General features: G+C 43.7%; 1 protein-coding gene across 1 annotated transcript; it reads left to right on the top strand.

The window, feature by feature from the left end:
• The first annotated feature begins 53,420 nt into the window (after positions 1–53,420).
• LOC120055306 (cadherin-2-like) lies at positions 53,421–110,113 on the top strand. Its single transcript, XM_039003182.1, has 16 exons — positions 53,421–53,476; positions 68,877–68,920; positions 70,028–70,248; positions 75,534–75,713; positions 76,643–76,798; positions 77,514–77,658; positions 78,043–78,215; positions 79,261–79,398; positions 79,910–80,095; positions 80,589–80,842; positions 81,252–81,394; positions 82,198–82,431; positions 83,387–83,620; positions 84,220–84,359; positions 99,100–99,264; positions 108,569–110,113. Exons 1-16 carry the CDS (start codon positions 53,421–53,423, stop codon positions 108,773–108,775), a joined length of 2,676 nt encoding a protein of 891 aa, XP_038859110.1. The 3' UTR covers positions 108,776–110,113.
• Positions 110,114–144,179: the final 34,066 nt, after the last annotated feature.

Below are 144,179 nucleotides of genomic sequence, written 5' to 3'. Positions count from 1 at the left end.
ACTGACCTGATTGGAAACAGTAATTACAATGTATCATGGAAAACATGACCAATTAATAGCTTTTTTGAGGTTAACTACTCCCTAAGTAAAAGTGCTGCCACACAAACAAATATCACACGATTACAGTCACCAATAGCACCTCTGAACAGTGCTGAGACTGAAGTAGTCAGTTCGGCTGGTGCCTAGCAAGGCAAACTTTTTTGGGGAAAGAAGTGGCAATAGTGCTGTTCGTCCATTTTGAGATGCCGTAGCCAGCATACACTTCCTCAAAATAGTCAAAATTAATCTAAGATAACTCAAGAAATATGTCATTCATTTTGATGTTTTTGCCGGGGAGATCTTAGTTGCGCAATTTTGCATCTGACTAGGATGTTTGGTGCAGTATTTCTCAAGTGAAAAAATGTGCACAAGGACGAGTCGTTTCTTGTTGAATGACAACAGGCACGTAATTGAAGAATCCCTACTGTTGACCAATCGCAGACGAGAGGGCATAGACTTCGACTACTGACTTCGACTTTCCTCTGAAAAAATGTAGTCTGCCCAAACAGTCGAAAAAACCCTTGCCAAAGTCCAAAACAAACAAAAACGTCACAAAATGTCGTCATAATATATGCACAAGCTGTTTCGGCTGGGAAGCATGCAGACCAGTGGAGGCTGGTGGGAGGAGCAATAGGAGGACGGGCTTATTGTAGTGGCTGAAATGGTGTTAAATGAAACAGAGTCAAACATGTGGTTTCTATATGTTTGCTACCGTTCCATTTATTCCATTCCAGCCATTACAATGAGCCCGTCCTGTTATAGCTCCTCCCACCAGCCTCCTCTGTTGCGGACGCCTTAAGAGTGACTGCCGATAATAAAAGAGGAACATACCACCAATGTGCCATCCCAGGGATTTGGGCCTTGAGGTCATCTGAACCAGAAACTAGCTCCAGTAGCGTTGGATTTCACAGTGTGTTCTAAGAAGTCACAGTCCGCTGAGAGTGTGAGTCAGAAGAGACTGGGAGGGCGAGAAGGAAGGAGAGAGAAGGAGAGGAGAGCGAGAGATAAAAAGAGAGAGAGAGAAAGGGAAAGAAGGAGAGCGAGAGGGGAAAGAAAGAGAGTAAGGGAGTGGTGGTTGGAATGGAAAGAGAGAGCTTTCACTGGCCCTTCCTTATACCTGCTCTACAGCTCAACCTCCAGTTTGATCCTCCAGGTGATGGATTTCCCTCTCAGTTGAATTGTGGATGGGCCGTGACCAGGGGTAATCAGGTTCCCTTTTGTCTGCCCCACTTCACCCCTCCCCTCACCTTCCTCTCTCCTCTTCTCTTTCTTTACCCTCCCTCACCTCCTCTCTCCTCTGCTCTTTCTTGTCCCTCCCTTCCCCTAGCCCTCAGCCCTCTATGGGGAGAGAGGTTCTCTGACAGGGAGAGAGAGAGGCACAGCACCCCTATGTCATTGTAATGCGTTGGCCTGGAGCTGGGGCTGCATGGGGCTCAGTAGCTCAGTGGCGTGGGATGATGCTAATGAAAGCTCCAGTCGCTAATGAAAAGCTCCTGTGGCATGTTTTGAAAGACAAAGCTCCCACAGTGTGGAGGGAGTGTTAAGCCCCCCCTCCTGTTCTCTAACTCCACTTTCACCATGCTGGTTGTGAATATTGTTTTTACCAGGAGGCAGGGAAACAGGGGCTTTTTGAGAAGCTCCTAGCCACAAGAGGTGTAGTGTGGAGACTAACGCCATGACACCTTTGTGTTTTTTTCTTTCTGTGAGAATGTCTGCCTCCTGTGCATTTAATTACTTTTCTTAATTGCACCCTTAGGCCCTAAATAATGAATGAATGAGGACTGACTGAATCTAGTTGCAGTCATTCTCCTCAAACATACCTGAGTGTTCATGCTCATTGTAACAGAAAATCCTTCCTTGTTATATCAGAAATAATCTAGCAGCTTCCTTGTTATATGCATGGACCTGTCCTCCTTTAGAAAAGCTATTAGCGAGTATAGTTATACTAGGCTCTCTCTGTAGAGCTGGAATAGATTCCTTCTTCCAAGTTGGGAAAGAGTATCGTTGTGAATATGACTGTAACCCTATCAGTATACAGTACTAGGTAACGGTAATACGATCACTTTGTTCTTGCGGCAGTTGACCCTGTGGTGAGTGGAGACAATAGGAGAAGACGTTACAGCCTACCCTACTGTCTCTGAAGGTGATTCATTTCAGTAATTGATTACCAGAATACACACCCTGAGTAGATCTGGGAGAACATCAGCATTCACATGCACATTTTTTGGAATGAATAACAAAACCCAAAGTTTTCTAGGCCCAAAACACATTTGGCTCTGCTTGGGTATTCTCTATAATGGCAATTCCTCCACAATAAGCAGAAGTAATTGTTTAATTATAAAGACGTAATTATTTGTTAGGTGATGCAGATCCAGAGATTAACTATTGGTTGGCCCTGGCGAACGCTCCATCGGTTTTCAATGGAATTGTTCAGGTGGCTCTGAACAAAGTTCATTAGCAGGGCAGTGGAGGGGAAAGTGAGGGAGGACAATTATTTTGCTACGAGGCCTCCTCTCCTATGTATCCGATGATGTGGAAAAGAGGATTTTAGCTCTTTGTTTGTGAACGTAAAGCCCACAGGCTCAGGCGGTTTCCCACTGTCGGCCCCAAGGGCCTCTCGTGACCTTGTCTTTAAGCATCCCTATTTGTTTAGGGCTGGCTGATACCGAGTCCCTGAGTGGAGGCCTATATAGGTACTCCCACTCACTACACTCATCACCATTCACTACCACAGCTAAGCTAACACTGTGTCACCACCAGTGAGTGTTCCTATAGAAAGGACATTTTAACATTCATGCCGTGTTCATTTCCTGTTTGATCAAAATGACTCATCTGATGAAATCAGCAGGTAAAATGGCCGGTATGGCTGGCGATGGTAGTGTGTACTGGGTCTTGGGGCTGCTGGTTAATGGAGAATTGGCTATAGAAAGCTGACATGTATTGTCCTGCCTTTCAGACTAGGAGGCTTTTTAAGCAGGATTGTAAAGTGAGTCAGTAACAGCAGCATTATTCAGCAGAGGCTTTCCTCTCCAAAACTGGGTTAATGAAAAAGCCCAAAAGCCTAATTGAACTTAATACATACTCCTCTCACAAGCAGCCACCCTGCCTCCCCAACCCCCCACCCCCCACCACCTACTTTCAATCTTTTTCTTTATTCCACACTCCCCAAGCTCTTAAGTTTCAGATGTTCTTGCCAATTAAGTGTGCTGGGCTGATGGAAGGCAACTGTGGTTACAGTCTTCTTCAACCTCAGTTCAAGTGCTTTTAACGCCAGTGCGTCGACTGTGTCCACTGAGCTGTCTGTATGAGCCGGCCTGGGGAGACACAGTTGACCGATTTCACTATATGGTTTAAAGAGAGAGAGAGAGAGAGAGAGAGAGAGAGAGAGAGAGAGAGAGAGAGAGAGAGAGAGAGAGAGAGAGAGAGAGAGAGAGAGAGAGAGAGAGAGAGAGAGAGAGAGAGAGAGAGAGAGAGAGAGAGAGAGAGAGAGAGAGAGAGAGAGAGAGAGAGAGAGAGAGAGAGAGAGAGAGAGAGAGAGAGAGAGAGAGAGAGAGAGAGAGAGAGAGAGAGAGAGAGAGAGAGAGAGAGAGAGAGAGAGAGAGAGTTACATTTCCCTGCTCTGTTTGAATAATACAAACCTCTTGAACCCACAGAGAATCAGACCCGTTTGACAAAAATAAATAATACAAGTTTTTTCTGACTTTTTATGTTTTTTGGGGGGGGGGAGTGAGACTCCATTTGTATGGTGTTGTTGTTCTGGTTCTCTGCACTTTGTCAAGGCTCCTGATGACCCCTGGTATAGAGTACAGCTGTGGCAGCTCTCAGAAGTGCTTGAGAGGCCCGTGTGTTTGGTGAGACGTGACCCTGGTTGACGCCGTCCTGTAAATTGGGGCCGGTGCTCAGCTCCAGGAAGGAGGAGGTGGTGCTTCTCCGTGTGTGTGTGTGTGTGTGTGTGTGTGTGTGTGTGTGTGTGTGTGTGTGTGTGTGTGTGTGTGTGTGTGTGTGTGTGTGTGTGTGTGTGTGTGTGTGTGTGTGTGTGGAGGGGGTGGTGGCATGGCATTCTGGTGAGCTCACACTGAATGGAGAGACCAGCCAATGTAGGCTGTGACCCTCAACAGGGTGGCCCCATGTGCACGACACCTCTCAGGGCATGCTGTCCTGACTTGCCAAAATGAACATCTATCACTGGAAAAAGGAGAGGCGGAGCATTCAGAGGGAGCACCGGTCGGTTGGATCTCTATGGATGTTTCCACCATCCTCCATACGATACATGACAAATGGTAATGAATTAACGTGACTATCACAGCGAAGTCAAAGGCATCTGCATTAGTTATGAGAGGCTGCCTGTGGAACACTGGAACACTAAGGGAATGTGATTCTCTTCTAATTGATGAACGCCCAATAGGCCCCCAGAAATATATAATAAATTATAACAAAGATACACAAGTTCAGGGGATGGGATGATCAGAAAACACATTCCTTTTGTAAATAATGTGTATCTGAGGGTTAGCCTGAGTCAGTGTCATGGCACAGCACATCATGGTCATAGATAAGACAATGTGTAATAGCCTCGTGCAATGAAGGCTCTCACTGGCTACCTTGCTGCAGATTAGGTTGTGTAGCAAAGCACTGTCTGAAGCACTGATGTCTGTGCCAATCCTGAATTATTCAATAGTCAAACAAGGCTGCCTTAATATTCGAATCCCTTGGTGAGATGAGAACCATAAATACAGAAGAGACATCATCCTTCAGTCAGATGCGAAGAGGAGAGGAACAGGGGCTAGGAACAGCAGGACAACCAGCCCTTTATTTTTTTTCATTACAAAGATTGCATGTTACACAAGTTCCTCCATCTCTGTTTTTTAAAGTCTGACATCAAGTGCATCCCCACGACCGCACCTCTCTCCCCATCTCATTTGATGGGGGTTCTAAATTCCAATCCCCCGCTTCCCTTGCTTTAAGCCGATGCAGCACTTCTCTCTGGGCTATCCTGTTTGCAGCACCAGTCCATTGCTCTCCTTCTCATTCCCCCCTTCTCAGTTTCCCCCCCACCAAGCGGATCAATAGATCCAGGGTCTTTGTTTGGCCTGATCAATATGTTGTAATGAAGGCTGTGCTCCAATTCCCAGCTAAAGCATGGAAGAATCAGCTTTATTTTTTATTGTTATGAGAACCTATACATTTTCATCACCTGCCCGCCTGTGTTGGTTTTGCCCCATGCCACGCCACCATGGCCTAGATAACCGCCACATATTGTGTCGGTTGATTGGATCTCAGTGGTATACAGTTCCTTCAGAAAGTATTCATACCCCTTGACTTATTCTACATTTTGTTGAGTTACAGCCTGAATTCAACATGGAATAAATAGATTTTTACACACAATACCCCATAATGACAAAGTGAAATGTTTTTACAGAAATATCTCATTTACATAAGTATTCACACCCATGAGTCAATACATGTTAGAATCACCTTTGGCAGCGATTACAGCTGTCTTGCTGGTTAAACTTCTTATGGCTGCAATCCCGTTAACGGGATGATATGACAACAGCCAGTGAAAGTGCAGGGCGCCAAATTCAAACAACATAAATCTCATAATTAAAATTCCTCAAACATACATGTATCATATACCATTTTAAAGGTAATCTTGTTGTTAATCCCACCAAAGTGTCCGATTTCAAATAGGCTTTTCAGCGAAAGCACCACAAACGATTATGTTAGGTCACCACCAACTCACAGAAAAATTCAGCCATTTTTCCAGCCAAAGAGAGGAGTCACAAAAAGCACAAAAAGAGATAAAATGAATCACTAACCTTTGATGATCTTCATCAGATGACACTCATGGGACTTCATGTTACACAATACATATATGTCTTGTTCGATTAAGTTCATATTTATATCCAAAAACCTCAGTTTACATTGGCGCCATGTTCAGAAATGCCTCCAAAATATCCAGAGAAATTGCAGAGAGCCACGTCAAATAACAGAAATACTCATCATAAACTTTGATGAAAGATACATGTTTTACATAGAATTAAAGATACACTTGTTCTTAATGCAACCGCTGTGTCAGATTTCTAAAAGCTTTACAGCAAAACACAATATTCAATAATCTGAAAACAGCGTTCAGCCACAAAAGCAAGCCATACATACAGTTACCCGCCAAATTGTGCAGTCAACAAAACTCATTAAAAAGCATTATAAATCTTCACTTACCTTTGCTGATCTTCGTCGGAATGCACTCCCAGGACTCCCACTTCCACAAGAAATGTTCGTTTTGTTCGGTAATGTCCATCATTTATGTCAAAATAGCTATTTGTGTAGCGTGTTTGGTAAACAAATCCAACGTCAGGAAGCTCGTTCACTAAAAGCTGACAAAATGTCCAAAAGTTCCGTAACAGTCAGTAGAAACATGTCAAACGATGTATTGAATCAATCTTTAGAATGTTTTTAATTTAAATCTTGAATAACGTTCCATCCGGAGAATTACATTGACTTCAGATGAGCGATGGAACAGAGCACCCTCTCATGTGAACAGGCATGGTCAAAGCATGGTCAGGTCATGGCAGACCTGACTAATTCCCCTCTCATTCGGCCCCCCTTCACAGTAGAGGCATCAGACAAGGTTGTACAGACTGTTGACATCTAGTGGAAGCCGTAGGAAGTGCAAACTCATCCATATCTCGCTGTGATTTCAATAGGATCTTGGTTGAAAATCGACCAGCCTCAGAATTCCCACTTCCTGTTTTGATTTTTTCTCAGGTTTTTGCCTGCCATATGAGTTCTGTTATACTCACAGACGTAATTCAAACAGCTTTAGAAACTTCAGAGTGTTTTCTATCCAATACTAATAATGATATGCATATATTAGCAACTATGACTGAGGAGCAGGCCGTTTACTCTGGGCACCTCTGTGCACCTTTCATCCAAGCTACTCAATACTGCCCCTGCAACCATAAGAAGTTACGTGTCTATTTGACCATTATTATTTTCTAAATTCTTCAAGCTCTCTCAAACTGGTGGTTGTTAACTTCTTTGGGCTGCAAGCCCGAAGCCGGGCACAATATGACAACAGCCACTTCAAGTGCAGGGCGCGAAATTCAAAAGATATTTTTTAGAAATATTTAACTTTCACACATTAACAAGTCCAATACAGCAAATGAAAGATAAACATCTTGTGAATCCAGCCAACATGTCCGATTTTTAAAATGTTTTACAGCGAAAACACCACGTATATTTATGTTAGCTCACCACCAAATACAAAAAAGGACAGACATTTTTCACAGCACAGGTAGCATGCACAAAACCAACCTAACTAACCAAGAACCAACCAAACGAACCAAGAAACAACTTCATCAGATGACAGTCTTATAACATGTTATACAATAAATCTATGTTTTGTTTGAAAAATGTGCATATTTGAGGTATAAATCAGTTTTACATTGCAGCTACCATCACAGCTACCGTCAGAAATAGCACCGAAGCAGCCAGAGTAATTACAGACACCAACGTGAAATACCTAAATACTCATCATAAAACATTTCTGAAAAATACATGATGTACAGCAAATGAAAGACAAGCATCTTGTGAATCCAGCCAATATTTCCGATTTCTTAAGTGTTTTACAGCGAAAACACAATATAGCATTATATTAGCTTACCACAATAGCCAGAAACACAAGCCATTTACCAGCAGCAAAAGTTAGCGATCGTAACAAACCAGCAAAAGATATATACTTTTTGACTAACCTTGATAAGCTTCATCAGATGACAGTCCTATAACATCAGGTTATACATACACTTATGTTTTGTTCGAAAATGAGCATATTTAGAGCTGAAATCAGTGGTTATACATTGTGCTAACGTAGCATCTTTTTCCCACCATGTCCGGATATTTTTCTGACACTCACATATTCTGACCAAATAACTATTCATAAACATTACATGTAAAAATACATGTTGTATAGGAAATGATAGATACACTAGTTCTTAATGCAATCGCCGTGTTAGAATTCTAAAAATAACTTCATTACGACATGCAGTTTACGTTATGGCGAGAGCGTGCCCAAAATCTGGGCGCAAACTACTAGTTCACATGTTCGACAGATATATGAAATAGCATCATAAAATGGGTCCTACTTTTGATGATCTTCCATCAGAATGTTGTACAAGGGGTCCTTTGTCGGGAACAATCGTTGTTTGGTTTTAGAATGTCCTCTTCTCCAGTCAATTAGCACGGAAAGCTAGCAAAGTGGCGCGAAGCTCTCCTTCGTGAACAAACGCAGACAAAGCAACACGCCTAACATCCCGAAAAAATGTCAATAATCTAATAAAACTATATTGAAAAAACATACTTTACGATGATATTGTCACATGTATCAAATACAATCAAAGCCGGAGATATTAGTCGTCTATAACGACAGCTTTACAGAAGGCAATACCAGGTCCCTTCTCGCGCGTTCCAGAAAACAGGAAATTGGGGTCACGTCATGCCAAGAGCTTTTATTCGACCTCAGATCATGTTATACACTCCATTTCTTCTCTCACTGCCTGTTGACATCTAGTGGAAGGCATATGAAGTGCATGTATACTAATAAATATCAAGCACATTTATAGGCAGGCCCTAGAACAGAGCATCGATTTCAGATTTTCCACTTCCTGTCAGGAAGTTTGCTGCAAAATGAGTTCTGTTTTACTCACAGATATAATTCAAATGGTTTTAGAAACTAGAGAGTGTTTTCTATCCAATAGTAATAATAATATGCATATTGTACGAGCAAGAATTGAGTACGAGGCCGTTTGAAATGGGCACCTTTTATCCAGGCTACTCAATACTGCCCCTGCAGCCCAAAGAGGTTAATTGCTAGACAACCATTTCAAGTCTTGCTATAGATTTTCAAGCAGATTTAGGTAAAAACTGGAACTCGGTCACTCGGGAACATTCACTGTCTTCTGGTAAGCAACTCCAATGTAGATTTGGCCTTGTGTTTTAGGTTATTGTCCTGCTGTCAGCTACTAGTGTCTGGTGGAAAGCAGACTGATTCAGTTTTTCCTCTAGGATTTTGCCTGTGCTTAGCTCCATTCCGTTTCTTTTTTATCCTGAAGAACTCCCCAGTCTTTAACGATTACAAGCATACCCATAACAGGTGAAGCTGGTTGAGAGAATGCCAATAGTGTGCAAAGCTGTTATCAAGGCAAAGGGTGGCTACTTTGAAGAATCTAAAATCTAAAGTATATATACTTATTTTGTTAAAACATGATTCCATATGTGTTATTCTACAATGTAGAAAATAGTAAAGATAAAGAAAAACCCTTGAATGACTAGGTGTGTCCAAACTTGTGACTGTTACTGTAATTCCACTTTGGTATTATGGGATATTGTGAGTAGGTCAGTGACACAAAAATCTCAATTTAATCAATTTTAAATTTAGTCTGTAACACAACAATATGTGGAAAAAGTCAAGGGGTGTGAATACTTTCTGAAGGCACTGTATATGGCTTCAATACCTCCGACCTCTAATGCAATTTTGCCTTTAGTAGTCTAGCAGTGAGAGGTGGGGGCTGAGAACACTTTATACTGATTCTTTCACGTGATCTGGCTCCATTGCATTCCAAAGGCCATATCATAACCATGAAATAGTAATGTTGTTAACGTTTTAAAGCAAGTGCACCCGTCTGCGGCTAATTTGCACAGGGGTGGGGAGGCTGGCGCTGCCTTTTAAGGCTATGATGCTCGGCGGTGTGACTGGAGAGTACATATTTTATTGATGGCTGACCTTTTTTCTTTCCAGCGCCTCCTTATCGAACAGGTAGTCTGCTCAGTCTTTCCACACTTTTTGGGAGCAGACAGGGACTTGAATGCAGATAAAGGTATTTTTGTGTGGAGGGTGGTTGGTGGAGGGTTGACACTGGCCCGCGCTAACCCTTTAGTCTGGCTCACTTTTCACTACACAGCGCTCCTGCTCATATCGCTCATATCAGCCGCTAGCCCTGTCCCCTGTTAGACTGTGTGACACTGACATTGGGCAGCAGTTAAGGTGCCTCTCCATTGTGCCTGTGTGTGTGTGTCAGGGTGAGTGTGTGGGTGTTTGTCCTTGGCATATAATTAGCCTGTTCGCTCACCCCAGACAGTCCTGAGAGCCAGTGGGTCTCCTCTCCCTCTACACCAGTCAGAGGAGAATTCCGGAAACCACAGCTGTTGCGAAAGGCCTTGCCTTATCGTTAGTCACATGACCTACCTATCGTTCAAATATCTCAACTGACATTCAGCAGCATTCAATATGCTTTCTATAAGGGTTAACGTCATAAGCCTAGACGCGGTTATTTGAGTGTCGTTTCTAACTACATTTTCAAATAATAATTGTGTTGAATGTGTATCCATGGGGATTGGATATGGAAACAAAGGTTTCATACAATAGGTGCATGGGTCCATCCTCAGTTATTTGAAGGTTATGTGCTTTTATTGATTATTTGCTTCTGAATCACACCTGGGCCCTCCAGCCATGAACCCCTCTGGCTTGGGTTTCTGAAATTGATGTGTGTGCTTCAATTTAAAAGACTGTCAGATGGCAAAGATTTTTTTCTTTAACAATCCTTTCCTGTAAGCACTCTGTCATGAGGTGAGGTGTGACTGCGGAGACTGGGAATGGTTCCTGTGCATGGTGGTTTTGACTATAATTCAGATGTTTGAGTTTTAATTTACATGAAATACATCTGGAAAGTGCAGAACATGGCCCTTCTATGTAATGAGGTCAGGTATAAATGGCTGTATTGACCTCGCTTTCCGCATAATATGCTTCCATATATGTAGCCTAGTGTTATTTTTCACCAGTGAAACTCCAGACCTCGATGGAGGAAAAAAAACTGTCCAGCTTGTACTTGGCAGACAACAGATCAACACAGTGGAGTGAAATGTTTATTTTACTAAAGGACCGACAGGCTGTGGTTTTCACTAGTTTTTTTTCTCTCCAGGAGGTAGGCAACTTTAGTTTGGGCAGCAGCACAGCGAACAACTCCATATCTCTTCTGCTAGATTCTAGCCCTGCTTACAGTGTTGACCCAGCAGTCGATTGAGTAGTGTAAGAAACATAGTTTTATTGTGTCCCATTCGTTCATTCCCTCTCTCTGTGTTGTGCAGTTGTTTTTCTCATTATGCTGCTAGCTAGCTGAGTGTGTGGAGGCTAGCCCTCATGTTTTCCATTGCATCCTACCATTCATGCGTCGCCAAGCAAAAAAGACAAAAAGAACAAATATTCATCGTACCACAGGAACTCACTGCTTTTCTCTCCTTCAGTGATCTTTTGTTTGCTTTAGAATACATTTAAATCCTAAACTACCATTTTGTTGGCACTAGACTGGGGTGTGGCCCCAGCAGCACATGTGTCTGATCCTCTGACACTACATATCTCACTTATCTGTGAATGAGAAGAGCTTGTTGGTGTTTAACAATAAATAAAGTGCCGGTGAGAAGAGCTCAGAACAGGACCATCTCTTGTCTGTAGGGTCATAGATGGAAATTAAACAAATATTTTTGAGACAGCTTCACTGAACGGAGAGAATGCAGGGCTTTTTTATTGAAACAGAGCAAAACCAATACCTGAGTGTGTATTTACAGTGTTTTTCTTTTTTTCTTGTCAAATGTAAAGCTCAGTTCATTAAGCCCCATGCTGAGCTGGGGAGGCTACGGGAATTGACACACCATTATTTCACTGACTACAAAAGGGGACATTTGAGGCAGAGAGACATTAATTGACCCAGATACTGTAAGCAAGTTCCACATATGCCAATATCCTGCCTGGGATGAGGAGCCTCCCTGCCTCCTCTCTCCCTCGCCACCGCCCGCCTTGGGCTATGCCAACTATTGTGTTCCGGAGGGGGCTTCTATTTCAACGCACCAGCGCTTCTTTGGACGTTACTTTCTGATGAGTCGCCAGGTCCTATCCTGTGACATCCCTCCCTGACGCATCCTCCTCTCCACTCCCACCCGTCTCCTTCCCCCTCCATCTATCCATCACTCCCTATTACCACTCCCTCCCCATCCACCTCCTATTCATGTAAGCAGTAGTGTAATGGATGAGCCCCCCTTTCCTCCATTGGATGACTGATGTGCTTTAATTGAGTAATACATTGACACTACTGAAGCGTTCTGCTTAACATTAGACTGCGTTAAAACCAACCACAGATTTAGTTCCTTATGGAAACCTTAACAACCTAATGAGTTCTAGTCATGAGCTGAGCACATAAAGCACCATTCAAATAGTGCTAGTAATATTTTTGATGAATGGCTTGGCCCGGTGTTGTTTTGTGGAGGTTTGTGTTTTTATATTTCCCAGAGGTCTCTATACTTCAGCTGAAGAGGCCTCTGTGTCTGGCTGAGGTGGGCTGGAGGGATGGGGAGAGAGAGAGAGAGAGAGAGAGAGAGAGAGAGAGAGAGAGAGAGAGAGAGAGAGAGAGAGAGAGAGAGAGAGAGAGAGAGAGAGAGAGAGAGAGAGAGAGAGAGAGAGAGAGAGAGAGAGAGACCGGGGCAGGATATGAGTAACGCTGACTGTCATCCACTACTTGCTGATCATATCGAGCAAGTGCACCTCCGAAGGGACGGTTATTGATATTTGGGAACATGGTCTTTGGAGAAAAAAAACGAATTAAGTTGATTTACCTGAATATCTTTTTAATCTTGGGCATCTGGTGATTGGGAACACAGAGGCGATGGTTCATCTTCGCCTCCTGTCTCCCACCCGAACTGTTTACCTCATCAGATGAGCGGATGCGCCTGTCCGTATTACTGTCCCACTCAAAGTAATATACCGTTACCAGGCCGTGCTGACACTGCCGCCTCCCGCTTTCACACTGCGGACGTTATGATTGACCTGCGGCGATTCCTAGTTACCATCGGTGGCAGGCATATGTATACGGGCTGCTGCATAACAGAGATCCACTTCCCGCTCCCTCCGCTCACCGCCATTATCCTGGGTTTATGTTATCTCACCCTGTGTCGATATTTACTGAGGCCTTAAAAAGCGTGCAGCGTGTCGCCACTTTATTTGCTGTGTTACCGTGGGCTCAGCAAGAGATGGGCTGGGGGCTGGAGGGAGGGGATGTATACTACTGGGAGCTGATAGGCCTGGTTGCTTTATGCACCATGTAGCCTATGTACTGTATGTTGGGTCTGCAGTGCAGTGTATTATTTGAGTCCTGCACATTAAATGGCCCAATGAGGTATCCAATGAGAGAAAGGCTCAATAAATACATTTCATTACGGATTTGTGACTCCATTTTGTTTTACTATGCACACAACGATTCAGCAGCTGTGTGGAGACCACTTAACCAACCAGTTTAGCAATAACAACAAGGACATGTGTTGCGTTTGCTTCTCACATCTTATCAACCAACATGAACCAACATATATATTATTTTTATTCAAGCTGTAAGGAGGTCTATCAATTATGCACAGAGAGTACAAAACATTAGGAACCCCTGCTCTTTCCATGACGTAGACTGACCAGATGAATCCAGGTGAAGGCTATGTTCCCTTATTGATGTCACTTGTTAAATCCACTTCAATCAGTGTAGATAAAGGGGAGGAGACAGGTTAAAGAAGGATTTTTAAGCCTTGAGACTTTTGAGACATGGATTGTGTGTGTGTGCCATTCACAGGGTGAATGGGCAAGACAAAATATTTAGGTGCCTTTGAACAGCGTATGGTAGTAGGTGCCAGGCACACCAGTTTGAGTGTGTCAAGAACTGCAACACTGCTGGGTTTTTCAGTCTCAACAGTTTCCTGGGTGTATCAAGAATGGTCCATGCCCTGATGAATTGAGGCTGTTCTGAGAGCAAAAGAGGGTGCAATTCAATATTAGGAAGGTGTTCCTAATGTTTTGTACACTCGGTGTATAGGCGTAGTACATTTACTCCAGGGCACTATACATTATCTGTGTTAATTCACCTACTAGGATTACATTCCAGGTGCATTGCTTTCTGGTAAACCTTCCAACCCCCACCCCCCACTGTTCCCCACTAGAGAGCAACACACTCAATCTTCTATAGATCCTGTGTCACTCCTTCACTCTCCCCACTAAGTGTTCTAAGCACTGTGACCTTTTGGCAAAGATAAGCTTCCTTCAGCTGACTTTAAGAGTTTGGAATAACAGCCTCAGCCATTAATTTATGCCATTGCTAACCTGAGGGCTATGAGCCAAGGTTATTGACCTTTCACGCCTGTCACTAGTGATAGAGAGACTTGGGCCTGGGAGGAGAATTAATTGGCGTTAATAAGGACCGGGGATTGGAATCAAAGACCTAGGGGCAACTTGATCCTCCAATTCTTTGTTTTACACAATTTGACCAATTCCCTTCTGCTAGAATAGAAATTGATGGCGCCGGCGGTGTTGGCCTAGAGTGAAAGTCACACAGAATCATAATGCCTTTACTCAATCCTAATGCATCTGTGCAAACAGAGGGTTAAATGCGTGAACTGATTGTAAGATTAACAGTTGCAGTCCTGATTTACTTACTGCATCTCAATCTTGAGCTGAGGTCATTATTACTGGACGTGAGAAGGGATTTGCGGGGGGATTTGAAAAGCTAGTGTTTCAAGGATTTTATGCAGCAGCGATTTAAGGCTAGAGTTGCTTCAATGTTTTATTTTCAATCTCAAATCTTTTCTCTCTCTCGCCGGTAGCTCGTTGTACTGTGGATTGATTTGGTATGATTATAGCTGGACAACAATACAACTGAGTGGAAGGCAAGAGATGCAGAGTTTAATGAACTATGTAAAGAATGTCGGCTGGAAGGACAGGGGTCGGGGGGGATGTCGGAGAGAGACGTAGGTTGAGGAGACTGACCACATGTTATTAGGCTCTGGTCTGCCATCAAAGGCCCCAGTATTAATCTCTTAGTGGGAGGTGATGGAGGCACGCAGCACTGTTATTGGGCTCTTATTGCAGTCTCTTCTCTATTCATTTTTTTCTTTAGCTTTTTTTCCCAGTAGTCTGTACTGAACTACTTCTGTGTTTGTAATCACACAACCATCTGTGTCCCTCGTGGGGTTCAACTAAAACACTTTTTTATTGACTTTGGAGAGAAGATAATCTTTCTTAAGTGAATCCTGGATGCACATATTAACACAAGATCACTATCTCTCCCCATTACAAATATATGTTTTTTTAAAGATGACAAAAACAGACGAAGAAAAGAAAATGGGCGAAGTGTCCCTAGTGGGATCCATCTGAAAGCACATTTTTGATCACGCTGGAGAAACTTATCTCTGGCTGTTGGTCCATTGTGTAGTTATTCATATATGTACACATTAAACCAGGAACCTCGCTCTAGTCTGGTTAGGAAAGGGAAGAAGACAGAGGACAGAGAGAGGACAGATAATGGATGATGCTGGCTTAGCCCTCTGAGTCATTCATTTAGCTTAGTCTGTTGAATTCATCAAGTATTTATTTATTTGATAGATACATACAAAGTATGAGGTAGAAGGACGGATGAATGAGGATGGTGTGTGTGTGTCTGTAGAGGGGATCCGTTCCATGCATGGAATTTATAGACAAAACATAGCCAATCTAGAGGAATATTTTTTTTTCAGTGGATAGTGGAGGTATGCAGGGGGACTCCATATCATTGGGCCATCTCTCCTGGCAGGAGGGATGAGGAAGTGGGTGCCAGTTGATTGGATAATGTAAACAGAGATAAGTCCCCTCTCCTGGCTCTTCACTCTCGTATATGTTGTGGAGGACATGCCAGGAAATAAGCCAACCGACTGACACAAAATTATGACTTCTAGTTTGATTGTTTTGTTTAGGGTCGGAATGAGGAAAAGGGGCCAACACTGTCTAGTCCCCATAAAGTGGACCTTATCGGATGAGCATAAAAAACAAAGCAACTGTTGGTTGGGAGGCCATTTGAATGTAAAAGGCTTGTTTTCTCTCCCACAGAGAATGCATTGTCTAGGAGTGCTAAGGTCACAGTGACACAAACAAAGCCATTGTGTTGGGTGAATCAGCAGTGTATTTACCATCTCTATTCTGCTGTGCTACTTCCCTGACCAGCAATGGCCATTGTTAGGGCTCTTTTATTTGGTCTCTGAATGATTTGTGTTTGAATAGAGATTTGAGTAATATGATTTTGGTATTGATAACTATTCTGTATGAGACTTACAACATACAGTGCATTCAGAAAGTATTCAGACCTCTTGACTTTTTCCACATTTTGATACGTTACAGCCTTATTCTAAAATTGATACAAAAAAATTACATCTCATCAATCTACACACAATGACCCATAATGACAAAGTGAAAACAAGCTCTTAGAAATGTTTGCAATGTATTAATAATAAAAAACAGAAATACCTTATTTACATAAGTATTCAGACCCTTTGCTATGAGACTCGATATTGAGCTCAGGTGCAACCTGTTTCCATTGATCATCCTTGAGATGTTTCTACAACTCGATTGTGTCCACCTGTGGTAAATTCAATTGATTTGACATGATTTGGAAAGGCACACACCTGTCTATATAAGGTCCCACAGTTGACACAGAGCAGCACGAAGCCATGAGGTCGAAGGAATTGTCTCCAGAGCTCCGATACAGGATTGTGTCGAGGCGCAGATCTGGGGAAGGGTAGCAAAAAATGTCTGCAGCATTGAAGGTCCCCAAGAACACAGTGGCCTCCATCATTCTTAAATGGAAGAAGTTTGGAACAACCAAGACTCTTCCTAGAGCTGGTCGCCAAGCCAAACTGAGCAATCGGGGGAGAAGGGCCTTGGTCAGGGAGGTGACCAAGAACTCAGTGGTCACTCTGCAGCACTCCACCAATCAGGCCTTTAAGGTAGAATGGCCAGACAGAAGCCACTCCTCAATAAAAGGCTACATGACTGCCCTCTTGCCAAAAGACATCTAAAGACTCTCAGACCATGAGAAACAAGATTTTCTGGTCTGATGAAACCAAGATTGAACTCTTTGGCCTGAATGCCAAGCGTCACGTTTAGAGGAAACCTGGCACGGTGAAGCATGGTGGTTGTTTTTATGTGTATGTCAATAATTCCCATCGGAGAGTTTGGTAAAGTTCAAGCATAATCCTTTACTCAGGTATAACATGTTACAGGTCACAACATCCTAATCAGACACTCATAATGCACCTGTTTATATATCCTAGATAGGTGCCCCACTAGCGCTATCTCTGGGTTGGCACTATGCCCAATATCTTAACATCTTCGTTTTCATATAGAATTAGCTCAAGCACTTCATACCATTTTAATACCACAGTGAAAATACCTATTTACATTATCAACACCCATTTTTGTCCATCTCTTAAGGGACATAGTTCCCATACCGCAGGGGCGGTCTTATGTTAGCCGTTGTCCTAGTGTGTTGCACTGGTACCATATTGGGCAACTCTGGGAGCCTCATGGCCTCTCCTTCCTCTTCCACAGCCTCCTCAAATTATTTCATCCATTTCAGAATAAGGCTGTAACGTAACAAAATGTTGAAAAAAGTCAAGGGTTCTGAATAGTTTCTAAATGCACTGTTTTTTCCCGAGTAACTGGTTAAGCAATTTGCCTTCCATGTGTGTTGAATAGGAAGATATTGACGTTCATTACTTTTTTATATTCATGCACATTCTAAAATGTGGCATGTTTATATATAGAGTGGGGATTTTAAACTATGGATTTATTGTGTGTTTTCCAATGATAGATGAAGACATCAAACAGCATTTGAGTGTTTGATTTTTATAAAACAATGTACACTGAACAAAAATATAAACACAACAATTTCTAAGATTTTCCTGAGTTACAGTTTATATAAGGAAATCAGTCAGTTAAAATTAATTAATTAAACCCTAATCTATGGATTTCACATGACTGGGCAGGGGCACGGGGGGGCCTAGGAGGGCATTGGCCCACACACTTGGGAGCCAGGCCCAGCCAATCAGAATACGTTTTCTCGACATAGAGCTTTATTACAGACATAAATACTCCTCAGTTTCATCAGCTGTCAGGGTGGCTGGTCTCAGACGATCCTGCAGGTGAAGAAGCCGGATGTGGAGGTCCTGGGCAGGTGTGGTTACACGTGGTCTGCGGTTATGAGGCCGTTTGGACGTACTACCAAATTCTCTAAAGCGACGTTAGAGGCGGCTTATGGTAGAGAAATTTACATTAAATTCACTGGCAACAGCTCTGGTGTAAATCTCGTCAGTCATCATGTCAATTGCACGCTACCTCAAAACTTGAGACATCTGTGGCATTGTGTGTGTGACAAAACTGCACATTAGACTGGCCTTTTATTGTCGCCAGCGCAAAGTGCACCTGTGTAATGATCATGCTGTTTAATTAGCTTCTTGATATGCCACACCTGTCAGGTGGGTGGATTATCTTGGCAAAGGATAATTGCTCACTAACAGAGATATTTGTGCACAAAATTTGAGATAAATAATATTTTTATGCTTATGAACAATTTCTGGGATCTCTTCTTTCAGATTATGAAACATGGGACCAATTTTACATGTTGCGTTTATATTTTTGTTTAGTATAGCATAGATTTGAATGCATACAGGCATGCAGGCAGGGCTGCCTGGCTGGCGCTTTGCCATGCCTGCAGCTGTGTGCACACTACCCATGATTCATGCATGGGCTTGAATCATATCAACCAATGACAGCAGCAGCAGCAACACAGGCTGTTACTAAAGTAGAGCTGCCTGGGAGAATAACCTGTGTGGCATGCTAACGCTACAAGAACACCTCACCACCGTGACCAACCATGCTATCCACACGCCTACCTGTCACACTGCACGTATCACTATAACGTCACGACCAAACAATGTGGCCTACTGCTTACATAGTCAAGATAACAATAAGAGGCTGTAATTATTCTGTTGCTGCAGGAGCTCCCCCCTCTCCCCCACACCAACCCTCTCCACCCCCACCCGCGGTCCCTTCAGAGCCGGGGTAGTGCAGCCGTTAAGGGGTTGGTGTGTGGGGTATTAGGTGCTGCCTGGCTGCTGTTGACAGCTGGAACAGTATTCCAAGCCACTTGGACACAGCTGAGGTAATGTCTGTCCTCTCCTCTCCTTGCCCAATCCACTCCAATCTGGGCCCTGTGATTATCCCTGGCGTATATTTATTGGTCGGCCTGTCCACGGCACAGCAAAGCGCAACGCAGCACGCCTGGAAAATGTGATTGCACCACCATCGATTTGTGCCTGTTTGAAATAAGGTGGGCCAGACAGAAAGACACATAGTTAGGTGGGAGATCTTTCATCTCCCTTTTCCCTCTCCCTTGTTTCTCTCCTTCTCTCTCTCTCTCTCTCTCTCTCTTTTCTCTGTGATTGTGACTACTTCCTGAGCCTGCTGTGCTGTGTGAGTGGCCATGACTCCTTGCCCCCACTGACCACTGAGGGGTCTGAGCATGTGTGTCTGTTGGCCTCAGCCGGGCAGCTGTGCCCCGCTGTTAAGCTCCATTCTGTGGGGGATAAGTGAGAATTGGCATGCGCTCTGATCTGCTCTGCTCTGCCTGTCGAGTGCGTTTCATCTGCTCGCAAAACGCGACAGCTGGACTGAGCTTTGGACCACGCCAATGTCTCTTCTACTGCGCTCCTCTACTGACTCTTTCTAATAAGAGATGGCCATCGAGAGAGAGAGACTTCCATAGTCTCTTTGCTTTCCACAGTCTCTTTGCTTTCCTCTGGTTTTGGTTCTAACCAAAGCTCAACGAAGTGAGAGCATGTGTTAAGAATTAGCAACGACATAACTGTTTTAAGAGCGGCCTAACACTTTAAAGATGTGGTGCAGCCAGCTCCTTTGCTCTGAGCAGTAATACGAGGAAGGGTATGAGGAAAGTCATTTATGTGCAGAGGAGAGAAGAGTAGAAGGCCAAGATGAGCCCTCCCCCTGGGGATTAATGGAAGTCTGTGTCGCTGTTCACAGGAAATATGAAAGGCTCTTTGTAGGTGGAGGGGGCACAACGCTCGCTGCCAGCAACAAACCACCTATGTCATATTCCATAACCCCCCCCAACCACTAAATTCATTGCCTTGACTGTCTCTCATTTACACCCTTTAAGCCTGTGTTTTATGTAAAAGTTACTAATTTATGATTGTGTGTACCGGGGTAGTTTGGAGCGGCCTCGGAGACATTCGGATGCTCACACTGTTAGTATTCACTGTCACTTCTATGGTTATGGCCATTGTTGAAGCGGAGACAGCCAGAGTGAAATAGTGGCAAGCACAGCCTGATTCATGGCCTCACCTGTGATTCCATGTTTAGTATTATCTGTCTGCTCTGATCTATTTTTCTACTGCTCAAAAAACTTGTGGGCCTACCTCACAGTTAAGGAGTTAGTGAATGGCTAGTTTGTTTTGCAACTGCCTGCCAGTAAATAACGGTTTCTTCCCAACTGGTTGGACAGTGTAGCAATGGTTTATTTTTAGTGCAGGGCTTTTGTCGTTGGAGAGGCTAGCCGTTAAGAGAGGCTAAACATACCTCCCTAGGCAAGGCCAGATCAGCGATGCCCTATCTATCAGTGTGGGCGTTAATATTAATTAATGAGCCTTTGTCACTTCACTGGTGTGTCTTTCATCTAGTCCCACCTTGACACATGTCACACCTGTGTCCCAGTCAGGAAGAGAAGGTGAAAGGCTGATCTGAGGTGTTAATTGTTAGAAGTCACCTGTTAGAATGACTCAGCCTAAAATAAGAGGTGACAAAATGAGTCATAAAAAGCTCCCCTTTTTGTAATCTCTCTCTCTCTTCTTTGCAACTGCAAAACTTAATGGTTATCGAGAGCATAATTGTTCCTTTTCAGTCAGTCAAATTCAGTACAAGATACTATGGGGAGTTGCAATCTCGCAAATTCGGTTGAAGGATCTATAATCACGCCTGACAAGGCCAATGAAATCTGCTCCTCGCTGGAAGCCCCGCCTTCCACAGGTGATAAGCTTGAGTCTCGTATTCATTCCTTCAAATTAATCTGCTCTTCACCTCGGTGTGAACAGAAACGGTTCATGCTACTTTTAAACAAATAATTGGAACAAGAGACTGTCTTACCTTGCGGCATTGGTTGGGTTGAATGTCTCCCGGCTCCGATGTGTTCTGTCGTCAGTTACGGGAGGCTACTCGAAGAGGGATGGCGACCAGGTTCTGTGGGTTTTCCCCCGGCAGCCTGTGTCTGTCTTGGTTAAGCCCCGCGTGCCTTTCTTCCCAGAACGGTCTGGGTCCTACCTTGGTGATCCGGTCCTACGTAGCCTTTCAAGACCGGGCTAGTTTTAACAAGCGTTACATAGTATGCTAGCCAAGTTAGCTAACTCACGAGGCGAGCTAGCTACTACTATCTATTCCTGCTTTCCCATGGTGAAGTTGCTTGGGTAGCTCTCTTGTTTAGTATACTTAGCTTTAAGTCGCTTTGTTATTCTTAACGGACCATGTTGTGGTCAAAGAGGCTAGCTAGCCTAGCTTAGAATAAAGAGCCTCCTGGCTAATGTTGGCTAGCATGCATAACTTCCGGTGAATGAAGCTTACTAGTGTTCCCCTGGCGCTATGGCAACCCCATTCCTATTTTCAATTCCTGGAGTTGGAGGGAGTAGAGCGATTAGGGCTTGCATGCTATTCCGATGAGAAAGTAGCCCCAGAGCAACTGCGCCGCTCCACAAAAACATTGCTGTGACAACAGTGCCCCCACGTTTTGTTACAGCAAATGGGGTACTACGTAATCCATTGCCAGAGCCCTCTCTGCCCATAAGGAGACCGAGCTTCATGCAGGCTATACAGTCTCACGGAAGCACAACGTGTGTTAGAAGCATGTCCACGTTTAATGCCCCTCTGTTACATCTGTGTTCAGTGGGTATTCAATAGGTATATCAATCTCCCCAGGGTGGGAGTAATACGTTGGGTGATTCGCTATCTGTCCACAAGGGGGCACCCCTCCCCATGGGTGGCTCTCATTACTGTGATTCATTGCTGATTCCTGCCTTGTTGCTCACTGTCCCTATGAGGTGTTTAGTGATACAGGTTATGGGCCCTGTAGGTGATAGGTGGTTGGTAGCGGCGTTGAGGGAACAAGCAGGATTGGCCATGACCATGCTATTATCCCACATATGAACCCCGAAATGAGCTGTCTTTCTCCAGCTCAGGGCTGGAGGGGTCTGTTTTTCAGAGCTACTGTCCCATTCCCAGCTAGGTTACAAGGTGCTTTGTCACCAGTATCTATGACTGGTTGGTAGGGTAACCTCCATGATAAAGTGTTGTACTATTTTCAATGAGTGCTGTTCAGCGCTGGGTGCCAGGACTCGCTTAACTTTTACTTGGTACTCATCCCGGATCCGGGAGCACCCTCATCAGTAAAAAAGCTGACTAGCATAGCCTAGCATAGCGTCACAAGTAAATACTAGCATCTAAATATCATGAAATCACAAGTCCAAGACACCAGATGAAAGATACACATCTTGTGAATCCAGCCATCATTTCTGATTTTTTAAATGTTTTACAGGGAAGACACAATATGTATTTCTATTAGCTAACCACGATAGCAAAAGACCCAACTTTATTTTCCCACCATTTTTTTACTGCATAGGTAGCTATCACAAATTCGACCAAATAAAGATATAAATAGTCACTAACCAAGAAACAACTTCATCAGATGACAGTCTGATAACATATTTATTGTATAGCATATGTTTTGTTCGAAAAATGTGCATATTTCAGGTATAAATCATAGTTTTACATTGCAGCCACCATCACAACATCTCACCAAAGCAGCTAGAATAACTACAGAGACCAACGTGAATTACCTAAATACTCATCATAAAACATTTATGAAAAATACACAGTGTACAGCAAATGAAAGACAAACATCTTGTGAATCCAGCCAATATTTCAGATTTTTTAAGTGTTTTACAGCGAAAACACAATATAGCATTATATTAGCTTACTACAATAGCCAACCACACAGCAGCATTGATTCATGCACGTTAGCGATAGCGAATAAACCAGCAAAAGATATTAATTTTTTCACTAACCTTCTCAAAACTTCATCAGATGACAGTCCTATAACATCATATTACACAATACATATATGGTTTGTTCGAAAATGTGCATATTTAGCGGCACAAATCGTGGTTATACAAATCGTGGTTATACAATATACAAATAGTAGCCAAACTGCAAACAAAATGCCGGGAGAAATCTTGGGAGAGGCACCTAATCTAATCAATAACTAATCATAAACTTGACTAAAAAATACAGGTTGGACAGCAAATGAAAGATACATTAGTTCTTAATGCAACCGCTGTGTTAGATTTTTTAAATTAACGTTACTACGACATACAGCGTGCGTTAAAGCGAGACCGCACCGAAATTAATGGCGGAATAATAGTTTAACTTTTTCGACAGAAATTACGAATTAACATCATAAATAGTTCTTACTATTTGATGAGCTTCCATCAGAATCTTGTACAAGTTGTCATTTGTCCAGAATAATCGTTGCTCGGTTGTAGAAGGTCGTCTTCAACTGTGGAATTAGCAGCAAAGGTTAGCCATGTGGTGCAAACGTGTCCAACTCAGCATAACGCAGAACAAAGAAAATCCCGAAAATCGCAATATACTGATATAAACTGATATAACTCGGTTTAAAATAACTACATTATGATGTTTTTAACATGTATATCGAATAAAATCAGAGCCGGATATATCTAGCGCCTATAACAACAGCTTTTCAGGACGCAATCCTGAGGTCTGTCTCGCGTCATGACGAACGTAGAAAAGACTGCACACCCGGTTCCAAGAGCTCTTGTTCGGCCTCAGATCTACCTAGACACCCCATTCTAATTCTCTCTGCTTACTGACATCTAGGGGAAGGCGTATGCAGTGCATGTAGACCCGTAGATTACATGCAAATTTATAAACTGACCCTGGAACAGAGCCCCCGATTTCAGATTTTTCAGTTCCTGACAGGAAGTTTGCTGCAAAATTAGTTCTGTTTTACTCACAGATATAATTCAAATGGTTTTAGAAACTAGAGAGTGTTTTCTATCCAATAGTAATAATAATATGCATATTGTACGAGCAAGAATTGAGTACGAGGCAGTTTAATTTGGGAACTAATTTTTACAAAGTCGAAATGGCGCCCCCCTATTGAGAAAAGGTTTTAAACCGAGTGAGGCTAGTTGTGACAACAGTACCCCCAGGTGGCACTGCCAATCGGGGTACGTCACTGATCCCAAATGGGCCGGACTTTAGGCAAACCTTGCCACATAAACACAGTTTTTTCAACCCCAAGTTCTAGATTGTTCGAAGGTGTTGAAAGGATTGTGTTTTCCGTATATGAGCAGTGGAGGAAAAAGTAACCATTGTCATACTCGAGTAAAAGTAAAGATAACTTAATAGAAAATGACTCAAGTAAAAGTGAAAGTCACCCAGTAAATACTACTTGAGTAAAAGTCTAAAGGTATTTGGTTTTAAATATACTTAAGTATCAAAAGTAAAAATATAAATAACTTCAAATTCCTTATATTAAGCAAACCAGACGGAATGATTTTCTTGTTTTTTTTATTTACGGCTGGCCAGGGGCACACACCAACACACATCATTTACAAATGAAGCATTTGTGTGATCAGATGTTCAGATGTGATCAGATGTTCAGATGTGATCAGTGATCAGATGTTCTCTTGATAAGTGTGTGAATTGGACCATTGTTCTGTCCTGCTATGCATTCAAAATATAACCAGTACTTTTGTCAGGGAAAATGTATGAAGTAAAAATTAAATAATCTTCTTTAGGAATGTAGTGGAGAAAAAGTACAAGTTGTCAAAAATATAAACAGTAAAGTACAGAGAACCCCAAAATGACTTAAGTAGTACTATAAAGTATTTTTACGTAAGTACTTTACACCACTGCATATGAGTTTGATTTTCAGACACATGGTTGTCAAGAGTGGTGGAAATAGAAGAAGAACTAATCTCTCCCAGTCCACAAAATGGCGTCCCACCCATTCAGATGGCACTTCACAGGAGGTTCGCTGTCTGCTCAGACCAATGGCGTGCATGCGCAGTGTCATCCTGGATCTTACGAACAGTCACATCAGGCTACAGTCTATAATTTGTTGTTCATCTCCAATGCTTCTGCACCATCATCACGTCATCTTTTCCCGAGGCCTCTGTGCCCGTTTTGAGGGAGGATGCTATTTTAGCTATTTCTATTACAGCATTGGCTGGTGGTGTCGGAGGTGAGAGCGAAAGCAGTGTTACACACATCCATGCTACTGTCCTGTATTCAGTCTCTATGCTTCATAAGAAACCAGAAAAAGAGCTGTCTGACTCCATCTCAGTGCATTCCATTTCTGGGTCTTGAGCTAGAGTCTATTCCCACGGAGGGGGTGTCCGGGTACCACCTCTGCTTAGCCAAGTTTCGGCTAGGATAAACAGTGCATTTTTTCAAGTGCCTACAGCTACTGGGGATGATGGCTTCTGTGATGGAAGTGGTTTCCATGGGGCTATTGCTGATGCAGCCTTTCCAGCGCTGAGTGCTGCCCACTCACCTGGACGCATCTCGCAGCCTAAGCCGGTCGCTTCCGGTGTCCCTGTCAGACCTACGGGCCATGGCCCAGTGGTAGGACCCTCTGCTATTGTCAGGGAGCTGCCATGGGCTGAGTTGTATCCCGCAAGGTGATCACGACAGATGCATCAAATCAAAGGGTATTTGTCACGTGCGCCGAATACAACAGGTGTAGACCTTACAGTGAAATGTTTAAGTAAAAAATAGGCATTAGGTGAACAATATATAAGTAAAGAAATATAAACAACAGTAAAAAGACAGTAGCGAGGCTATATACAGTAGCTAGGCTATAACAGTAGCGAGGTTATATACAGGCACCGGTTAGTCGGGCTAATTGAGGTAGTATGTACATGTAGGTATGGTTAAAGTGACTATGCACATATGATAAACAGAGAGTAGCAGTTGCGTAAAAGAGGGGTTGGCGGGTGGTCGGTGACGGGACACAATGCAGATAGTCGGGGGAGCCAATGTGTGGGGGCACCGGTTAGTCGGGCTAAATGAGGTAGTATGTACATTAATGTATAGTTAAAGTCACTATTCATATATGATAAACAGAGAATAGCAGCAGCGTTAAAGAGGGGTTGGGGGGTGGGTGGGTGGAACACAATGCAAATTTTCCAGGTAGCCATTTGATTACCTGTTCAGGAGTCTTATGGCTTGGGGGTAAAAGCTGTTGAGAAGCCTTTTGGTCCTAGACTTGGCGCTCCGGTACCGCTTGCCATGCGGTAGTAGGAAGAACAGTCTATGACAGGGATGGATGGGGTCTTTGACAATTTTTAGGGCCTTCCTCTGACACCGCCTGGTGTAGAGGTCCTGGATGGCAGGCAGCTTAGCCCCAGTGATGTACTGGGCCGTACACACTACCCTCTGTAGTGCCTTGCAGTTGGAGGCCGAGCAGTTGCCGTACCAGGCAGTGATGCAACCAGTCAGGATGCTCTCGATGTTGCAGCTGTAGAACCTTTTGAGGATTTGAGGACCCATGCCAAATCTTTTTAGTTTCCTGAGGGGGAATAGGCTTTGTCGTGCTCTCTTCACTGCTGTCTTGGTGTGTTTGGACCATTCTAGTTTGTTGGTGATGTGGACACCAAGTAACTTGAAGCTCTAAACCTACAGCCCCGTCGATGAGAATGGGGGCGTGCTCATTTCCTCCTTTTCCGGTAGTCCACAATCATCTCCTTAGTCTTGGCTACGTTAAGGGATGGGTTCTGGCACCACCCGCTGGTGAAGTGCCCTGTATGAAGACAAATTGATTTTGGGGGGTATGGACACTGGTGCAGAGCGCGCTTTATATCAATTACCTTGAGCTCCCAACGGTGTATCTGGCGCTCAGGTGCTTCCCCCTGCTTTTGTCCAGCCAGCTTGTGCTGGTCAGATCCGACATATGTTAGTGGAGGCATGCATCAACAGATGGGTAGAGACTCTGTCTCTCTTCATCCTAACCATGGCTCGCTCTCAATTGCTGGGGAGCAGTGAGCACATACTCTCACTTTGGGCGACGCATGTCCCCAGTTGCCTCTACTCGGGTGCAGATATTTTATCCATGTGGGACCCTCTCTCTCAGAAGTGGAGGCTTCACCCCTAGGGGGTCTCCCAGGAATGGGACATTTTCGTCAGGGCCGACGTAGATCTTTACGCATCCCGAGGAAATGCACTGTGTCTAATCTTCTCAATGAGAGATCCGAGTACCCTGTTGGGAACAGACTCACTGACGCAACAGTGGCCTCGAACCCTCCTACACATTTCCACCAGTAGTTCTGATTCAGCCCACATCCCCGCTCATGGCTTTGGCCTTGGCTAAATGTGTTGGGGACCTTCATCATCCGGTACTCAGTTTGCCTCGTGCAAGTCTAAGATGATGTTGCGTCCAAATGCAGCGTTCGCCACTGAAAGTCATGGCTATGTCATATAGGTCCTTAGCTTTTGAGCTATTTCCCTTTTGCCTCTGAAGAGCAACAGCGGTTTCATGCTCTGTGTCCGGTGCTGGCTTTACAGGCATATATTGAACGGACCTGGGATATCTGGTTATGTGAACAGCTTTTGTGCTAATCCTGCTCACGGCAGGGTGCTCCCTAAGCAGCGTCTCTCCCACTGGATGCTATCTCCCTGGCACACAGCGTGGAGGCTATCTCCCTGGCACACAGCGGCAAGGGTTACCTGCACCCATTCCACCAGGGGTCTGGCAGCAACTTGGGCATTGTTTAAAGGGTTGACTATATGAGATATTTGTGCTGCGGCGAGTTGGGCATCATCACACACTTTTATGAGGTTTTATCACTTGGATGTCACTGTTCCCAGTGTAGCCCACATTGTGCTTATGCCTGGGACAGGGGAAAGTCACTAAACAGCACGCCGTGTGCACAATACCCCGACTGCCATAGTATGTACTGACTGAAAGGGAACGTTATGACTATAACTACTGTTCCCTGAAGGAGGGGAACGAGGTACACCACCTGTTTGGCCCACCGCCGCCATTCCTGGGCTCAGTAAAGAGCGGTATTAAATTGAACGTATAAATCCGAGCATCACGCTTATCACTTGTGGAAGGTGGGGCTTCCAGCGAGGCGCGAGTTTCATTGGCCTTGTCAGGCGTGATTGTTGATCCTTCAACTGAAGTCGCAAGAGTGCAACTCCCCATAGTATGTTGTACCTCATTTCCCTCCTTCAGGGAACAGTAATCATAACGTTACGTTTTCCAGTGTCTGCAAGACTGAATATATTTTCCTGTTTTTTGTTGTACTTTAAGGAGAGGATTAAAATGTGTCAGATGCTATTGTTTTGTTCTTCCCCGCCTGCCTTGCATAGGAATTTGGTCTGTGCTCAGTCTGTTAAGCCCTATCAATACAGTACGCAGATTAACGTGTTTATACAAAATCCTCTTTTCAGTGGCTCTGAGCTTACCAGGACTACTCCAGAGTTTCATTCTTTCTCTCTCTATGTGTCTAGCTTTTCTTTTAGACATGGAGGCTCTAGGCCTTTAACATCCTCAACCACAGTTTATTTGGTTTGGAGGAAAGAAAGAATGAAATAACAATGTGCTAGGATATAAACATGTCACCTCTGATAAATGGGGAAGCCTTATGTGTGAAACCACATTCACAGGTTCAATGTGTGAGGCACATAATATCGTTACTGGTGTAAGCAATGTATAATAGACCTTTATGTGGCAAAGAGCCGTGTCTACTGTATGGTAAATAGCCTTTGCTATACTGATTCGCAAAGCAATTCTGAAAAGCTTAGGACTTACACAGAATATATCACATATTCCACAAAATTTGGTTTATATAAGATACAGACTTGAGGCGCTATGTTTCTGTTTTGAAGCAGGTTGCTGCTCACCCTCTCCCTCTGTCTGTCTAGCCTAGAGCAGTAGCGCTAGTGACTCAGCGGAGGGAGAGAATCTATTGGCTCCGTATTGACTTCCTCAGGCCGTCTCCAATGGATTTGACACGGATAACACTGTTGTGTTTGTAATGAAAGGGGGAGGGGAGCTAATAAAGGAGAAGTCAAAGGAGAAGAAGAGAAACTCAAATGAAGAGGGGCTCAAAATGGGCAGAAGCAATGGGTTGTCATGGACGACCAGGCAGAATTGCTTTTTGCAACCTGTTTTACTCTTCTGTTCTCTTGCCCCATCCCCTCCTACTAGTTCTATACTGCATGGGAAGTTCCAGGCAGAATATTAACCAGGCTTTGAAAGGCTGAAACAAAATATATCAGGTGTACATGCATTCCATACCATTCTGACTTCATAAATGTTTTATAATTCAGTTGGCTCTGGCTCCGTCAAGCTGATGCATGGAGGCATGGAATAGAGGCATCGTTTTTTCCTTCTCGTTTTTTTGTTATTGCTAGATTAATTGTAATAGTGAGAAAGCCATTAATTTGTTTAATTCACTGGACTGGGAGTTTACGTTTGGCGTGGCATGGTAGGAGGGAGGCTAGTTTAATAGCCGTCCTCTGGAAAGGATAAGCCTGTTTAGGTCTGATGGACCTCCTGTCTCCTATAACCTAATGTGGGAGTCATGGACAGAGCAGGAGCAGAGGATTCTGGGGAGGGAGGCAGTAGATACAGTGGAACTATAAATCGGGACCATGTTCCTGGCCTTTGAGTTTGTAATTGGCCATTAGGCCTGGTATATATACGGTGGAGGAGGCTGGAGATGGAGTGGCCAGATGTCGTTGGTTGTCGATGTGACTGGGGGTCCACAGTTGGCCGTTAGTGAGGGGGGATGCAGGGGGAGGCAGTGGCAGTAAAGAGGGAGATGTGGGCTGGACACTGTCTTTCATTAAAGCGACTTGGCTGGCGGGCCCTATAAAGACCCCTTTAATGTTCTTACCAGGAGGAACTCCAAGCTCCAACAGTTTGCACACAGTCGTAAAAACGAGCCAAATTCCCCAAGATTATCCCCTGTCATTTTGTCATAGCTCTCGGTACCAGCTGTCCTAGCCTGTTTAAATCTAACACGTGGGTGCCGGCCCCCTCCGGTTACGGTGTGTGCCATGAACAGGCTAGATCCCACTGATCTGCTTCAAACTGTTTCTTCACCAAAGACCCCCCACCCCCCAAGGACAAACATTAAGGTCTCCAGTATTTGGTGTAATATAATTTGATCATATCATCGTGATTAATTTATGTCGCCATTGGGGTTTCTCACATTACAACTCTGTATGCGTTGCCCTCATTCTTTCCTTCCCAATACAATGAAAACAAATACGGCCTTGGTTTTTATATTCAACTACCTAGTCGTAGACAACGGTTTCTTTTTTGAAATAGAGATTGGATTTACACTGGGCAGAATGAAGTGTCACATAGCCAAGGCGTGGCAGCAGCCACAAGCACCTCTCACTCTATCTCTTTTTTGTCTAGTCCTTAACCCCACACACAGCAGTTGCGTAGGGCTGGGGGTCCATGGGCCGGGGGTACACCAAATGGTGATGACCTCCTAATTAGGATTCCAGGGAGGCAGAAAGGCAAATGTTAGTTGTCCAGGGTCCTCCTGGTATCCCGAGTTGCCACAGCTGCTATTTCCTCTCACACTCACACACACACACACACACACACACACACACACACACACACACACACACACACACACACACACACACACACACACACACACACACAACCTGCATCGCTGCCCCCCCCGACCCAGAATGCAACACAATATCCGCTAGCATCCCAGCTGCAGACGCTTTAAGATAACCTCTGTTGCTAATATTCCATTCCGTTGAACGACAGAAGCTTGCATACTTAATCATTAGGGATTCCGGGACAATGCTCCTCTTCTTTGAGGCTTAAGTCCCCAAATCAAAAAACACATCAACAAGAATTGTTTTGAAGATTTTGAGGAAGAAGAAATCTGATTAAATGCTTGGTTTAACGCTGTGTTCTCCTCCTAGTGGTGTTAAGTGAATTTCACATGAACCGAACATCCGGATCAATTTGTAATTAAAATGGTGTTTGGATAAGGTGCCCTCTCCACTCGCCACTCAGTTGCCGTTGGTTACGGCACACACAAAAAATAAATCTCCCCTCGCTCTCTCCTATTAAACTCCATTGTTTCCAGTACTTTAGTGGAATGTTATGGCTCCTCTTTGGCTGAGGCTCAGAGAGCGCTCCAATGGAAAGTTTTATTTACATGAGTCTGTTTTGGTGGATTTTGGGCTTTTTGCAGTGAAACTGCTCCCTGGCCAGGCTGTAGAGATCACAATGGAGTCTCTGTTTCTGACAGATACATCTCTTTTAATGGGACATCTGAATGCAACTCCATGGTTTCCCCCTTGCACTGCACTGGGATGTTACTTTACATGAAAGCTATGAACGTTGTAAAGCTTTAGCTCTTTTTACCCCCTTATTCCTCCCTTTTGTTTTTAGAGGCAGTTTGTGTGTCTCTGCTCTCTCGTATGTCCCCCCCCCCTCTCTCTCTCACACTTGAAAACCAATATCCAAAAGACTGCTTCAGGTTACAGTGCTGGCTGGCAGATACTTTTCAAAAGGTGAACAGAGAGAATAATGTGATATCACAGCAGAGTGGTGGGTGGGTGGGGTGGGAGGGAGGGAGGAGGAAGTGAGGGAACACTGCCCGGTAGGAGCTTCTCTCCCCTGCCGACTACGCTGAAGACATTCAGCTACTGCCCATTGTGAGTCATCTCAAAGGATTCGGTTTGTTTTGGGGACGACCTTTGCCCTCTCACTCCCACATTATGTAAATGAGAGTACAAAGGAGAGGAATGATTCAAACATTTTCATACACATTGTGAGTGTTACGCATGTGTGTGTGTGTTTGTGCTCCATCTGTGTGTGTTTCACGTTAACATTTCCAAACCCTGAGGCATCTAAACAGCATGTTGTTTGCTGGAGAACGACACCACCAGGCTAAACTGGTTGTTATGTAACTGAACCAGAACACCAACCCCACACGCTGCCTGGTGTTAGTAGACTGGAGATGGTAACTAGAGCTCCCCCACCGGGCCTCCGGCCCCACTCCCAAGGTCTGTCATTGTTCCCACTACATAAAGGATGGGGGACATATAACAGAATATGGGCCAAGGTGGTGTCGAGGTTCACGGACAACGGCCTTTCAGAGAACCTCGCTATCTTGCTTGCGGTGACCATTACCGGTTCTAATGGTTTTAGTAGTCTCTTCTGAGAAACCTGATACCTCTGAAGTGCCCCCGTGAAACCAAGTTAACATTAATTGACTAGATTTTCACCTGCTATCTCGAACAAGAGGCTGAAAACATATGTTATGCCCCTCCCTTGTAACATAATAAATATGGGAATGCTAGTCCTGCTGGTTCTTTTTGACACGTCGCTAATGGAAGTTGGAAGAGAAGCACAGGTGGACTTAATGGATTTTCTGTGTTCACTGTTGTCTTTGTGTTTTTTTCTTCTCTCTTTCCTTTTGCTTTCATGTGGTTGGCTCTGAACAGGACAATGAGGGAGTTTAAGTGGAGGGATACAGAGAGAAAAGACCTTCAGAATCAATGTGGGTTAAAAAAAGTTTGACTTAAATGTGATTTTATTGTTGTTGACGATTGGTGTCTGTGTATTCCAGTTTTTAGTTCCTAGAATTTTATCACACTACACATGAATGTTTGGCAACACAATATTTCTGACAAGAGACAACAATTGTCAAATGTTCTGAGTCTGTGCCAGTGTGATAGCTTGACCACTTTCTTTAGCTTTTGACACTATTTTGACATGAGGTGACAAATCAAGCCGTTCCTATTTCTCAATAGCCCAACATGGATTCGTACTGTAGTGGAATTTTAAATGCACAGTGCTGTTGCATTTGTGAAACATTGTCATTTCACTCTGACGTCTGCTGGAAGGCAACTGTTAGAGAAATAAATATAAAATATAACAGATGATGGATTAATCAGTCCAGTCGCTTGCTGCTGCAATCGCTGTATGTTTTTTCAACAAAGAGGCCACATAAGTCAATAACTAGGTCAGTAATTATATATTTTCAGAGCCCATGATCTGATATGTAAAGGGACACTGTGGTTTTGCGTATTTTTGTTGTTGTTGCTCATCACAACGTGATTCCAGCCATCTGTTTTGGGCGGTTTAGCAGCATAGCATCAACAGACCAGGCTTGGACTGTGTTCTTGCCTGACCTGCCATCACTGGTTTCTGCCATGCAAATTCTCTGTACCAAAAATACTGAAGCCACAGTGCTGGTGGTGGTGATGATGACTCAATGCCCTTGCCTGCCGATGACAAGTCATGTCATCACGTGAGCAGCCAGAGCCTACCTTCACTGTCAATGTCATATTTTCCTGTTGAACGATTATGGCCGAAGCAGACAGTGTTACAAACGTATTATCCCACGGATGGTGGTTTACCCCAAGTTATCATTAACATTATACATTATATTCACTGTGTGTATGCAAGTTTTTTGGGACATAGAATGCTAAGTATCTAAATGATCACATTTGGGATATAGCTACTGATTAACCCAATAAGGTAAATGCAGATAGGCAACCCCATGCTTCAGCCTATTTATTTATTTATAGCCACAATTCTAATAGCATACTTGATAGTATGGACCATGCGCAGGCGCTACACTCGCATTAACATCTGCTAACCATGTGTATGTGACAAATAAAATTTGATTTGATTTGAGAATTGGAACAAATAATTTCCCTAATATGTTATTGGGCTAATTTATGGAGATTGTCATTATATTATATATGGTGTCAGCATAATTGTATAATTGTATTTTCATTCATTTTGGAGTACAATGTCCTTTAAAAAAAGTGACCCGTACACCTAAATACAAGGGAGGGATCCCCCTTCAAACTCCCGCCCCCCTCCACAACCTTTTCCCCCCACTGCTACACATTTTTCCTGAGGAAACTATGCTGTGGATGGTGAGTAACTGCCTCCCAGGCCTTCCGGGCCTTAGCGGTGAAGATTAGCGATTCTAGCACACTGGGATATTAAATTGGTTTTACTACACTCATCAACAACCATGGAGAGCTATATGCATGTGTTATTGAATTCATGTAATGTGAGTTATTAGGCCGCACGTATTGCATTTCTTTAGTATCTGTCCGAGCGAGCTGATCCTAGACAATAGAGAAAACAGAGGGAATCATTTCATCGTTATAACATCATGATGTTGAGGAATAAAAATAAGAACAGAAACAGAAAACACACACACAATATAGCAATCATCAGTGCTTAATGTAAACAAACTAAGAATACTTTTAGTATGCACAGCATGCGTTCTATAGTCCATTAAAGGTGATGATGAGCTTAGACTAGTGAAATGTACAAGCTCCAGTATTTCCCCTGAACAGAGTCAGGGGCCTCTGGATAACTATAGGACAGACAGACATGCCTTGCAGCCATGAGCGTGTCTCTGAAGAGGCCCTGATCAGTAATCTGGCTAACAGGACTAGCCACAGTCTAGGCTCCTGGTCTGCTGGTATTCACATGTTCGGAAGAATAGGTTAAATCCCAGAATCCCAATCTCTAAAATTGCTATACCTTGAGGCCTGACAGGGGACTTTTGAAGAAAATGAGACGCCACCTGGCACGATTGAATCCTCCAACTTTTTCCAACCCGGAAGCGAAGTGGCAGCCTTGTACCCAGTCAGTCTATGTTATAGCTGCGGGCCAGCCGCTGCCAAGTTTAGATTTTCCCGCCCTTATCCCGAGAATGAGAACAGCATACTTAGTAGCAACTCGGATCACATTCAAGGCTAGGTTATACTTGCAAGTGCAAGCGTATTTCATTCAAGTTTCTTCCCTCAGTAGAACAACCCTAAAAGACTATCTAGTATCACACTTCCTTCAAAACAAATATCATAATCAGCATTGTGTCAAATGAGATTAGTCATTTAATATATTCTTCGTCATGTCTCTCAGTAGCAGTTAGCATCTCTCTGTCTGTGCCCGCCTCTACCTCCTGTGATAAAATAAGGAACTAGCCAGTGGATTAGTCTTGACAAACTGTGTGGTTTGATGTTTAATAACTCATTGTGTGTGAGCTGTTCAAAGAGAAAAGAAAGGGCCACTCAGTAAACACAGACAGATAGAGGAGCTATAATGGCAGTGGGATGTCTTCCTGATCAAGCTCTTTTCCACCGTGGCCATGACACGCTGTGAACTAGTTTGCCCGTTTGCCCTGGAGGAAGGGAACGGCGAGGCAGGATGGAATGATGACGAGGCTAGCCAGAGCAAATATAACACATCTCTCTCTTTTTTCTCTCTCTAGCTGTCTGTCTCGCTTTCTCTCTCTATGTGAAGTTTATTTCCAAAATGCTATATACACCAATTTTTCACATTTGTGTTTTTTCATAAAATATTAATGCTTATCCTCTATATTTAACATATACATCTAACACATCATAAATCTAGCCTCATGCTATAGTGTTTGATTAGAGTTACGCCTTGTCCCAAATGGCACCCTATTCCCTAAATAGTGCACTACTTTTGACCAGAGCCCAGATCTCATATTGTTGTATTGATTAATTTTAAAATATAGATATTTTTTAATTGATGTCACAGTTATTTGTCACATTTGACTGTGTAAAACCTTGTTTAAAACCTTGCAGTGTTACTTTGTTCTCTGAGAGTGAGGCGGATATATCTCGTTTCGCAACAATATGTAATTATTTGTCTCTCTGAAATGAAACCATCTAGTGATAGGTGTCAAACAATTATGTATATCATTGAAAAACCCCATGTCATGATAAGAGAGTGAAAACATTTACACCAATCTCTTTCATAAATTCTTTAAACCCCCCCCCCCCCCCCCTCTCTCTCTCTCTCTCTCTCTGTGTGTGTGTATTTAGTCTCCAAAGTGACTCAGGTGGATTCATTATGCTGTCCTGAAGCGCTACAACCCACTTAACAGCTGGGTAAAATGCTTGCCAGGTGTGCTCTAAAAGCATTGTCTAATTATTGCGTTTAATTATACTTAATTATCAGATCGGACAGCGTGCCTTTGCAACAACAAAAACTAAAGAAAGACTTAGTCAGCACGGAAAAAATCAAGAATGAGACAGTAGTTTTTTTTGTCAATATTTTTTATATTGACAAAAAAAACTACTGTCTCATTCTTGATTTTTTGGTCCAAAGCCGTGCATATACAGTATAATACAGTGCATTCAGAAAGGATTCAGACACCTTGACGTTTTCCACATTTTGTTACATTACAGCCTTATTCTAAAATTGATTAAATAATTTTTTCCTCATCAATCTACGCACAATACCCCATAATGACAAAGCAAAAACAGGTTTAAGTTTTTTTTGCAAATGTATAAAACATTTAGAACAGAAATACCTTATTTACATAAGTATTCAGACCCTTTGCTATGAGACTTGAATTTGAGCTCAGGTGCATCCGGTTTCCATTGATCATCCATGAGATGTTTCTACAACTTGATTGGAGTCCACCTGTTGTAAATTCAATTGATTGGACATGATTTGGAAAGGTGCACACCTGTCGATGTAAGGTCCCACATTTGACAGTGCATGTCAGAACAAAAAGCAAGCAATGAGGTCGAAGGAATTGTCCGTAGAGCTCCGAGACAGGATTGTGTCAAGGCACAGATCTGAGGAAGGGTACCAACATATTTCTGCAGCATTGAAGGTCCTCAAGAACACAGTGACCTCCATCGTTCTTAAATTGGTGAAGTTTGGAACAACCAATACTCTTCCTAGAGAGTGCCGCCTGGCCAAAATGAGCAATCAGGGGAGAAGGGCCTTGATTAGGGAGGCAACCAATAACCCGATGGTCACTCTGACAGAGCTCCAGAGTTCCTTTGTGGAGATGGGAGAACCTTCCAGAAGGACAACCATCTCTGCAGCACTCCACCAATTAGGCCTTTATGGTAGAGTGGCCAGACCGAAGTCACTCCTCAGTAAAAGGCACATGACAGCCCACTTGGAGTTTGCCTAAAGGCACCTAAAGGATTCAGACCATGAGAAACTAGATTCTCTGGTCTAATGAAACCAAGATTCAACTCGTTGGCCTGAATGCCAAGTGTTAGGTCTGGAGTAAACCAGGCACCATCCCTACGGTGAAGCATGGTGGTGGCAGCATGAGGATGCGGGGATGTTTTTCAGCGACAGAAACTGGAAGACTAGTCAGGATCGAGGGAGATGAACGGAGCAATGTACAGAGAGATCTTTGATGAAAACCTGCTCCAGAGCGCTATGGACCTCAGACTGGGGTGAAGGTTCAACTTCCAACAGGACAACGACCCTAAGCACACAGCCAAGACAACACAGGAGTGGCTTCGGGACAAGTCTTTAAATGTCCTTGAGTGGCTCAGCCAGAGCCCGGACTTGTACCTCATCGAATCTCTGTAGAGACCTGAAAATAGCTGTACAGCAACGCTCCCTATCCAACCTGACGGAGCTTGAGAGTATCTGCAGAGAAGAATGGGAGAAACTCCACAAATACAGATGTGCCAAGCTTGTAGCATCATACCCAAGTAGACTCAAGGCTGTAATCGCTGCCAACGGTGCTTCAACAAAGTACTGAGGAAAGGGGGGTCTGAATACTTATGTAAATGTATTATTTGTTTATGTTTTATTTTATACATTTGCAAAAGAAAAATAACAGTTTTTGCTTTGTCATTATGGGGTATTGTGTTTAGATTGATTAGGGAAAAAATGATTGAATCCATTTTAGAGTAAGGCTGTAATGTAACAACATTTTGAAATATTCAAGGGGTCTGAATACTTTCTGAATGCACTCTAAATGTGATTTTTCAGTTTTTAGTTTTAATACATTTGCAAACATTTCTGAACCTGTTTTTGCTTTGTCATTATGGGGTATTGTGTGTAGACTGATGAGGGAAAAAAACAATTTAATACATTTTAGAATAGAGCTGTAATGTTCGAAATTATTGAAACCCCTTGAAATTATTAGTGGATTTGGCTATAAAATCGAGCACACAGCCATGCAATCCCCATAGACAAACACTGGCAGTAGAAAGGCCTTGCTGAAGAGCTGAGTAAATTTCAACGTGGCACCGTCATAGGAGTCAGTTCGTCCAATGTCTGCCCTGCTAGAGCTGGGCAATTGTTCGTGCTGTTATTGTGAAGTGGAAACATCTAAGAGCAACAATAGCTCAGCCGCAAAGTGGTAGACTGTCTTGATGAGTGAGAACATGATGACTTGTTTGTTGCACTACAAGGCTCCACACAGCGGGCGGATGCCATCATGACCCCTTCCTCCCGGCGCTAGCGCGATCTTGCTATCAACAGCCAGGCGACAGACTGTTCCCATGAGCCGCCGTCTATGGCCAGACAGCCATACAGCTATGCAGACATACCCGTACATTTGTAAAGATACTGTATACATATTCACTACCATTGTCACTATTAGTTATCTGACTGAACCATACAGCCAGCCAACCATATACTCATATAGATATATATATTACCCTACCAGTGTCACCATTTGGTCTAATATAGCCTTAAATACATTGAGACATGGATTGTGTACTGTATGTGTGCCATTCAGAGGGTGAATGTTCAAGACAAAAGACTTAAGTGCCTTTGAACAGGGTATGGTAGTAGGTGCCAGGTGCACCGGTTTGAATGTGTCAAGAACTGCAACGCTACTGGGTTTTTCACGCTCAACAGTTTCCCGTGTTTATCATGAATGATCCACCACTCAAAGGACATCCAGCCAACTTGACACAACTGTGGGAGCATTGGAGTCAACATGGGCCAGCATCTCTGTGGAACGCATTCGACACCTTGTAGAGTCCATGCCCTGACGAATTGAGGCTGTTCTGAGGGCAAAACGGGGTGCAACTCAATTTTATTATTATTATTGTTGCTAATGTTTTGTACTCTCAGTGCTTATATCCCCCTACCGTTAGGTATATGACCTAGCCATCTGAACCACTTTACATACAAAACTCCGGCCAATACCTGCAGGCTAGTCGCATGCCGCTAGAGCCATATATTTATACCTAATGTAGCAATGCAGTTGTACTCACACCATCATAGCCATATGTAACAGCATGGTTTTATCATATCCTTCCCTGTTAGTAAAGCTATAGTGATATACAATAAAATACAGGGCAATCTTAAACATTCACACGTCGCATCTGTGGCATGTGCAAATATGAATGGCATTCTTTTAAAATTACGCATTTTATTTTCAAAGAAGCGTCTTTGAAAGGGGATAAAATATGACAGTCTGTTTGTTAGGAGCCCTCTAGAAAGTGTGTAAATTACTGTTTGTGCATCCTCAATGACCTAATCCTGTTCCTGTGTTACTTAGATTAAGCCGAGTCTCACTCTGCAACATTACAGTACGTCAATTTGTAGGTTGGAGATGTTTTAAATGGCTTTTGCTGCCAAGTAAAAAGAAAGTCATGCATATGAAAGCAAGCAGCAGGCCTTAATGGAAGGATGTGCCCCTGTCGCCTCTCAAGATTTAATGCTACATCTGAGCGTCAGAAGTTTCATGAGAGAGAAAGATGGCAAATCTTTAACCACCTCATCTGTACACGAGATATTGTCATGTTTAATTTCTACTGACCTGCAGTGTTTTTCCCTTCCTCTTGCATTTAACAGTTATACATGGGGACAGCTTACCATACATACATACAACACCGTCTGCACATTCTACAGTCTACAGTATATCTCCTTTACATATGCAGGATTTCTTTATTTATTTCCTTTAACAGCGAGGCGACCGACCATCAGTGCTATTACAGAAGTCTGTGCCATCAATTTCAAAGTATGTGATTCACCCAGCCTGCAGATACAGACATTAATTGCTTGCACAGATGGATGATCCCACTACCCCCCATACTCCATTCCCTCCAGTCTCACTTCCCCCACCCCCGCCTCCCCCCTCTCAATTTCATTGCACTCTGTTGGTTGATCTCCTTTGAGCCACTAACTTTGCGTGGGGGATGAAGGGAGATGGGGGGGGGGGGGGGAGGTGGCATCTACAATCAAGCAGGCTGAAGTAGGTTTGTAATGAGATGAGATGCTGTGTCTGTTGTGGTGTGTTGTGTCCCAGTTGTTGTAGCTTGATATCTTAAGGAAACCCACACAACAGCACAAAGGGCTCAGTGGAGTTGACAGACACGTTGAGAAGGTGTTTGGATATTCATACAGATGCATGCTTTGCTTTCCTCCCTGCTCTGCTCTCCTCTGCTTTCTTCGACTTCAGCAGGCACATAACAAGCTGTCATGTGTCTGAAAAGCCTGTGTATGTGTTGAATTGTAAAGCTTTTGAGAGGAACATTGCATGCATCCTTTAATCTTTCCTGTGTGTATTTTTCTTTTTTTTCTTTAGCGGCACACTAATTGTGTTTCAAGGGGAATTTGACACGTATTGACTCAAACGTGTGGTGGCTGGCTTAATGCACACCCTACCCTACCCTACCCTACCCTACCCTACCCTACCCTACCCTACCCTACCTGTCTGTTGGCAGCTGCATTCATTCTGCTTTCTTTGAAGAACCCGCTCTCTCTTTTGCAAGAGTCATTGTTTTGAGGAATGTTTTTTTCCACCTACTCTTTATCTAACCAGGTTTTCTGTTTTCTGAGAGGCCTCTCAGAAGAATAGGGGTTATTTTGGTGTTGGGATCAGAGAGTTTCTTCTGTGCAATGCCCCATTGTGTGTGGTACAGGGGTTAATGGGGGTGGGGAGGTAGGTGGAGTGAAGGGGATACTGCCTGCTTAACCTATTGATAATGAGAAATGCTTTTTCTGTTTGTCAATATATAGACTTCTGAAATACGAGTCGGCTGTGTCCAAATGGCATTTTGATTAATAGTTTATTCCAATTACATTCCCAGCAGAAATCTGGTATTCTTTTGGATCAGATTCAATGTTCATATTCATCTTCTTCGTATAGTTTTATGTGGGAGAACAACTTGGATGTCAATCTGTGGTATACTAATTAGGCCTATACAATTGGTGTTAACAGTACTGCTAGACAACTTAATGTACGTTCCACCAAGTGTGCGTGTATCTGAGTTTGTTTGTGTGTTTTCATTAGCCTTAGAAAATCACTGGTTTTCTCTTTGAGAAAGAGAGAGGGGCAGACTATCAGCTATCTTATCCTGGTCTTCTCCTGAGAGACTCACCTTCCTTTGTCTCTTGCTTCACCCCCCCGTCCCCCCAAAGAGGATCCAGGAACCAGCCTCTCATCTCCTAACACTTCCCCTTTCACCTCCCCTCCATTTCCCCACCTCGCAAAGAGCAGAGTGCATGAATCCCATTTGCTTGCTCCCTGCCTGCCCAGCGTTCCTCCCTGAGCAGCACACAATTGTTCTTTATACGTTGTGACATAATTGCGTGGACAGTGGGGACTGTTCCAATGTTCCATTCATTGTTGTATTTTTCTTTGTCTTTTTCTTGAGCACATTGTTAAGGGTAGCCTAAATGCACCACTCTAAAGACATTAAGCATGTTCTTTTTATTTTCATTTACTATGGACAAGTTAACCAAGTTTTGTTATAAGCATTTAACGTCACAGAAGCAGACGCATTGCCTCTCGCGGTGTCTGTGTGTCTGTGGTTGCGGGTGGCATGTCCGTGTGTGCATGTTTGTGTGTGTGGTTACTTTGTAATTGGATGCAATGGACCATATCAGTCTTTATCTGGGGTAGTCATTTGCATCAGTTTGATTGACAGGGAGGCTATTCAAAGCAGGCACAAGTGTCATCATTTCCAGTAAAAATGGGGAGAGAGTAGTTCAATACCTCAATACCTACTTCATTAGGCATTTCTGCTGGAAAATTAGCTGTTTTTAATTGCATAAAAGTAATTTTATGATAATTGCAGCTGAAGTGCTCTAACTCAGAGTCAGTGCCAAGGATCTGATGGTATCACATTTATGACATAGAAGAGCACCCAACATTGATTGGTTTAGTTATATTGCCTATAGTCTGTTTGTTAAATCCAAGTGTTATTCAGGGTTATAAGGGACATTCAGAGTAACAGACTGCCTTGACGTCTGGACACTTGTCTGCAAATGACTAGTTCAACAGATCGTGGGAACTAGTGCATGTAATTGGGAATATTCATTGTATTCTGTCAGAGTGCCTTGATCCTCACATGATGTGCATGCCACTGTGTAGGCTAACAGGGAGAGACAGTCTGTCTGTGCCATTACTCAACACCGAGGTTGGTCTGGGGAGGCCGGGATATTGTTTTTGTATGTAATGAGATACCATTACGGGATTATAAAACACTTATAACAAGAATGATCTCTTTTAGGCAGAGCACTTCACAGACCCAAGGATTCATCTGGCTGTGTTGGGGCTGTGGTGTGTCACGTGTGTGATTACGGGGCCACCTAACGTGTGTTCCCTCTGTCATGCGTGCCGGTTATTATTTGCGTTGGATGGAGCTGGCTGGCGGCTCTGAGAGAGTGCCGTTTAATGAACTGCATGTCGAGCACAAGCGCAGGAGGTTGGACAATTTGTCAGAATTTAATCACGTCCAAATGTACAGGCGTGTTAATTTTTATCAGAATTGATAATGTACAAATGGCTACCTTTCTCTCTCTGGCTCTCTCGTGGATCTCCTGGGAAATCTCCTTTGTTTTCTTACTCTTTAATTCAGAATCGGAAGCCTTTGTCCATTACAAATCAAAGTTCTATTGCTCTCTTTGATTCAGGTTCTTTATCCTGCATTATAAACTGGGTGGTTCGAGCTCTGAATGCTGATTGGCTGAAAGCCGTAGTATATGAGACCGTATATCATGGGTATAAATTTTTTTTTTTTTTACTGTTCTAATTGATTTGTTAGCCAGTGTCACGATCGTCGTAATGAGTGGACCAAGGTGCAGCGTGATTGAAGTTCCACATCTTTATTTCGGTGAAACTTAAAACAAAAACAATAAACCAATAACGAAACGTGAAGAAGTGGTGCACATGCACAAACACAAAACAATATCCCACAAACACAGGTGGGAAAAATGGCTACTTAAATATGATCCCAAATTAGAGGCAACGATTACCAGCTGCCTCTAATTGGGAACCATACAAAACACCAACATAGAAAATTTGAACTAGAACACCCCCTAGTCACGCCCTGACCTACTACACCATAGAGAAACAAGGGCTCTCTATGGTCAGGGCGTGACAGTATCCCCCCAAAGGTGCGGCCGCAAAACCTGAAACCAAATTGGGGGGTTAGGGGGGGTGACTAGTGTCGGTGGCGGCTCTGGTGCGGGTCGTAGCCCCTCCCCAGACCATGGCGCCGGGCTGAACGCCGTGCTTGGACTGGGCACCGGCGCAGAGGAGGGCTCCGGCCCTGGAGCTGGGTTGGACGCCGTGCCTGGACTGGGCACCGGCGCAGAGGAAGGTTCCGGCCATGGTGCCGGGCTGAACGCCGTGCCTGGACTGGGCACCGGCGCAAAGGGCTCCGGCCTTGGAGCTGAGTTGGACGCCGTGTCTGGACTGGGCATCGGCGCAGAAAAAGGCTCCGGCCATGGAGCTGGGCTGACCGCCGTGCCTGGACTGGGCACTGGCGCAGAGGAAGGCTCCGGCCTTGGAGCTGGACTGGGCACCGGCTCAGAGGAAGGCTCCTGCCCTGGAGCGCGACTGGACACCGTGCCTGGACTGGGCACCGGTGCAGAGGAAGGCTCCTGCCCTGAAGCGGGACTGGACACCGTGCATGGACTGGGCACCGGCGCAGATGGAGGCTTCTGCCATGGAGCTGGACTGAATGCCGTGCCTGGACTGGGCACCAGCGCAGAGGAGGGCTCCTGCCATGGAGCGAAACTGAACGCCGTGCTTGGACTGGACACTGGCGCAGAGGAAGGCTCCGGCCATGGAGCTGGACTGGATGCCGTGCCTGGACTGGTCACCGGTGCAGAGGAAGGCTCCTGCCCTGGAGCAGGACTGGACGCCTTGCCTGGAAGCTCCGGACCGTTGAACGTCGCTGGAGGTTCCGGACCGTTGACCGTCGCTGGAGGTTCTGGACTGTTGACCGTCGCTGGAGGTTCCGGATCGTCGCTGGAGGTTTCGGACCGTGGACCGTCGCTGGAGGTTCCGGACTGTGAAGCGTCGCCGGAAGCTCTGGACTGGGAAGCGTCGCCAGAAGCTCTGGGCTGGGAACCGTCGCCGGAAGCTCGGGACTGGGAACCGTCGCCGGAAGCTCTGGACTGGGAACCGTCGCCGGAAGCTCTGGACTGGGAACCGTCGTCGGAAGCTTTGGACTGGGAACCGTCGCCGGAAGCTCTGGACTGGGAACCGTCGCCGGAAGCTCTGGACTGTGAATTCACACTGGATGCCTAGTGCGTGAAGCCGGCACAGGTGGTACCGGACTGGTTGCACGCACTTCAGGGCGAGTGCGGGAAGCTGGCACAGGACGTACCGGACTGGGGAGGCGCACTGGAGTCCAGATGTGTGGAGCCGGCACAGGTTTCACCAGACTGCTAACCGGATCCTCTGCAGAACACACTTGCACAACATCTCTCTCATCTCTCTCTCTCCCAACTTCTCAATTTCCTCCCTGATGGTCTCTGGCTCTTTAGGGATGAGAGAGATCTCCCTGATGGTCTCTGGCTCTTTAGGGCGAATGCAGAGAACCGGCACATGACTTACCGGGCTGGGGAGGCGAACTGGAGATCTGATGTGTGGAGCCGGCACAGGTTTCACCAGAATGCTAACCGGATCTTCTGGTCGAATGTTGAGCAGAACACACTTGCACAATATCTCTCTCATCTCTCTCTCTCACAACTTCTCCATTGCTTCCCTGACGGTTTCTGGCTCTTCCCGCGGCTCAGCCGCCAGCTCTATGTGCCCCCCCAAAAGAATCTTGGGGTTTCTTTGGCAGCGGACTGACGACACGCTCCTCATGGCGAGTGCGAAGAACCAGCACAGGACATACCGGGCTGGGGAGGCGCACTGGAGATCTGGTGCGTGAAGCCGTCACAGATGGCACCAGACTGATGACCCGCTCTTCCAATCTCCGCCGCTCCGCCGACCACCCCTTGTGCCCCCCCCAAATTTTTTTTATTGGGGTGTCCTTGGGCTTTCTGTGGCCGCGAACCCTGGCGTCGTTGCTGTCCTCCATTATTACCTTCCGTCTGCCGCCAAGGAAGGGTTTCGCATCCACCCATCACTTCTTCCCATGTCCAAAACTCCTTTCCCTTTTGGGCACGCTGCTTGGTCCTGGTTTGGTGGGATATTCTGTCACGATCGTCGTAATGAGCGGACCAAGGCTACACCATAGAGAAGCAAGGGCTCTCTATGGTCAGGGCATGACAGCCAGTTTATAATAGCAATAAGGCCTGAGGAGGTGTGGTATACGGCCAGTATACCACGGCTAAGGGCTGTTCTTATACGTGACGCAATGCAGAGTGCCTTTATTATCATAGCGTTGCTTTGTGCTAGCTTTATATCCCAGTGATAAATTGATTTAGAACTTATAGTCATCTAATTATATAGATGTGCTCATTATTTGGTCATCACAAGCTCTCACTCACTTTATGATGACTATTCAAATTATGTAAAAAAGTCAAGAGCTGTTCCTTGTTAGCTTTGCTAAACCACTGAAGTAGTTTGGTCTGTTTTATATTCACCACTCTATTTTATAAGTGGTGTAAATCCCACTCCTAACCGCCACGGAAATGATGGTCCAGTTTGATTTAATTCAAATGCCTTCAAAGCATAAATGACTTGACAAATAGTTAATTGCCCCCTACCCATCCCTGACGATTTCATTGTCAAGTGAAGCTCAGTAGCTCACCCATGTCAAGCACCTGAGAGGAGCAATGCCTGAAACTTGGCAGAAATGCTGCAACACTTGGGGATGCTGGGTTTTTGGCTGGAATGTGCAAACAGGCACATTAAAAGAATTCACACGCTCACTGAATGGAAATGCGAAAATACTGCTGGACGCCAGTCTGTCCGTTTCCACACCTCCATAGAAATAGAATATCTCCCAAACTGATGTGCTGAGAGGTCATTTGAATTGGGTGGTGATGCAAATCATGTCTGGTTGAGTTTGCAGAAGCCTCTGCCCTTTATTTTATACATCTGCCACATACTTCCTGACAGCAGCAATACGATTCTCTCTCTACATGTCTATCAGCGGTTTAATTTATGATAATGCTACCCCTCAATCAGGAGATCTGAGCCTTTGAGTGTGTTCAGCTTATTGATCCTTCTTTCTCAGCCACACGCCACTTTCTGTCCATAGTGAATGTAAACAATTCAATTGAGCGTTTCATTTGAATTTACTGCCACTGATTAGAAGCAAACAGGAGTTGGAAGGTTTGGTGTAGGATGTTTCTGAATGCCCTAAACAGGTACAAACATATTAAGGGACGCTTTAAAGTCTAAATAGGTGTCAAAGCCTTCGCTTCAGTTTGCGGCCCAGCCAGTGTGTCGTGCCATTGGCTAAGATCAGCCAGCATGTTGTTACACTTTTGTCTGGTTGTATTTTGATGGATAGTGTTTACCATGGTAGAAGACATTGGAAGAGGAGACCAGAGAGCAGGCCATTATTTTAAAGCTGTCAGCAGTTTAGACCTGGGGTGGGAGGTGTGAGAGAGACATAGCCATCGACATTGGTGTCAAATGTTTTGTCCCCAACACCTGGGATAATGACCTATATCGGCCCTTGTGAAGACAGCAGAGTACAGTACAGTACACACACACACACACACACATGCACATACCACACCGCTAGTGCTGCGCGATTAGTGCTTTGAGGTCGGTTCGGTTTTTGTCAATTATTTTTAAAAAGATCACGGTTTTCTAATTCGTTTCAATTATTTTGTTTAACATTAAATGTGACCGACCGGCTCGATCTTATGTAGCAACATTTTAAATGGTGTTTTTTACATTGGATAAAAGTAGATGCTCAGAGCTAGAAGATTGTATATCATACACTACAGTTGAGGAACAATGGGAAAGTAATTCTGCTTTGAAAGTTGATAAACTTGTAACCTCACTTTTGAGAAAATGGTCCTCGAATGTTTTGGTACCTACTGGAGTGCTCTTCTTTGTCTACACCCATTCAGCATCGTTCACACCCTTTAAACTTTATCCCCACCTATCTCTTTAAGGATTCACCTGTGAGGCTATGTACTAAACAACCAAAATGTCAAGTCTAAAGTCTGGTTTATACTACGGGTGTGTTCGTAAATTTAATCTGGAGTGCCAGAGTGTGCTCTGGGTGTTCGTAAACGTTTCTGGCCGAAATGTAGGGTTTATCCGAGCGTTCTGACCTAACAAAAGCAGTCAGGCACTCAAGCTAACTGGCTAACATTGGGTAGCTTGCTAGCTACTTCCGGACACAAATGAGAGAACAGCTCACTCTGACCATTTTAATCACCCTAGCAGAGCTGGTTAGGCTGTTTTTATGTTATCCAGAGCATTGGTGACTGCAACGGTGCCGCTGGCAACAATTTCATTAAAAAAAATTGGCAACTTTTAATGACACCGGCCATATTCAACGGGTTTTGGGCGTTCGTAAATTTGTCAGTTATTCTGCGCTTTGGCACACTCAGACCAGAGTGCTCTGAAATTGGAGTAGATATCAGGATACTGTAAGACCCAGATGCAGACCGTGTCGAAGTAACAATATTTATTGTAACACCAGGGGCAGGTAAATGACAGGTCAAGGCAGGCAGGGGTTGATAATCCAGTGTAGGAGCAAAGGTGCAAGATGGCAGGCAGGCTCAGGGTCTCATAGATATCATCCTAAACAAACCTGCCCTCCAAATACACCTCTGCTGTCTTCAACCAGGATCTCAGCGATCACTGCCTCATTGCCTGTGTCCGTAATGGGTCTGCGGTCAAACGACCACCCCTCATCACTGTCAAACGCTCCCTAAAACACTTCAGCGAGCAGGCCTTTCTAATCGACCTGGCCTGGGTATCCTGGAAGGATATTGACCTCATTCCGTCAGTAGAGGATTCCTGGTTATTCTTTAAAAATGCTTTCCTCACCATCTTAAATAAGCATGCCCCATTCAAAAAATGTAGAACCAGGAAGAGATATAGCCCTTGGTTCACTCAAGACCTGACTGCCCTTGAAGAGCACAAAAACATCCTGTGGCGTACTGCATTAGCATCGAATAGCCCTCGCGATATGCAACTTTTCAGGGAAGTTAGGAACCAATATACACAGGCAGTTAGGAAAGCAAAGGCTATCTTTTTCAAACAGAAATTTGCATCCTGTAGCACAAACTCCAAAAAGTTCTGGGACACTGTAAAGTCCATGGAGAATAAGAGCACCTCCTCCCTGCTGCCCACTGCACTGAGGCTAGGAAACACTGTCACCACCGATAAATCTACGATAATTGAGAATTTCAATAAGCATTTTTCTACGGCTGGCCATATTTTCCACCTGGCTACACCTACCCCGGTCAACAGCCCTGCACCCCCCACAGCAACTTGCCCAAGCCTCCCCCATTTCTCCTTCACCCAAATCCAGATAGCTGATGTTCTGAAAGAGCTGCAAAATCTGGACCCCTACAAATCAGCCGGGCTAGACAATCTGGACCCTCTCTTCCTAAAATTATCCGCCGAAATTGTTACAACCCCTATTACTAGCCTGTTCAACCTCTCTTTCGTATCGTCTGAGATCCCCAAAGATTGGAAAGCTGCCGCGGTCATCCCCCTCTTCAAAGGGGGAGACACTCTAGACCCAAACTGCTACAGACCTATATCTATCCTACCCTGTCTTTCCAAGGTCTTCGCTCCCTGACCATTTTGTATCCCACCGTACCTTCTCCGCTAAGCAATCCGGTTTCCGAACTGGTCATGGGTGCACCTCAGCCACGCTCAAGGTCCTAAACGATATCATAACCACCATCGATAAGAGACATAACTGTGCAGCTGTATTCATCGACCTGGCCAAGGCTTTCGACTCTGTCAATCACCACATTCTTATCAGCAGACTCAACGGCCTTGGTTTCTTAAATGACTGCCTCGCCTGGTTCACCAACTACTTCTCAGATAGAGTTCAGTGTGTCAAATCGGTGGGCCTGTTGTCTGGACCTCTGGCAGTCTCTATGGGGGTGCAACAGGGTTAAATTCTCAGGCCAACTCTCTTCTCTGTATGCATCAATGATGTCGCTCTTGCTGCGGGTGATTCTCTGATCCACCTCTACACAGACGACACCATTCTGTATACTTCTGGCCCTTCTTTGGACACTGTGTTAACTAACCTCCAGACGAGCTTCAATGCTATACAACTCTCCTTCCGTGGCCTCCAACTGCTCTTAAATGCAAGTAAAACTAAATGCATCCTCTTCAACCGATCACTGCCCGCACCTGCTCGCCCGTCCAGCATCACTACTCTGGACGGCTCTGACTTAGAATACGTGGACAACAACAAATACCTAGGTGTCTGGTTAGACTGTCAACTCTCCTTCCAGACTCACATTAAGCATCTCCAATCCAAAATTAAATCTAGAATCGGCTTCCTATTTCGCAACAAAGCATCATTCACTCATGCTGCCAAACATACCCTCGTAAAACTGACTATCCTACCAATCCTTGACTTCGGCGATGTCATTTACAAAATAGCCTCCAACACTCTACTCAGCTAATTGGATGCAGTCTATCACAGTGCCATTCGTTTTGTCACCATAGCCCAATATACTACCCACCACTACGACCTGTATGCTCTCGTTGGCTGGCCCTCGCTTCATATTTGTCGCCAAACCCACTGGCTCCAGGTCATCTATAAGTCTTTGCTAGGTAAAGCCCCACCTTATCTCAGCTCACTGGTCACCATAGCAGCACCCACCCGTAGCACGCGCTCCAACAGGTATATTTCACTGGTCTGTATATTTCACCACCTTTCCTTCCAGTTCTATGCTGCCAATGACTGGAACGAACTGCAAAAATCACTGAAGCTGGAGACTCCTATCTCCCTCACTAGCTTTAAGCACCAGCTGTCAGAGCAGCTCACAGATCACTGCACCTGTACATAGCCCATCTATAAATAGCCCATCCAACTACCTCATCCCCATACTGTTATTTATTTTGCTCCTTTGCACCCCAGTAACTCTACTTGCACATTCATCTTCTGCACATCTATCACTCCAGTGTTTAACCTTTCTAGGACACACGTTCCGCTAGCGGAACCCCCCCCACCCAACATTCCGCTGAAAAGGTAGCGCGCGAAATTCAAAAATATTTTTGGGGAATATTTAACTTTCACACATTAACAAGTCCAATACAGCAAATGAAAGATAAACATATTGTGAATCCAGCCAACATGTCCGATTTTTAAAATGTTTTACAGCGAAAACACAACATATATTTATGTTAGCTCACCACCATATCCAAAAAACACACAGCCATTTTCCCCAGCAAAGATAGCTTTCACAAAACCCAGAAATAGAGATAAAATTAATCACTAACCTTTGAACATCTTCATCAGATGACACTCATATGACATCATGTTACACAATACATTTATGTTTTGTTCGATAATGTGCATATTTATAGCCACAAATCTTGGTTTACATTGGCGCCATGTTCAGAAATGCCTCCAAAATATCCGGAGTAATTACAGAGAGCCATGTCAAATAACAGAAATACTCATCATAAACTTTGATGAAAGATACATGTTTAACATATAATTAAAGATACTTGTTGTGAATCCAGCCAACATGTCCGATTTTTAAAATGTTTTACAGCGAAAACACAACATATATTTATGTTAGCTCACCACCAAATCCAAAAAACACAGCCATTTTTCCCAGCAAAGATAGCTTTCACAAAACCCAGAAATAGAGATAAAATGAATCACTAACCTTTGAACATCTTCATCAGATGACACTCATATGACATCATGTTACACAATACATTTATGTTTTGTTCGATAATGTGCATATTTATAGCCACAAATCTTGGTTTACATTGGCGCCATGTTCAGAAATGCCTCCAAAATATCCGGAGTAATTACAGAGAGCTATGTCAAATAATAGAAATACTCATCATAACACTTTGATGAAAGATACATGTTTTACATATAATTAAAGATACACTGGTTCTTAATGCAAGTGCTGTGTCAGATAAAAAAAAAACTTTAGTAAAAAGCACACCATGCAATAATCTGAGACGGCGCTCAGAAATGCACAACATTTCTCCACCATGTTGGAGTCAACAGAAATACGAAATTACATCATAAATATTCCCTTACCTTTGATGATCTTTCATCAGAATGCAGTGCCAGGAATCCTAGTTCCACAATAAATCGTTGTTTTGTTTTATAATGTCCATTACTTATGTCGAATTAGCATCTTTAGCTAGCATGTGTAGTACACGTGTCCAAACACTTACGCAATTGAACGCAAAAGTCGGACGAAAACTTCAAAAAGTTATATTACAAGTCTAATAAACTGGTCAAACTTAGTTGAGAATCAATCTTCAGGATGTTGTTATCATATATATCCAATAACGTCCCAACCGGAGCATTTCTTCATGTCTGTAAAAGTAATGGCATCCCTGGTCACCCATGTCTAGCGTGCGTGACCAGGAACTGGCAATCTGCCAGACCAGTGACTCAAATAGCTCCCATCTGGCCCCACATCACACTAGAGCCTTCATTCCACGTTCTACTGACTGTTGACATCTAGTGGAAGGCGTATGAAGTGCAAACAGATCCATAAATTACAGGGATATGAATAGGCGATGACTTTCACAGCGACCCTTTTCAGAATTTTCATTTCCTGTTTGGAAGTTTGCCTGCCATATGAGTTCTGTTATACTCACAGACATAATTCAAACAGTTTTAGAAACTGAGTGTTTTCTATCCAATAGTAATAATAATATGCATATATTATGATCTGGGACAGAGTAGGAGGCCGTTCAATTTGGGCACCAATTCATCCAAAAGTGAAAATGCTGCCCCCTATCCCTAAAAAGTTAATTGCTATATTGTAATTATTTCACCACTATGGCCTATTTATTGCTTTACCTCCCTTATCCTACCTCATTTGCACACACTGTGTATAGACTTTTTCTATTGTATTGTTGACTGTATGTTTGTTCATTCCATGTGTAACTCTGTGTTGTGGTTTGTGACGCACTGCTTTGCTTTATCTTGGCCAGGTCGCAGTTGTAAATGAGAACTTGTTCTCAACTAGCCTACCTGGTAAATAAAGGTGAAATTAAATAAATAAATGGTCAGGGACAGGCAGACCTCAGTAATCCAGAGGTGGAGCATAAGTACAGGATGGCAGGCAGGCTCAGGGTCATGGACGGGCAGAGTGGTCAGACGGGCGGGTACAGGGTCAGGACAGGCAAGGGTCAAAAACCAGGTGGACGAGAAAAAGACAGGAGCTGACAGGACGAACGCTGGTAAGCTTGACAAACAAGACGAACTGGAAACAGGAGACAAGAGGCAGTCAGACATAGTTTTCATTCTAGACACAGAAAAGGTAGGAAAAATATGGAGGGTACGGGGCAACAGAGGATGAACAGCAGAGGGGCAAATGATCTTGGAGCGGGGGGAAAGGTCTTGGCTTCTAGGGGTGTAGCTGTGGCACTATAGCGGCGTGCCGGTGCCTAAGGCTTGACCTTCTTGGACACCAGTCGGTTCTGCGGAAGCGAAGTGGCCCGGGCCTTACTGAACCCCTCCCGGAGGTCCCGGTACTCTGCGGGGCTGGCGAAGAGGTCAGGGGAAATTTCCAAGCCCCTAGGAAGACATCCCGGGGCAGGCAGAGCTGACTTCAGGCAATAAGTGTGGCGATGGCACCAGTAGACCAGTTGATGAGGGGATTGTGTCGCTGGAGGCAGGAGAATCCCAATACCACAGGAATCTGAGGAGACTTGAATAGTCTCGCTGTGATTCCCTGACACCCGTAGGTTGATGGGAGTGGTAATATCAGTGACCCGGCCTATAGGGCACCCGTCCAGCACTCTAACCTCCATGGGAGTGGAGAGGGGCTGAGTGGGGATGTTCAGCTCGGAAGCCAGGGTGGCTCTTTGGCCCCAGAGTCAATGAGGACCCGAAGAGATTTAGACTGGCTACCCCACAGCAGAATGGCAGGAACATGGGTGCAAGCAAGGGAAGCAGGAAAGTTCTCCATATGTCCCACCAGAGTACTCGCTCCTACCAGTGAGCCTGATCCCTTTAAAGGACAAGAGGACACAAAATGACCACGAGTCCCGCAATACAGACAACTCTTCGTGTTGATCCTGTATTGCCATTCCGCTGGCGATAGCCCAGCTCTACCTAGTTGCATATGCTCGGGAAGCGTGACTCAGCCGACTCCGGCGACTCTCGGGGCAGGTCGGGAGGCCTCGGGTTCTCTCGACAACGGGATCGTCGGGGACTTCCGGGATTGACTCGGAGGCAAGGTGGAATCCCTGGACGTGTGAGCGAAGTTGAATTTCCTCTCCCTCTGTCATTCATGAAGTCGCCCATCTATACGGGTAGTCAAAGCGATGAGGGAATCGAGATCCATAGGTAACTCCCGAGCAGCAAGCTCGTCCTTGACCTCCTCCGAGACACCGTGCAGGAACATATCGAACAGTGCTTCCTGGTTCCAAGCACTCTCCAATGTGCGGAAATCCCTCGCATAGTCAGCCACACTGCAGGAGTCTTGCCAAAGCTGGATTAGCTCCCGGGCAGCTTCTCTCCCGGAGAACAGGGCTAAAAAAACCTTCTTCACCTCTTCCACAAACCCCTCCAGACTAACGCATATGGCCGGCTGCTGTTCCCATACAGCAGTAGCCCAGGTGAGAGCCCTCACGGACATCAGCATGATGAGATAGACTACCTTGGAGCATTCCGAGAGGAAGGAGGAGGGCTGAAGCTCGAAAATGAGGGCACACTGAGCTAGAATCGCCCAACAGGTGCTCGACTCTCCATTGAAGCGTACCTGCGGGGGGTAAACGAGGCTCCCAAGAAGGTGGAGTGGCCAATGAGACAGCGCTGCTAGCAGCTGAGTCACTGAGAAGCTGCAGGGTTACCACCGTGGTAGGCTGCCTCCGAGACAACCCACGGAATTGCTCCAGCAAACTGTTCAATGCCCGGTCATGGCGTACAGCCAACATTTGGACCCCCTCTATAAAGCCACGAAGCAGTTCCTCATGCCTCCCGATGGCGGCTCCTTGGGAGGAGATGGCGTCGCGCAGCTGGCCCGGGTCTGCTGGGTCAGTCATGGCCAGTTCGTACTATCAGGATACGGTAAGACCCAGATGCAGACCATGTCAAAGTAACAATGTTTATTGTAACACCAGGGGCAGGCAAACGACAGGTCAAGGCAGGCAGGGGTCGATAATCCAGAGTTGGAGCAAAGATGCAGGACGGCAGGCAGGCTCAGGGTCAGGGACAGGCAGAGTTCAGTAATATAGAGGTGGAGCAAAGGTACAGGACGGCAGGCAGGCTCAGGGTCAGGGACGGGCAGAGTGGTCAGGCGGGCAGGTAGAGGGTCAGGACAGGCAAGGGTCAAAAACCAGGAGGACGGTACACAGGGGTAATGGGGAAGATGGGCAACAACTGGAGGGGGGTGGAGACAAGCCCAAAGACAGGTGAAACAGATCAGGGCGTGACAGTAGATAGCCAGAGCGAATTTGCCAGCTACATCTATCAACAGTTGTCAAAGTGACATCATAAACATTCTATTGAAATAGTTACTTGCATAGTGGAGTATTTTGTTTAGACATGTAGCTAGCTAGCTAAACAATGAACCGTAATCCCAACTCATAACGTTACTACCCTGCATGAATCTGCAGGTAGCTAATCAATCAGGTTCAATGTTAGGTAGCTAACAATTAGGCTATTACTACACAGATCATACATGTAACGTTAGCTAGCTAGCTAACAGTACACTTTAACTTGAAATGAAAACAACGTTCTGACAAAATTAGAAACGTGTAATATCTGAAAATGTAGCTAGCTAGATCATCTTACCTGTATACATGGGTGGATGCTTCTCCCTCTCTGTTATGGATGCCATGGTTGCCCTTAGTTTGAAGAGGTAATCCGGAGACGGGCGTTTTATACAACAGCCATCTGTGTGTTCTCTTTTTGACTCCGTCTGCATATTTGCAATCAAACGCTGGAATTTTCTCCATCTCCTTAGCTATCATACTCTATTTCCACTGATTTCAAAACTCAGTCCTCCAGAAAGTGGAGAGCAACACTTATGCAGTTCTACTATGTGATATCTTTCAAAAAAGCACTGTTAGAAAGGATTACCTTCACATACTGACCAGCTCATTGTATGGACAGAAGCTTGCTACATGGCAGACCAATCCGAACTCATCTCTAGGCATTTCTAGCCCACTCATTATTTCAGCCAATCATGGCTAGTGGGAAGGTTGCTGACTTTTTCTGTGGCAAAACCAACTAGGCTTGTAATATAACAATTGTATTTACAGATGGCATACAAGTTTGTTATTAAGGCACATGAAAGTTCACATGTTCCAGTAGGCATTTCTGCCCCAAAACGCATTTTGATTTAAAAAAAAGTTTACGTTCAAATGGCTCTCCTGTGAAGTAGTGACGCGTGACATATGTCTAGTTTCCTGAAACGAGTCACAAATGCACTATTCATTATGTGGGTTGAATGCCATCCCATGACGGTAGTCACTGCCCATTACTGCTTATTACTTATTGACCATCATTTAATCACATTACTTTACTTTAAGCAAATATTTCAGTTGTTGTGTATATTACAATGTTTTTATTTGATGACTTTATTATTTCATTCCAAGTAATCATCTCATGTCTATAGACTTGCTGCCTATACTGTCTGACAAAATCACTATTTTAGTAGTTCTTCAAAGTAAAGGCATACTTTTATGACTGCTAGATACTTAGATTAGGGAGGTCAAACTCATTCCATGGAGGATCTAGTGTCTGCAGGTTTTTGTTTTTTCCTTTCAATTAAGACCTAAACAACCAGGTGAAGGGACTTCTTTTACTAATTAGAGACCTTAATTCATAAATCAAGTACAAGGAAGGAGCAAAAACCTGCAAACACTCGGCCCTCTGTGGAATGAGTTTGACACGTGACTTAGTATTTTCTGGTAGAGATCCGTCGCGAAGCAACTACTCCCTATCCCTCAATTGCACATTCTTCTGTCTCTTTTCCATAGCACGTGTAAAATAAACACTGACTGTACAAGTAGGCGCGCAATGGATTATGGTCATTGTAGTTAATTGTCACGTTTTCTGCACAAAACTATGAAGAATATTTGCCTGTTGGAAACTACAACTCCCAGACAGACCCTGCTGTGAGGAACAACCCGGTGACAGACCCCTTTTTGATTGACTGGAGTGATGATTTAAAAAACGTACGAGCCCCAATTAAAACATGCCCACATTGGAGACCTCAGCACTCATTGTTTTCTCTCGGCCACAGCGTTTTTTTATGACAGAGGCATTCTGACAAATGATCAAGGGGATAAAAAGAATAGCTTTGAAGTCCTGGGTTTCAGATCAAAAGCCCCGGCTAATGCCCCATTACAGGTTGCACTCAGGCACTTTAGTGGCCAGCCCCCTCGTGATCCAGCAATGCAGCCAACAGAAATATGTTCCCTCTCTCTGCCTGGCTCCATTTCTAGCCCTGGACCCTGCCTTCCTCAGCAGGGTTTTAACTGATCAGCTGATGATGGCAAGGTTGATGGCTGGCCTTCTTCTTTCAAGGTTTTATATGAGAGCCCCATGTTCTGAGTGCAGTTAGAGTACTGGTATATTAAAGTAAGGTCTTATACAGGTATAGGACCTGTTTGAACTGCTTTTACCATGTTTATAGTTTTTTTTTGCTTTTACCGTGTTACTCCATCTGAGTGGACTCAGTAATGGCCCTTATATTGTACCAGAGTGGTTTTCAAAAGGTGATTTCAGTTATTTCAGTGCAGAGTTAAGGGTAAAAGCTTTTCACTTCCTTCCATGTTTTAGAAAATTGGATGTCAGTGGTGCTGTGTGTCTATATGTGAGAGTGAGACTGTTGGCTCTATTTTTGTTTGTGTGGGTGTCTGTTTGTTTCAATATGTTTTGTGAGTGAAATAATAACATCATTTTATGTTGACGGTGAATCTAAAGTTAATTTCACATTCATTAGCTTTGGCAAAATTGTATTTCTATTGTCTATTGTTCTTTTCCATTGGCACAGTATTTCCTGAATTTTTCCCAGCCTTCCATTCCAGGGCTGACCTGTGTCAAATTCTCAGTGCCTCAGAAGTAATGGCACTTTAACAGTACTGTAGCACAGCTGAAAAGGATGCAGAAAGCTGTGTAACGTTGGACAAATGTGTTTCCCTTCACTGTATGGTCACTGGGAAATAACCTTGGTTATACACGCTGCTGCAGTAAGGTCCAATGAATGTGGACACGGAAAGTGGCTTATTATTCATAATCTGATTTTGAAAAGGCGTCTTAGGATCCGCCCCTCTGAGATCTATCCTCACATAGATTGCTTTTCCTTGCCCTCCTCTTCTTTCCCTCCTTCCCTCACTCACTCCCTCCATCCCTCTCTCATGGAAGGTGTTAGCCTGCAGATTGGACAAATTGAGCAATGTTCAGCAGTTAAAAATTGAACAAGGGTAGAGAGCAATTAAAACTGGATGACCTTTATGGGAGGGGGAGCTAAAGGACGGCTGTTAAAGACACAAAGTTAAACAGTTTTATTTCTAATAACATTGATTTAACGTTGTCCGAAGGGTTCTGGGCAGTGCCGGCCCAGGCAGCTACAGTCAGATAGATTCCAACGGGAGGAGAGGTTAGAGTGGTTTTATCTGGACACACACACTGGCCCCTCTGTTAGCCCCATAATCGTTTACAGTTAAAACTACAGTTTTAATTGTTCAAAGAAATAGGTTTTCATTATCTCGCTTTGATCTCAGAGAGAGCGAAGGAGATGTGAAACATGCTAGCGGTTATGGTATGCTACTGGTGATCTCCTTCAAAGAAGTGGGTATTATTTCTTCAATGCGTGATCTGACCGTTTCACGTGGTCAGAAGAAATTCAGGACTCTTCTAAGCAGAATGAAAGACAGTGGTAAGAAGTGTTGGCTCCCTAGCAGTTAAAACGAGTGTAATATTGTCGTATTTATCTGATATTCTCCATTAACCTGTATGTATTAGCATTGAGTTAGCTACTAGCTAGCCATGCTAAAGTCTTCATAAAGAGCTGTAGGGAGCTACTTGACATCCTGTTAATAATGTGGTCAGTTTAATATCATCCTAAAGCCTGAGCCGCTGTATCAAGCGGCCGTCCTGATCACTCCGCTCGCAGAACCCAAATCCCAGTAGCTATGTTGCTGATTAGTATAGAAGGATGTAGCTTAGCCATTATCAGCTGTTGGCTCCAATGACACAGTAATCCAGCGAGACGCTAGGCGCAAGACGATGTGGCACCAGAAAACACACACTAGAATAATCAAATTTACCCAACAAAAACTGATGGACTTCTAAATATGTGGTATTTCCTTGAGTCTTTCAAAGTGACCCGTTTAGACCAGTCAGAACTTTCCTCGTCTAGCAGCAGCTAACAGGCAGCATTTCATTCCGTGACTAAAAGCTCTTCAGCCTTCATAATAAGAGGTTCTCATATGATGATGTAGCCTAACAAGGAGAAGACTAAGGCTAATTTTGACATGCTAGCTGTAGAAAACAGCAGTTAGAACACAACAGCTAACAACCCTTTGATTCGCTTCAGAGTCTTCACAATGACAATACAACCCCTCATATTATGATGACGATACTGTAACCCAGAGGAGATATAGCTAGCTAAGACTAATTTCTGCAGGTTAGCCAGAACAACACAGGGCCTTTGTATCTTAATGGGCCAGATCCAGAGAAGCTAGATGCATCTCCCTCTCAGTGAAGTAAATGGAGGTGGCTGTTGGGCACTGGCAGGCAGTCGATCATCTTACCTTGTTATTGTTCTCCCAATACAACGACTGTCAGACAGGTCCGCTAGCCCCCAAGAGAGCAAATGGTCATATGCTGATGTGAGAGAACTTAAGTGTAAAGAGAAAGGAGAACAGGAGAGAATCTCATTTATGGAAGAAGGCTAGTTTTATTCCCTCGGGACGGGACGGGGGGTCTGTTTAGCATATCCAGAGAGGCCATGGGTCAGTCTATCTGAGATTAAAAGGGACCTGCATAGGATATTGCTGCTCGCTGCTATGATGATGCTGCTTGTGCTGGTTGTGTTTCTTTGTGTGTGTTTGTGCCAGTGTGGGCGAGCATAATAAAGAAAGGTGGTATCGTTGCAATTTGTTAGAGTGTTTTCATCCTTTAATTGAAGCCTCTGTTTCAGGAGGGTACTATGTCTTCTGCAATAACACGTAATTGTTGTGGGTGTTGGTCACCACAAGAATGTAAGGCTGCTGGCTATAGTGTAGCCCGTGTGACTTCATAGCCTTTTCCCTCTTTACATGTTTATTTAGCAGAAAGACATTATTGGAGAAAGTCGACATTTCCCCATGTTTCTTTCATGTGAATCCTGTACATATTTTAGTCAGAGCCTTAAACACATGGATCTCCATGGTGTTTGAAGTGCACTGCATTAGTAAAACCCCTTCAAGCAAGGCTGAAGTCTGGCAAAGCCCAACCTCATCATCCTACCATCCAGACATCAACTGTAAACTGTTTACTTTCTCTCAAGAACTTCATTTTACTGAACACAGGGTTATTGCTGCTCAAGCCTCATCTCCCTCACAATAAATGGGTTTTTAGATTCTTAAGATGGTCAACAGAGTTTGAGAAAAAACTAAGCTAAAGAGGCTTACCAGCTAAAATGGAAGTTGTTTGCTAATTACCCTTGAGACTGTAGAAAATGTATTCATAGTAAATGCTTAAACACCACCTACATGTGAATGAAGTACACAGACATGCATAATTATGGGTAGTATCCAGCTTTGATATTTTAAAAGCATTAGTATGGTGTTCCTTTTGATTTTACATAATAATTGGCTAATTATAGGATGAAATATTGTGAAAGGTATTACGCCATAGTAGAAAAGACGAAGTGCAATCACTTTCCATGACATAGACTGGAATACACTTTCCATGACATAGACTGACCAGGTGAATCCAGGTGAAAGATATGATCCCTTATTGATTCCACTTCAATCAGTGTAGATAAAGGGGAGGAGACAGGTTAAAGAAGGATTTTTAAGCCTTGAGACAATTGAGACATGGATTGGATATGTGTACCATTCAGAGGGTGAATGGGCAAGACAAAAGATTTAAGTGCCTTTGAACGAGGTATGGTAGTAGCTGCCAGGCGCAACAGTTTAAGTGTGTCAAGAACTGCAACGCTGCTGGGTTTTTCATTCTCAACAATTTCCCGTTTTTATCAAGAATTATCCACGACCCAAAGGACATCCAGACAATATTAGGAAGGTGTTCCTAATGTTTTGTACTTTCGGTGTATATAGTATACAGTCCTAATTTCACATGACATTTTGTGTCACATGAATTGCCATTCATTCATTTAGCCCCTGTTATATTTTCCAATAGCAGAGTGACTTTCTTAGCACTTTAATTTGAATTAAGACACTGAAGTGCGACGTGGATCAGCTACAGTTTAGCGACCATCTCGTAATCAACGTCCTCTTGCATGTACGTTCTACCGAGCACAGCTAATTTTGAACCTACATTTACATTTACATTTAAGTCATTTAGCAGACGCTCTTATCCAGAGCGACTTACAAATTGGTGCATTCACCTTATGACATCCAGTGGAACAGCCACTTTACAATAGTGCATCTAAATCTTTTAAGGGGGGGGGGGGGGGGGGGGGGGGGGTGGTGAGGTGGTGATCCGTCATCCACACTGATATGTCTGCCAGACATGCAGAGATGCGATTCGCCACCTGGTCATCAGAAGGGGGAAAGGAGAAGATTAATTGTGTGTCGTCTGCATAGCAATGATAGGAGAGACCATGTGAGGTTATGACAGAGCCAAGTGACTTGGTGTATAGCGAGAATAGGAGAGGGCCTAGAACAGAGCCCTGGGGGACACCAGTGGTGAGAGCGCGTGGTGAGGAGACAGATTCTCGCCACGCCACCTGGTAGGAGCGACCTGTCAGGTAGGACGCAATCCAAGCGTGGGCCGCGCCGGAGATGCCCAACTCGGAGAGGGTGGAGAGGAGGATCTGATGGTTCACAGTATCGAAGGCAGCCGATAGGTCTAGAAGGATGAGAGCAGAGGAGAGAGAGTTAGCTTTAGCAGTGCGGAGCGCCTCCGTGATACAGAGAAGAGCAGTCTCAGTTGAATGACTAGTCTTGAAACCTGACTGATTTGGATCAAGAAGGTCATTCTGAGAGAGATAGCAGGAGAGCTGGCCAAGGACGGCACGTTCAAGAGTTTTGGAGAGAAAAGAAAGAAGGGATACTGGTCTGTAGTTGTTGACATCGGAGGGATCGAGTGTAGGTTTTTTCAGAAGGGGTGCAACTCTCGCTCTCTTGAAGACGGAAGGGACGTAGCCAGCGGTCAAGGATGAGTTGATGAGCGAGGTGAGGTAAGGGAGAAGGTCTCCGGAAATGGTCTGGAGAAGAGAGGAGGGGATAGGGTCAAGCGGGCAGGTTGTTGGGCGGCCGGCCGTCACAAGACGCGAGATTTCATCTGGAGAGAGAGGGGAGAAAGAGGTCAGAGCACAGGGTAGGGCAGTGTGAGCAGAACCAGCAGTGTCGTTTGACTTAGCAAACGAGGATCGGATGTCGTCGACCTTCTTTTCAAAATGGTTGACGAAGTCATCTGCAGAGAGGGAGGAGGGGGGGGGGGAGGGGGAGGAGGATTCAGGAGGGAGGAGAAGGTGGCAAAGAGCTTCCTAGGGTTAGAGGCAGATGCTTGGAATTTAGAGTGGTAGAAAGTGGCTTTAGCAGCAGAGACAGAAGAGGAAAATGTAGAGAGGAGGGAGTGAAAGGATGCCAGGTCCGCAGGGAGGCGAGTTTTCCTCCATTTCCGCTCGGCTGCCCGGAGCCTTGTTCTGTGAGCTCGCAATGAGTCGTCGAGCCACGGAGCGGGAGGGGAGGACCGAGCCGGCCTGGAGGATAGGGGACATATAGAGTCAAAGGATGCAGAAAGGGAGGAGAGGAGGGTTGAGGAGGCAGAATCAGGAGATAGGTTGGAGAAGGTTTGAGCAGAGGGAAGAGATGATAGGATGGAAGAGGAGAGAGTAGCGGGGGAGAGAGAGCGAAGGTTGGGACGGCGCGATACCATCCGAGTAGGGGCAGTGTGGGAAGTGTTGGATGAGAGCGAGAGGGAAAAGGATACAAGGTAGTGGTCGGAGACTTGGAGGGGAGTTGCAATGAGGTTAGTGGAAGAACAGCATCTAGTAAAGATGAGGTCAAGCGTATTGCCTGCCTTGTGAGTAGGGGGGGAAGGTGAGAGGGTGAGGTCAAAAGAGGAGAGGAGTGGAAAGAAGGAGGCAGAGAGGAATGAGTCAAAGGTAGACGTGGGGAGGTTAAAGTCACCCAGAACTGTGAGAGGTGAGCCGTCCTCAGGAAAGGAGCTTATCAAGGCATCAAGCTCATTGATGAACTCTCCGAGGGAACCTGGAGGGCGATAAATGAAAAGGATGTTAAGCTTGAAAGGGCTGGTAACTGTGACAGCATGGAATTCAAAGGAGGCGATAGACAGATGGGTAAGGGGAGAAAGAGAGAATGACCACTTGGGAGAGATGAGGATCCCGGTGCCACCACCCCGCTGACCAGAAGCTCTCGGGGTGTGCGAGAACACGTGGGCAGACGAAGAGAGAGCAGTAGGAGTAGCAGTGTTATCTGTGGTGATCCATGTTTCCGTCAGTGCCAAGAAGTCGAGGGACTGGAGGGAAGCATAGGCTGAGATGAACTCTGCCTTGTTGGCCGCAGATCGGCAGATCCAGAGGCTACCGGAGACCTGGAACTCCACGTGGGTCGTGCGGGCTGGGACCACCAGGTTAGGGTGGCCGCGGCCACGCGGTGTGAAGCGTTTGTATGGTCTGTGCAGAGAGGAGAGAACAGGGATAGACAGACACATAGTTGACAGGCTACAGAAGAGGCTACGCTAATGCAAAGGAGATTGGAATGACAAGTGGACTACACGTCTCGAATGTTCAGAAAGTTAAGCTTACGTTGCAAAAATCTTATTGACTAAAATGATTAAAATGATACAGTACTGCTGAAGTAGGCTAGCTAGCAGTGGCTGTGTTGTTGACTTTGTTTGAAAGTGTAGCTGGCTAGGTAACCTCGATAGCTGGCTAGGTAACCTCGGTAACTGGCCAGATAATTAGTCTAACTACACAATTGTCCTAGATACAAGGACAGCAAAGACAACTATGTAGCTAGCTAACACTAGCCAGCTAACACTACACTAATCAAATCGTTCCGTTGTAATGTAATAGTTTCTACAGTGCTGCTATTCGGTAGAAGTTGGCTAGCTAGCAGTGTTAGCAGTGTTAGCAGTGTTGACTAGCAGTATTGACTAGGTAGGGGAACGGCAGCGCGGCGGACGAAAATAGCTGGCTAGCTAACCGAAAATTACTCTAGACTCCACAGTTATCTTAGATACAAGGACGGCAAAGACAACTGTGTAGCTAGCTAACACTACACTAATCAAGTCGTTCCGTTGTTCCGTTGAATGTAATAGATTCTACAGTGCTGCTATTCGGTGGCTAGCTGGCTAGCTAGCAGTGTTGATTACGTTACGTTACGTTAAAAGGACGAAAATAGCTGGCTAGCTAACCTAGAAGATCGCTCTAAACTACACAATTATCTTTGATACAAAGACGGCTATGTAGCTAGCTAAGATCAAACAAATCAAACCGTTGTACTGTAATGAAATGAAGTGAAATGTGATACTACCTGTGGAGCGAAGCGGAATGCGACCGGGTTGTTGAAATGTTCACACACAAACATCCTTGCTAACCTATTTTCTGTATTGCATTTCCTCATCCCCAATGCAGTCAGCTAGGGCCAGCGTTGGAGCATGAACTAGATTTGGTGAACTGTGTTCGTGAATAATGCATTTTGTCAGTGGCGTCCAGGCATTTGCCCGATGGAATTGCCTCTGGAGCATTCGCCAGGGTCTGCATTTCTGTTAGGTGACTGATGAAACACCTATGCTGAGTATTTCACACCTGTCAGTGACATCACCAGCTGGAGATGAATGATGGAAATATCAGGACGAACCACACGACGTGGTGCTTCTGCCTTGTCACATTTACAGCTCATTACAGGGACCTTGAGCTTTTTACAAGCTTACTGGATTTGGATTTGCAGACAGGCATAAAAAGGTATAGGCTGGAACATTTGATGTACTCTCTTGACGTTAGGCTACCACGGACAGCCTCTTTATGTGTTCCCACTGTGAGATATGCTGCATCTGATTGCGTTTTTTTTTTTAACAACTGTTCCTTGTGACGTTCTCGAGAACGCTGCAAATTAACCAAATGATGTATCCCTCTCTCTTTCTTTCTCTCTCTCTGTTCTCTCTTTATCTGTTCTCTCTATCTGCTCTCTGTATTTGTGCCTCTCTATAAGCAGCAGCACGTGATGGAGACAGACAAAAGAGTGACACATTGGGAAGGTTAGCTGTGGTTTTTGTGTTGTTAGTCAGCTATGAGGGTTTCTATAAGCCTGTGAATGGGCTCATTGAGTCAGAGGTAATTTTGGGCCCCGGCGTGGGGCATTAGTTGGACTGGCCTTTCTGCTGACTGGCCCGCTTTCTTCCCCCCCAGCAGCAGCAGTAGCAGCAGCAGCAGCAGTATATACCCCTCTCTCTGCTGCATCGGCATTTCTGTCCAAACCAAAGGCCTTTATCTCCCTGGCCCTGTGGCCATGACGACATGTCTGATATGCCGAGGTGGTGGTGGTGGCAGCAAGGATCTCTTTCAGTTTCGTTATACCTCCGGGAGCTAATAAATCTAGATATACTGTAGATAAACTGGAACATCCAGGGTTAGTACAGTAAATGCTGCTCTGGTCTCCTATGGGCTATGGGAGCTTGGGGGCTGGGGAATGGGGGTTGGGGAGCTGGCCATGATAAATGAATAGACACACGCTGGACATCCCCATTCATTATTATTGGAATTTGTGCTGCCTGCTGGGAATTTGCACAGCGATTGCCATGGCGCCTGGTTGCTGAAGGGCCTCCCAGAGGTGTTCACATGGCCAAATCTCAGACTGAGCTAGGGAACAGGAGCTCAGCTCAGCAGCCAAACAACAGGCCTCGGTGCCACAAAGACTCACAAGGAAACCACTACAGTCGAGTGTAGGCTAACCCAGGGTATTACATACACACTAATATCAGTTAACACAGAACTAAAGTCTTGCGTAATTGGTCAGATGCTCAATTAAGTTCTGGGTCTATGCGTGTTAAGAGAAGAGAGACAAGGAGGATCGGAACCGGAAAGAAAAGCTCTACCTTCTCTCTTTGCAACTGTCCCATCTGCACCAACTGTCCTATCTCCTTCTGAAATCCAAGACCTAATGGTGCTCGTTATCTCACGCATTCCATTGTATCATGACAGATTTACGGTACCATTTATGTTTATGTAGTCTGTCCACGAGAGAATACACACACGCACGCACGCACGCACGCACGCACGCACGCACACACTGTCTACCCTCACACAGGGAACATGGAACATTGCAGCCTTGTTTGTATTTATCCTTCACCTGAAGAACAAAAATCTTTGAGCTAGGCTCAGCAGCTAGAGCAGCCCCATAAATGCTAATTAAGATGAAGCAATATAAAGAGGCCAATCCCAACCACCCAGTCATTCTCTCTCTCTCTCTCTCTCTCTCTCTCTCTCTCTCTCTCTCTCTCTCTCTCTCTCTCTCTCTCTCTCTCTCTCTCTCTCTCTCTCTCTCTCTCTCTCTCTCTCTCTCTCTCTCTCTCTCTCTCTCTCTCTCTCTCTCTCTCTCTCTCTCTCTCTCTCTCTCTCTCTCTCTCTCTCTCTCTCTCTCAAACTGTGTGCTCACTACACAAATCAGCATATGTTCCATCCAGGTGCATACATATAGAATGTGTACAGTACATGGTTTTGGGTTGATTTAGATCAAAACATTTATTGGATCTATCATCTCTTCGATCAAATCAAATGTATTTATTTGATCTTATAGGTTAATAAGTAAAGCACTTTAGCCAACCAATCAATATACCTAATTTAAGAATAGAGTGTGTGAAGTAGATTGTGCCACCTCTCCCTTCAACGATATGTTGTCTCTCAAGTCTCATCCACCCAGTAGAAGCTGTCATTGTGAGCTGAGCTGTTCTGACACTTCTCTCTGTATTCTGTATGTGTCTGAGCATCAGACGGACTAGTGCTGTGGAGGTGATTGCCTGAAGGCTGGAAGGAAACAACTTCAGCTAACCAAGGTCACATCGCGCTCTGAAGTTGGCTTGCCAGGTTCAAACAGACAGAAAAAAACGAATTGGATGAGGTTGCTCTGAGCAGTGTGCAGATCAATATATAGGCACTTGGTATGTTCCAGCATATAGGCATAGGATAGATACTCCTCTGTTTATTCTTGTATATCTTAATTTCATAGTGTTCACTTTGCTTCTTTCCCCCACAATGCCGAGCCACTCTCTGAGACACCTTTGTGTGCTTTTCATCAATATTTAGATGAATGGCAATTCCTCAGGTGCAGCAGATCAGTGCACTGCTATGGCTTTGTTTTGCAGATGTGCTGCGTTAACTGTAGCACAGTGTAACGGGTTGCATCCAGGGCCCTTTCAACAGTTTCTCCCTCCCTCTCTACAAACGTGATGAAGTAAAGCAGGATTGTATTTTCATTCATCTTGTTGAGAACCCTCTGAATACATTTTAGTTCAGTGTTTTATTTTCAACCAACAAGGCTCAGTGCTTGTACAGTATTCATTGATTAGAACCCTCATTATTTTCTCTCTTCTCTCTATTTATCTCTAGGTGTCTCTCTACTCTCTTCTGTTATGCATTTTTTTATACATAGAAAATGCCTGTAGTTCGGGCCTCTTTTTGTGAGGACATGGTGGTTCATTCAGTAAGGTACACTTCACTGGATAACTTTGTGTCCACTGTGAAAGTCAACAGTCAGATCAAGTGAATGTTTTCCCCTCTCTTTACGCTTTGCCCATTTTCACAATTTCACAATACTTTGCCATTGGGAAAATGGCTCCGTCACCTGCTGTGGTGGTTTAGCCATTGTGCTTTATGTTCCAGAATGCAGTGCCTTGAAAAAGTATTTATCCCTCTAAATAAAGTCCATCTGTGTGCAATCTAATTGTCACATGATCTGTCAAATGATCTTAGTATATACTGTTCTAAAAGGCCCCAGAGTCTGCAACACCACTAAGCAAGGGGCACCACCAAGCAAGCGACACCATGAAGACAAAAGAGCTTTCTAAACAGGTCAGGGACAAAGTTGTGGAGAAGTAGAGATCAGGGTTGGGTTATAAAAAAATATCTGAAACTTTGAACATCCCACGGAGCACCATTAAATCCATTATAATTTTTTTTGAAAGAATATGGCACCACAACAAACCTGCCAAGAGAGTGCCGCCCACCAAAACTCACAGACCAGGCAAGGAGTGCATTAATCAGAGAGGCAAAAAAGAGACCAAAGATAACCCTGAAGGAGCTGCAAAGCTCCACAGTGGAGATTGGAGTATCTGTCCATAGGACAACTTTAAGCCGTATACTCCACAGAGCTGGGCTTTATGGAAGTGACCAGAAAAAAGCCATTGCTAAAAGAAAAAATAAGCAAACACGTTTGGTGTTCGCCAAAAGGCATGTGGGAGAATCCGCAAACATATGGAAGAAGGTACTCTGGTCAGATGAAACTAAAATTGAGCTTTTTGGCCATCAAGGAAAACGCTATGTCTGGCACAAACCCAACACCTCTCATCACCCCGAGAACACCATCCCCACAGTGAAGCATGGTGGTGGCAACATGTTGTCGGGATGTTTTTCATCGGCAGGGACTGGGAAACTGGTCAGAATTGAAGGAATGATGGATGCCGCTAAATACAGGGAAATTCTTGAGGGAAACCTGTTTTAGTCTTCCAGAGATTTGAGGCTGGGACGGAGGTTCACCTTCCAGCAGGACAATGACCCTAAGCATACTGCTAAAGCAACACTCGAGTGGTTTAAGGGGAAACATTTAAATGTCTTGGAATGGCCTAGTCAAAGCCCAGACCTCAATCCAATTGAGAATCTGTGGTATGACTTAAAGATTGCTGTACAACAGCGGAACACATCCAACTTGAAGGAGCTGGAGCAGTTTTGCCTTGAAGAATGGGCAAAAATCCCAGTGGCTAGATGTGCCAAGCTTATAGAGTCATACCTCAAGAGACTTGCAGCTGTAATTACTGCAAAAGGTGGCTCTACAAAGTATTGTACGCTCCAGTTTTCAGTTTTTTTTGTCTTATTTCTTGTTTGTTTCACAATTAAAAATATTTTGTATCTTCAAAGTGGTAGGCATGTTGTGTAAATCAAATGATACAAACCCCCCAAAAATCTATTTCAATTCCAGGTTGTAAGGCAACAAAATAGGAAAAATGCCAAGGGGGGTGAATACTTTCGCAAGCCACTGTAGAAAGGTTCTGGTACATGTTGTGTATTATTTTGAGAGCCGGATGCAAGTGAACACAAAATACGTTCTCTTTAGTTTAACTAGCAAGACAGCGTTAATTATTTCTGTCACTGAAAGGTTGTTATTAGTAGGTGGTGAATTGTATTTCGGTGTGCGTGCATGCGTGCACCAAAGAATTGTAGCTCCTATTTTGCTTTTCACACTCCAACATCCCTGATCAGCACCCCGTCAATAGGGCCAGGGGTTAAACCTTAGTTCTTGTTCAGAGCCAGGGCTCAACCTCCCCCCCTCCACAGGCCCACATGTGATGTGCTCCCTCCCACTGCTGTGCTCCCAGTGTAAAGTCCCACTGAAATCGCAGCTCTCTGTAGCTCTGTCTGTCCTCAAGGTAATACAAGAATGGGAGATTAGATGTCCTTCTTCAAGGCTTTTGTTAAGTAATTTGCCGTCTGGTTTAATAATTTAAAATGGCATCGGTGCAGCCTACACAGAAATGATATATATTTACATCTGATCACTTTAGCTTGGAGGAGTTTCAGTATTATCTGTATGCTGGCTGTTTTTCTGTTCTCTCTGTGTGTGTGTGTGCATAGATGTTTGTTTATGTGTGTTTAAACGAGTAGAACTGTGTGTGTGTGTGTGTGTGTGTGTGTGTGTGTGTGTGTGTGTGTGTGTGTGTGTGTGTGTGTGTGTGTGTGTGTGTGTGTGTGTGCAGGTGTGGTGTTTGAGATGCACTGTCACTCACCTGAAACATGAACCAATGTTAGACCACTGCCACTGAAGTGCTCTGGGACTGTGTACTAGAGCTCCAAGGAGCTGTGTATGTGTGTGTGTGTGTGTGTGTGTGTCACTGCAGCTGTGTGTATATGTATGTGTACACACTGATGAAATAAACATCACACACTTCTCACTCCCTGAGAGTCAGGATTGCTAGCCGACCACGGCAAAGCATCCGTGTTTGTTATTGGGGAGAAGCTGGCATGCAACATCTTGAGGTAAAAGCAATAAGAAAAAGTCTGGAACCTATGTAAATGATTGCCCTCTTATTTATTTAAGCTGGTGCTTCTATTTACCCAGACACAACAGTGCATTTAGCCACAGTCAAATGGCACATCAGTTTAAAAAAACAATGTTTTGGTATTTTAGATATATTCGTTGTGATTCAGCAAGTGCCCTTCAGGGGTGTATCATTTCCCTTTTGCTTTCTTTCTTTTTCTATTTTTTCTCTCACTTTCTCCTTTTCTCTTTCTACTGCACCAGTTTTAAACAATGCTTTTGGGGCACAGCTTGAAATACATTATGTATGAGTTTTAGGAGGAATTGGAGAACCTTTGTGGACTATACCACACAGACTGGGAGTGGTGTGGGAGGAGGGCCCCTGTCTATCTGGATGTCCGTCTTTCTGTCTGAGTGTCTACTCACTGTCTTTCTCTCTCCCTGGTTGCCTCAGCTTCAATCTCATGTTCTGTCTCTTCTCTCCCTCTTTCTCTTACAGTGAAGTTTGTGAACTGCGGCCAAGGTGGACTGGTGCAGTTCGAGTGCAGTAACCCGTTCGACTTCCGTATAGAGGCTGACGGAGTGGTCTACGCCCTCAGGCCCTTGACCGTGTCCACCCTCCGGGCGGTGCCCCTAGTGATCGTGGCCAGGGACGAGACCAATCAGCAGCAATGGCAGACCCAAGTGAGATTAATGCCACCTATAGGCCAGAGCCAACAGGTACGTCCAACACCTCCGCACACATCCTCTCTCCTTTCCACCCTCTCCTCTCTCTCTCTAATGTTTCTTGATTATTTGTGACTTCGGGTAGCATTGTATGTGGAATGTTCCAATTCCAAATCCGCCCCTGCATCTAATTTCTTCCTCTTATTAGCCGTGCCGGAGCATTCACAGATGATTTGTTCCCTAAATTGTAGCAGGTGTTCCGGGAGACTGGGATGGATGCTCGCTAATTAAAACGTAATGTGTCAATTTAAAGGGGAGCACAATCATATACTCAACACGGTCAGTGAGTAGCGGCGCCACACACAACAGATGCAGAATAGCTCCTCATAAAGACTGATTTCAATCAGCTTCCTTGTGGCGGCAGCGGCGATGTTTATGGCTGTATCATTGTCATCCAACCAGAGGGTAGTGCATTGCAGTGCACCTCTAGTGGTGATTCAGAGAACAGGGAGCATCTGTCTCTAGGCTTCAAAGATCCTGCCATTCAGTCAATGTTCTGTAGATGAAAGAGGCCGTGTGATGTGGTTATGTAATCAAGTGTGTAATTGAGAGAGAGAACAGGGAGATGAGGAGAAACAAGGCTCAAATGGCTGTGTTTGTATTTCTAGCCTCATTCTCACTGCTGGATTATGTGTTTCTGTTCAGTTCAATGGTCATAACCTGTGAAAGTCTGTCTCTCTCACTAGCTGGAATGGTGTTAATTGGCTAGAGTGCACAGACTCACATTTAAACTCTCTGTCTTGCTCTCTCTCTCTCTCTCTCTCTCTCTCTCTCTCTCTCTCTCTCTCTCTCTCTCTCTCTCTCTCCGATTTTTAGGTTGAATTATTGAAGTCTGCGTTGTCTGATCTTCATACATTGTGGACTCTTATTGTTAATGAATGCCTCTTAAGTACAGCACAATGAGCCTCTTTGTTCAACAAAGACACCATCTGAAAATACATTCCTCCAGTCATATACAGAACAAATTAGCTGCACAACCAGCCCATTTCAAAAGCACCTCTCCGAAACATCACATAAAAGGCGAGTGCATTCTTTTATAAGCCTTCAGATTAAATGCAAATTTTTGCAGTTATGTCAAATTGGTGTGAGTGCAGTGGGCCAACAGCAGCAGCAGCAGCAATGAAGGCATTTTGTGGTTTCAAATTAAACTTCTACAGGGGTTGATTTAGTGAGAGTTTTGAAAACAGCATTGTTAGGGCGCTGATGCTCATTTACCACAGTGACTGCTGCAGGTATGTGATTTTAATGACACCATTAGTCACACATGTCGCTCATTTAAAGAGAAATGTACACTTGTCCAGGCCAGATAAACAAGGGGCTTGGCCACAGTAGCTTTTAAATAGAAATAGGAAGACCATCATGGGTAATCATGTCCATTTTAGAAGACTCTGATTGACCCTAGATGTCTGTGTTGTTTTCTATGTGATTGTATGGACAGTTGTTGCTTTGGCCTGGATGATTATGGTAGTAATCAATGTTCCCTCTAATTTTTCTCATCACTGAGCAAATTGCAGGTCTGCTGAGCGCAAACTTGAACATTGTGAAAATTCTGTGCAACTTCCAGCGGGTGTTTACTGTGAACACTGAGTCTGTAACCGCTTTAAGTTACAGTTTTAACAGTTGCCATGTAGGCTACTGTAGCTATTTAATCATAATCTAGGCATACCAGAGTGTCCTATCATCAAAAACAATTGACAAAGAGGTGACTGAAAATGGTGGTGATGTTTAATGCAAGAAAACACTTTACAAAATAAAATGCATTATTATTCCCATACCATTATTACAGAGAATCAGACAAATGATGCTACCCTCTGCCTATTGGCTATTTAGCTTATTTAAGCTTGTCTCAAAATGCAACATTGCCCCTTTAAGACATAAAAAAAGCTCTTTACCTGACTTGCTTTTCAAAGATGTCTAGAAATGTAGACGTTTTGTGCTCTTGTAGGAAGCAATCACTCCCCTATTGCTGACTACAAATGATCTATAACTGGGCTGATAACTCACTAACTAGCAAAGGAAATGAACAAAATGTGCACACGTGGCTACATGCAGCTCTAGCTTTGATCTCAAAACAAACGCAGGTCCTGCTGTAAACACTGTCCAGGTCAAAGTAAATGGCATGATCTATTTGCATATAGGCCTACTGCAGCTCTGATTGGTTATGCCGCAGTACGAGCTGTGTGGTGCATGTCAATGAAATAGAATCCTACTCCAATGCATTCTGCCTACAACAAAATCTCTTGCATAGTTTGTTTTGTTTCGGTATGTTGCATTGAAAGTGGCTAATATTGAGTTGATTCGATCACCATTGCCACAGTAAAGTGAAACGTTGATAGTGTTAACTAACAGGGAACACTCTAAAAAGTTTTGTGAAGTTTAATCTAGTGCTTCTCTTTGTGGGTTGATACAGTATTTATTCTGTGCGGCAGTCCATTGGAGCTGCGCGGCAGTCTCGGGGCTACTGTGCGCCCGCGCACAGTTTAGAGGGAACATTGGTAGTAATCAAATCTGTGATAGAATATAGAAGTCAATCTCACCAGTTTATTGGACCACGTGTCAGGGTTTCCCCTAAGATATAAAGTTAGTGAAGGGGGGTGGGAGAGGTTGGGGGATTGGTAGTGGACGTGGCCAATGACGTGGTCTATGACCAAAATAGTTTGATGCCCTCCTCTGCTGAGACAAAATGTTCCTGTTTTAAAGCTAATTTCCTGCAATTCTACACATTTTGCCATGGGGCTGAGAGAAAATGAACAGTTTTAAAGTAACTGTCCAGTGAAAATCTCACTTTTAAAAGTTCATATTATGTTAACTCATACCCAAATAATAACTTATAAAACGATATAGCTCCATTATAATTTCTACATACTTTATATCTGGTTTTAGTCGTCACTGAAAATGTTTTACCAAATACATCATGTTTTTCGGAAGAGCTGGTCACAATTTAGCAGCAGCGGCCCGCCATTGTTAAATGAATATAGGGGAAACACTGGTGTGGTAATGTGGTTCTCTCTCCAATGCAATGATTGTCATGAATCATCATCATGCGATCCCTAATCACATCAGCAGTTAGATGATATATTTGCAAACACTGCGAACGTATCGGCCCTAGGGGAATGTTTTAATCAATGAAAAAGTAACGATTGGCTTAGCAGTCTCAGCCCCAGCACAGTCACATATATCTAACTATCTGTGTGTGTGGCTACAAAATCTCCCTCTCTAAAGCCTAGGGTGACCTTTCCTACCACCACCACGACCATCAGCATAAACATCACCACAAGTCAGGCTGAAAACCAAGACCTACCCTAGGCTTTAGAGAGGGCGATTTTGTACTTGTCTATAGCCACACACACACACACACACACACACACACACACACACACACACACACACACACACACACACACACACACACACACACACACACACACACACACACACACACACACACACACACACACACACAAAGCCACAATCTCTCTCACACACAGTACACAAACACTCCCAAGCTCTCAGGGATACTGAAGTGTAGTCTAGCAGTCAGAGGATGTAGGGGGCAGAGAGACCTCCAGTACTCTCCAGAGATAGATAGATGTGACTGTGCTGGGGCTGAGACTGCTAAGCAAACCCTCCACACCATTCATCATTCCAGCCGCCAGGTCAGAAATAATTACCGCTCTCACTCTCTCCTTCGGTTTAATAGGGTAATAGATATTTCTGATGCATGTTCCCCGCTATCTGCCCGCTTGCCTCTCTGCATTTCAAATGTGTGAAAGCAGCATAATCGGATTTCAAACATGATTAGTAGAGGCGCTCCGACAACTCCGCAGATGGTCAGGGAGGGCTGCGTGCTTGGTGAGGCTGCGTGGGATGGGCCTCGTGTTGTAACGTGGCAAAACTGTAATTCATTTGGCTGTTTGCACAGACTGTGGCTTTAGGCTAGTTTTAGTACTTTGGATATTGTGTAACAAATTGACGATCAGTAATTACAGACGGACGAGAGAGAGTTTACGAAGGGACTTTCTGAAGCGTGACTCTTCTGCAGGATGACTGTTCTACCTAAGTTTGCCAGCGTCTTGTTTACATTTTCTATCGGGCATTCAAGGTTATTGTGACGTCCCTGGCGCTACTTGGGTCTCTCTCCCAACAGTCTCTCTCTCTGTGGAACAGCGAAGGCAAATGGAGCCATCTGGCTATATAGAGTCTGGCTTGCAGGTACCATCCTGCTTTGTTTCAAATCACTTTCATTACAGCCAAGGGAGGATGGCACATCCATTTTAGAAGCCTGTGTGTGTGTGTGTGTGTGTGTGTGTGTGTGTGTGTGTGTGTGTGTGTGTGTGTGTGTGTGTGTGTGTGTGTGTGTGTGTGTGTGTGTGTGTGTGTGTGTGTGTGTGTGTGTGTGTGTGTGTGCCTGTGCGTGCATTTATCAGGACATGAGAGGAGGTCTGTGATTTAAAGCTAACTGAGGGGCTACAGTACTATCCTCGACAAAGAATCTCAAACACTACTCTCATTCCCAGCCATGGAGAAGAGAGCCTGGAAAGAGAGGCTGTTCAAAAACATCATCACACGTATGGAGGCAATGTTAGCCTTCACTGAATTCTCAAAAACGAAATAGATCCTAAAATACAATATGACCATATCAAAAAGCCTCCCCCCTCCTATGTTGGGTCCTCTAGCTGGTATAGTTCAATGAGTATGTTTACATGCACACTAATATTTCGATATTAAACTGATTATGACAGTAGGTCGAGTATAGCTTTAGTCATGTAAACATCTTAATTGGCCTAAGGTCATAATCGAAGTCAGCATACGCCGATTAAAACACCTGGTTTTCTGAGCAATCTTTGGAAGTATTAGGAAATGTAAACACCTTAATCTGAATTCAAGCTGTGTATTTGATCTGTGCATGTTCTAACACCAGCCGAGCGAGCCTCCCTCTTGTTATGCCCGAGTGAACGTTTATTTTGATTGCCGATTTTCTGCATTTATCAGTCCTATCAGGTAGCCTGATTTCAGATGTGTCCATGTAAACAGGATTATTAAGGAAATCATTATTCTTGCAAAGCATGTAAATGTTTGATATTAACAAAGCATGTAAAATGATATTACCAAAAAACAGTTTTAGGCTGTCAAGAATTTGCATTCTCTTGAATTATTTCCATAACTTCATTGGTAGGTAAAGATAATTTGTCTTCTGGCTACTGTATAAAAAGTATACCTAAAGCCATTGGTTTTTACATGTGTCAATTTGGTAAACAGATGTTATTTCTCTCCTCCAGGTCCAAGATATCCCAGCTCCCCCAGCTCTGTCCCAGGGTCTCCAGGAGATCTGGTTCCCATCGCGGCAGACAGACAGCAGCTCCGTGGGCCAGCTCAAACGCATGAAAAGGGACTGGGTAATCCCCCCAATCAACGTCCCAGAGAACTCCAGAGGAGAGTTCCCCCAGGACCTGGTCCGGGTAAGACGCCACACACATAGGCACAGGCACACACACGCACACGCACACACACACACACACACACACACACACACACACACACACACACACACACACACACACACACACACCGGTTATCCACAACCTGAAAGGAGACGGTGCTCTTATTCTGAGCTTCATGGTTCTATGGAGCAGCAGCAGATTTTGGACCGGTCATTTCTGTTCTACCAGCATTATCACTCAATTTACCACCATATTGACTCCACGTCCTGAAAGGTCAAGTGCTTGTGCTAAAGTATCTGATTTCCCTCTCCCAGTCAGGCAAGCCGTCACTATGAATGTTCCTGCTATTATGTAGCTTTAGAGATGAGAGTGAAAAGGACAAAGAGCCCTCCAGTGGCTTGTTTCCCTCAGGTTTCCTGTTGAGATATTATCCTCACTTTATCATGTGCTCAAGGGGCAGGGGGTGGGTGGATATGAATGATGGAGGACTGGCTATCCTTCTCATGTCAGTTAAGAAGTATATCCTTTCTCAACATAAGCTTACTGGTTCCTGACATAGTGCTAAGTCCAGTATATACTGTCTGTATGTATTATATTTAATCCAGAAGCATTAGGGGGCTGAGTTTAATGGATGACATAAGGGAGAGGCACCAGGCACCATCCAGACACACCATGGATACCAAGGCTTATGGGTAGAGATAGACAGGCCAGGGAAGACACAGAGGCTCAAATACATCACACTCACATATAGTTTAGACACATACGCACACCAAGGGAGGAAGATCTGTCTGTACCACTCACCAACGGGACTCAAGCGCGGTGCAACACACCAACACCGATACATACCCCCACCATAACATCATTTTTTAAAGTAGAATTCTGAGCAGTATATATACCCACAATTTATTATTGATCATTGACCAACATACTTTTGGGTTCTGAAACAGATCCGGTCGGACAATGACAAGAACCGCTCCCTGAGGTACAGTGTGACTGGACCCGGAGCCGACCAGCCGCCCACTGGCATCTTCATCATCCACCCCATCTCTGGAGAGCTGTCCGTCATGAAACCCCTGGACAGAGAACACATTTCCAACTTCCATGTAAGTCTCATACACACACATGGGTCTATGTGAGAGAGGAGATGATTAGGACCACGCATACTGACAAAGTCAAGATCCATTTTGGATTAAAACATTGTTATTTTCTAGCCAAATAACAGTAAGGTGGAGCAATAGTGTCTGAGGGTCCTATTCATCTCAAGCTTTCTTTGGTTCAGCACCACCTAAATTGATGTGCATTCACTTTAGGTGATAGAGAGAGAAGCTTGGCCTTGTGCAGTTCAGTGAACAGAAGAAACAGAGCAGACATTCTGAACAGTTACAGTAAAAGGTTTCTAAACACTGTACCAAGCATTAAGCATTCTTTATCCAGTGTCATCTTTGGCTAATACATTGTCTGTATACTCCAGGAGGTTGGCTGGCATGTGCTCAAGGTCCCTTGGTAGTCAGGGTGAGACAGTGGGCAGACAGAAAAAAACAATAAATTGCAGGTTTGTAATGAAGGTATAATGGAGCAGGCATCGCTGGAAGCGCTGCACTGTGAACAAACAAGCATTAACATTATTGAAAGGCAAATTTCTGGGTTTATTTTTTTTTCTATAATTGGAAATAGCTGAAGTAAGAGAGCCATTGCAATGCCAAAGTTCTACTCAGGCAAATGTAAGTGTTTTTGCTGAATGTTTATTGTTTGGTTCTTGCATGCATGTGCCCGCCACAGTCAGCTGAGTGCTGATATCTCTCTGGTGTCTCCCTACAGCTGAGAGCCCATGCTGTGGATCTGAATGGTAACCAAGTAGAGAGCCCCATCGACATTGTAATCAATGTGATTGACATGAACGACAACCGGCCCGAGTTCATCCATCAGATCTGGAACGGCACCATCCCTGAGGGCTCTAAACCAGGTAGTGGCCTAGACCAACCTCCCAGCCTTCCTATCCTCTGGCCTTCGGTGCCACTAAACTATCACTAGATAAAACAGCATTGATTAATCACAGGGGGTAGTCATTTTGTTAATTTTGCTGCTGTTCGATATGGATAAGATCTCTGCCAATAGAATGTATTCTCTTGTGGAAGTGCTTTGTCAACATTTCAGACAAAGCCAAAGTTTTTGGGGGGCTATGTTTTGACTGTGCTCCATATTATTCAATGGATCCTCATAAAAGGGAAGTAGTTTAATGACTGTAGGTAAATTAAATGCAGTACTGAAATAAAACAAGGTCATGCTGTTTTAAAAACCCTTGTTAAATCCCATATTTGCATCTTCTGTTTGTCTGGTCATCACTCAGGGACCTTTGTTATGACGGTAACGTCTGTTGACAAAGATGACCCCAAAACAGCCAATGGGATGCTGCGCTACAAGATCGTATCCCAGAATCCTGAGAGCCCGACATCCAACATGTTCACCATCAACAATAAGACAGGAGGCATCATTACCGTCGCAGCCGGCCTGGACAGAGAGGTACGCAATACAGGAGTTTGTGTATGCGTGTGCCTATTAAACCCCCAATGCAGTAGCATTAAGGTTACAGTCCCAGTATCATAGCCATTAATCACATTAATTCATGTGTGCTCCTCCTTTGCTGCACAGCACTCCTCTAACATGCATAAGTCAAGATATCCTTTCCTTTGTTTACCTAAATGAGCTGTGGATTGCAGATAGATTTGAAAACAAACAGAACATTGTAGTTTTGGGTTGTTTTTGCAGATGATAATCTTCACTGTGTCTCAAAACTAATTAAGCTCGCTAAGCATGACTGATTACCATTTTACCAACGGAGCCCAGAAATGGACTCATCGCCCACTTCATACTTATTGCCTCTAACAAGGAGGCAACATGCATCATTGAGCAGATAAATGTTTATTTTTCTCCCCGTTGCTATTAATGGTAACACTCTCCTATTTAATTGCATGGCGATGGTCTTGCTTATACTGGATGGAAGTGACAAAATAAATATATAAGTTGAGGGGGGGAAACAAAGCCAGTTGGTGCAATTCTGGCGAGGGCAATCTGGCTAGCTGGCCTTCTATATCAAGTTCACCCCTGGGGCCACTGTTATAGCTGTTATATGTACGGCAGTTGCCACCATGAAAGTAATTTGCCCGATTCTCATTACCTAGTCACTTGAGTGGCTTTTAATGTGAGGGGAGTAATTTATTACAGTGGGATTACCCATCATGCACCATGATGCTACACAGAGTGGAAATGTGGAAGTGTTGCACTCCCACAGCAAGCAGACTTCTATAGATCCTTTCTCTCTCCACAGGGAAATGATGTGGACTTGATCATTGTGAGAATAACTAGGATTCCTCAACCTCCTCATTGTGGTTTGATAGATATTAGGTTGTTAGGATAAGAGAAATTGAACTTAATAATGTAGAGAAATTGAAAATGATCATTATTTGGTTTATGTAAGATTCAACCTACACGTAAGGCTCAACACAAGGGTTTAGGTGTTGTTCGTATACATAGTTAAATCTTTTCCAACATGTTTTTCTTCTTGCAGAAAGTGCCTCAGTACACGTTGATCATCCAGGCCACAGACATGGAGGGCAACCCCATGTACGGTCTCTCCAACACCGCCACCGCCGTCATCAAAGTCACGGACATCAATGACAACCCACCGGAGTTCACTGCAGAGACGGTGAGAAAGAACACAGCTTCACATCCATGTACTACACCACACTGTGTGTTACAGTCATAGCACTGTCACACTGTCTATATGTACTTAACCCACACATAGCACACAATCAGCCTTGCTTGCAGAGCATTTCAGATGGCATAAAGATTAGCTGTTAGCCAGTCATCCGTTTGCTGTTCTGTCCTACTCCGTCCAGATGTTGACACATGTAAGTACTGACATCCTAAGTACATCAGGCAGACAAAGAGAGGAGATGAGCTAGAGCAGAGGAGAAGAGAGCAGAGAAAGGTGCTGAATGTATTTGTGAGAGATGCTTACCCTCTGTGTAATGTAAGTGTATTGTTTTTCTATCAGACCAAGATGGTGAAGATAACATGATAAGTTGCTGTGGACATTTATTTACCTGAAATGTCGGGAGTGTAGTGCTGGAGCATAGAGCCTGTGTTTTCCACTGGCGCAGCAGTATGTCTAACTGCTCTCTAACTGTCCCATCCCCCATCTTTTATTCATGCAGTTCTTTGGAGAGGTGCCTGAGAACCGGGTGAATGTCATCGTGGCCAACCTAACGGTGACAGACAAAGACCAGCCCAACACGCCAGCCTGGAACACCGTCTACAAGATCACCGGGGGCGACCCCACCGGCAGGTTCTCCGTGCCAACCGACCCCACCACTAACGAGGGCCTGGTAACTGTTGTCAAGGTGAGACTGGCTGCTACCCCTCTGACTCAACCCACACCCCCATCTCCCCTCGGGGCCACTGACCATGAATAGCGAAGACAGCTCTTAAAGATTAAATTAATAGGTTATAATGCCTTCTATGTTTGTAAGCTGTAGGAGTTACCTATAGCAGAGAGAGCAAAGGTGCATGTCAACTGTTTTATTAAACTCTCTGTGTGTGTGTGTGTGTGTGTGTGTGTGTGTGTGTGTGTGTGTGTGTGTGTGTGTGTGCGTGTGCGTGTGCGTGTGCGTGTGTGTGTGTGTGTGTGTGTATAGCAATTGAAGACTAATTGGTCAACAGTTGTAGAACTAGCTACAGTAGCTCCTAGCTTCTCCTGGGTTCTTTGTCTTATGGCATAATAATAATATTTTACTGATCAAGAAAAACAGAATAAATACTTTATCCATCCATTCTCTTCCACTCAATGAAACATACAGTAAGTACAATTATATACTGTTGGTTTCCTCCCTACAGCCAATCGACTATGAGATCAGCAGGACGTACGTGTTGACGGTGGTAGCGGTGAACGAGGTGTCCCTCGCACGGGGCATCCACTCCCCTCGCCAGTCCACCGCCACGGTCTCCATCAGGGTCATCGATGTCAACGAGAGCCCTAACTTTGAACCCAACCCCAAACTCATCAAACTGGAGGAGGGGATGCAACCAGAATCAGCACTAACCACCTTCACAGCACAGGACCCTGATAGATTCATGCAGCAGACCATTAGGTAGTAATGACACTAAATAGCTGTATTCATGCAGAATTTTTCATACAGTTTGCTCAAAGCACTGACTGGCATTACGTCAATGAAAACACTCCCTTTTACTGAACATTCAACACCTTTAGCCTTAAATGTACATGTCTGCATGAGAGAAAAACTAACATGTAAGGTTGTCTTGTATCTTCTGTACGCTTTCCTCGTACTCTGTAAATGTACACACTGAAGAAGGCTGTGAAGTCTGATGCAGTGAAAATAATTGTAAAAAGTAGAATAAGGAAGTAAGCTTTATGCGACATCTTTTTGAGTGCGGACCCATTACACCTTTTTGTTTGTCTGAATTTGCAGGTTTTACACACCAACCAAGCTTCTGGGAGAGCTCAATGGTTCTCTTTTGACTCGTCCTTTGTATTCTCAGATACACCAGGCTCTCAGACCCAGCCAACTGGCTGAGAATTGACCCTAACACCGGGCACATCACAACCATCGCCGTCCTGGACCGTGAATCGCCCTACGTGAAGGACAACATGTACAGCGCCACCTTCCTGGCCTCTGACAGCGGTACGTAGCCACCAGGCTCTAATATCTGCTTCCCACAAGTAACCTAGGAGAATATTGTTTTTAGCAAGCAAAAATTTTAAACACAGCTACCTCGTTCAAGGTTAACATTGTCCCTGACATCAATGTAGCAAAAGCCACCCTGTTGAAGGAAATGTTTCCGAGCCAGCCCAGACTAAACAGTCACACTGTGGACGTGTTCACCTCTCTCCTCTCTCCTTCCCTGACTGGATTTACCTCTGTTCAGGTTTAGCCTGTTCCACGGAGCACAGCACAGGCCAATAGGCTTAAACTCACCCAATATAGAGTTTTCTCAGCATTAATAGGTTAGGATTGGATGACTAGCTCCTTTGAGCGTGGCCTGAATGGCAAAAAAGCCTCTTAGCCCCATGAATACATAGAGGAGCTAAGGCTCTGGGGCTCCGGGGCTAAGGCAGCGACAGTAGGCTCTTCTCTGTCTGTCTGCTTTAGTATTCTCACCCCGTGGCCTCCCCCTTCGTCAGGAAGACACACTCTCGTCAGATCACACACCCAGACCCTCTGCCCTCCCCCCATCTGGAGGGGTCCTGTCCCTGCAGGGTGGCTGCTGCTGCTCCTCTATGCCCTATTTTAGCACCAAGCACCAGGCTCAGGATAAGGACTTTATGCACTACCACAGTGCAGTGAGACATCATGCTTTAAAATGAGGCAGATCACTTCATTATATATTTCCCCTTATCGTTATGTTGATTTGTTAAAATCTATATTTTTATCAATGTACGTGTGTGCGTGCGTGTGTCTCTGTCTGTGTGTGTTGTCCCGTCCAGGCATTCCCCCGGCGAGCGGTACAGGCACCCTGCAGATCTTCCTGCTGGACATCAATGACAACGCGCCCCACGTCTACCCCCAGGAGACTGAGATGTGTGAGAAACCTGAGCCCAACGGCTTCAACATCACAGCGCTAGACGGAGACCTCAGCCCTAATGCCGGACCCTTCGCATTCGAGCTGGCTAACAGGCCCTCAGACGTACGGAGAAACTGGACCATCACACGGCTCAGTGGTAAGACACAACAATAACAAAATGAGAGCTAATCAATATACCTGGGCCTGTGGGTCGGCAGTACTTCTGGTTTTCATTCTTCCCATGTAATCAGAGACCGATTTAGACCTGGGTCACCAGGAGCCATTCTGGCCAATAAATGACATTCACCAATCAACTGCCAATGAAAATGGAGAACCACCAGTACCGTGTGGCCCTAATTATTTGGATGGTGATAATAACACTGTAGGGTTTGGGACTGTATGTGCTTGGCACCGGCTTAGAGGCAGTACTGTATAGGCTTCATGTCCATGGTTTGACATGTGGTTTCAGGCTTTCCATAGGGCCAGGTGCATTGACCTATAACAGTAGACAGTGTTCTCAGTGTGGGTTCCTCACATGACCTTAATGAAGACAATGTACTATAAAAGAGATTAATAGCAGGCCTTCGCTTCATCAAGCAGCTCACTAATTGATTATGCTAATTATGCCAACACAAAAAAAGAGGAATGACTCATTTGTTGTGCATTGCTAGTGGTTAGATGTTGTGATTGTAAACCACAGTGAATAAATATATTAGTAGTATAACAGCCAAATGGATAATAGGAGCTGGGGGAGTTTAGCCTAAGTGCCATTATCAAAAGGTCTTCAGTGGGTTTATAAAATTATAAATATAAATCCTGACCATATTTTGGATGACATATGCTGGCAACTTCCAGGTATAGGAAGTTATGCTGTTCTGTTCAGCTTTTTTCCCAGTAGTAATTAGTTGGTTATCTAATTTGTATACTCAATATAGATACGTTCATAGATTAAAAAGTTGCACTTGGATTTGTTATGTAGAGGTTAAGGTTAGTGTTGTTTTTGGTTATTTCGTTTTTCGTTATGTTAAGTAACATTTTTCTATTTCTCTCTCTTTCTCTTCCTTTACGTCTCCCTCCTGCTCTCATCCTCCCCCACTCCCTCCCACCCCCAGGTGACTTTGCCCAGTTGAGCCTGAAGATCAGTTTCCTGGAAAGCGGCATCTACGAGATCCCCATCATCATCACTGACTCTGGCAACCTGCCCATGTCCAACACATCCTACCTGCGGGTCAAGGTGTGTCAGTGTGACCACAACGGAGACTGCACCGACCAGCAGCACATTGTCGCTGCAGGGCTGGGCACGGGCGCCATCATCGCCATCCTGCTCTGCATCATTATCCTGCTCAGTGAGTGTCCCACTGCCGCTTTGCCTCAGTGCACGCATGCACACACACACACACACACCAGACACCAGTGCCGTCACCCCGCCCACCACACATATACAGTGGCCTGCGAAAGTATTCACCCCCTTGGCATTTTTCCTATTTTGTTGCCTTACAATCTGCAATTAAAATAGATTTTTGGGAGGTTTGTATCATTTGATTTACACAACATGCCTACCACTTTGAAGATGCAAAATCTTGTTTTATTGTGAAACAAAGCATGAAATCCAAGTAAAAATCTATTCAAATTACAGGTTGTAATGCAACAAAATAAGAAAAAACGCCAAGGGGGATGAATACTTTTGCAAGGCACTGTACAAAACAAGATAAATGCCATCCCTTACCATCCCTAAACATAGAGATAGCAGTAGATTATTTATGGATTACCCAAAAGATAGATAGCACTGATCAATCTCGTGGCAAGGTTTACATTCTGAATTGATTTACATATGTATGCAAAATATCTTATGTTTTGTAATATGGGATATTTTGCTCTCTATTTATTTCTTTATATTTCTCTCTCTCGATCCCTCCCTGCCTCCCTTTCCATTCCTCCTCTGTAGTTCTTGTGTTGTTGTTTGTGGTATGGATGAAGCGTCGTGATAAGGAGCGCCAGGCCAAGCAGCTGCTTATTGACCCTGAGGACGATGTCAGAGACAACATCCTGAAGTATGACGAGGAGGGAGGAGGAGAAGAGGACCAGGTAGAGAAACACACACACACAGTCACACACACTCACATATACTAACAATTATATACACACACACACATGCATGCAGTCGTGCACACACACACACACACACACATATATACAAACATACACACACGCACAGGCGCACACACACACACAAACACAAAAACACACTTATACACACACACACACACTTATACACACACACACACACACACACAAGACATCAGATTACTTACAATACTAACCCACACTTTTTGTAATAAACTCCAGTTAATACAAGGGAATCATTTTGTAAATGTCTGGTAATATCATTAACAAGTGGAGTGTGTTCTTGCCATGGGCCCATTTTGTGATGGACTCCACACACTGGGCCAGGTAGTGTTCAGGGCTGGTTATTGCAGTGATAATGTAATTGGGAGACAGACATCTGCTGCTGTGTTATAATGAAGCTCCATCTACATATCTACTAATGATTGGGCAAGAGGGAACATGCACGCACACAGGCGCACATTCACAGGCACACACACACACACGAACACGAACACACACACACAGGCACACACAGACCCACACAGGCCCACACACAAACAGACACACATACACACACCGGCACACACACACATACACACAGGCACACATACACAGAGGCAAACACGCATAAGGATGTGCACACACACACCCAGAAACACATACACAAACTGTAATGTCTGAAGACACTGTGATATAACCCTCCTCAAAGACCTTAGAAGCAGGAAGGGTAACATATTTCATATTTATCGAAAGAAAACAAGCTTCCATTTTGAGCTAGGGGGAGGAGGAGGGATGGACGTCAGAAGTAAATGGTCTTGTCTATGAAATCTGGAAGTCAGTCCGTCGGGGTTGTATTGTGGGTAAAAAATGAACCAGACTGTCCCAGTGATGTGGACTATATAATGCCTCACCTCTGTTCTCCCTATCTCTCCCGCTGGGGAGGAAATTGAAGTGTCAGTGCAGTGGCCGCTCGGCGCTCTCAAAGTATTTTATTTTAGTTGCTGACTGCCATTACCTGGGTTTTTATTAGTCCATGTGGCACTCATTCTACCAAGAGGAGACAGATGATCAGCCCCTTGCTCACTGGCCATGTGGGAAGTGGAGAATAATGTGGTGCAGAAAGAATATCAAATTCCAGAAACTTCTGTTGAAGTTTTGTAAGTTGATAGAGAAACTCAATCGTGATGAGTGTTCTTTTAGCCCTGCCTGCACTTAAATGCAGTCTCAAACTGAAGTACATCTTTGGGTAACACTTTATTTGGATTGTCCCAAGTAGATGGTTTGTACAGTGGCTTGCGAAAGTATTCACCCACCTTGGCATTTTTCCTATTTTGTTGCCTTACAAACTGGGATTGGATTGAGGTCTGGGCTTTGACTAGGCCATTCCAAGACATTTAAATGTTTCCCATTCAAGTGTTGTTTCCGCAGTATGCTTGGGGTCATTGTCCTGCTGGAAGAGGAACCTCCGTCCCAGTCTCAAATCTCTGGAAGACTGAAACAGGTTTCCCTCAAGAATTTCCCTGTATTTAGCGCCATCCATCATTCCTTCAATTCTGACCAGTTTCCCAGTCCCTGCCGGTGAAAAACATCCCCACAGCATGATGCTGCCACCACCATGCTTCACTGTGGGGATGGTGTTCCGGGTTGATGAGAGGTATTGGGTTTGCACCAGACATAGCGTTTTCCTTGATGGCCAAAAATATAAATTTTTGTTTAATCTGACCAGACTACCTTCTTCCATATGTTTGGGGAGTCTCCCATATGCCTGTTGGCGAACACCAAACGTGTTTGCTTATTTTTTTCTTTAAGCAATGGCTTTTTTCTGGCCACTCTTCCGTAAAGCCCAGCTCTGTGGAGTGTACGGCTTAAAGTGGTCCTATGGACAGATACTCCAATCTCCGCTGTGGAGCTTTGCAGCTCCTTCAGGGTTATCTTTGGTCTCTTTGTTGCCTCTCTGGTTAATGCCCTCCTTGCCTGGTCCTTGAGTTTTGGTGGGCGACCCTCTCTTGGCAGGTTTGTTGTGGTGCCATATTCTTTCAATTTTTTTATAATGGATTTAATCATGTGACAGATGATGTGACAATTAGATTGCACACAGGTGGACTTTATTTAACTAATTATGTGACTTCTGAAGGTAATTGGTTGCACCAGATCTTATTTAGGGGCTTCATAGCAAAGGGGGTGAATACATACGCACGCACCACTTTTCCGTTTTTTTTTTTTTTGAATTTTATAAGTTATATTTTTCATTTCACTTCACCAATTTGGACTATTTTGTGTATGTCCATTACATAAAATCCAAACAAAACTATATTTAAATTACAGGTTGTAATGCAACAAAATAGGACAAATGCCAAGGGGGATGAATAATTTTGCAAGGCAGTGTAATGCTTAGTAATTTTGTATATGTTGACCACATTTAAACTAACTATCCACTAACCCAAATCCTTATCCTTATCCTAACCCTAAACTTAAACCTTACCCTAGCCCTAACCTTACCCTAACCCTTATTCTTAACCTAACCTTAGCAAGCATTTGCTTATCAACATATTGTTTGTTGATAGTATGACAATCTGTAGATCATCTACATGGGAATATCCAAATAAAGTGTGACCTCTTGATCGCTGTCTAGTTTTTGCATATGATATAGTCGTTATAAATACATATGGAAATTGTTATTTTGAGGCCACACAAACAAAATAGCTTGAAGATCTGGAAAAACAGTCCTGTTATTAAATTACCACCGGGCTATTTTTTCTTGACAGAACAAACCTGTTTATGCAGCCGCAGCAGGTATCCTAATTAATCATTCAATTGTCAAAAGAAAAAAAGGGTGGAAAACAGTAACCTCTTAAATTCTCACTCAGAGGAAGGACGCAGTCAGTCAATAGGTGCAGCTCAGGGCCATTGTCAGCCAAACCTATGCTTTAAGCAGAATATTAAATAGATTTTTGAAGTGAAAATATGCCCTAACAAATTCCTCCCCTTACGGGAAGTGTTTGTTTATCCGATGTTGTTGTGGTTGTTTACTGCCCAGCTCCACCCATTTTAAGATCAAGGGGAGGCTAAAGTCCAACATTGGAATGTCCAGCCACAGGGTTGGTGATTCAATTTGTTGTCCGGGCGTGGCAGGGGAAATGATATGTCTGCGGGTTGGTGCTAAGTGGTGTGATGTGTGAAGAATGGTTACCTTGAGGGCGTAGTGTGTCATCATTATCCAGTTGTGGCTCTGTGGCTGTAATTTTATGGCGTAGTTCTCTGTTACTAAGAGCCCTGACCTCTGGGATGAACCTGTCGCGTAGAAGGTCATGGAAGGGTCACAGGGAGATGGGCTGGAAGGAGGACGGAGGCTAGAGGGGACGCACACATGGCATTCTGCTCTAGGATGTGTAACGGCCATTGTCCCCTTCCAGCCAATGTGACTGTCAATCTGTGTGTTTTGATGTTTATATTAAGAGAAACATGATCTATGTGTTTATATTAAAAGAAGCATGATACATGTGTTTTTTTAAGATAAACATGATCCATGTGTTTATATTAAAATAAACATGATACGAGACCTCCCGAGTGGAGCAGCGGTCTAAGGCACTGCATCGCAGTGCTAGAGGCGTCACTTATGGACCTGGTTTTAATCCCGGGCTGTATCACAAACGGCCGTGATCGGAAATCCCATAGGGCGGTGCACAATTGGCCCAGCGTCGTCCGGTTTAGGGGAGGGTTTGGCCTGCGGGGGGCTTTACTTGGCTCATCGCGCTCTAGCGACCCCTTGTGGCGGGCCAGGCGCCTACAGGCTGACCTCAGTCATCAGTTGAACAGTGTTTCCTCTGACACATTGGTGCGGCTGGCTTCCGGGTTAAGCGGGCAGGTGTTAATAAGAAGCGCGGTTTAGCGGTGTTTCGGAGGACACATGACTAGACCTTCACCTCCCAAGCCCGTTGGGGTTGCAGCGATGAGATAAGATCGAAATTGGGGAGAAAAAGGGTGTAATTTTTTTTTTAATAAAAAATGATCCATGTGTTTATATTAAGACAAACCTGATACATGTGTTTATATGAACAACATTTTTTGTGTGTCTGTGTTTGTGTCTGTTCCTATATATTTCCGGCATGTACAGTGCCTTCACTTTTTGTTGTGTTAGAGGCTGAATTCAAAATGTATTAATTTACACACAATACCCCATAATGACAAAGTGAAAAACATGTCTTTAGAAATAATTGCAAATGTATTGAAAATTAAATACAGAAATATCTAATTTACATAAGTATTCACACTGCTGAGTTAATACTTTGTAGAAGCACCTTTGGCAGAGATTACAGCTGTGAGTCTTTCTGGGTAAGTCTCTAACAGCTTTCCAAAAAGGAAAGGAAAGGGGGGATTTGCCCATTATTCTTTTCAAAATTCTTCATTACTAGACAACCATTTTCAGGTCCTGCCAAAGATTTTCAAGTAGATTTAAGCCAAAACTGTAACTCGGCCACTCAGGAACATTCACTGTTTCTTGGTAAGCAACTCGTGTAGATTTGGCCTTGTGTTTTAGGTTATTGTCCTGCTGAAAGCTGAATTCATCTCACAGTGTCTGGTGGAAAGCAGACTAACCAAGTTTTCCTCTAGGATTTTGCCTGTGCTTAGCTTCATTCCGCTTCTTTTTTCATCCTGAAAAACTCCCCAGTCCATAACGATTACAAGCATACCTATAACCTGATGCAGCCACCACTATGCGTGAAAATATGGAGAGTGGTACTCAGTAATGTGTTGTATTTGATTTGCCCCAAATATAACACGTGTTTAGGACAGAAGGTTAGAGGCTTTGCCATATTTTTGGGGAGTTTGACTTTAGTGCCTTGTTGCAAACAGGATGCATGCTTTGGAATATATTTATTCTGCACAGGGTTCCATATTTTACCTCTGTCAATTAGGTTAGTATTGTGGAATAACTACAATGTTGTTGATCCTGCCTCGGTTTTCATTATCCTGACACCATTCATATCACCAACATGGATACTTGTTAAAGAAGAGATGGAGAGGGAGAGAGGGACAGAGACACTTAACATTGCCACATTCAGAAACTACTCTCACCTACAATAACCATATATATTTTGCACACGAACCGCGGCCCGGTTCTGTTGTGCATGTGCGATTATGCATGCACAAGTGAACATGCCAAGGGCAAGAAAACCAAGTATCCTGGTAGGCTGCAACCTGGGCAGAGTGAGTCTGACGTCATCAGATAATTTCCATGTCATTGACCGTGTGTCAGTAAGAATCGATGCCGACCTCAAGCCATATGCCAAGGGGACCTTTAGTGGTTTTACTACAAGTCAATGTTTCTTATACCATTGTAGTGACGATAGGTATGAAGGAGTCTATTTCATAGCTATGTTATCCACAGAGGAGCTAACCTCACGATGGAACCGGGCCGTCCCAGTTTGGGAATACCTTGTCTAGGGTATCCGGGATGATGCTATTGATGTGAGTCATGACCAGTCTTTCAAAGCACTTCATGGCTACCAATGTGAGTGCTACGGGGCGGTAATCATTTAGGCAGGTTACCTTCGCTTTCTTGGGCACAGGGACTATGGTGGTCTGTTTGAAACATGTAGGTATTACAGTCTCAGTCAGGGAGAGGTTGAAAATGTCAGTGAAGACACTTGCCAGTTGGTCCGCGCATGCTTTGAGTACACGTCCTGGTAATCCGTCTGGCCCTGCGGACTGTTTAAAGGTCTTGCTCACATCGGCTACTGAGAGCATTATTACGCAGTCGTCCGGAACAGCTGGTGCTCTCATACATGCCTCAGTGTTGCTTGCCTCGAAGCGAGCATAAAAGGCTTTTAGCTCGTCTGGTAGGCTTGCTTCAATGGGCAGCTCGCGGCTGGGTTTCCCTTTGTAGTCCATAATAGTTTTCAAGCCCTGCCACATCTGACGAGCGTCAGAGCTGGTGTTTTAGGATTCAATCTTATTCCTGTATTGACGCTTTGCCTGTTTGATGGTTCGTCGGAGGGCATAGCGGGATTTCTTATAAGCGTACGGATTAGTGTCCTGCTCCTTGAAAGCGGCAGCTCTAGCCTTTAGCTCGATGCGGATGTTGCCTGTAATTCATGGCTCCTGGATGGGATATGTACATACGGTCACCATGGAGAGGACGTCGTCAATGCACTTATTGATGAAGCCGATGACTGATACTCCTCGATGCCATTGGATGAATCCCGGAACATATTCCAGTCTGTAATAGCAAAACAGTTCTGTAGAGTAGCATCCATGTCATCTTACCACTTCCGTATTGAGCGAGTCACTGGTACTTCCTGCTTCAGTTTTTGCTTGTAAGCAGGAATCAGGAGGATAAAATTATGGTCAGATTTTCAAAATGGAGGGCGGAGGAGAGCTTGGTATGCATCTCTGTGTATGGAGTAAAGGTGGTCTAGAGTGTTTTTTCCACTGGTTGCACATGTGATATGCTGGTAGAAATGAGGTAATAACGGATTTAAGTTTGCCTGCATTAAAGTCCCCGGCCACTAGCGCCGCTTCTGGATGAGCATTTTCTTGTTTGCTTATGGCCTTATGGCCTGTAAATAGACAGCTATGAATAACATAGATGAGAACTCTCTTGGTAGGTAGTGTGGACTACAGCTTATCATAAGGTACTCTACCTCAGGCGAGCAATACCTCGAGGCTTCTTTAATATTAGACACCGTGCACCAACTGTTATTGACAAATAGACACAACCCCACCCTTCGTCTTACCAGACCTAGCTTCTCTGTCCTGCCGTTGCATGGAAAATCCCGCCAGCTATATATTATCCGTGTCGTTGTTCACCCACGACTAGGTGAAACATAAGATATTACACTTTTTAATGTCCCGTTGGTAGGATAATCTTGATCGTAGATCATTCATTTTATTTTCCAATGATTGCACGTTGGCCAAAAGAATGGATGCAGTGGGGGTTTACTCACTCACCTACGAATTCTCAGAAGGCAGCCCGACCTCCGTTACCCTTTTTCTCCATCTTTTCTTCACGCAAATGACGGGAATTTGGGCCTGTTCCTGAGAAAGCAGTATACCCTTCACGTCGGACTCGTTAAAGAAAAAATCTTCTTCCAGTTCGAGGTGAGTAATCGCTGTTCTGATGTCCAGAAGTTATTTTCAGTCATAAGAGATGGTAGCAGCAACATTATGTACAAAATACGTTTTAAAAAAACTAACAAAATAGCACAGTTGGTTAGGAGCACGTAAAACGGCAGCCATTCTGACTCAGGAACGGTGAGAGATGATGCACAAAAAAAACGGTATCTACCACGAAATCGCGACACTAATAACCACCCTGGTCAAAATAACTATAAAGAACGTCGCCAGTGAAACGACTATTGCTACAATCAACCCATACAAAGTGTCAGGGCATAAGGGTACCAAAGCGTTCAATGATGCTAAAAACATAAACCAATACTCTCTGCTAAGAGAAGTACAGAAGCGCCCAAAAAATTGAGAAGGAGGAAAAAGTTAAGTCGCCATGACTAGGCGTAGAATTTGTGGAGAACAGGTCCGCCGGAATTAACACCATTAGCGAGGACCTAAACAATCCAATAACCCCCAATCTCACTCGAAACCCAATCCAGTGCACGCTTGATCCAGAAACAAGACCACAGGCTTTGACAATAGACTTCGATACAAATGTTGTAACACACAAGGTAAACAACTTTGCAATAGCCAATTCCACTCAAACTCCGATTAGTCGATCTGTTTTCACCATGAACACAAATGACACATCACGTCGTTGCGAACAATCACTCCACTATGTGGGGAATATAACTACAAAACGCAACTCTGAAAGTCGCTACCTGGAAACCGTCCTGGAGGACTGCTTAACCTCTCTGGGGTAGGTGGGACACAATCGTCCCACCTGGCCAATAGCCAGGGAAAATACAGAGCGCCATATTCAAATAAAATGATATAAAAATCTAACTTTCATTAAATCACACATGTAAGATACCAAATTAAAGCTACACTCGTTGTGAATCCAGCCAATATGTCAGATTTCAAAAAGGCTTTTCGGCGAAAGCATAAGATGCTATTATCTGATGATAGCACAACAGTAAACAAATAGAGTAGCATATTTCAACACTGCAGGCACGACACAAAACGCAGAAATAAAAATATAATTCATGCCTTACCTTTGACGAAATTCTTTTGTTGGCACTCCAATATGTCCCATAAACATCACAAATGGTCCTTTTGTTCGATTAATTCCGTCGATATATATCCAAAATGTCAATTTATTTGGCGCATTTCATCCAGAAAAACACAGCTTCCAACTTGCGCAACGTCACTACAAAATATATCAAAAGTTACATGTAAACTTTACCAAAACATTTCAAACTACTTTTGTAATACAACGGTAGGTATTTTTAAACGTTAATAATCGATCAATTTGAAGACGGGATGATCTGTGTTCAATACAAAAAGAAAACAAACTGACGCAACTTTTTTGGTAATGTGCCTCTCTCAAACAATTTACTTCAAGTGACCCTCCTTTACGATGGCCGTACTTCTTCATTACACAAAGGAATAACCTCAATTTCCAAAGACTGGTGACATCCAGTGGAAGCGGTAGGAACTGCAAACAAGTCCCTTAGAAATCTGGTGTCCCAATGAAAACTCATTGAAAAGACAGTGACCTCAAAAAAAAAATTCGGAATGGTTTGTCCTCTGGGTGTTTGTATGCGGGGCGCTGTCCTCAGATTATTGCATGGTTTGCTTTCGCCATAAAGCCTTTTTGAAATCTGACACAGCGGCTGGATTAACAAGAAGTTAACTTCTCTAGGGTAGGAGGCAGCATTCGGAATTTTGGATGAAATGCATGCCCAAATTAAACTGCCTGTTTCTCGGGCCCAGAAGATATGATATGCATATAACTGGTTTTGGATAGAAAACACTCTAAAGTTTCCAAAACTGTTAAAATAGTGTCTGTGAGTATAACAGAACTGATTTGGCAGGCGAAAACCTGAGAAGAATCCATTCAGGAAGTAGTTTTGTTTTTGTAGTTTTCTATTCAATGCCATTACAGTATCCATTGAATTTGGACTCAAATTGCAGTTTCTATGCCTTCCACTAGATGTCAACAGTCTTTAGAAATTGTTTCAGTCTTGTATTCTGAAAAATTAGGAAGTAAGAGCAGTCTGAATGACTGGAGCCTAAAGTGTCACGGAGCTTTTTCATGCGCACAACCGAGAGAGTGCCTTTCTTGTTTACATTTTAAATTGACGCCGTTATTGTCCGGTTGAAATATTAGCGATTATTTAGGCTAAAAACAACCTGAGGTTTGAATGTAAACATCGTTTGACATGTTTCTATGAACTTTACGGATACAATTCGGATGTTTTTGTCCTCCTGTTTTGACTGCGTTTGAGCCTGTGGATTACTGAAGAAAACGTGCGAACAAAACTGAGGTTTTTGGGTATAAAGAGACTTTATCGAACAAAAGGAACATTTATTGAGTAAATGAATGTCTGCTGAGTGCAACCATATGAAGATCATCAAAGGTAAGGGATGAATTTTATCTCTATTTCTAAATTGTGTAACTGTTCTACCTGGCTGGCTACTGTTTGTAAAGATTTGTCTCGTGGGCTATGTTCTCAAATAATCGTAAGGTATGCTTTCGCCGTAAAGCATTTTTTAAATCTGACACCGTGGTTGGATTCACAAGAAGTTCATCTTTAAACCTATGTAAAATATGTTTTGTTTTCTGAATTTTTATAATGAGTATTTCTGTATTTGAATTTGGCGCCCAGCAGTTTCACTGGCTGTTGAAGAGGTGGGACGCTAACGTCTCACGTACCCAAGAGAGGTTAAGCTCTATTTTGATGTATAACACATATATTTTCAAGAATGTTAAATATTTGAATTTGGTATATTTGAATTTCGCGCTCTGCAATTTCACCGGATGTTGGCCAGGTGGGACGCTACCGTCCCAGCTAGTCTCCTGGGGTACCAATGCCAGCAACAGTCAATCCAGCCACAGTCAGTAAGAAGGTTAGAGACCTAACAAGTCAAATTGCCCTTGATAACAGGAAGGTAGTAGTCACTCAGATTGCAACATGTGGAAGGGAATCTCCAAAACACTAATCTGATGGTTAACACACATGTCGCTAATAAACAGCAATGCCGTCGGGGGTACGCCAAATAATAATGTGATTCACTTTTTAAAATTATTTTTAAAAACTCTCACCTGAGTAGCCTCGTTTCACTGCCAAAAATTCAACCATCTAGTGTTCAGCGAAATAACAACACAATGTCAAATTCAGGTATTCTAGTCAAATAATTCACATCCAATCTCATTAACCGTTACTCTCTCGTGGGAATTCTACTAACGGTCCGTATGTAGCCAAAAGTAGCTGCTGCTCATTCCGTTTGCTCAAAAATGGATAAATGGTTAAAAAAAAGTCAGGCCCGCGTCCATAGAGACACATACCAACTCTACTGGTAGTACTGCTACTACCAGCAGTACTACACCTGCACCTGTTGACGACACAAGTTGTTCTGCTTCCACAAGCACATCCAATGCTAGCAACAGTAATTCTACATTTGTTGTTACCCCAGCTAGCATGGACACTGACAGTTGTGAATCTGATGCAGCTGAAGAGCTACAGCCCCCTTACCCGGGAAAGCAACGAACAACAGACAGGGACGTTGGACCATCGAAAGGCGCAAATATGATGAGAACTACATTGATTTGGGGTTGACTTATATTGGGAGTAATGCCTTTCCTCAGCCACAGTGTGTTATATGTGCAAAAGTACTTGGGCCCTGTCGTTCCACCCCGCTCCAGCGGCCAGGGTCCGAAACTCCAGCGCAAAGTCCTGCGCGCTCCTCGTCTCCTGCCTAAGTTGGAACAGACGTTCACCCGCCGCTCGGCCCTCCGGTGGGTGGTCGAACACGGTCCGGAACTGGCGGGTGAACTCAGGGTAGTGGTCCCTTGCGGAGTCTGGACTATTCCACACTGCGTTGGCCCACTCCAGGGCTCTACCCGTCAGACAGGAGACGAGGACACTCACACTCTCCTCTACAGAGGGAGTCGGGCGAACGGTAGCCAGGTACAGTTCTAACTGGAGCAAGAATCCCTTACACTAGGCAGCCGTTCCGTCGTACTCCCTGGGGGGGCGCGAGCCGAAGAGCGCTGGGTCCGGATGTCACCGGAGAAGTAGGTTGAACAGGCGGAGGAGGAGCTGGGGACGAGGTAGGGAGACCACTCCTCTCCCATCTGTCCATTCTCTCCATCATCTGGTCCATCGCCGTCCCTATGCGGTGTATAATGGCCGTGTGATGGAGGACACGCTCTTCCATGGATGGGAGGGGGTGCGCCGCTGCTCCTGCTGACTCCATATAATGGTGCGGGCTTCTGTCACGTTAGCTAGGCACGTTAGCTAGGAGTGGTGGGTGTGGAGTCAAGCGCAGAGAGCAACGTTCCAAATGAGAATGTATATTCCAAATATGGGTCAAGCCAAAAACCACAGGCACAAATGACCACAAAGACAGGAATGAAAACAAACCGTATAGGAATAAAACACAAACATCCACTGACAGAAAAATAAACAAGCCCGCACAAAAGCAGACGGGCCCTGAAGGCTTAAATAGCCCTGAATTAACGACAGACAAGAAACAGGTGAAAACAATCAAGACAAAACCAACAGAAAAGGGAAAAGGAATCGGTGGCAGCTAGTAGACTGGTGACGACGACCACCGAGCGCCGCCCGAACAGGGAGAGGAGCCACCTTCGGTGGAAGTCGTGACAGTGATACCATTAATAAGAAGGGGCTAGAGGCGTCGTATATGGTGAGCTACCGAGTGGCTAGGACAGGCAAGCCCCATACTATTGTGGAGAACTTAATTATTCCTGCTTCCGCGGATATGGCTGGAACAATGCTGGGGGAAAAGGCCAAAAAAACTATACAGACAGTGCCTTCATCAAACAACACTGTTTCATGACGCATCAGTGACATGGCAGGAGATGTTTCGAAACAATTACTGAAAATGTGAAAATGCTGCCCCCTATCATAAAGAAGTTAATGTGTGAAAGTTACATATTTCTAAAAAATATTTTTGAATTTCCCGCGCTGCCTTTTCAGCGGAATGTTGTCGAGGGTTTCCGCTAGCGGAACGCCTGCGCTAGAAAGGTTAAATGTATTTGGTTAAGGTGTATGTAAACTTCCAACTTCAACTGTATGTAGTGTGTATACTTTTGGAGTTACAATATTTCCTTTATAACATTTTTAATGACATCACAAAATAACAAACAGAAAGTGGTTGTTCCACTGGATATCATAAGGTGAATGCACCAATTTGTAAGTCGCTCTGGATAAGAGCGTCTGCTAAATGACTTAAATGTAAATGTAAATTAGTGTTATATAGATCGCTTCTGACTTTTCCCCACATTCTACGTTCAAAATATTGTTCCAGTATTCGCTTTTGATCGTGTTAGAGTTTCACCGGGAAAAGGTCTGTTGAGACTAAGCACATTGCTTTGGTGAATTTTGAGAGCACAGGCCTGGATCTTCTCCCTTGATTTACAACAGGGCGTGAGTGTCAATCCCGACTAGTTCTATCCTACTATCTATGGGTGAAAGGGGGTCTGATTGAAGTTAGTCATTGCAAACCTGATCTGACCTATTTGGATTCTCGTGGTTAGTCATGAAACTGTTTTAGTCACCATTGGCCTCATGGTGAAATCCCAGAGCGGATTCCTTTCTCTCCGGCAACTGAGTTAGGAAGGACACCTGTATCTTTGTAGTGACTGGGTGTATTGATACACCATCCAAAGTGTAATAACTTTTATTTTTGACCCATCTACCAATAGGTTCTCTTCTTTGCGAGGCATTGGAAAATCTTCCTGGTCTTTGTGGTTGAATCTGTGTTTGAAATTCACTGCTGGACTGAGGGACCTTACAGATAATTGTATATGTGGAGTACAGAGATACGGTAGTCATTCAAAAATTAAGTTAAACACTATTATTTCACACAGAGTGAGTCCATGCAACTTATTAAGTGACTTGTGTGGTGGAAATTCTAACCAAGTGAGAGAGACGTTGTGATCTCTTCAAACAATCATACTTTAATATTGATTAATTATTGCAGTAATGGAGCTGGTCAATGACCACCCGTAGTTGACCGTTGAGAGCCCAGTGAGCAGAACTGTGCCACTGCATTTTATAGTTAAGACACATCCTCCTGAATACGTGACAAACAACAGATATCTGGAATGGGTGAAAAGGTTAGGATTTGTATTAAATAAGTGATTGAATAATTCACATCAGATAGTATCTGCTGTGAAGACTGTTCTCATTGTATAGAAACCAGGGTTTGGCCTCCAAGACGAGGTTCTTCTCATCAGCTATCCATACCAGAGCCATCTCTTCCCTGCTACCTCATAGTACACAAACACCAACTCATTCTATGGAATGCAGGCTGTAGGTTTTATTACCAAGCTATCATAAATCCCTTGCTACCCCATCTCAGTCCACACAGACACAGATGAGAGTAATGAGAAACCGTATTCGATGCAATAACAGTATTATAACATAATCTTGTAATTTTCTACCATACTTGTTAAGCAAATATTTACTCTAGAACTTATTTAGGTTTGCCATAACAAAGGGATTGAAAACTTATTAACTCAAGACATTTCAGCTTTTCATTTTTTATTAATTTGTCATTTGACGTTATGGGGTATTGTGTGTAGGCCAGTAAAAAAAATCTCAATTTAATCCATTTTAAATCCAGGCTGTAACACAACAAAATGTGGAAAAAGTGACACTGTATGTGTTTATATGGACCATCTTTAATCATGCAAATGTTCGCATGTGTGTGTGTTTGTTTGCGTCTGTGTGTATGTGTGTGTGTGTGCGTGCGAGCGTGTAAATGTGCATAGTTATATGTGCAAGTAAGCAGGGACAATTTTGAAGGGGGATATTAGAGATGGATGGATTACCGAAAATCTGCTGAGGGACAATCCATCATACACGCTTATTAAACACACAGCTATTTTCCCATGGCATTCTCTCCATCATATCTTCTCTGATAGCATATCAGTCCAGCTCCTCACTGCTGTCTTCTCATCCACATCACAACTCTCTCTCTCTCGCTCTCTCTCGACACTGCACAAACCAAACAAGCCAGTCAGGTTGCCGTGGCAATGTTAATAGGATAATTAATGGCTTATGCATATCCGCTATTCCGTGCCTAGGGCTTGATTACAGCAGAACAGTTTCCTGTGCACCCTTCCAGAAGAACACCTCTCTATTGCAACTGGCTTGTTGACTGATGCTCTGTTTCTTAGCCTTGACCCTGACGCTGGATATGGTTAAAAGCAGCTAACTGTCTAAGTGATGTTTACAAACAGTCTAAAGTCCACCCATTGATAGGTTTCTTTTGCTCTAATGTTACAAGGTCGCTCATGATTATGGCTGGAATGGAGTAAATGGAATGGCATAAAACACATATAAACCATATGTTTGATGTATTTGATACCATTCCACTGATTCCACTCCAGCCATTACCATGAGCCTGTCCTCCCCAATTAAGGTGCCACCAACCTCTTGTGGTGTGTATGGATCCGAGTCTGGGTCCGGTTGGGGGGGGTTCTGCCCATGCCAAGCTCCTCTCCCCAGCTCTGTGAGGATATACACTTATCTCTGGCTCCTTGCTGACTCCCATCTGCCTCTCCCCTCCCCTCCAGGATTACGACTTGAGCCAGCTCCAGCAGCCCGACACGATAGAGCCTGATGCCATCAAACCCGTGGGGATACGGCGTATGGACGAGAGGCCGCTGCACCCTGAGCCCCAGTACCCTATAAGGTCAGCAGCCCCACACCCAGGGGACATCGGAGACTTCATCAATGAGGTAAAAAAACAACATCTAGAGTAATGCAACAGGGAGAGGAAATTGCCTCCCTCTCAAAGTCCATTGTCAATGGCAAGATCAGGAGGATTTAGAGAATGATTTCATTCAATTGTCAATATAGTGAAATGAAGCGAATGCTTCGAAATAAAGGAAAACAGAGGTAGATGGTGCAGGCTTCACTTTTGAATTTCGTTGAGGTTAAATTAGCAAGCTCTTGCCCTGTACTCATGGAAGTATTGATTGAAACAAAAGCAGACACATGCCTTAATTTTGCTGGACCCCAGGAAGAGTAGCTGCTTCCTTGGCAGCAGCTAATGGGGATCCATAATAAATACAAATACAAACATGAAAGGTTAATGAATTTCATGAATAAACTTTCCCTTTTGAATTTAAAATTACATGAATATAGCTAGGTTACGATCTAATTGGCAATAGATTTTCATGCAAATATTCTAAAATCCGCATAAAAACAACTTGCATTCTCTCACCAGAGATGTGTTTCCATCAAATTGACTTGTTGCAGATAAATGGCTGTGCGTGATGACGTAGTGTAGTAGCACGTAGTGCACATAAAAATACATTTTCTGGTCAAATTCCCATGTACCGAATAAAAAATACAAGTGAAATGGGTTGCCATTGCATTTTAGCTCTGCTGATGGTTTTCTCACAAAAAATGTTGCATTATATAGTGTGCCCACTCTGGTATTGGCACGTGCGCTATAGCCAACAGCGCAGATAGAGTGCAGATAGAGTCCATGTATAGCCTACATGATGAGATATTTGTATTTGTCAAACTTCAGCCAAGCATCGATTATCATGTCACCCTAAAAAAAAATTGGAAAGGAGCATCAAGCTCATCACGTTGCACTTTCACCACCCTGTGAAGTTCCTCATAACTTATTTAATCTGTAGCCTGACTTGTTGGTTTTCCAACAAGTCGTAGTGGGAGGACCACATAACATGACCAATATTTGCGCATAAAAAAGTTTCCACCGACATTTCTCGCATGAATTAATTTTACCTACACAAAATGATCCCACCTTGTCTAGCATTGTTTTGTTGACATTTGGAAAGGCCTGTCATTACATTTTTTATCCGTCATGTTCTTTACTTGCATAAAAAGGTTGATGGAAACCTCACTTTTTTTTTTCATTGATAAAACTTCACTATTTATGAGTCCAATTTAAATGAGCTAAATCCACACATGTTATTATGAGTATTCAAAGAGTTCACTTGTAGATCATTTTATTTTTCTCTTAGCCGTGTAGCATGGGATGGAGTTAGCTTTAGACATCGCTCTGTATATATCTAGTGTGATGAGAAAGAGAAGCACATTGGCTTTCCATAGAGGCACCCTGTTCTGTTCAACATGGCCTCGCTTGCCTCAGGCCACCATTGAGTCCAGCGGGGGAATTTATAATGAAAAGACAGTCATGTATTCTTCACCAGCTCCAACAGACAATACTTTCACAGTATTACAAAGTGAGTTCTCTCCTTCTCCCAGTTTTTGGCCTATTCCCATGTTTTTAGATTAGAACTTGCCCTTTCAGCTCAGCTTCCCCTACTCACGCTATATCTCTCCCATTCCCCCTCCTTCGCTCTCTCGCTCTCTCAGAAAAGTCCTGAATACACTTAATGCTCCTGTCAGCTCAATTTATATAGAGTGAGTTTCAGTGTTTTGCCCAGTGAGCAAAAAAAAGTTGCAAAACTGAGCAACTTGTTGGAGCAGAGAAAAGTCTGCTGTTTAATGTATTCTTTCTATACAAGGACAGGAAGATGTTGTGGGCCGGAGCATCCTGACCCAGACATCCACATTACAGGCAGTACATGTCAGCCTGTTTCCCATAACACACACACACAGGCGGTCATGGTAGATTCTATCCACTACACCCTGCTGGCAGCTAGTTTATGCCTTGTTGTCATTGGGGTTGCAATCTGACCTGGCTGCCCAGGGAGAGGGTTTGGAGGGGGGTGAGGGTGGGGTTACGGGTCTGGGCTCAAACTCTGGAGTGTGCACACAACCCCATGCCTACAGAGCCTTTGGCAGTTAATTCAAAAAGGGGGAGTTAAAAGTGAAGCATAGGTCTCAAATCCTCCTAAGAATTTAGCCTCTCGGAGTGGCCAACAATAGTCTATTATTCAGCTTTTAGTCTGTTCCCGCTCAGGGAGGTAATGTCTGGGAAATCAGCCTCACCATACACATAACCTTTTGTTGGCAACAGGTGCTGGATGAAAAGTTCACACAGTTTTAGATTTAAGATTTAGATGTTATCGGAGAGGAAAGTTTTTCCATTCAACATTTCAACTGGTGAAATTAACAGAGAAATTTGCTATTGCAAATTTTTATTTCACCTTTATTTAACCAGGTAGGCAAGTTGAGAACAAGTTCTCATTTACAACTGCGACCTGGACAAGATAAAGCAAAGCAGTGCAACACAAACAACCACACAGAGTTACACATGGAATAAACAAACATAAAGTCAATAAAACAATAGAAAAAGTATATTTACAGTGTGTGCAAATGAGGTAGGATAAGGGAGGTAAGGCAATAAATAGGCCATAGTGGTGAAATAATTACAATATAGCAATTAAACACTGGAGTGACAGATGTGCAGAAGATGAGTGTGCAAGTAGAGATACTGGGGTGCAAAGGAGCAAAATGTATAAATAAATAACAGTATGGGGATGAGGTAGTTGGATGGGCTATTTACAGATGAGCTATGTACAGGTGCAGTGATCTGTGAGCTGCTCTGACAGCTGGTGCTTAAAGGTAGTGAGGGAGGTATGAGTCTCCAGCTTCAGTGATTTTTGCAGTTCGTTCCAGTCATTGGCAGCAGAGAACTGGAAGGAAAGGTGGCCGAAGGAGGATTTGGCTTTGGGGATGACCAGTGAAATATACCTGCTGGAGCGCGTGCTATGGGTGGCTGCTGCTATGGTGACCAGTGAGCTGAGATAAGGTGGGGCTTTACCTAGCCAAGACTTATAGATGACCTGGAGCCAGTGGGTTTGGCGACGAATATGAAGCGAGGGCCAGCCAATGAGAGCATACAGGTCGCAGTGGTGGGTAGTCTATGGGGCTTTGGTGACAAAACGGATGGCACTGTGATAGACTGCATCCAAATTGCTGAGTAGAGTGTTGGAGGATATTTTGTAAATGACATCGCCGAAGTCAAGGATCGGTAGGATAGTCAGTTTTACGAGGGTATGTTTGGCAGCATGAGTGAAGGATGCTTTGTTGCGAAATAGGAAGACAATTCTAGATTTAATTTTGGATTGGAGATGCTTAATGTGCGTCTGGAATGAGAATTTACAGTCTAACCAGGCACCTAGGTATTTGTAGTTGTCCACATATTCTAAGTCAGAACCGTCCAGAGTAGTGATGCTGGACGGGCGAGCAGGTGTGGGCAGCGATCGGTTGAAGAGCATGCATTTAGTTTTACTTGCATTTAAGAGCAGTTGGAGGCCATGGAAGGAGAGTTGTATGGCATTGAAGCTCGTCTGGAGGTTAGTTAACCTCACTAGGGGGTGTGGGACGCTAGCATCCCACCTGGCCAACATCAAGTGAAATTGTAGAGCGCCAAATTCTAAACCAGAAATACTCATTATAAAAATTCATGAAACATACAAGTGTTATACATGGGTTTAAAGATAAACTTCTTGTTTATCCAACCACGGTGTCAGATTTTAAAAAGGCTTTACGGCAAAAGCATACCATGCGATTATCTGAGAACAGCGCCCAGCAGACAAATCATTACAAACAGTAACAAGCCAAGTAGAGGAGTTACACAAGTAAGAAATAGTGATAAAATTAATCTCTTGGCTTTGATGACCTTCATATGTTTGCACTCACAAGACTCCCATTTACTCAGTAAATGTTTGTTTTGTTCGATAAAGTCCATGTTTATATCCAAAAACTTCAGTTTTGTTAGCACTTTTTGTTCTATAATCCACTGTCTCAAACAACATCCGGTGAAATTGCAGAGAGTGAAACTCAACAAAACAGAAATTCTCATAATAAACATACATAAAAGATACAAATGATACAAATGGGGTTGTGTGCACACTCCAGAGTTTGAGCCCAGACCCGTAACCCCACCCTCACCCCCCTCCAAACCCTCTCCCTGGGCAGCCAGGTCAGATTGCAACCCCTCACTTACCTTTGATCATCTTCATATGGTTGCACTCCGAAGACTCCATGTTACACAATAAATGTTTGTTATGTTCGATAATGTCCCTCTTTATGTCCAAAAACCTCAATTTTGTTGGTGCGTTTTGTTCAGCACTCCATTGGAACAAAGAGCGGTCAGAACAGACAGACGAAAAATCTAAAAAGTACCATAAAAGTTTGTAGAAACATGTCAAACGATGTTTACAATCAATCCTCAGGTTGTTTTTGTCATAAATAATCAATAATATTTCAACCGGACAAAAGCTTCGTCAATAGAAAAGGAGAAACAAGAAAGCCGCGCTCCCGATCACGCGCTGGACTCATGTCTGGAAATTTCCACTGTCCTCTCATTGAAAGTTCTGTATCTCCCTCATTTTTCAGAGTAAAAGCCTGAAACAATGCCTAAAGACTGGCCACATGGAGAGGAAGTCATAGAGATTATGAACTGGGTCCTAAGTCTTTATTTGGTGGATAGGCTTTCAATGGAAAAACAGGCATTTCAAAATAAAAGCACTTCCTGGATGGATTTTCCTCAGGTTTTCGCCTGCCATATCACTTCTGTTATACTCACAGACATTATTTTAACAGTTATGGAAACTTTAGAGTGTTTTCTATCCAAACCAAATTATATGCATATTCTAGCTTCTGGGCCTGAGTAGCAGGCAGTTTACTTTGGGCACGCTTTTCATCCAAAATTCCAAATGCTGCCCCCTACCCTAGTGAAGTTAACACAATGTCCAAAGAAGGGCCAGAAGTATACAGAATGGTGTCGTCTGCGTAGTGGTAGATCAGAGAATCACCAGCAGCAAGAGCGACATCATTGATGTATACAGAGAAAAGAGTCGGCTGAGACTGCCAGAGGTCCGGACAACAGGCCCTCCGATTTGACACACTGAACTCTGTCTGAGAAGTAGCTGGTGAACCAGGCGAGGCAGTCATTCTCTGAAATCACTGAATAGGATGTTATTCAATTCAATGAGAGACCTGTATTGTGAGCAGTGGAACAGAAGAGAAAGTCGGGGCAGACAAGGAAAGACAGGACAGCACAATGTTTTCTTAAAATGGACTATTGTCTCTCTCACACAGTGGATGATTCAATCTTAGTGGAATTAGGAGGATGAAGCTTTGTGATTGGCTTACTTTGTCACACTGCCAGTGGGGTGGTGGTTATGCCGAATGGGGCTCTATCCACCGGACCAGTGATGGCAGTAATTGTAATGAACGATCCCTCTGTCATATTTCCCACCAAATGATCAGCGCCACAGCCCTGAGCAAACATTTAGCGAAGGCTAACAAGTGGAAAATAATCACTAAGCGTCGAGGCACTTTGTTTCAATCTATCCTTTATTTGAGAGAGAGCGCGAGAGACAGAGAGCGCGAGAGACAGAGAGCGCGAGAGACAGAGAGCGCGAGAGACAGAGAGCGCGAGAGACAGAGAGCGCGAGAGACAGAGAGCGCGAGAGACAGAGAGCGCGAGCGCGAGAGACAGAGAGCGCGAGAGACAGAGAGCGCGAGAGACAGAGAGCGCGAGAGAGCGCGAGAGACAGAGAGCGCGAGAGACAAAATTTAGCTACAAGCCGAGGGCCGGACTGTTCGAATGTTCATTGAAAAAATTTTAAATGACGCATATAGTCTAGTGAACCTAATTGAACCTACTGAAAACCTAACAAATATATTCCAATATGATCAGATAAATAAAGCAATATTTTCTTATGGCTCTGTCAGTAATCTTTAATTTTCAACAGACACAAAAGACAAATTTCCTTTATATAAAAATCCCCATAACATGAACATTAAATGAAAGAAACCGGTATTCAAGGCACCATCAGTAGCCTATATTTTCTATTTTAGCAAAAGTGGGCTAAATTTACTTCAAAGAAAAAAACAATAATAGCAATTTTCTATCATCCACTCAACTGAAATATTTTTAAAATATAATTGGATTGAAATACAATAAAATAAAGTGCAAAAATCTGTTAATCAAAAACAACACTTTGTTTAAGGAGAAGTAACATGCAGTGAAAACAAATATTAAACTTTAACTTTTAAACTTGAACTGAGTAAAAACTCTAAATATGTGATTGCACAGTAATGTTCACTTGTTTGAGGTTGAGGGTGATACTTGGTGGTGTCCCATCTTTTCCACAAGTTCATCAATGTTCGGGGTAAGGCTCTGAGCTGAGGAAATCCTCAGAATTGAGTGGAGGTGTTCAGCAGTAAGTCGACTTCTGTGTGATGTTTTGTTCAGGTTCATCAAAGAAAACAGTTGTTCACACAGGTATGTGCTGCCAAACATAGACAACGTTTGAGCAGCCTGGATGCGCAGCTGGGGCATTGTGTCGGGGAGGAAACGGGCGAACTCCGCAGCACCCACTGCCGCATATTTTGCCCTCAGTGCATCATTGCATTGGAGGTCAATCAACTCCATTTGGAGGTTTGGTGGTGAGCTTTCCACGTCAACAGCAAATGGGTTACCGAGCAGTTCCAACCTGCTTTTTTGTGCTTCAAAGTCAGCAAATCGGCGTCGAAAGTCAGCGGCAAGCATACCTATTTTATCAGCCAACTGTGCGCTCGGGAACGCACTGGTAGAGAGCTTCTCTTTCATGGTCTGGCAGCTGGGAAAGTGGCTCAAATTTTCTTTCCGCATCTGCGTCTCCCACAGAGTCAGTTTGGTTTTAAATGCCTTCACTGTACTGTACATATCAGAGATGACATGATCCCGACCCTGCAGCTGCAAGTTCATTGCATTCAGATGACTCGTAATGTCACACAGAAAAGCCATTTCACACAGAAACATTTCGTCTCGGAGTTGTGTTGTGTCTTTCCCTTTGCTGTCCAAGAACAGACAAATCTCCTCACGAAGCTCGAAACATCTTTGAAGCACCTTTCCCTGGCTTAGCCATCGCACCTCTGTGTGATAAGGCAAATCACCATGCTCCGTTTCTAACTCCGTCAGAAATGCCTTGAACTGGCGGTGATTCAAACCTTTGGCTCTGATAAAGTTAACTGTGCGCGTGATGATGCTCATTACATGCTCCATTTTCAAGGCTTTACCGCACAACGCTTCCTGGTGTATGATACAATGATAAGCTGTCAGCTCACCTGTCGCGTTTTCCTCTTGCATCTTTTCCCGTATCTTCGCCACCAGTCCGCTCCTGTGTCCACACATCGCAGGTGCTCCGTCGGTTGTCAAACCCACGAGTTTTTCCCAAGGCAGCTCCATCTCATTTACACATCTTGACACCTCTTCATACAAATCATGCCCCGTAGTTGTGCCATGCATAGGACGTAAAGCCAAAAACTCCTCTGTCACGCTTAGGCTGGAGTCCACTCCGCGGATGAAAATTGACAACTGGGCAATGTCAGAAATGTCGGTGCTCTCATCCACAGCCAAGGAATATGCAATGAAATCTTTTCCCTTTTTCACAAGCTGCTCTTTTAGATTGATGGACAACTGGTCTACTCTCTCGGCAATGGTGTTTCTGCTCAGACTCACATTTAAAAAGAGTTGCCTTTTTTCTGGGCAAACTTCGTCACAAACTTTAATCATGCAGTTTTTGATGAAATCCCCCTCCGTAAATGGCCGGGCTGATTTAGCGATCTCTTCTGCCAAAATAAAACTGGCCTTGACAGCAGCCTGGCCTTGTGATTTGGCTTTTTTGAACAGAGCCTGTCGAGATTTGAGGCCTCGTTTTAATTCCTCTGCCTTTTGTAGCCTTTGTTCCATGTCCATATTCTTGTTTTTGTCCGCGTGTTTCGTTTCATAATGTCGTCTCAGATTATACTCTTTCAGTACCGCCACACTTTCTCCACACAGAAGACACACAGGTTTTCCAGCTACCTCCGTGAACATATACTCCGACTCCCACCTTGTTTGAAACCCCCGGTTCTCAGTGTCCACCTTCCGTTTTGCCATTTTTGATGGGTATCTGAAAGTTAATTTTACTGTGATGCTGACGACTGCTGTGCCAATAAATATTGAAATGAAGCAGCCTACTGCTCGGTGCGTCACCGTTGCATTGTGGGAAATGTAGTATTGGTGCGTGTAAAAGATCTGCGGGCTGCCGGCTTGCTGCGGTCTGCGGGCCGGTTCTAATAATAAATCAAGATCATCCCAGGGGCCGTAAAAAACCTTCTCGCGGGCCGGATGTGGCCCGCGGGCCTTGACTCTGACATATGTGGTCTAGTGGCTCGGTCGTGATTCTGTGTGGTGCTCGGTTTCTCTTAATTCGGTTATTAATTGTTAGATTTCAGTGGCAGTGATAAGAGATTGGATTCAGGCCTGAGCCCAATGCAGTTCATGGCCAGAGCACATCTCCAATGATAGATAAGCAATCCAACCAGGAATGGGCTATGAAACAATAGCAACCCATAAGGACATCTCACGCGGCAATGAGAGTTTTTGGGAATGTTAAGTACAGTCTTCAAAATGGAAACCCCCTCCAATCCCACCCTACCTTCTGGAACACACGCACTGGAACAGATACATATACTGTACACACGCACACGCACACACACACACACACACACACACACACACACTGCTCTGCACTTCTTCACTGTTCCCCAGTCCTCATTCATAGTTTTAGGGCAAAACTTAAACACATGAAATGGAGGGGGTATGTAGTACTACATCATGGTCCAGAATGTGGTGGCGAAAGCTGCCATATTGTCAGTGCCACTACAGTGATCTCCTCCTCTCAGCGCTCCAAGGCCCTCTGGCAGCGCCTGTGGAGAGGGGAGTGAAGGAGGGTTGAGGATGGAGGGCCAGCTCATCAGTGGCAGCCTTCCAGTGAGCTGAGGCATTTGGTCATGCTCAATCTCAGCATTTGATCAAGTTCTAGATAATCCTGAATGCCAGAAACATCAGGGAGAATCACAGCCAAAATGCTGTGCTGCAGACGGACAGTTAGAACCGGACCTGATTTTCTGATCATGTAGAAGGGAGGAAAACAAAGGAAATGTGTCTAATATTAGCCTGTGTAGGTGGAAGTGGGGGATAAGAACATGTCTGTGAATGTGAATGGCATCTTGTAGTGGTAGTCAGACAGGGACTGGGTCTGTCATGGTGGACTGGCTGGCCTTAATCTCCTCACTCATCTAACCGTGTTTTTTTATTTCCTCCTGTCCATCCAGGGACTTAAGGCAGCAGACAACGACCCCACAGCCCCGCCCTACGACTCCCTGCTGGTGTTCGACTACGAGGGCAGTGGTTCCACAGCCGGCTCCCTAAGCTCCCTCAACTCCTCCAGCAGCGGAGGGGACCAGGACTACGATTACCTCAACGACTGGGGCCCTCGCTTCAGAAAACTGGCAGACATGTACGGAGGGAGCGACGACTAGGAGACAAGACCTACAAAAAACAAGATGACAAAGAATGGTGAACCCAGGAAAGTAGAAAATATATTTTGTTTTCCTCTCGATGGACGTGGACAGGTTCTGATTACCGATATTCCCCTGACCGAGTGGTGACAGGAACAATGACAGAAAAGTACAAAAAATTACAGCATAATTTCAAAATATTTTCAAAAAACAACCAACCTAGGCTTATTGTTGTAGTCTACGCATACATATGCTTGTTGAAGGCTTAGGCATACGCTGAAATGTGGTCCAGTTTTGGAGAAGGGGAGGGAACATTGGTGAACTGTCACTGTTTGGATCGTTGATATTGAGAGCGCTCAGTTACACTTGAATTTCACAGTACAGAAGCACTGGGATATAATGTGCCTTTTTGTACATTTTTTGGGGATCTGAATGGTTAGTTTTATGTTCAAGGCTTTAATGGTACTGACTTTTGGAGTGATTTCAAAACATAAAGTATGTTAAACTATGGTATGCTTCTACATGCTTTTTTTGGTTACACAATACTGCTGTTTGTTGAACAATGATTATTTAATTGAATTACCAAGAGGAAGAGATGATGAAGGATCCTTTGTTAACTTGGATGGGGAGAAACAACTGAGAACAGCACTGTACAGTATGCTAGAATTTTTGACTTTTTTCACTAAAACATATAACTTATGCAGCTGGTTGCAAATAAAGGGAGTCATAAATGATACTTTTGTAGCGGAATACATTTTTTTTCTTTTTTCTGAAGTGGTGTAGTACTTTACAAAAACAGCAACTGTTTATCTTCTTCTAATCCATGTACACTTCATTTGCCTTGGTCATCATCTGGTACTTTCAACTTTTTCTTCACTGTAAAGAAATTGTGTACATAATATTTTTTTTCTTTTTTTCTTTTGATGTAGTCTATGAAGCAGTGCAAAAAGTTCTGAACTTGTAAATGTATAATTTGGACTACAAATTAAAGGTTTTGCATGTTTTTATCTTTTCACAATAACAAAAATGATAAAAAAGTTATTTACAAAATGTATTTACAAAGCAAAAAAATAAAAACCAGGTGACATTACATGTGTAGAAGATAAGTTAAGAAAGTATTTTGTATAAAATGAAGAAACAACTGAACAAAAAAAATTAAATTGCTATCTTGTCAGCACAACTGTTTGAATTTGTACCAAAAAAAGGGTGTGGGTGGGGTGTTGTGGTACCCACCGTTGGCACTAATTACTGAATCAGCTTTAAGACTGGGAAAGGTTTTTGTCTGAAGCTTTGTGGATAATCGTATGTACTGGAATACAAATGATACATCTGACCCCAACAATCCGAATAAAATGCTAATTTTGGAGCTAACGATCGTCTCTTTATTTCTTGAATCCTCAAACTCAGCATTGTTTCTTATGAATAACAACCACTTTTACAAGAAAAGTAGCTATTGACCAACATTTGATTGTACCTTTTTCTACCAAGAGGAGGAATATGTATTTCACGCTTAATTTCTTTTCAGTTTGTTGTAAATGTTTGTTTACAGTAAATACGAGTAGAGATGCGTGAGTGTACTTTAGTTTTCTGGTCAATATTCAAAGGGCATAAAACAGATATTCAGAATCTCTTATGTCCTCCTCACCAAGGTCAAAAGGTCATCAAGCACATATCGATCAGCTACAGCCAGCTGTTATCTGCCTGGTTCTGGAGTGTACAACACTCCAGAGAGGAGCTAGCTGACCTAGTGAGAGGAAGGACACTCACCCCAGCAGGGCTCTGCCTTCAGGGGATATGCATGTATACTGGTCACAAGGGACTGTGGGAAGTAGGGGTGAGAAGAAAAAAATGTGAGGAGGAGGACAGAGAGATGGAAGGGTGTCACACTAACTACTGCTCTAGCTATCATGCACATAACATATCTGGATGCTGCTATCACAGACACATCAGTCACAGTGGCGGCCACTGATTGTCTGAATACCCGGGTCGCGAGGTGGTTAGAGTTGTCAACAAAGCAGTATGACAGAAATATGATGCCAAGTTTTGGAACTAACGGTAGTTTCTTTGAGAAGAGAAATAAAGCAATCTGTGCCTTTGAACAACAGCATAAATACACCCATTTCACTTTTGCATGTCAAAAACTGAATGACCACTGCTGCACATGCTGCCACTGTTTTGAACAGATTCGATTATACTATTTAGAACGAGCAGCCAGCTCAGGAATGAGCAAGTGCACCAGGGAGAATGCAACTAGTAGCATGCAGATGCAATAAGTTATCACATTATCTACCTGGGGATAGCTAGCTAGCATAATGTCTTAAAGCATGATATGCGCTAGCCAGTTAACTTTCATTCTGAAATAACTTAGTATTTCCGAGCTAGATTAGTTTAGAAAGTCTTGGTATTGGCATGGGAGCTAACTAGCTAGCATGTTACCAGCTAACTATAGCTAGCTACTTAAAAGGTAGATAACTGGTTATTATGACCCCAAAAATCTACAAAACTATTTCTCAAAATTACTGTAGCTGGCTAATGATTTTGATCATGCTTTGTGATACTGTCACAATGTCTGGAGTGGTGGGTGCGGAGTCAAACGCAGAGAGCAGAGGATACTGGGGAAACCGGAATTTATTATGTTTCCAAAGCTAATGCCCAAAACAACAGGCGAAATAAAACAAAATTGTCCAACCCAACACAGGGCACAAACAGACAGGAACACTACACGCACAACCTGACTAACAGAAAACAAGCCCGCACAAAAACAGGCGGGCCTAACCGGCTTGAATAGTACTGAATCGAAAACAAAATAAGAGACAGGTGCAACCAATAAGACAAAACAAACAGAAAAGGAAAAGGGGATCGGTGGCAGCTAGTAGACCGGCGACGACGACCGCCGAGCGCCACCTGAACAGGCAGGGGAGCCACCTTCGGTGGGAGTCGGGACAGATACACCGTGTTTTATTCTGTTTTAGTCCACACAACATGTCACCCTGTCAACTACAGTATAACCTGATGAACACATGGGGGGAAACAATTGGCCATGCTTTTCTGTCCTACCAGATCCACAATGTGTCACACAAAATGGAACAGGTGAACCCAAGAGCAGACTCAGACAAGGAGACTGGGATGAGGTAACCAAGGTATTTATTGAAACATGGGGGGAAGATTGAGTGCAGGCCAGGGGAAGCTCGGGCGAGTTGCTGGGAACCAGGTGCGGAGGCTGAGGCTGGAGCGAGAGGTGTGGGGACAGGGTAATCAGGTCCGGAGGGGAATCCAAGGGAGCGCTGAGTGGGGAATCCAGGACAGAGTAACAGAACTGACGAGAAGTCAGACTGGAGACAGTGACCAGAGTCAGAGCGGGCAGAACTGTAGCGGAGAGAAAAACAGCGTCAGACAAGGGACAACAATAGGACCAAACAGCTAGAAACATGGACTGACTAGGCAGAGATTACAATCTGGCAGTGTGGAAGAGGCAGGACTGAGTATTTGTAGAGGTCTTGATTATGGAACAGGTTGCAGCTGGTGGGGATCTGCTCTGACTTCAGCACACCTGTCTCCGCCCACACAATCACACACACACACACAGACACACACACACACACACACAGAGAGAGGGAGAGGGAGAGAGTACTGGGGGAGTGGCGGCAGATCAAGGAGACACCGGATGAGCACTAGAGCGCGTGGCAGGAGCAGATGTGACACAATAAGAAGGTTCTAGCTAGTATATCCCTCTGTCTTCTACTCTTGTTGGATGTAGTTGTCCGGTTCCAGGCTCCCATGACTGTTATGGTTATTTATATACAAAAGTTGTACATTTGCAGTTCAGGGAGCCGGTTGTGGTCAGCCTTACTGGGAATCATAATTAAGGGAGCCACTTGTGCTCAGCCCCACTGGGAATTGTAGTTCAGGGAGCCGGTTGTGCTCAGCCCCTGGGAATTGTAGTTCGGATAGCCAGTTGTGCTCAGCCCCACTGAAAATTGTAGATCAGGGAGCCGGTTGTGCTCAGCCCCACTGCAAATTGTAGTTCAGGGAGGCAGTTGTGCTCAGCCAAACAGGTGGATTGGACACGCCTCATGAGTTCAGCCTAATTAGACAGATGCCAGGACAATGCTACTTGCCCGAATGCATAGTGCCAATTGTAAAGTTTGGTGGAGGAGGAATAATGGTCTGGGGCTGTTTTTCATGGATTGGTTAACTTTTTATGGCTGCAGGGGCAGTATTGAGTAGCTCTGATTAAAGGTGCCCATTTCAAACGGCCTCGTACTCAATTCTTGCTCGTACAATATGCATATTATTATTATTATTGGATAGAAAACACTCTCTAGTTTCTATAACCGTTGGAATTATGTCTCTGAGTGAAACAGAACTCATTCTACAGCACTTTTCCTGACAGGGAGTGAGATTTCAGAAATCTTGGCCCCTGGTCCCAGGTCAGTTTTAAGGTCCCTGTAAATGCTATGAGGATACAAACACTGCCCACGCCTTCCTCTAGATGTCAGTAAGAGGTGACAATTTGAATGGAGTCGATTGCGCAATCAGGGCCTGTATAAAAGAGCACAAGGCGGAAGTGGCTTTCTTTTCCTGCTGCGCCTGACGCACGATGGACGTCGGACTGGCTCTCTTTCCAAGCTTTGGTTTAGCCACATATATCGCCGGTCATGTTTTTACTCGTTATAGGTGTTACAAATATCATAAGGTAGTTAATTTAAACCGTTTTATAGCAATTTATATCCGTTTAGTGCGATTTTGAGGCATTTCTTTGTGATGCACTTTGAAGCGCCGGGCACGTTTCCAGTACCGGTCGAACGTTAGTGGCCATTTCGACGGACAAGAGGACATCTTTCGACCAAAAGACGATTAGACCGGAGAAAGGATACATTGCCCAAGATTCTGATGGAAGATCAGCTCATAGTAAGAAATATTTAAGATGATAAATCGTTGTTCTGTAGAAAAATGTTAAACGCATATTCCGCCATTTTTTTTGGTATAGCTTCGCTTGGCGAACCCTGTATTGCACAGTAAGGATAATTTTAGAAATGTAATTCAGCGATTGCATTAAGAACTAATTTGTCTTTCGATAGCTGTCCAACTTATATTTTTTTAGTCAAGTTTATGAATAGTTATTAATTAGACAAGATCACTGTCAAAGATGGCGCCCGACATTTTCAGGCCAGTTTTGCTAATATTCTCATTGTATAACCACGTTTTTTTGTGGCTAAATATGCACATTTTCGAACAAACTCTATATGTATGTTGTAATATGATGTTACAGGAGTGTCATTGGAAGAATTCTGAGAAGGTTAGTGAAAAAATTAATATATTTTGGCGATGATAACGTTATCGCTCTCTTTGGCTTGAATCAATGCTCGGGTAACGTTTGCACATGTGGTATGCTAATATAACGATGTATTGTGTTTTCGCTGTAAAACACTTAGAACATCTGAAATATTGTCTGAATTCACAAGATCTGTGTCTTTCCATTGCTATGAGCTGTGTATTTTTAAGAAATGTTTTATGATGAGTAAATTGGTAATACACGTTGCTCTCTGTAGTAATTCTAGTCGCTTTGGTGAGATTTGTGATGGTGGCTGCAATGGCAAACTATGATTTATACCTGAAATATGCACATTTTTCTAACAAAACCTATGCTATACAATAAATATGTTATCAGACTGGCATCTGATGAAGTTTTTTCTTGGTTAGTGGCTATTTATATCTTTATTTGGTCGAATTTGTGATAGCACCTGATGGAGTAAGAAACTGATGGAGTTAGAAAAGTGGTGTCTTTTGCTAACGTGGTTAGCTAATAGATTTACATATTTTGTCTTCCCTGTAAAACATTTTAAAAATCGGACATGTTGGCTTGATTCACAAGATGTGTACCTTTCATATGCTGTATTGGACTTGTTAATGTGTGAAAGTTAAATATTTAAAAAAAATTTTTTTGAATTTCGCGCCCTGCACTTTGAGCTGGATGTTGTCATAGGTGTACCGACCTCGGGCTTGCAGCCATAAGGCTCCTTAGTTCCAGTGAAGGAAAATCTTAACGCTACAGAATATAATGACATTCTAGACAATTCTGTGCTTCCAACTTTGTGGCAACATTTTGGGGAAGGCACTTTCCTGTTCCAGCATGACAATGCCCCCGTGCACAAAGTGAGGTCCATACAGAAATAGTTTGTCGAGATCGGTGTGGAAGAACTTGACTTGCCTGCACAGAGCCCTGGCCTCAACCCCATCGAACAACTTTGGGATGAATTGGAATGCCGACTGTGAGCCAGACCTAATCACCCAACATCAGTGCCCGACCTCACTAATGCTCTTGTGGCTGAATGGAAGCAAGTCCCCACAGCAATGTTCTAACATCTAGTGGAAAGCCTTCCCAGAAGAGTGGAGGCTGTTATAGCAGCAAAGGGGAACAACTACAATGCCCATGATATTGGAATGAGATGTTCGACGAGCAGGTGTCCACATACTTTGTCATGTAGTGTATATAACATTCTATTGGTTGCAAGAATTTGGTATAGTAATTTAAAAACTCGAAGTTTCGTATCCGGCGTCGTTTTGTGTATCAGTTCCTAAACTATGTGGCATGGAATTGGTTCATCGAAAATCTCTTCCCAACTATTTTGCAACCTGTATGGCGCAGCTGTCAAATGTTTGGTCCATAAATGAAACTGGTGTACTTTTTTATTTACCACAATTTTCTTTAACCAATTTTGGTATTTAATGCAGAGCCGACAGACAAGTTCCATACCTTCTCAGCCTTCCATTTGCCTCCTCCATTTTTTTATCCTCCACCAATAATTCTGCAATCAGTTGGTTTTAAATTTGGATAAAGCAGACCTTTCCATGTATTTTTGTTAATTGCGTGTATGACATAACTCCCCCAGTTCTATTTATGATAGAGTTGACAAAGATTATACTTTAAAAAAATGTTTTATCAAAAAATAATATATTTTTAATCAATACTATATTTGAGTTTAACCATAATATAATTACATTCCACCCATGAGGCCACTAGGTCATTTGACTGCAGGAAAGGTTGATCTGAGATGATAGTTCACATCCTCCTCTAAAACCATTAGTGAAGGTACATAGTGTCATTTTCTGTTCCATATGTTCTAGTAAAGGTACATGGTTCAACCCACACCCAAATGTAGTAAAGGTACATGTGTAACGTTCTTTGTTGGGAGAGAGAGGAGGACCAATGCGCAGTGTGGTACGTGTTCATTTTCTTTAATAACGAACGAACACAGAAACAAAACAATAAACGATACGTGAAATACAAACCGAAACAGTTCCGTGTGGAACAAACACTGACACGGAAAATAACCACCCACAAAACACAATAGAAAACAAGCTCCCTAAATATGGTTCCCAATCAGAGACAACGACTAACACCTGCCTCTGATTGAGAACCATATCAGGCCAAACGAAACATCCAACATAGAAAAACAAACATAGATAACCCACCCAACTCACGCCCTGACCATACTAAAACAAAGAAATAACAAAAGAACTAAGTTCAGAACGTGACAACATGGTTTAACCCACACCCAAACGTAGTAAAGGTACATGGTTCAACCCACAACCAAACGTAGTAAAGGTACATGGTTCAACCCACACCCAAACGTAGTAAAGGTACATGGTTCAACCCACACCCAAACGTAGTAAAGGTACATGGTTCAACCCACACCCAAACATAGTAAAGGTACATGGTTCAACCCACACCCAAACGTAGTAAAGGTACATGGTTCAACCCACACCAAAACATAGTAAAGGTACATGGTTCAACCCACACCCAAACGTAGTAAAGGTACATGGTTCAACCCACACCCAAACATAGTAAAGGTACATGGTTCAACCCACACCCAAACGTAGTAAAGGTACATGGTTCAACCCACACCCAAACGTAGTAAAGGTACATGGTTCAACCCACACCCAAACGTAGTAAAGGTACATGGTTCAACCCACACCCAAACGTAGTAAAGGTACATGGTTCAACCCACACCCAAACGTAGTAAAGGTACATGGTTCAACCCACACCCAAACGTAGTAAAGGTACATGGTTCAACCCACACCCAAACGTAGTAAATGTACATGGTTCAACCCACACCCAAATGTTCTTTAGACAACCAGATTACAGTATCCCCCTTTCAGTGCTGTGCTGTATAGGTGCCAGTACAGGAAACCGTTCAGGATGTCTTCTCCATCGCTACTCTCATCTACAGGCACTCCTCCTCCTCCGTCCATCGGCTTAATGTACAGATTGCTCCAATAGATGGGTTCAAATCAGAGCATTACTTAAGTCCTGTTTCTTTTTTTTTACCCCCATCGGAGGCAGGGAGAGAGGGAGGAAGGGAGGGAGAGAATAATTTGTATTCTGACGCTGCACTTCAATTTCACAACAAGGTCAAGGATTATCCCCAGAGGAATGCAGGGCAATCTCAGTCAGAGAGCCAGAGACATGTGAAGGCTGCTCCTTCACTGCTTTCACAGGCACTCCCTCCAACATACTGTAGTATATGGGTACATCCATGGGAGCATTATAACTGAGCCACGTCTTGTAGTCAAGCTAAAGCTGGACTCAGATCCAATTGACCAAACAACAAATAGGATATCACTCTGGTTATTTCATATATGATGATATTGGAGTTGGAGTGAGTGGCATATAATGTAAGAGTTACAGTAGTATCAAAGTGTTCATGGAATTATAATTTCCAGAAATAGGGAACCGCTATGGGTAACGCAATAAAAGGAACATAAATGGGTAATGTATTTTCTGCATTTGATTGTGTTATGATGTGCCAAAAATGCAGAAGCAAAATAAATGTATATGAAGGAATATTTAATTTCCACATCTTATCTGACATTGAATTGATAATTATTTGCTACAGCAATTCATGTTAATGACAGTGATGTGTTAAATATATGAAGTGTTGTGTTGAAATGAAAAGGACAAACCGGTTAAGAAATGCACAATAATCTATAAATATAGTTGTTTATTTGCTACTATTTTTAGCTAAGGTACCTACTAAAATCTGGCTTCATGTAATATTTGCTATTTTTCATTTATGAATGTGACAGTAAAGATCTGCCAACACTATTCACTGTGTTGTCTTCGCACATTAGGACACAATATCTACCTCGTTACATGTCAAGGGATTTGTATTTAAGTTAAGTTAATTGGGCCAAGCACTAGCTCCAAATACACAGGGAAATACTGCAAGCACTCATTCCAACCTATTCTCCAAAGACCATCATTTTGGTGGATTGGATGGGTCTATTACTAATGTCCCCAACACCCAAGGGGTCCCCTGTATAATCCAATACAACAACATTCAAAAACCCCTTGACCATCCTAGCTCAGCTGTAATGAGAGAGAGAGAGAGAGAGAGAGAGAGAGAGAGAGAGAGAGAGAGAGAGAGAGAGAAAGAGAAAGAGAAAGAGAAAGAGTAAGAGTGAGAGAGTGAGAGTGTGAGAGAGAGAGAGAGAGAGAGAGAGAGAGAGAGAGAGAGAGAGAGAGAGAGAGAGAGAGACCCATTCTAGCTCAGCTGTAATGAGATAGAGAGAAAGAGCCATTCTAGCTCAGCTGTAATGAGATAGAATGGCTCTTTCTCTCTATCTCAGCTGTAATTAGGGAGCGAGAGCTACCCTGGACTATCCTAGCTCGGGTGTAGAAGAGGTACCCTTTCTCTGGCTTTGCCTCTATCTCTGTCTGGATGGATGAATGAATGTCACAGCCATGGTCACAGTGTCGTGGGTCCCAGGCTCAGAATGTGGACTGTCACAGGGTGTGCAGAATACAGAAGGAGTCTGATGCAAACCAGCTGCTAAACTATGCAGCCTGTGACCTTTGGTGGACCTAGAAAGAACTTTCAACATAAAATCCAAGCCCTGCAAGCAGAGTGTACTTCTTTCGGGGCACATCCCACGCCATGCCGGCGGCCCCTGCCGGCGCCATCCAATGAATAAGCAAGTGTGTTACAGCTCACCGTTCATATCTAACCCGGAGCGTTACATATTTAATTTGTCTCTGTATCTACCCATTTGAGGCATCAATCACATAGCCCGAGCCTTAGCATAACCCTGTTGTGATTCTTCATTGTTAATACTATTCATCAAAAGATGGGTAGCTGTGTGAAAACAGCTGAGGATGCTAGTCCATGGAATAATAGAGAGAATAAGAAGATAGACAGAATAAGAAGATACAAATAAGAAGATAGACAGATGTTTTAATTACTGTGTATCTACTAATTCATATGAGGTGTCACTCATTTCAGCATTGTCCTATTGGTTTGTTACAGTGCTAATTATTAGTCACGGGACCAATAGCTGTGAATGCTAACCCAATGGAGTATTATAATAATCCACAACTGTGTCACCGTGGTCATGGAATGGAGTACAAGCGTGTCACCGTGGTCACAAAATGGTGTGTACTGAGATGAAAACGATTAATTATATTTCTTTCATATGATGCATATCAGCTTGAGACTGTGATTTCCGGCTGTGTGTAGCTATCTGAACATTCAATGTCACTTTCTGCCGAGACCGAATAGGACTATTTCTCATCCCTGCTGCGAGTTGATATGTTTCAAACAGGACATGTAATCATAGGACACATACATACACATACATGCATAGAGGATTTCATGCAGACAGTGGATCAGGTCTTTTTCTGACACTCTTGCTTTACATTTTTTTTTCTCTCTGGAAAATATAGAAAATAGGCTTTCATCCTGTTTGTGGCCTAAAAAGGAAAAGATTGCCAAGTAAAAGTAACTGAATGAAGATCAGGTTAATAATGAAGATTAAGACCCAGATGCATATTTGCTTCCCTATGCAATCACAGGAATGTTAAATCTATGCTGTGCAATACATTCTTGAAAAATAGGAAATCGCTAAGCTTCGTTGTAGTGTGTGAATTTATATGTGCTATTAAACGGGTAAACACTTGACATTTCATCAGAATTGCATCATTAAGGTTTTATTTCCCTATGGCTACATCCATTTAATGGCTGAAGAGAAATCTCTCTCTCTCTCTCTCTCTCTCTCTCTCTCTCTCTCTCTCTCTCTCTCTCTCTCTCTCTCTCTCTCTCTCTCTCAAAGAGAAAAGTGTTTTTCAAATGTTTGTTAAAGTCTTGTCCTTTTAAGTGTGAGTTTTTGTGCTGGAAGGCTAATACATTTGCTAAAGGCTAGATGGCCATGGATCAATGTGCTGCTGATTATACAATGGGATGCTTGTATTATTGTCTATAGCTATGGATAAAAAAAAGTGGCCAGTGGGTGAGCTTTCCTGTCTGATGGCTTTATTGTAGTTAGCCATTATTATGGATCACTGTGGGGTAGAGTGACCAGCTAACAGCGACACAGGAACAAAACTCACCACCGCAGTCCAAAGAACTGTCCGGGTTTCATTCAACCATGGTATTATGGAAGAAATTAATTTGTTCAAAACTGTTCAACTATTGTCTTTCTCTCTATAAGTCAACTAATCACCACATGTTATACACTGCAGTGCTAGCTACCTGTATCTGTGCTTTCAGTACTAGAGTCATTCTCTGATCCTTTGATTGGGTGGACAACATGTCAGTTCATGCTGCAAGAGCTATGCGGAAGTTGTTATAGTTACTGTGTAAATCTACGGAAGGGGATTAGAACCATGAGCCTCCTAGGTTTTGTATTGAAGTCAATGTACCCAGAGGAGGACGGAAGCTAGTTGTCCTCCGGCTACACAATGGTGCCACCCTTCAGAATGCTGTTGAGGCTACTGTAGACCTTCATTGCAAAAAAAGTGTGTTTTAATCAATTATCTGGTGACATGTGAGTATATTTTGTATATTTTTATCTAAAACGAATAATTTATTTTTATGATATTCACTGAGGATGGTCCTCCCCTTCCTCCTCTGAGGAGCCTCCACTGGTGTTCATGACAAGTTGTGAATTACAGTATAATAGCCAAGAGGTTTGTGTTGAGCCAGTAACCGAAAGGTTGCTATTTTGAAAATCTGTCAATCTGCCCTTGAGCAGACCCAAATTTCTCCAGGGTTGTTGTCAACAATGGCTAATACATGGCTGTGACCCCATTCTGTGAGTGTGTCTCAGGGGGAGTGGGATATGTAAAAATAATTTTTCATTTCACACCACACAAATGTACAAATTACACACGTGTACATGTGTGAAACAGGACAGATATTAGCACCCTCTATTGGACTTGAATGTTGAATGGTCAGTTGAATGGTCAAACTCAGCTCCAAAGTATAAACTGAATTGCCTTTATATGGTGTAAATATAGGAACGAGGAATGGCTGAGGTGATACCAAAGATGGACAGACACCCAGCCAATGACGCATTGACGCACAGACAGACAGAGACGCCTCTTCCTATACGCAGACTACACGCTGTGCATAGGGCCCCGCGGCCGGTAAGTGGCCCCTAACCAACAAAAGTTTTTAGGAACTGATTTAGGGTCTCAACTTATTGTTGAGAGTTGGAAAAGTAGAATACACAAGTTGCAATTTAGTAGCGCATCAGCAATTTTCCACTTGTTATGTCAGTCACTCAGCTAATATTTTTTGGATTGCTAGGTAAGGTAGTCTAGCCAGCTATCTAAACTTTGTTGTAGGCCTAAACATAACTACATTACCGACAGGGCACACAGAGCATTGGCTTAGGGGCCCTGACCTCCAGGGGGCCACCATTGATGTCACATCTTCTCCTTCTCCTCCCCTTGAGCGTACGACGTCACCAGAATACTGACCACCGGTCCTGGGATTCATCATTACGCACACCTGCCACTCATCATTACGAGCACCTGTTAATCATTATGATTCACACCTAGACTTTATTATCTTCATTATTTCCTCCCCTTTATATGTCACTCCCTTATGTTTTCTCACCAGTTGGTATTGTTCTTGTTTACTGGCGTGTAGCCTTATGGAGTTGTCTCGTTACTGGTTTTGTTGTTTTATTAAATGTTTCACATGCTTCCCGACTCACAACTCCTTTATTACAGAATACCAACTCAAACTATGGAAGCAGCAGGAAAGTCGGAAATCTCTTAGACGGTCGACGAACAAGGGTACTTTCTACATTAACACCATGACCAGCTGGCTCAACTAGGGATGGCCATGGATGCGGTTCTCCGTAGTCTGCAGCATCTCGAACACCCTCGAGAGACGTTGCAGTCCAGCATCGGAGGATACTCTAGAGCCAGTCTACCCAACGATCCAGCGCAACGGCCCATTCAGCAACTCACTCAAGTCACCAATGCCCGACACTCCCTTCCGGATAAATACGACGATACACCATCCAAATACCGTTGCTTCCTCCTTCAGTGCTCCCTCTATTTTTCACACCAGTTGTGAGCTGGTGTGAAACCCACCACTGAAAGGTCTAAGGTTGCCACGTTTAGTTCTCTGCTGACTGGGCGGGCAGCTACCGCCGTCTGGGAGAGAGGAGAGGAGGAGCTAGATTCTTATGAGGGGTTCATGGCTCTGTTTAAATGCATTTTCGATCATCACGCGGAGGGCAGAGGGAGGTGAGGATATCCTTCAGCTACGGGGGAATCAGACGGCTGCTGAGTATGCACTCACCTTCCGGACAGTAGCAGCTTCCAGGAGATGGAATGAGCCGGCGCTTCACACCCTACACAGAAGAGCTCTGCGCGAGGAGGTCCAGACGGAACCTCGACCTGGACGTACTCATTGCGATGGCCATCCACCTGGATAACCTTCTCCAGGAGCATCGGCATTCTTATTGCTTCTCTCCCTCCTTCGAAGAGTACTCAGGATCAGAGCCTGAACCCATGGAGGTAGGGATCACGCGCCTTTCCGCGGCAGAACGATGCAGACGGATACAGCTGGGGCTATGTCTGTATTGTGGGCATGGAGGGCACAAGCTCCAGCGTTGTCCGGTCCTTCATAATCTGTGATCCACTAAAGCAGAGGGATGGTCACGTGATGTTCCATCCCCTGGACCTGGAGTGAGTATTCCAGATTCAGCTCTTCCTGCTAGACTCTTTTTGATGTCCATCACTCTGGCTGACTGTCCCTCATGCACTGTGTCTACAGCTTTAGTGGATTCCGGTGCCGCGTGAAACTTTATGGATCAGACCCTTGCCTCCTCCCTCAACATTACCATCTATCCACTCTCCTCTCCTTTTCCGGTTCAAGGACTTGACTGTCGGCCATAAGGATCTGGGACCATCACACACATCACTCAACCACTCACCCTCACGTGGAGTCCAATCCCCAGGAGAGCATCTCTTTCTTCATCACAAGTGCACCAGGTCACAAAATCATCCTTGGCCTCCCTTGGCTCCAACGCCATAACCCTATCATACCATGGTCGAGGATGAAAATCAGACTGGTCACCTGAATGCCAGCAGACCTGCTTTCTTGTCCCCTGTCATTCCACGTCGGTTGAGAGTCCTACTGTTGCCCCCCAGCCCAACATCCCGGAGGAATACCAAGACCTTAATTAACTTCTTCTGGCTGCAAGCCCGACGTCGGTACACTTATGACAACAGCCAGCTCAAGTGCAGGGCGCGAAATTCAAAATATATATATTTTTTAAATATTTAACTTTCACACATTAACAAGTCCAATACAGCATTTGAAAGATAAACATCTTGTGAATCCAGCCAACATGTCCGATTTTTAAAATGTTTTACAGCGAAAACACCACGTATATTTATGTTAGCTCACCACCAAATACAAAAAAGGACAGACATTTTTCACAGCACAGGTAGCATGCACAAAGCCAACCTAACTAACCAAGAACCAACCAAACTAACCAAGAAACAACTTCATCAGATGACAGTCTTATAACATGTTATACAATAAATCTATGTTTTGTTCGAAAATGTGCATATTTAGAGCTGAAATCAGTGGTTACACATTGTGCTAAGGTAGCATCTTTTTCCCAGAACGTCCGGATATTTTTCTGACTCTCACATATTCTGACCATATAACTATTCATAAACATTACTAAAAAATACATGTTGTATAGGAAATGATAGATACACTAGTTCTTAATGCAATCGCAGTGTTAGAATTCTAAAAATAACTTCATTACGACATAAGGCTTACGTTATGGCGAGCGAGTGCCCAAAACCTGGGCGCAAAACTAATAGTACACAGTTCGACAGATATATGAAATAGCATCATAAAATGGGTCCTACTTTTGATGAGCTTCCATCAGAATGTTGTACAAGAGGTCCTTTGTCAAGAACAATCGTTGTTTGGATTTAGAACGTCCTTTTTCCCTCTTGAATTAGCAAGCGCAGTTGCCAAGTGGCGCGAAGCTCTCCTTCCTGAACAAAGGCACACAACGCAACACGCCTAACGTCCCGAATAAATTTCAATAATCTAATAAAACTATATTGAAAAAACATACTTTACGATGATATTGTCACATGTATCAAATAAAATCAAAGCCGGAGATAGTAGTCGCCTATAACGACAGCTTTTCAGAAGGCAATCCCCGGTTCCTTCTCGCGCCTTCCTGAAAACAGGAAATGGGTGACACGTCATTCCAAGAGGATTTATTCCACCTCAGACCAAGATAAACACTCCATTTCTTCTCTCACTGCCTCTTGACATCTAGGGGAAGGTGTATGACGTGCATGTATACTAATACGTATCATGCCCATTTATAGGCAGGACCTAGAACAGAGCATAGTTTTCAGACTTTCCACTTCCTGGTCAGGAAGTTTGGGCCAAATGAGTTCTGTTTTACTCACAGATATAATTCAAACGGTTTTAGAAACTAGAGAGTGTTTTCTATCCAATAGTAATAATAATATGCATATTGTACGAGCAAGAATTGAGTACGAGGCCATTTGAAATGGGCACCTTTTATCAGAGCTACTCAATACTGCCCCTGCAGCCAGAAGAAGTTAAGGAGGTATTCTCCAAGAGCCGCGCTACTTGTCTCCCTCCTCATCACCCCTGGGACTGTGCCTGTTTTCCTGGTGCTACACCTCCGTGCAGATGCATCTACCCTCTGTCTGTGGCTGAGACCCAGGCCATGGAGGATTACATTCAAGAGGCGCTCAACAGGGTTTCATCCACACATTCACATCCCCTGGGTCAGCTGGTTACTTCTTTGTGGCCAAGGAGGGAGGACTACGCCCATGTATCGATTACCGAGGACTCAATAACATCACCAAGAAGCATCAGTACCCTCTCCTGTTGGTGTCGTCAGCCATAAAGCAGCTCCGCGGGGCTCAGTTCTTCACCAAACTGGACCTGCGGAGTGCCTACAATCTCATCCGCATCAAGGAGGGGGATGAGTGGAATATGGCGTTCAGCACAATGTCTGGTCACTAAGAGTATTTGCTTATGCCCTTTGGCTTAGCCAATGCTCCGTCAGTGTTCCAGGCATTCGTCAATGAGGTGTTCAGGGACATGCTCGGACGGCAGGGGATTGTATACATCGATGACATCCTGATCTTCTCGACCAACCTGAAAGATCACATCACCCACTTTCGAGCAGTCCTGGAACGCCTCATGGTCAATCACCTGTTCATCAAGGCGGAGAAGTGCCAATTCCACCAAAGGGCTGTATCCTTCCTGGGTTACCAAATCAGCCCTCAGGGAGTGATCAGCCCCCAAGGTAGATGTGGTAAGGTCATGGCCAGTCCCAACCACCATCAAGGGGTTACAATGGTTTCTGGGGTTTGCCAACTTCTACCGCCGCTTCATCAGGAACTTCAGTGCCGTCGTTGCCCCTCTCACCTCCCTGCTCAAGGGTGGGCCTCGTAGGTTGGTTGGTGTGGGTTGGTGTGGTCTCCAGGCCTTTTGTCTCTTAATGAATAGGTTATGGTCCGGGTGAAATATTAACGATTATGTTTGTTAAAACCAACCTGAGGATTGATTATAAAAAACATTTGACATGTTTCTACGTCCATTACGGATACTTTTTGGAATTTGTCGAACGGAACACGGCTTTGATTTTCTGAACATAATGCGCAACCCAAATGGCGTTTTTTGTGATAAAAGTAATATTTATCGAACAAAAATAACATTTGTTGTGTAACTGGGAGTCTCGTGAGTGGAAACATCCGAAGATTATCAAAGGTAAGCGATTAATTTCATTGCTTTTCTGACTTTCGTGACCAAGCTAACCAAGCTAATATAAGGCTAGCTGTTGTAGCATTGAAAGCTACACTCACAAAAGCTTGGATTTCTTTCGCTGTAAAGTATATTCTCAAAATCTGACACGATAGGTGGATTAACAACAAGCTAAGCTGTGTTTTGGTATATTTCACTTGTGATTGCATGATTATAAATATTTTTAGTAATATTTTTTAATCTGATACGTTTGGAAATTTTCATCTTCCTTTCAGGACCGGAACGAGGCTGTAGTTTTCTGAACATAACGCGCAAACCAAATGGCGTTTTTTTGTTATAAAAGTAATATTTATCGAACAAAAAGAACATGTAATGTGTAACTGGGAGTCTCGTGAGTGGAAACGTCCGAAGATTATCTAAGGTAAGCGATTAATTTGATTGCTTTTCTGACTTTGGTGACCATGCTAATTTGGGGCTAGCTGTTGTAGCTTTGACAGCTACACTCACAAAAGCTTGGATTTCTTTCGCTGTAAAATATATTTTCAAAATCTGACACGATAGGTGGATTAACAACAAGCTAAGCTGTGTTTTGGTATATTTCACTTGTGATTGCATGATTATAAATATTTTTTGTAATATTTTTGCATTTGGTGCCCTGCAATTCTAGCGGTTGTTTAGGAAAGGGATCCCGTAAAAGGGATCCGTAGCGCAGAGAAGTTAACTAGCCTCTCAAAGAACATCATGATGACAGAAGTGAGTGCTACGGGGCAATAGTCATTTAGTTCAAGTGGGGACAGCAGAATGGGATAGGGAGAGATTGAATATGTCTGCAAACACTCCAGCCAGCTGGGGTGCACATGCTCTGAGGCCGCGACTAGGGATGCTGTCTGGGCCGGCAGCCATGCGAGGGTTAACACACTTTTAGGGCTAGGCATCCCGCTAGCGGGACTCCTGTCGACAACTTCCGTTGAAATTGGATATTATGGATATTAAACATTTAGGTACATACAAGTGTCTTATATCGGTTAAAAGCTTAAATTCTTGTTAATCTAACTGCACTGTCCGATTTACAATAGGCTTTACAGCGAAAGCATGCCATGCGATTGTTTGAGGAAGGTGCCCCACATTAAAATATTTATCCACCAGCACAGGTTTGATAAATTCACAAATAGCGATTAAATATTCACTTACTTTTTGAAAATCTTCCTCTGATTTGTCATCCAAAGGGTCCTAGCTACAACATTTAGTGTAGTTTTGTTAGATAATATACTTCTTTATATACCTAAATATCTGTTTAGTTGGCGCCATCGATTTGAGTAATCCACTCGTTCAACTTGCAGAGAAAGGAATCCAAAAAGCTACTGCTAAACTTTGTTAAAACAAGTCAAAATACATGTCTATGTAATCCTCAGATACCCTAAAATGTAATTAACCTATAATATTTCATACGGAAAGCGATATTAGCAAGTGTGCATCCACATTTCCAAGTCTGTAGCCCAGTACTAAAACTCCTTATTCTTCCTTGTTTTGGAAGAAACAAGCCTGAAACCTTGAACAAAGACTGTTGACATCTAGTGGAAGCCATAGGACTTGCAATCTGGGAGCTGGATTTGGATATGCCCCTATACTTTCCATTGTAAGAGCATGGGCTCTCAAAAAAAATAATTCTGGTTTGTTTTTCGTTGGATTTCCTCCTACCATATCTATTGTCTTGTAGTCTCCAACATTTTTTAAACATTTCTACAAAAGTCAGAGTGTCTTCTTTCCAATGGTACCAATTATATGCATATCCTGGCTTCAGGGTCTGAGAAACAGATAGTTCTCTTTGGGCACGTCAGTCAGAGAGGAAGTGGAGAAAAATAAACCCTAGCATGAAGAAGTTTTACATGTCTTACTCACGACGGCCATGGAGAAGGAGAGTCCACAGTCCTTGGTAGCAGGCCGCGTTGGTGGCACGGTGTTATCCTGAAAGCGGGCGGAGAAGGTGTTTAGCTTGTCCGGAAGCAAGACGTCGGTGTCCGCGATGTTGCTGGGTTTCCCTTTGTAGTCCGTGATTGTCTGTAGACCCTGCAACATACGTCTCATGTCTGAGACGTTGAATTGCGACTTCACTTTGGCTCTGTACTGATGTGTTTGATTGCCTTACGGAGGGAATAACTACACTGTTTGTATTCGGCCATATTCCCAGTCACCTTGGTTAAATACGTCAAGCTTTTAGTTTTATCCATGGTTTCTGGTTTGGGTAGGTTTTAATAGTCACAGTGGGTACAACATCTCCTATACACGTCCTGATGAACCCAGTCACCGTATCCATTTATTCGTCAATTTTATTCTCAGAAGCTACCTGGAACATATCCCAGTCCACGTGATCAAAACAATCTTGATGTATGGATTCCGATTGGTCAGACCAGTGTTGAATAGACCTTAGCAAGGGAACTTTCTGTTCGAGTTTCTGCCTATGGAAAGGGAGGAGCAAAATGGAGTCGTAATCAGATTTGCCGAAGGGAGGTTGGGGGAGGGCCTTGTTGGCATTTTGAAAAGTTGAGTAGCGGTGGCCTAATGTTTTTCTCAAATTTGCTATGTTAAAATCCCCAGCTACAATAAATGCAGCCTCAGGATATGTGGTTTTCAGTTTGCATAAGGTCCGGTGTAGTTCCTTTGGGGCCATCATGGTATCGGTTTGAGAGGGAATATGCACAGCTGTGACTATAACCAAAGATAATTCTCTCAGGAGGCAATACGGTCGGCATTTGATTGTGAGGTATTCTAGGTCGGGTGAACAAAAGGACTTTCTGTATGTTATCACAATCAAACCATGAGTGGTTAATCATGAAACATACACCCATGCCTTTCTTCTTCCCGGAGAGTTCTTTATTCCTATACTGAGAACCCAGATGGCTGAATGGACAGCAACAATATATCCCGAGAGAGCCATGTTTCAGCGAAACAGAGTATGTTACAATCCCTGATGTCTCTCTGGAAGAAGATCCTCAACCCTGAGCTTGTCTACTTTATTATCCAGAGTCTAAAAATAAGCAAGTAATACAGTGGTTCCTCCTTTAAAAGTTGCATCATACTGCGGCACACCCTGTGTGCTGCTGCAGCATTCTGTGGCATGTCATTTAATTCTCAGCCATTTCTTCTGTTACTGCGAGAAGCATTTGATAGTATTCCATATTGGCATTACCAGAGACTTTCAAACCTTTTTGTAATAACATAGTATATGGGATTGATTTTAGGAAATTTGGCTTAATTAAATTGATTCATATTATGGTGTTTCCATCCCGAGAAAAATTGTCAGTTTGTAAATTCAGACCGTTTTGCTCTCGGAGTGCACTCTGGGGTTGATTTGAGCATTCTGGCCTTACAACGGCAGTCAAGAACCCAATCTAATGTTGGCTAGCTACTTCTTGACACAAATGAGACCACTCTGACCATTTAACTCGCCCTAGCTGGTAAGGCAGTTTTAGTGTTAACCAGAGTGTTGGTGACTGTAAATGTGCTGATGGGAATAATTTAATTAAGCTTTTGTTCCAACGTTTACTGACACCGGCCATATTCAACGGGTGTTGAACGCTCGTAAAGTAATTATTCTGCGCTCTGGTACACTCAGACGAGAGTGCTCTGAAATCCGTGTAGATAGTAGGCTTTTGTGGAGCGATGGGTAATGATGCTTGGAGGGTGGCTGTTGTCTATGTGTGCAGAGGGTCCCTGGGTTGAGCCCAGGTAGGGGTGAAGGGAGGGACGGAAGCGAAACTGTTACAACAGTTCTATTACAAAAATAATATTGGAACTCTGCGGTATTCCCATTGTTTCCTATGAGGGAAATATAGGCATGTCTGTCTATTTCGCCAAATATCTTGCAATGTGTATATTTAGATTTTTTTCTCGTCGGGTGTAACCAGTGTGAAATGGTTGCTAGTTAGCGGGGTGCGCACTAATAGCGTTTCAATCTGTGACGTCACTCGCTCTGAGACATTGAAGTAGTTGTTCCCCTTGCTCTGCAAGGGCTGCGGCTTTTGTGGAGCGATGGGTAACGATGCTTCAAGGGTGGCTGTTGTCTATGATTGCATTGGGTCCCTGGTTCGAGCCCAGGTAGGGGTGAGGGGAGGGACGGAAGCAAAACTGTTACACGGGTAGCATTTTAATCAGGAGAATCTCCTCTTTGTAATTATGTAAGTCTGGGCAGCGAGCTTGTTTGTCATCGATTGCTAGACCAGAAATAGTCAGAAGTTTACATTTTTTACCTACTTTTTTATTACGCAGACATAAGCACAGTTGACACCATCGAGGTGTGGATGTTAACTTTCTACATCCGCCGTGGAGCACAGTTTTATAATATGACCATATTTCCCAGCTGCTTGCCGTCGTTTTGAAGTAATCGCGAAAAACAGGCCTTATTTTAGTGCATTTTTCACCCTGCCAGCTCCTATTAGTTCTATTGAGCACCGTGGCACCAACTCGCCTTCAGAACGTTCTATTCCCAGCTTATTGGTCAACGTCACAATGCCTGCTTCGCTATTGTTGGCAATGAGACCTGCTCACGTTGTTTTATAGTTAAAATTTAAACAACAAAATGTAAACAACAAAAATAATATTGGAACTCTGCAGTTCCCCATTTTTTCCCATGGGGGAAATATAGGCATGTCTGTGTATTTTGCCAAATATCTTGCAATGTGTATATTTAGATTTTTTGGGGGGAACGGTCATATCTCAGTTATTGTTTTCCTATCTTAAAAAAATAAGCTGTTTTCTTTACTTTCAGAGAGCGAGCTGACCAAGGGGTCGAAAATATAGATATTGCCAGATGTTCACTGTCCGAGGAACAGGCCGTGGAAGCTTTATTGCTGGCAAACGTGTCCATAACCAGAGGTAATTCAACTGTTCTGTGTTCTTTTTCTCCATCTTTGCCTGTCTTGTTGTATATGGAACCTGTCTCACATGCATTAATTAAAAAACCCTTAAGATGTCAGCTGCTTATTTTCAGATTTACACCGCATAAACACAGACAATTTCTACTGGACTATCTGTTGCTGCCAAGTCATGATTTCCCTGGGGTTTAGCCTTGCAATAACCAAGTGGTGAGACGCATAGCATCTATATTTAAATGTTTCAGGTTCACTCTGATAGGTGTCTGCGTCACATACAGTATCTTCTATTGACATTATCTTCTATTGTTTGTCCTCGTGTGTCTGTTTTTCAGCATAAAGTACTCTGTAACCACTTAGTGTGGACACCAGGTGAAACCACACACACACAATAACAGTCTCTCTTCTTCCCTCTCCCCCTTCTCCCTAAATCCTCTAGGTTATATCAGCTGTTTTGGTCAACCCCTCCCACATCTGAATTGGTTGACACAGAGGGCACAGCATGATCATAGGTGAGATGTCACTTGGTCGGGTCAACAGGAAGTATTATTAAAGAGATGCTTTAGATTGAAATACATACAGAGATGTAGTAGTCCCAGAGTTAATGATCCAAGGTCAGTTTTGCATTTCACCTCCTGATTTAAGATGACTGACCGTGTTAGAATAAAAAAAACAAGGCTTAATCATGGTCTCTCTCTATCCATTTGTCACTTTTGTCCAGTCATTGCCACCCGCTCTTAAGATAACCTTCGGGCCAACTGGGGGCCCAAGGCTGGTTAGGAGACACCGCAATTGTGATGAACTGAGAGAATATTAGGGCAGCACTGTAATTCATGAATCATGTGCTGTCTGCCGCTGTTCTTACCTCTTTCCCTTTCTGTCTTCTACACCTCTCTCCCCACCTAGTCTTTCTTCCTCGTTTTATAATGCACACCATATGTGCATTGAAGTATAGATTGAACTTGTATTTATAATATTACAATTATCATAATTATAATTATAATGCATTTATGTATTTATAACACCTGGATAATGAACTTCTTTCAATAAAGCGTTTCACATTCTCCACTGGTTGAAATGAAGTATCTCATTGAAATACTATCCTGTGTCCTCAGCTTAATGCAGATTGTTATGTTCTGTTAATTATTGATGTCCCCTTTAAGAATGGAGCATCCTTGGTCATGCGCAGTGTTGTTCTATGTTATTCTGGTACTAACTGATTCCAGTAAAATGTGAAGCTCCAGTACCATTTCTTGTATTCAGAGTCTTTCTTATTATATAAATAAGTAATAAGAGCTAAGACACTACAATGGCGACGAGGATGATTACCTGCAGTGTGCATCACGAATGCAGATGGAGCTCGTAGGAAGAGAGGAAGATTTTGACCCTGTAGCACAACAGCTAGCAAGCAGTGACGACGAGGGGAGAGCTAACGAGAACGAGGCGGCAGATCAAAGACCCGTGGAGCCGGAGGTAAAGAGAATGGCTAGCATCGGGAAAATAGATGTGTTTGAGGACACGCAAGAAAACTGGGCAACTTACATTGAACGACTGGAACAGTACTTCATTGCAAACGACATTGCTGATAACAAGAGAGTACCAGCGTTGTTGAGTTTAATTGGCCCAAAAACGTACAGTTTGCTAAGAGATCTGACTGCCCCTCTGAAGCCCTCAAATAAATCATTCACAGAGATTGTGGAGATATTGCAAAATCACCTATCACCTAAACCACTCCTCATCGCGGAACGTTTTCGTTTCCACAAGAGAGATCAGAATGAGGGTGAGGGTGTTAGTACATATGTAGCAGAGTTGAAGAAACTGTCTGAACATTGCCAGTTTGGAGAGAACCTAAATGACACATTAAGGGATAGATTTGTTTGTGGACTGAAACATGAACACATTCAAAAACGTTTGCTCACAGAATCAGATCTCACGTTTGCAAAGGCTGTTGAAATTGCTGTGACTATGGAAATCGCGACGAAAGATGCATTTGAGTTGCAAAGTAAAAGAAATACTGACCTATCACAAACTTCCCTGCACAAGTTTTCGCGCAGCCGACAGCGCCCCCGTCTGGCCAAAAAATGCAACAGGTGTGACAGAGATGGTCACAGAGCAGAGGACTGCCGTTTCAAAGACGAAATTTGTCACAAATGCAGTAGAAGGGGGCACATTCAAAGAGCATGCAGAGCAAAATTCAGTCACAACAGGAAAACTGAGAAAATTAAAGGGTCTGTGAATGCACTAGCAGAGAACAGTGGCAGTGATTCAGATGAACGATTAATTGGTACAATGGAGTTAAACACAGTGACTTCTCCCAGCAGTAGCATAATATGGGTGACACCAGATATCGAAGGCAAACCCCTCAAAATGGAGCTGGACACAGGATCTGCAGTGTCTATAATTTCCACTACTGTCTACAATAAGCACTTCAAGGCTATCAAGCTGAAGAACACAAATGTGTTGCTGAAGACCTACTCAGGAGAGAGATTGAGCCCAATGGGGGCGTTGCAGGTCAGAGTGAGCTATGGGGGGCAAACACAGCAGTTACAGCTGTATGTGGTGCCTGGAACTGGCCCCCCATTATTTGGCAGGGAATGGCTTTCAAAAATAAAGCTGAACTGGTGTGATTTGAAAATGCTCCACACGTTCCAGTCCAAAGAGAAAGACACAGACCAAACACTGGAACACTTGCGGAAGAAATACAACACAGTTTTCAGTGATCAGATGGGAACAGTAAAAGGCTTCACAGCAAAACTTGTACTGAGAGATGACGCAACCCCAAAATTCTGCAAAGCCAGATCGGTTCCATACTCCCTGAGACCAAAGGTGGAAGCGGAAATTGATCGCTTGCAGGATACAGGGATCCTGACGAAAGTGGACAGAAGCGAATGGGCCACACCCATAGTTCCTATTGTGAAGAAAGACGGGTCTGTTAGAATGTGTGGGGACTTCAAGGTAACTGTGAATTCAATGTTGCATGTGGACCAATACCCCTTGCCACGTCTGGAGGACATCTTTGCTGCACTAGCTGGTGGGAAACACTTCAGTAAAATCGATCTGAAACAGGCTTACCTGCAGCTACCGGTTGAAGAGAGCTCCAAACAGTACCTGACAATAAACACACACAAAGGTCTATACAGGTATAACCGCCTGGTTTTTGGCATCGCATCGGCCCCAGCCATTTGGCAACGAACTATTGACCAGATTTTGCAAGGAATCCCAGGAACCCAGTGTATCCTGGATGACATGATCATAACAGGACGCACCGACAAAGAACACCTGGCTAACCTGGAAGAGGTCCTGAAAAGACTGAAAGAGTATGGTCTACAGGCAAACTTACAGAAGTGTGAGTTCTTCAAAGACAAGATTGTCTTCTGTGGACATGAAATTGACCGCAATGGATTGCACAAAACACAGGACAAAATCGAGGCAGTGGTACAGGCACCACGACCACAAAATATCACAGAAGTGCGATCTTTTGCGGGACTGATCAATTACTACAGAAGATTCCTCCCAAACCTGTCAGCAGTACTCCAGCCTCTAAATCAGCTCCTGGAAAAGAATAGGACATGGCGGTGGACAGAACAGTGTGAAAATGCATTTCTGGAGGCAAAACGGCTCATCACATCTGAACAGGTCCTGATGCATTACGACCCTGAACTGCCAGTGAAGTTGGCTTGTGATGCGTCCCCTTATGGCTTAGGGTCCGTCCTTTCACACACACTGAAAGATGGGTCAGAGAGGCCAGTTGCATTCGCGTCACGAACATTGAACGATGCAGAGAAAAACTACTCACAAATCGACAAAGAAGCACTGGCGCTAGTGTGGGGCGTCAAGAAATTCCACGCATACCTATATGGCAAGCGTTTCACACTGGTTACGGATCACCAGCCGTTGCTTTCCATTTTCAGTCCAAAGAAAGGCATTCCGGCAATGACAGCAGCCAGGTTACAGCGATACGCCTTGTTCCTTGCCAGTCATATGTATGACATTGAGTTTAAGCCGTCGTCCCTCCACACAAATGCAGATGGATTACCCAGACTGCCGTGTACAAGAGAAAGACAAAGGAGTGTGGATGCAGTGGACATTTTCCATACCGCTCAGCTCGAGGCACTACCGGTCACAAGCACAGTTATCAAACAGGAGACAAGGAAAGATGTGACCTTGTCAAAAGTGTACACCTACACCATGTCAGGATGGCCAGCTACTGGCAGAAAGGAGCTGACTCCGTATTTCCAGCGGAGAAATGAAATTACAACGTACCAAGGATGTTTGATGTGGGGAATGAGAGTCATGATACCCCAGAAATGCCAACATCAGGTTTTGCAGCAACTACATGAAGGTCATGTTGGAATTGTCAAAATGAAGCTGCTCGCAAGGAGCCACTTCTGGTGGCCAGGTCTGGATCAACAGATAGAAAATATGGCAAAGAACTGTAGCGGATGTTTGGAAACCCTTCACATGCCTGCTCCTGTCCCAGTCCACCCTTGGGAATGGCCCACAGAGCCATGGCAGAGAATTCATGTGGACTACGCTGGTCCCTTTGAAAAGCACATGTTTCTGGTTATAGTTGATGCCCATTCCAAATGGCCAGAGGTGTTTTGCACTGACTCCTCCACCTCAGCTCAGACAATAGAGTGTCTCAGAACAACGTTTGCACGCTTCGGATTGCCGCTGCAGCTAGTAAGTGACAACGCGCAAGCTTTTGTAAGTGACGAGTTTACAAGATTCATGTCAGTAAATGGAATCAAACACTCAACCTCAGCTCCGTACCACCCTGCCACCAATGGGCTGGCAGAACGCTTTGTGCAAACCCTAAAGCAAGGACTCCGTGCAGCAAAACGAGACGAAGGGACTTTGCAAACAAAACTGGCCAAGTTCCTGGTCTCCTACCGAAACACCCCACATGCCACGACAAATGAAAGCCCAGCCGCACTGATGTTCGGGAGGCCTCTCCGCACACGGCTGGACATCATGAAGCCTAACAGGCGTAATGAAGTGCTGAACAAACAAGCCAAGATGCTCTCCGGTGGCCGGGAGCGCCATCTCCAAACAGGACAGGAAGTGATGGTGCGAGACTACAGAGGAGGAGGGAAATGGACAAGAGGGACCGTACATACACAAACGGGACCCAGAACTTACCAGGTTCAAGTGAGCCCAGACATAATGTGGCGGCGTCACATTAACCAAATGCATTCCACGGAAAACAGCACAACAATCGAGAGAGAACAGGCACAGAGAGCTCCTGAGAGTGACACACAGGGAACTGTAGAGGGCGGTGGAGCAGTAAAGAGACCCCAGGCTGAAAGAAGGGAACGTGTTGATGAAGGTGCTGCTATAGCAGAACCTATAAGGGAGCAAGCACACACTGAGGATGTTCAGGAGCCTCCAGACAATCCTAGGCGCTACCCAGAACGAAGGCACCGTCCACCAGACAGACTGGACTTATAAACAAACAAACAAAAACTAACTGTTCAAGTTCAAATTAAAAGATGCAAAATAACCACAACAAGTTCTGGGAAGTGTTTCAGTTGTGGTTTGGTAAAAGTAACTCTGATTGTATAAGAGAGGGAATGTTATGTTCTGTTAATTATTGATGTCCCCTTTAAGAATGGAGCATCCTTGGTCATGCGCAGTGTTGTTCTATGTTATTCTGGTACTAACTGATTCCAGTAAAATGTGAAGCTCCAGTACCATTTCTTGTATTCAGAGTCTTTCTTATTATATAAATAAGTAATAAGAGCTAAGACACTACACAGATGAAGGGAGTTAGATATGCATAGTTTCTTTTCTGTATATATGAATTACAAATCAATCATGTTTCTAGTCTATTTCAAAGTTACAATGTGTAATCATTGATGTCCCAGGTACAGGAGTGGTAAACACTGTTGAAGTGTATAATTGTAATACATACATGCAGACACAGCATCATTCAAATATTGGAGTTTGATATGACTGAAAAAGATTGTCTCAGAGATTCATACCTGAACCGCACCTTTATTTGCCAAGGAAGAGTACATGATCAGTGAATATATTCACTGTACAGGCTACAATGTGGGAATCTCATGTTTGGTAATAACTACAGTACATGTGTATATAGGACTTGCATCCTTGGCAATACCCTTCTTTGAATGTGTGGGGTTACAAGTGCCTTTCCCAGCTGCTCCAGGAACACCCTCCTCTTGTTCCGCTTATCAGGCATCAAGGTAATGTTGATCTTGTTCCATAGCACGAAGGCATTGTATGAGGACACATCAATGATGTTATGGAAGAGACCAGGGGCCAGCGGGCAGTCATCCTCCTGCAGCTGTAAGTTCCAATCACATTGTCCAGGTTGTCCACGCCTCCTTTGTTGTGGTTGTAATCCAAAATGATGGTTAGCTTCCTGTCCTCACGATTACTGATCTCAGCCATTTTGTGCAGTGTGCTCAGGAGGACCACATTCTTGTTCCTCTTTGGGAGGTAAGAAACTAGAGTGGTGGTGGGGGTGAAGGCAAACTTTGATGAGAAGGCCTCTCTCCCCCTTGTTACGAGGAGTGCAGGGGGGAGCTCAGGCTTGTTCTTTCTAACTATGCCAACCATGGTGATCTTCCTCTTCAGGAGCTGCTGGCTGAGTTCATAAGAGGTGAAGAAATTGTCACATGTGACATTGTGCCCCCTCAGTCCATCTGTCACATCAAGTCACATCAAGTTCTTCTCCGGGCCTCCACTGGTCAGCTTCCTTGTGTAGACTTGCATCTTCCAAGTGTAGCTGGATTGTGCATCACAGGCCACCTATATCTTGATGCCATACTTTGCTGGCTTGCTGAGCATATTCTGCCGGGAAGGACAGCAACCTTTTGACAAAAGAAGACAGAAAACAATCACATAAATCAATGATATTACAGCAATACATAATAACATGTACAGTGAAAATCACTTACATTACAGAAAACATTATCAATTTTGAAAATAAAAATTGACCTCTGAATGGAACTAGTTGCTCATCCACTGTTACTTCAGGCACAGGGTTGTAGAGATAAGGCAGACACTCCACCCACTTCTCCCAGACCTCTCTTATGGCCACCAGTTTGTCTCTCACACGTCTTGCAGGTCTTGACTCACGGTTATCAAATTGTAGCATTCTTGAGAAAGTATGAAAGACTTTCAGTGGCATCGTGGCACGGAAAATCACCCTTCCACTCTGCATCCTAGAGACTACACGTAGCCTCGCCTCGGGACCTATACACACCTGCTAAGATTAGCAGCCCTATGTAGGCACGCAGGTCAATCTCATCCAACCTTTTCCAGTTGTCTCCATATTTACATAAACCCTCCAAATTTGTCATCTTCAGGATGATTATTTCAATGGCTGGTGTGATGAACATGTAGAATGTTGAGACGATGTCCTGAGCATGGGCAACTTCATGTCTTGTCGGCCTTGGGGTCATCCTTATGACATTTTGCACCGCCATCCTGCCCTGGTTGTCAAATGTGAACCAATTCAGGAAACTAGGCGTATGTTGCAAGTTACGACTTCACAGGAGAGCTGTTTGAACGTAAAATTAATTTTTTTATCAAAATGTGTTTTTGGGCAGAAATGCCTTCTCGAACATGTGAACTTTCATGTGCCTTAATATCAAACTTATATGCCAGCTGTAAATACGAATAAAATGGTTAAATTACGAGCATAGTTGATTTAGCCACAGAAAAAGGGGGAAACCTTCCCGCTAGCCATGACTGGCTGAGATAATGAGTGGGCTGGACATGCCGAGAGATGAGTTTGGATTGGTCTGCCATATAGCACGTGGCTGTCTATTGGAGCTGGTCAGTATGTTCAGGTAATTGTGTCAAATGCGGCTTAACTTTTTTTACTTACTGTGCAGTAAAACTGCATAAACCTAATGTCAAGTTAAAGTGTACTGTTAGCTAGCTAATGTTAGCTGGCTGGCTCGCTAGCAAAAGTTATATGTATGCTCTCCACTTTCTGGAGGACCGAGTTTTGAAATCAGTGGAATTCGAGTATGATAGCTAAGGAGATGGAGAAAGAACCAGTCTGGATTACATTGTGCATGGCATCAGTCAGGCGACGCATACAAACATGATGTATACTGATAAGATAGTCTAGCTAGCTATATTTTCAGATATGACATGTTTCTAAATTTGACAGAAAGTGGTTTCATTTCAAGTGTACTGTTAGCTAGCTAACATTAGCTGGCTGTTATGTGTACAATCTTATTCTTCATATATCTCAGACACATTTGCTTGACTAGTTATAGCCATAGAACCTGGTTGGTTAGCTACCTGCAGATTCATGCAGGGTAGTAATGTCATGAGTTGTTTAGCTAGCTAGCTAGCTACATGTCTTAACAAAAGACTCCACTCTAATTCAAGTTAGTGTACTGTTAGCTAGCTCGCTAACCTTAGCTGGCTGGTTCGCTAACTAACATTACGTCACACGTTGGGATTCATTGTTTACCTAGCTAGCTATCTTGCTACATTTCTTAACCTCTGTTGGGTAGGGGGCAGTATTTTCACTTCCGGATGAAAAGCGTGCCCAAAGTAAACTGCCTGTTACTCAGGCCCAGAAGCTAGAATATGCATATAATTGGTAGATTGGATAAAAAAACACTCTAAAGTTTCCAAAACTGTTAAAATAATGTCTGTGAGTATAACAGAACTGATATGGTAGGCAAAAACCTGAGAAACATCCATCAGGAAGTGAAATTATTTTCATGTGGCTGTTTTTCAACTCAATGCCTATAGAGAATCTAATGGGTTTGGAATCAGATTGCAGTTCCTATGGCTTCCACTAGATGTCAACAGTCTTTAGACATGGTTTCAGGCTTTCATTTTGAAAAACGATGAGTAAACAGCCATTTTGGTCAGAGGACAGAGGAACTTTGCAGACCTGATTCGACGGGCTAGTTTGTTATTTTTCCTTTCTATTGAAAACTGTATTGTCCGGTTGAAATATTATTGATTATAAAGACAATAAACAACCTGAGGATTAATTATAAACATCGTCTGACATGTTTTGACATACTTTACCAGTACTTTTAGTATGTTTTCGTCTGCCTGTTGTGACCGCCTTGGAGCCATTGGATTACTGAACAAAACGCGCCAACAAAACAGAGTTTTGGGGACATAAAGAGGGACTTTATCGAACAAAACAAACATTTACTGTGTAACTGGGAGTCTTGTGATTGCAACCATATGAAGATCATCAAAGGTAAGTGATTAATTTTATCGCTATTTCTGACTTTAGTGACTCCTCTACTTGGCTGGTAAATGTTTGTATGCTTTTTTACACGGGGCGCTGTTCTCAGATAATCGCATGGTATGCTTTCGCCGTAAAGCCTTTTTGAAATCTGACACAGCGGCTGGATTAACAAGAAGTTAATCTTTAAGCCGATGTATAACACTTTTATATTTTATGAATGCTTATTATGTGTATTCCTGTATTTTAAATTTGGCGCTCTGCAATTTTACCGGATGTTGGCCAGGTGGGACGCTAGCGTCCCACATACCCTAGAGAGGTTTTAACAAAAGACTCTCATCTTTGTGTGCCAGAGCGCAGAATAACTGATGCATTTTTGAATGCTCAACACCTGTTGAATATGTCCAGTGTCAGTAAACGTCGGCAACAAAGCATCATGAAATTGTTGCCAGCAGTACTGTTACAGTCACCAACGCTCTGGATAACATAAAAACTGCCTAACCAGCTCTGTTAGGGAGAGTAAAATGGTCAGAGTGGGGTGTTCTCTCATTATGTGTCTGGAAGTAGCTAGCCAATGTTAGCCAGTTAGCTTGGGTGCTTGACTGTCGTTGTGTGGTCAGAGCTTTCAGAACAACCCTACTCATTGGCCAGAGTGTCCAGTGTGCGCTCTGAATGCGAAATGCTCTGAATTTACGAACAGACAATCGGACAGCACAGTTGCAGTCACCAACGCTCTGAATAATACACTGTAACAGCCTAACCAGCTCGGCTAGGGCGAGTAATGTTCAGTGAGCTGTTCTCTCTCTCCTAGATGTCTGGAAGTAGCTGGCAAGTTAGTACAGAACGCACGGATCAACCCTTAAAGAGATGGGTGGGGCTAAGGCTTAAGAGGGTGTGAACAATGCTGAATGGGTGTAGACAAAGAAGGACTCTCCAATAGTAGTACCAAAACATTGAGAGACAGTTTTCTCAAAAGTGAGTTTACAAGTTGATCAACTTTCAAAGCAGAATTACTTTCCCGTTCTTTCCTCAAATGCAGTGTATGATATACCATTTTGTAGCTCAGAGACTCTGTTTTTACTCAATGTAAAAAAAAACATAAATTCAAATGTTGATACATAAGACCCAATCCAGGTGGTGAGTCTCATATGGTGACAAGGACCATGTTATTTTGCTGTTCTTTGACAAAAATGTCTCTCTTTCAGCTTGGGGTTTTCTTCTTCATCTGAAGATGATGCATCGTGCTCTGGGTTGTATTCTTCCCCTTCTTCTTCTTCTTCTTCAGATACGTCCTCTTCTTCTAAATCATTGTACTCTTGTTCCTCCTGGACATCTACATGTTTTTTTGTTGGGCACTGAAACGTGCACTCATGGCTTCAGCAAAGAGAGAACTGGGGGGACTGTCATCTGCAGCACCTTTATGGTCTCTGACTGCATTCCCCATTAGTAAACAATGCTTTCAAGAAATGTTTATTTTGTCAGAAATTTTGTTTATTTTTGTCTGAAATTGTTTTTATTTTATCTGTGAACTTGAGTCATGTGTTGGGTTGTGGAGGGGAGATGCTGCACATGCACAAGAAAGTTTCAGTTTTGTCTGAGTTCAATCAGTAGCACACATAATCTACATTTCTCGTGTGTGTGTGTGGGTGTGGTGTGTGTGTGTGTGTGTGTGTGTGTGTGTTTGTTTGTGTCTTTGTGGTTTTTGCTGTGTGTAAATAATTGTATAACTGCCGTGTCAAAAATGACCCTAAAACAATATTTGTACCCTGGTGGTATACAGCTTTCATGGAAATATGAACAAAGGCGATGTTTAACTTTTTCTAATGTTGGGGTCACTGTAGGAAAAGTAATCAAATTTCAAGTTACATTTTTATTTATTTAGGGGGTTTTCTCTGCTGTTAAACATGGTGGCGGGACATGTTTGTCCCTTAAGACAACACAAGGGTTAAATTGCCCTGGGGGGTACAAACAAAGGATCCAATTTGGAAAGTCGTATTCCTGGTCGTAATGCTGGGGAGTTACCACCGCTCTGATATCCAAAAGTTATTTCCGGCTGTATATAATAACACCCTAAAATTTCTAGGCTAATAATGTAAGAAATAACACAAAAAAACAATATACTGCAAAGTCGCTTAGGAGCTAGAAGCAGAGCTGCCATATCTGTCGGTGCCATCTTTGTATAATGAACTTATCCTCTGCAGTATATGTAACTCTGGATCTTTCTTTCCTGTGGCGGTCCTCATGAGAGCCAGTTTCATCATAGCGCTTGATGGTTTTTGCGACTGCACTTGGATAAACTTTCAAAGTTCTTTACATTTTTCAGATTGACTGACCTTCATGTCTTAAAGTAGTGATGGACTGTCATTTCTCTTTGCTTATTTGAGCTGTTCTTGCCATAATATGGACTTGGTCTTTTACCAAATAGGGCTATCTTCTGTATACCACCCTTACCTTGTCACAACACAGCTGATTGGCTCAAACGCATTAAGAAGGAAATAACTTCCCACAAACATTTTAACAAGGCATACCTGTTCATTGAAATGCATTCCGGGTGACTACCTCATGAAGCTGGTTGAGAGATGCCAAGAGTGTGCCAAGCTGTCATCGAGGCAAAGGGTGGCTACTTTGAAGACTCTTAAATCTCAAATATATTTTGATTTGTTTAACACTTTTTTGGTAACTACATGATTCCATGTGTTATTTCATAGTTTTGATGTCTTCACTACTATTCTACAATGTAGAAAACAGTAAAAATAAAAATAACACTGGAATGAGGTGTGTCCAAACTTTTGACTGTTACTGTATATTTTCAAGGAAAACTACAATATGACGGTTAAATTAAAATCAAGTTTATTGTTCCACACTTGATTAACGTACTAACATTTCAAAACAATTACAATGTGTTTTTCTTCATCTTATAGAACAATGTTTTTATATAATACATCAGGCATCACAGTGGTCCTCTTATCTAAATGAAGATACCAGTTTACTAGCTATACACACCACCATCTCAAGTCTGTTGATAAAATATGCTTCAATGTAAAATTAACTTGAACGCTCACATATCATGCAGAATTCATTCCTGCCTCAATCCAAAATGGACTACCACTTCCTTGAAATGTTACATTATGCCTGAAAAATATATGATGTGTATGTTTACAATCAAATCCAATTTTATTTGTCACATGCGCGGAATACAAAAGGTGTAGACCTTAGCGTGAAATGCTTACTTACAAGCCCTTAACCAACAATGCAGTTCAAGAAATAGAGGTAAGAAAATATTTACTAAATAAAGTAAAGTCCAAAATAAAATAAAAAGTAACACAATAAAATAACAGCAATGAGGCTATGTACAGGAGGTACCGAGTCAATGTGCGGGGGTACAGGTAGTCAAGGTAAATTGTACATATAGGTAGCGGTAAAGTGACTATGCATAGATAATAAACAGTGAGTAGCAGCAGTGTAAAAACAAAGGGGGGGGGGGTCAATGTAATTAGTCCAGGCGGCAATTTGATTAATTGTTCAGCAGTCTTATGGCTTGGGGGTAGAAGCTGTTATGGAGCCTTTTGGAACTAGACTTGGCATTCACTTGCCGTGTGGAGGCAGAGAAACAGTCTATGACAATAATCGCTGCCAAAGGTACTTCAACAAAGTACTGAGTAACGGGTCTAATTTGATTTTAATTTGTAATACATTTGCTAAAGGTAAAAAAAACGATTTTCACTGTCATTATGGGGTATTGTGTGTAGATTGATGAGGATTTTTATTTATTTAATCAATTTTAGAATAAAGCTGTAACATAACAAAATATGGAAAAAGTCAAGAGGTCTGAGCCGCATCTGCCTATGTCAGCCTTCCGCATCTGCGGTCGAAAGTGGCAGAGCTACAGCGCTGTTTATCAGACCGGGAGACATCCTGGAAAACTCACTAAAACATCTGTAGCTAATATGGAAAGGGGAGACTCACAAACACAATGGTGTTCAGGACCCGTCTGAAGGTAACCCGGTACCGGTTAAAAAAATGAAAAGAAGTATGGAGGTAGTTTTGTGCCAAATACATGTCCAAAAAACAAAAACAAAACATTATTCCTTAAGATTGTTTGGGGGACTGTGTTTTTACATTAATGAATGTTTTCTTCAATTCATTTCTATGGGTAATAGAAGTAGGCTGTATCACAACCGGCTGTAATCGGGAGTCCCATAGGGCTGCGCATAATTGGCCCAATGTTGTCCGGGTTAGGGGAGAGCTTGGCCAGGTTAGGCCCATCGTAAATAGTC

Source organism: Salvelinus namaycush, chromosome 11 (assembly GCF_016432855.1).
Source record: "Salvelinus namaycush isolate Seneca chromosome 11, SaNama_1.0, whole genome shotgun sequence".
NCBI classification, from domain to species: Eukaryota; Metazoa; Chordata; class Actinopteri; order Salmoniformes; family Salmonidae; genus Salvelinus; species Salvelinus namaycush.
This window is presented reverse-complemented; position numbering and strand designations above follow the sequence as displayed.

Bases quoted from the DNA above. Each gene is read 5' to 3' on its own strand.
- LOC120055306 (XM_039003182.1), top strand. From the start codon at position 53,421: ATGAAGTCGCCCATCTATACGGGTAGTCAAAGCGATGAGGGAATCGAG. The intron at 75,714-76,642 runs GTAAGACGCCAC...GTTCTGAAACAG, and splicing joins TCCCCCAGGACCTGGTCCGG to ATCCGGTCGGACAATGACAA. The intron at 77,659-78,042 runs GTAGTGGCCTAG...GTCATCACTCAG, and splicing joins CCCTGAGGGCTCTAAACCAG to GGACCTTTGTTATGACGGTA.